General features: G+C 33.0%; 11 protein-coding genes and 2 pseudogenes across 25 annotated transcripts; 10 read left to right on the forward strand and 3 right to left on the reverse strand.

Moving 5' to 3' along the window:
* Positions 1–14678: 14678 nt before the first annotated feature.
* LOC114183245 (alcohol dehydrogenase-like 4) lies at positions 14679–21908 on the reverse strand. The gene is made up of 10 exons (XM_028070182.1): positions 21702–21908; positions 21456–21592; positions 21270–21319; positions 20675–21012; positions 16340–16422; positions 15934–16009; positions 15766–15827; positions 15573–15668; positions 15236–15397; positions 14679–14964 (listed from the first exon to the last, which is right to left on the reverse strand). The coding sequence occupies exons 1-10, from the start codon at positions 21787–21789 to the stop codon at positions 14854–14856; spliced, it is 1203 nt and encodes a 400-aa protein (XP_027925983.1). The 5' UTR covers positions 21790–21908; the 3' UTR covers positions 14679–14853.
* A 13260-nt stretch (positions 21909–35168) lies between these two features.
* LOC114183752 (protein root UVB sensitive 5) lies at positions 35169–41597 on the forward strand. Of its 4 annotated transcripts, none has more exons than XR_003604514.1 (15): positions 35169–35538; positions 35922–35981; positions 36342–36499; positions 36624–36724; positions 37120–37178; positions 37327–37373; positions 37454–37532; positions 37628–37700; positions 38471–38560; positions 39283–39342; positions 39434–39547; positions 39970–40030; positions 40115–40233; positions 40352–40449; positions 41065–41087. XR_003604514.1 is itself a non-coding variant. In XM_028070880.1 (15 exons), the coding sequence occupies exons 1-15, from the start codon at positions 35384–35386 to the stop codon at positions 41299–41301; spliced, it is 1506 nt and encodes a 501-aa protein (XP_027926681.1). In that variant the 5' UTR covers positions 35175–35383; the 3' UTR covers positions 41302–41597. The 4 variants fall into 4 exon arrangements, 2 of the variants coding, with proteins under 2 accessions (XP_027926682.1, XP_027926681.1); XR_003604515.1 differs by having other exon boundaries at positions 35170–35538; positions 40115–40284; positions 40357–40449; positions 41065–41111; XM_028070880.1 differs by having other exon boundaries at positions 35175–35538; positions 40357–40449; positions 41065–41597.
* Positions 41598–47705: 6108 nt separating this feature from the next.
* LOC114183829 (E3 ubiquitin-protein ligase AIRP2-like) lies at positions 47706–51275 on the forward strand. Of its 2 annotated transcripts, none has more exons than XM_028070983.1 (5): positions 47706–48278; positions 49411–49555; positions 49891–49957; positions 50094–50328; positions 50857–51275. In XM_028070983.1, the coding sequence occupies exons 1-5, from the start codon at positions 48157–48159 to the stop codon at positions 51035–51037; spliced, it is 750 nt and encodes a 249-aa protein (XP_027926784.1). In that variant the 5' UTR covers positions 47706–48156; the 3' UTR covers positions 51038–51275. The 2 variants fall into 2 exon arrangements, with proteins under 2 accessions (XP_027926784.1, XP_027926783.1); XM_028070982.1 differs by having other exon boundaries at positions 47717–48278; positions 50818–51252.
* A 1629-nt stretch (positions 51276–52904) lies between these two features.
* Positions 52905–55482, forward strand: LOC114184008 (mitochondrial inner membrane protease subunit 2). The gene is made up of 5 exons (XM_028071234.1): positions 52905–53047; positions 53658–53827; positions 53913–53985; positions 54377–54542; positions 55200–55482. Exons 2-5 carry the CDS (start codon positions 53674–53676, stop codon positions 55308–55310), a joined length of 504 nt encoding a protein of 167 aa, XP_027927035.1. The 5' UTR covers positions 52905–53047; positions 53658–53673; the 3' UTR covers positions 55311–55482.
* Positions 55483–56479: 997 nt separating this feature from the next.
* LOC114184840 lies at positions 56480–59703 on the forward strand (annotated as a pseudogene).
* A 5197-nt stretch (positions 59704–64900) lies between these two features.
* On the forward strand, positions 64901–71151 carry LOC114185932 (protein yippee-like). Of its 2 annotated transcripts, none has more exons than XM_028073900.1 (6): positions 64901–65046; positions 65303–65424; positions 66594–66637; positions 67501–67609; positions 67704–67759; positions 71000–71151. In XM_028073900.1, exons 2-6 carry the CDS (start codon positions 65329–65331, stop codon positions 71040–71042), a joined length of 348 nt encoding a protein of 115 aa, XP_027929701.1. In that variant the 5' UTR covers positions 64901–65046; positions 65303–65328; the 3' UTR covers positions 71043–71151. The 2 variants fall into 2 exon arrangements, with proteins under 2 accessions (XP_027929701.1, XP_027929700.1); XM_028073899.1 differs by lacking the exon at positions 71000–71151 and adding an exon at positions 67917–68185 and having other exon boundaries at positions 65009–65046.
* Positions 71152–76227: 5076 nt separating this feature from the next.
* Positions 76228–80072, forward strand: LOC114186054 (translation initiation factor IF-2-like). Of its 2 annotated transcripts, none has more exons than XM_028074054.1 (6): positions 76228–76517; positions 76699–76845; positions 76941–77052; positions 77894–78008; positions 78342–79292; positions 79552–80072. In XM_028074054.1, exons 2-6 carry the CDS (start codon positions 76719–76721, stop codon positions 79786–79788), a joined length of 1542 nt encoding a protein of 513 aa, XP_027929855.1. In that variant the 5' UTR covers positions 76228–76517; positions 76699–76718; the 3' UTR covers positions 79789–80072. The 2 variants fall into 2 exon arrangements, with proteins under 2 accessions (XP_027929855.1, XP_027929856.1); XM_028074055.1 differs by having other exon boundaries at positions 76708–76845.
* A 977-nt stretch (positions 80073–81049) lies between these two features.
* On the forward strand, positions 81050–85069 carry LOC114185699 (putative serine/threonine-protein kinase). 3 transcript variants are annotated; one of them, XM_028073574.1, is made up of 6 exons: positions 81050–81615; positions 82059–82162; positions 82245–82392; positions 82632–82869; positions 83167–83317; positions 84461–85069. In XM_028073574.1, the coding sequence occupies exons 1-6, from the start codon at positions 81540–81542 to the stop codon at positions 84818–84820; spliced, it is 1077 nt and encodes a 358-aa protein (XP_027929375.1). In that variant the 5' UTR covers positions 81050–81539; the 3' UTR covers positions 84821–85069. The 3 variants fall into 3 exon arrangements, with proteins under 3 accessions (XP_027929375.1, XP_027929374.1, XP_027929373.1); XM_028073573.1 differs by having other exon boundaries at positions 81054–81615; positions 82101–82162; positions 82245–82455; XM_028073572.1 differs by having other exon boundaries at positions 81057–81615; positions 82245–82455.
* A 7623-nt stretch (positions 85070–92692) lies between these two features.
* On the forward strand, positions 92693–99843 carry LOC114185041 (RNA polymerase II C-terminal domain phosphatase-like 2). Of its 4 annotated transcripts, XR_003604735.1 has the most exons (17): positions 92693–93222; positions 93315–93785; positions 94758–94968; positions 95218–95375; positions 95462–95532; positions 95612–95717; positions 95815–95895; positions 96077–96218; positions 96313–96689; positions 96790–96847; positions 97044–97174; positions 97251–97304; positions 97574–97670; positions 98273–98436; positions 98583–98678; positions 99066–99142; positions 99477–99843. XR_003604735.1 is itself a non-coding variant. In XM_028072531.1 (16 exons), exons 1-16 carry the CDS (start codon positions 92950–92952, stop codon positions 99514–99516), a joined length of 2511 nt encoding a protein of 836 aa, XP_027928332.1. In that variant the 5' UTR covers positions 92693–92949; the 3' UTR covers positions 99517–99843. The 4 variants fall into 4 exon arrangements, 2 of the variants coding, with proteins under 2 accessions (XP_027928332.1, XP_027928333.1); XR_003604736.1 differs by lacking the exons at positions 98583–98678; positions 99477–99843 and adding an exon at positions 97803–97860; XM_028072531.1 differs by lacking the exon at positions 98583–98678.
* A 7320-nt stretch (positions 99844–107163) lies between these two features.
* On the reverse strand, positions 107164–108732 carry LOC114184232 (ribonuclease E/G-like protein, chloroplastic). The gene is made up of 4 exons (XM_028071514.1): positions 108366–108732; positions 108047–108092; positions 107794–107957; positions 107164–107687 (listed from the first exon to the last, which is right to left on the reverse strand). Exons 1-4 carry the CDS (start codon positions 108552–108554, stop codon positions 107361–107363), a joined length of 726 nt encoding a protein of 241 aa, XP_027927315.1. The 5' UTR covers positions 108555–108732; the 3' UTR covers positions 107164–107360.
* A 403-nt stretch (positions 108733–109135) lies between these two features.
* On the reverse strand, positions 109136–112972 carry LOC114184249 (annotated as a pseudogene).
* Positions 112973–132302: 19330 nt separating this feature from the next.
* On the forward strand, positions 132303–134548 carry LOC114184006 (lactosylceramide 4-alpha-galactosyltransferase-like). The gene has a single exon (XM_028071232.1). The coding sequence runs from the start codon at positions 132454–132456 to the stop codon at positions 133747–133749; it is 1296 nt and encodes a 431-aa protein (XP_027927033.1). The 5' UTR covers positions 132303–132453; the 3' UTR covers positions 133750–134548.
* A 2512-nt stretch (positions 134549–137060) lies between these two features.
* Positions 137061–141688, forward strand: LOC114185019 (pentatricopeptide repeat-containing protein At4g28010-like). Of its 4 annotated transcripts, none has more exons than XR_003604732.1 (3): positions 137061–139960; positions 140036–140209; positions 140984–141688. XR_003604732.1 is itself a non-coding variant. In XM_028072499.1 (2 exons), exon 1 carries the CDS (start codon positions 137132–137134, stop codon positions 139292–139294), a length of 2163 nt encoding a protein of 720 aa, XP_027928300.1. In that variant the 5' UTR covers positions 137061–137131; the 3' UTR covers positions 139295–139330; positions 140984–141688. The 4 variants fall into 4 exon arrangements, 1 of the variants encoding a protein (XP_027928300.1); XR_003604733.1 differs by having other exon boundaries at positions 137061–139330; XR_003604731.1 differs by having other exon boundaries at positions 137061–140209.
* The last annotated feature ends 1009 nt before the right edge of the window (positions 141689–142697 follow it).

Here is a 142697-nt window from a genome sequence, read left to right on the forward strand (position 1 = left end):
AAACAAAAACACGACCCGCAAAATCGACATAAAATTCGACCACGTAAGATATGAACAACAATCACGACCCGTAAACTCGACCCGTAAACTGGACTAACTTAGTCGACTTGTAAAACACGATGCATAAACCCAATCCTTAAACTGGGCTCGAAACGTCAAAACGAAACTCAAACAGTAAACTAGAGTTATAAACATGACTAGTAACTCAACCCATAAATCTGACCCTTAAACTCGATCTAAAAACATAACCCGTACAATGAGCATGTAAAGTGTATCCCTAAACTCGGCCCAAAAAGTCGACCCGTAAACCTACTGTAAACACTTGATCACAAACTTTTCCCGCAAACTCATATCGTACAATTGACCCGTAAATTTGACCCGTAAATTTGACCATAAACTCCAACCGAAAACACGACCCGTAAGATCGACATAAAATTCGACCCCGTAAAATATGAGCCACAATCACGACCCGTAAACTTGATTAACTTATTCGACCCGTAAAACTCGATTAGTAAACCCGATGCGTAAACTCAGTTCAAAAATTCGAAACGAAACGCAACCTATAAACTAGACCCGTAAACAGGAACAATAAACTCGACCTGAAAAATAGATCCGTAAACTCGACCCGTAAACCTGGTCCGTCAATCTATCCAATAAAGTAGATCGTAAACTTGTCACGTAAACATGACCCGAACAATCGACCTGTAAATTCAACAGTAAATTCAAACAAAAAACACGACTCGTGAGATTAAGTTAAAAATTTGACCTTATATAATACGACCCTAATCATGACCCACAAACTCGATCTTTAAACTCGACCTGTAAACTAGATCTGTAAACTAGATCAATAAACTCGACCCATACACTTTATCTGTAAACTCAACCTGAAAACTCGACTCGTAAACTCGTTTTGTAAGCCTATCCCATAAACGCAACCCATAAACACAACACGTACAATCCACCCGTAAATCCGATAACACCACCCGTAAAATCCACATAAAAGTCGAACCGGTAAAATATGAGCCATAATCATGATCCCTAAAGTGTTCATGTAAACTTGACTAACCTATTGGACCTGTTTAACAGGATTCGTAAACGGGATTGGTAAACTCAACTCGAAAAGTGAAAACGAAACTCAACCAATAAACTAGACCCGTAAAGATGACTAGTAAACTCGTCCCATAAACCTGAACCGTAAACTCAGCCCGAGAATTCAACCCATAAAATCGTTCCATAAACCTATTCAATAAAGTCGATCGTAAAATTGTCCCGTAAACATGATCCCAAGAATCGACTGGTAAATTCCACCGAAAACTTGAACAGAAAACAAGACCCGTAAAATTGACATAAAATTTGAACATGTAACATATGAGCCACAACCACGACCTGTAAACTTGACCCGTAAACTAAACTAACTTAGGCCACCTGTAAAACATGATTCGTAAACTCAATCCATAAACTCGACTCGAAAATTCGAAACCAAGCTCAACCAGTAAACTAGAGCAATAAACAAAACCAATAACTCGGCCCAGAGACCTGACCCTTAAACTCGGCCCTCAAATTTGACCCGTAAACTAGACTAACTTAGTCGACCTGTAAAACACGATTCATAAACCCAATTTGTAAACTGGGCTCGAAAAGTCGAAACGAAACTCAAACAGTAAACAAGAGCTGTAAACACGACCAGTAACTCAACCTATAAACGTGACCCTTAAACTCGGCCCAAAAACTCTACCCGTAAACTTGACCCCTAAACTCGGCCCGAAAAGCCGACCCGTAAACTCGGCCTGTAAAGCTATCGAATAAACTCAATCGCAAACTTTTCCTGTAAACTCGTACCGTACAATTGATCATAAATTTGACCGTAAACTCAAACCGAAAACACGACCCATAAGATCGACATAAAATTCGACCCCGTAAAATATGAGTCACAATCACGACCCGTAAACTTTACTAACCTATTCGCCCATAAAAGACGGTTCGTAAACCCAATGCGTAAACTCGACTCGAAAATTTGAAACAAAACTCAACATATAAACTAGACCCGTAACTAGGAACAATAAACTCGACTTAACAACCTGACATGTAAACTTGACCCGTAAACCTGGTCCTTGAACCTATCCAATAAAGTAAATCGTAAATTTGTCTCGTAAACATGACCCCTACAATCAACCTGTCAAGTCATCCGTAAAGTCAAACAGAGAAGATGACTCGTAAAATTAAGTTAAAAATTTGACCTTGTATAATACGACCCTAATCATGATTTGTAAACTCAATCTTTAAACTCGACCTGTAAATTCGATCTGTAAACTCGACCAACAAATTTGACCTATAAAACATGACCCGTAATCTTGATTTGTAAACCCATCTCGTCAACTCGACTAGTAAACAAGATTCATAAACTAGACCAATAAACTCGACCCGTACACTTGATCTGTAAACTCAGCCTGAAAACTCGACTCGTAAACTCGTTCTGTAAACCTATACCATAAACTCGACCCATAACCACAACACGTAAGATCGAGCCATAAATTTGACCGTAAAATTGAACTGAAAATACCACCCCTAAAATCCACATAAAAGTTGAACTCGTAAAATATGAGCCATAATCATGACCCCTAAAGTGTTCATGCAAACTTGACTAAACTATGTTACCCGTTAAACACGATTCATAATCAAGATTGGTAAACATAGCACGAAAAGTCAAAATGAAACTCAACTAAACTAGACTCATAAAGATGACCAGTAAACTCGTCCCATAAACCTAAACTTTAAACTCAGCCCGAGAATTCAACCCATAAAATCGTTCCGTAAACCTATCCAATAAAGTCAATCGTAAAATTGTTCCGTAAACATTACCACAAAATACCCGTAAATTCGACCGTAAACTCGAACCGAAAATAAGACCCGAAAAATTGACATGAAATTCGAACATGTAACATATGAGCCGTAAAGATGACCTGTAAACTCGACCCGTAAACTGAACTAACTTAGGCCACCTGTCAACCACAATCCGTGAACCCAATCCATAAACTTGGCTCGAAAAGTCGAAACCAAACTCAACCAGTAAACTAGACTGTAAACAAAACTAACAACTTGCCCTACATACCTGACCCTTAAACTCCGGCCTAGAGACCTGACCCTTAAACTTGACCCCTAAACTCGGCCAAAAAAGTCGACCCGTAAACCTATCGAATACACTCGATCACAAACTCTTCCCGCAAACTCATATCGTACAATTGACCCGTAAATTTGACCGTAAACTCCAACCGAAAACACGACCCGTAAGATCGACATAAAATTCGATCCCGTAAAATATGAGCCACAATCACGACCCGTAAACTTGATTAACTTATTCTACCCGTAAAACTCGGTTTGTAAACCGATGCGTAAACTCGGTTCAAAAATTCGAAACGAAACGCAACCTATAAACTAGACCCGTAAACAGGAACAATAAACTCACCTGAAAAACAGATCCGTAAACTCGACCCGTAAACCTGGTCCGTCAATCTATCCAATAAAGTAGATCGTAAACTTGTCACGTAAACATGACCCGAACAATCGACCTGTAAATTCAACAGTAAATTCAAACAAAAAACACGACTCGTGAGATTAAGTTAAAAATTTGACCTTATATAATACGACCCTAATCATGACCCACAAACTCGATCTTTAAACTCGACCTGTAAACTAGATCTGTAAACTATATCAATAAACTCGACCCATACACTTTATCTGTAAACTCAACCTGAAAACTCGACTCGTAAACTCGTTTTGTAAGCCTATCCCATAAACGCAACCCATAAACACAACACGTACAATCCACCCGTAAATCCGATAACACCACCCGTAAAATCCACATAAAAGTCGAACCGGTAAAATATGAGCCATAATCATGATCCCTAAAGTGTTCATGTAAACTTGACTAACCTATTGGACCTGTTTAACAGGATTCATAAACGGGATTGGTAAACTCAACTCGAAAAGTGAAAACGAAACTCAACCAATAAACTAGACCCGTAAAGATGACTAGTAAACTCGTCCCATAAACCTGAACCGTAAACTCAGCCCGAGAATTCAACCCATAAAATCGTTCCATAAACCTATTCAATAAAGTCGATCGTAAAATTGTCCCGTAAACATGATCCCAAGAATCGACTGGTAAATTCCACCGAAAACTTGAACAGAAAACAAGACCCGTAAAATTGACATAAAATTTGAACATGTAACATATGAGCCACAACCACGACCTGTAAACTTGACCCGTAAACTAAACTAACTTAGGCCACCTGTAAAACATGATTCGTAAACTCAATCCATAAACTCGACTCGAAAATTCGAAACCAAGCTCAACCAGTAAACTAGAGCAATAAACAAAACCAATAACTCGGCCCAGAGACCTGACCCTTAAACTCGGCCCTCAAATTTGACCCGTAAACTAGACTAACTTAGTCGACCTGTAAAACACGATTCATAAACCCAATTTGTAAACTGGGCTCGAAAAGTCGAAACGAAACTCAAACAGTAAACAAGAGCTGTAAACACGACCAGTAACTCAACCTATAAACGTGACCCTTAAACTCGGCCCAAAAACTCTACCCGTAAACTTGACCCCTAAACTCGGCCCGAAAAGCCGACCCGTAAACTCGGCCTGTAAAGCTATCGAATAAACTCAATCGCAAACTTTTCCTGTAAACTCGTACCGTACAATTGATCATAAATTTGACCGTAAACTCAAACCGAAAACACGACCCGTAAGATCGACATAAAATTCGACCCCGTAAAATATGAGTCACAATCACGACCCGTAAACTTTACTAACCTATTCGCCCATAAAAGACGGTTCGTAAACCCAATGCGTAAACTCGACTCGAAAATTTGAAACAAAACTCAACATATAAACTAGACCCGTAACTAGGAACAATAAACTCGACTTAACAACCTGACATGTAAACTTGACCCGTAAACCTGGTCCTTGAACCTATCCAATAAAGTAAATCGTAAATTTGTCTCGTAAACATGACCCCTACAATCAACCTGTAAAGTCATCCGTAAAGTCAAACAGAGAAGATGACTCGTAAAATTAAGTTAAAAATTTGACCTTGTATAATACGACCCTAATCATGATTTGTAAACTCAATCTTTAAACTCGACCTGTAAACCTCGACCAACAAATTTGACCTATAAAACATGACCCGTAATCTTGATTTGTAAACCCATCTCGTCAACTCGACTAGTAAACAAGATTCGTAAACTAGACCAATAAACTCGACCCGTACACTTGATCTGTAAACTCAGCCTGAAAACTCGACTCGTAAACTCGTTCTGTAAACCTATACCATAAACTCGACCCATAACCACAACACGTAAGATCGAGCCATAAATTTGACCGTAAAATTGAACTGAAAATACCACCCCTAAAATCCACATAAAAGTTGAACTCGTAAAATATGAGCCATAATCATGACCCCTAAAGTGTTCATGCAAACTTGACTAAACTATGTTACCCGTTAAACACGATTCATAATCAAGATTGGTAAACATAGCACGAAAAGTCAAAATGAAACTCAACTAAACTAGACTCATAAAGATGACCAGTAAACTCGTCCCATAAACCTAAACTTTAAACTCAGCCCGAGAATTCAACCCATAAAATCGTTCCGTAAACCTATCCAATAAAGTCAATCGTAAAATTGTTCCGTAAACATTACCACAAAATACCCGTAAATTCGACCGTAAACTCGAACCGAAAATAAGACCCGAAAAATTGACATGAAATTCGAACATGTAACATATGAGCCGTAAAGATGACCTGTAAACTCGACCCGTAAACTGAACTAACTTAGGCCACCTGTCAACCACAATCCGTGAACCCAATCCATAAACTTGGCTCGAAAAGTCGAAACCAAACTCAACCAGTAAACTAGACTGTAAACAAAACTAACAACTTGCCCTACATACCTGACCCTTAAACTCCGGCCTAGAGACCTGACCCTTAAACTTGACCCCTAAACTCGGCCAAAAAAAGTCGACCCGTAAACCTATCGAATACACTCGATCACAAACTCTTCCCGCAAACTCATATCGTACAATTGACCCGTAAATTTGACCGTAAACTCCAACCGAAAACACGACCCGTAAGATCGACATAAAATTCGATCCCGTAAAATATGAGCCACAATCACGACCCGTAAACTTGATTAACTTATTCTACCCGTAAAACTCGGTTTGTAAACCCGATGCGTAAACTCGGTTCAAAAATTCGAAACGAAACGCAACCTATAAACTAGACCCGTAAACAGGAACAATAAACTCGACCTGAAAAACAGATCCGTAAACTCGACCCGTAAACCTGGTCCGTCAATCTATCCAATAAAGTAGATCGTAAACTTGTCACGTAAACATGACCCGAACAATCGACCTGTAAATTCAACGGTAAATTCAAACAAAAAACACGACTCGTGAGATTAAGTTAAAAATTTGACCTTATATAATACGACCCTAATCATGACCCACAAACTCGATCTTTAAACTCGACCTGTAAACTAGATCTGTAAACTATATCAATAAACTCGACCCATACACTTTATCTGTAAACTCAACCTGAAAACTCGACTCGTAAACTCGTTTTGTAAGCCTATCCCATAAACGCAACCCATAAACACAACACGTACAATCCACCCGTAAATCCGATAACACCACCCGTAAAATCCACATAAAAGTCGAACCGGTAAAATATGAGCCATAATCATGATCCCTAAAGTGTTCATGTAAACTTGACTAACCTATTGGACCTGTTTAACAGGATTCATAAACGGGATTGGTAAACTCAACTCGAAAAGTGAAAACGAAACTCAACCAATAAACTAGACCCGTAAAGATGACTAGTAAACTCGTCCCATAAACCTGAACCGTAAACTCAGCCCGAGAATTCAACCCATAAAATCGTTCCATAAACCTATTCAATAAAGTCGATCGTAAAATTGTCCCGTAAACATGATCCCAAGAATCGACTGGTAAATTCCACCGAAAACTTGAACAGAAAACAAGACCCGTAAAATTGACATAAAATTTGAACATGTAACATATGAGCCACAACCACGACCTGTAAACTTGACCCGTAAACTAAACTAACTTAGGCCACCTGTAAAACATGATTCGTAAACTCAATCCATAAACTCGACTCGAAAATTCGAAACCAAGCTCAACCAGTAAACTAGAGCAATAAACAAAACCAATAACTCGGCCCAGAGACCTGACCCTTAAACTCGGCCCTCAAATTTGACCCGTAAACTAGACTAACTTAGTCGACCTGTAAAACACGATTCATAAACCCAATTTGTAAACTGGGCTCGAAAAGTCGAAACGAAACTCAAACAGTAAACAAGAGCTGTAAACACGACCAGTAACTCAACCTATAAACGTGACCCTTAAACTCGGCCCAAAAACTCTACCCGTAAACTTGACCCCTAAACTCGGCCCGAAAAGCCGACCCGTAAACTCGGCCTGTAAAGCTATCGAATAAACTCAATCGCAAACTTTTCCTGTAAACTCGTACCGTACAATTGATCATAAATTTGACCGTAAACTCAAACCGAAAACACGACCCGTAAGATCGACATAAAATTCGACCCCGTAAAATATGAGTCACAATCACGACCCGTAAACTTTACTAACCTATTCGCCCATAAAAGACGGTTCGTAAACCCAATGCGTAAACTCGACTCGAAAATTTGAAACAAAACTCAACATATAAACTAGACCCGTAACTAGGAACAATAAACTCGACTTAACAACCTGACATGTAAACTTGACCCGTAAACCTGGTCCTTAAACCTATCCAATAAAGTAAATCGTAAATTTGTCTCGTAAACATGACCCCTACAATCAACCTGTAAAGTCATCCGTAAAGTCAAACAGAGAAGATGACTCGTAAAATTAAGTTAAAAATTTGACCTTGTATAATACGACCCTAATCATGATTTGTAAACTCAATCTTTAAACTCGACCTGTAAATTCGATCTGTAAACTCGACCAACAAATTTGACCTATAAAACATGACCCGTAATCTTGATTTGTAAACCCATCTCGTCAACTCGACTAGTAAACAAGATCCGTAAACTAGACCAATAAACTCGACCCGTACACTTGATCTGTAAACTCAGCCTTAAAACTCGACTCGTAAACTCGTTCTGTAAACCTATACCATAAACTCGACCCATAACCACAACACGTAAGATCGAGCCATAAATTTGACCGTAAAATTGAACTGAATATACCACCCCTAACATCCACATAAAAGTTGAACTCGTAAAATATGAGCCATAGTCATGACCCCTAAAGTGTTCATGCAAACTTGACTAAACTATTTTACCCGTTAAACACGATTCATAATCAAGATTGGTAAACATAGCACGAAAAGTCAAAATGAAACTCAACTAAACTAGACTCATAAAGATGACCAGTAAACTCGTCCCATAAACCTAAACTTTAAACTCAGCCCGAGAATTCAACCCATAAAATCGTTCCGTAAACCTATCCAATAAAGTCAATCGTAAAATTGTTCCGTAAACATTACCACAAAATACCCGTAAATTTGACCGTAAACTCGAACCGAAAATAAGACCCGAAAAATTGACATGAAATTCGAACATGTAACATATGAGCCGTAAAGATGACCTGTAAACTCGACCCGTAAACTGAACTAACTTAGGCCACCTGTCAACCACAATCCGTGAACCCAATCCATAAACTTGGCTCGAAAAGTCGAAACCAAACTCAACCAGTAAACTAGACTGTAAACAAAACTAACAACTTGCCCTACATACCTGACCCTTAAACTCCGGCCTAGAGACCTGACCCTTAAACTTGACCCCTAAACTTGGCCAAAAAAGTCGACCCGTAAACCTATCGAATACACTCGATCACAAACTTTTCCCGCAAACTCATATCGTACAATTGACCCGTAAATTTGACCGTAAACTCCAACCGAAAACACGACCCGTAAGATCGACATAAAATTCGATCCCGTAAAATATGAGCCACAATCACGACCCGTAAACTTGATTAACTTATTCGACCCGTAAAACTCGGTAGGTAAACCCGATGCGTAAACTCGGTTCAAAAATTCGAAACGAAACGCAACCTATAAACTAGACCCGTAAACAGGAACAATAAACTCGACCTGAAAAATAGATCCATAAACTCGACCCGTAAACCTGGTCCGTAAATCTATCCAATAAAGTAGATCGTAAACTTGTCACGTAAACATGACCCAAACAATCGACCTGTAAATTCAACGGTAAAGTCAAACAAAAAACACGACTCGTGAGATTAAGTTAAAAATTTGACCTTATATAATACGACCCTAATCATGACCCACAAACTCGATCTTTAAACTCGACCTGTAAACTAGATCTGTAAACTAGATCAATAAACTCGACCCATACACTCTATCTGTAAACTCAACCTGAAAACTCGACTCGTAAACTCGTTTTGTAAGCCTATCCCATAAACGCGACCCATAAACACAACACGTACAATCCACCCGTAAATCCGATAACACCACCCGTAAATTGTTAGGTGCTACCTACTAGTTCCTTGCTGTAGCTACTAGCTGCTAGCTGTTAGCTCTAGCTGCTAGCTACTAGCTACTAGCTGCTAGTTACTAGCATCTAGCTATTAGTTGCTAGCAACTAGTTATTAACTACTAGTTGTTAGTTGTTAGTTACTAGTTTCTACGTGCTAGTTACTAGTTGCTAGCTATTAACTTTTAGCTACTAGTTGTCAGCTACTAGTTGCTAGCTACTAGCTACCAATTCTAGCTACTAGCTACTATCTACTATTTGCTAGCTACTAGTTGCTAGCTATTAGCATCTAGCTTTAGCTACTACTACTAACTCTAGCTACTAGCTTCCAGTTGTTTGCTATTAGCATTTAGCTATACCTACTAGCCCCTAGCTACTAGCTACTAGGTTCTAGCTATTAGCTCTAACTACTAGGTCTAGCTAGTAGCAGCTAGTTACTAGTTGCTAGCAACTAGCTACTAATTGCAAGCAACTAGCAGCTAGCGCTAACTACTAGCTACTAGCTTCTAGCTCTAGTTACTAGTTAATACCTACTACTTACTACGTACTTGCTATTCGATACTAGCTACTAGCTATTAGCTTCTAGTTACTAGGTTCTAACTACTCGCTGCTAACTATGGGTTACTAGTTACTTGCTACTAGCTACAAGGTACTAGTTTTAGCTACTAGCTATTAGTTACTAGCTACTAACTGCTAGCTACTAGTTCCTAACTACTAGTTAATAACTCCTATCTACTAGCTACTAGGTCTAGCTACACGCTACTAGCTGCTAGCTGCTAGCTACTAGCTACTAGCTACTAGTTCCTAGCTACTAGCTACTAGTTCCTAGCTATTAGCTACTAGCTATAGCTGCTAGCTAGTAGCTACTAGTTGCTAGCTCTAGCTATTAACTACTAGCTACTATCTGCTAGCTATTAGTTGCAAGCTACTAGCTACTGGCTATTGGCTTCTACGTACTATCTACTTACTACTAGCTACTAGCTCTAGCTATTAGCTACTGGCTACTAGCTTCTACGTACTATCTACTTGCTGCTAGCTACTAGCTCTTGCTATTAGCTACAAGCAACTTGCTACTTGCTAGGTACTAGTTGCTAGCTACTAGTTCCTAGCTTTAGCTACTACCTACTAGCTCTGGCTACTAGTTACTTGCTAGTAGCTACTAGTTACTTGCTAGTAGCTATTAGCTACTAGTTGCTAGCTACTAGCTGCTAGTTTTATCTACTAACTACTAGTTACTAGCTGCTACCTCTAGCTGCTAGCTACTAGTTATTAACTACTAGGACCTAGTTACTAGCTTATAGCTACTTACTACTACCTCTAACTACTAGTAACTAGTTGCTACCTATTAGTTCCTAACTACTAGCTACTAGTTGCATCAACTACCTATTAGCTGTTAGCTACTAGCTACCAACTGCTAGCTTCTTTGCTAGCTACTAGCTTGACCTACTAGCTACTAGCTGCTAGCTACTAGTTGTTAGCTTTTAGCTACTACCTGCTAGCTACTAGCTACTAGCTACTTGCTACTAGCTACCTGCTACTTGTTACTAGCTACTAGTTCTAACTACTAGCTACTACCTACTGGCTACTAGGTTCTAGCTCTAGCTACAAGCTACTAGTTGTTAGGTACTAGTTATTAGCTACTAGTTACTAGTTACTTACTGTTAGTTCTAGCTACTAGTTGCTAGCTCTAGCTACTAGTTACTTGTTGGTAGCTCTAGCGGCTAGATATTAGCTATTAGCTACTAGCTACTAGATGCTAGCTACTAGCTAATAGCTATTATCTACTACTTATTAGTTACTAGCTACTTACTATTAGCTTTTAGCTACTACCTACTAGCTCTAGCTACTAGTTTCTAGCTAATAAACTATATCTAACTACTAGCTACTAGATTTAGCTACTAACTACTAGAATTAGCTACTAGCTCTAGCTTCTAGCTGCTAGCTACTAGTTTCTAGCTGCTAGCTACTAGTTTTTCGCTGCTAGCTACTAGTTTCTAGCTGCTAGCTGCTACATACTTGCTCTAACTAGTAGCTGCTAGCTACTAGTTTCTAGTTGCTAGCTACTAAGTACTAGCTGCTAGTTACTAGCTATTAGCTGCTAGCTACTAGCTACTAGCTGCTAGCTGCTAGGTACTAGCTACTAGTTGCTAGCTACTAGTTATTAGCTATAGTTACTAGCTGCTTTAAACTACCTACTAGCTACTAGCTATTAGTTGCAAACTACTTAATGTTAGCTCTAGCTACTAGCTACTAGTTACTAGTTACTAGTTACTAGTTACTAGCTACTAGCTACTAGCTGCTAGCAACCAGTTCCTACCTACTAGATTCTAGTTACAAGTTGATAACTGCTAGCTACAAGGTAGCTTTATTTACTAGCTCTATCTACAAGCTACTAGATGTTAACTACTAGTTAGTAGCTACTAAGCTCTACCTACTAGCTACTAGCTGCTAGCTACTAGTTGCTAGCTACTAGTTGCTAGCAACTACCTACAAGTTGTAACTACTAGCTACTAGTTACTAGTTCCTAGCTACTTGTTCCCAATTACTAGTTCTTAGCTACTAGTTCCTAGCTAATAGCTACTAGTTGCTAGATACTAGGTTCTTGCTACTAGTTGCTAGCTACTAGCTGCTTGCTACTATCTACTAACTGCTTGCTACTAGCTACTTGCTGCTAGCTACTTGCTGCTAGCTGCTAGCTACTGACTCTTCACTACTAGCTACTAGCTACTAGGTCTACCTACCTCTAGTACTTACTAACTACTAGTTACTAACTGCTAAGTATTAGCTAAGAGTTCTTAGCTACTAGCTTTAGAATCTAGCTACTAGCTTGTAGCAACTTGTTGTTACCTACTAGTTGCTAGCTACTAGCTACTAGCTGCTAGCTGCTACCTACTAGTTGCTAGATACTAACTGTTGGCTACTAGTAGCTAGCTACTAGCTGCTGGCTACTAGTTGCTGGCTACTAGCAGCTAGCTACTAGTTGCTGGCTACTAGCTGCTAGCTACTAGCTACAAGCTTTTAACTACTAGTTGCTAGCTACTAGATGCTAGCTCTAGCTACTTGCTACTAACCCTAGCTATTGGCTACTGGGTACTAGTTCCTAACTACTAGTTGCTAGTTATTAGGTGCTTGCTACTAGCTGCTAGCTTCTAACTTCTAACTAATAGCAACTATCTCTAGCTACTACCTACTAGCCATTAGTTACTAGCTATTAGTTGCTAGTTACTAGCTTTTAGCTCTAACTACTATATATTAGCTGCTAGCTACTAGATATTAGTTGTTAGCTATTAACTCTATCTACTAGCTAATAGATGCTAGCTACTAGTGGCTAGCTACTAGTTGGTAGCTACTAGCTCTAGCTACTGGTTGCTAGCTACTAGCTATTGGCTACTAGATACTAGTTACGAGTTATTGGCTACTAGCTCCAGAATCCAGCTACTAGCTAGTAGCTACTTGTTGCTAGCTCAGTTGTTAGTTATTAGCTACTAGTTCGTTGCTACTAGCTGTTAGATACTAGTTGCTAGCTATTAGATCATAGCTCCTAACTATTAGCTACTAGCTTTATTAGTTACTAGCTATTAGCTACCAGCTACCAGCTACTAGCACTAGCTACTAGCTACTAGCTACTAGCTACTAGCTACCAGCTACTAGCTACCAGCTACAAGCTACTACCTACTAACTACGAGCTACTAGCTACTAGCTACGAGCTATTACCTACTAACTACGAGCTACTAGCTACTATCAACTAGTTATATCCACTAGCTACTACCTACTAGCTAGTAGCTAGTAGATAGAGCTACTAGCTAGTACCTAGTAGATAAAGCTACTAGCTAGTACCTAGTAGCTCATAAGTGGAGTTATTAGCTCATAAGTGGAGCTATTAGCTACTAGCTTTAACTACTAGCTACTAGCTCTAGCTTCTCGCTACTAGTTCTAGCTTCTAGCTCAACTCTACCTACTAGCTAGTAGTTACTAACTACTAGCTACTATTTGTAGTTACTAACTATTAGGTACTGACTACTAGTTATTAGCTACTAGCCACTAGCTATATCTAGCTTCTAGCTCTAGCTACTAGTTATAGCTTCTAGCTACTAGCTACTAGCTACTAGCTTCTAGCTCAACTTTACCTATTAACTAGTAGTTACTAACTACTAAGTACTATTTGTAGTTACTAGCTATTAGGTATTGATTACTAGCTTCTAGCTACTAGCTCTAGCTACTAGTTGTAGCTACTAGGTAAAAACTACTAACTACTCGCTCTAGCTACTAGTTCTAGCTACTAGGTAAAAGCTCTAGCTATTATCTACTAGTTATAGCTACTAGCTCTACCTCTAGTTACTAGCTATTAGCTTTGTCTATTAGCTTTGTCTATTACCTTTATCTATTAGCTCTATATATTAGCTCTAACTTTAGCTACTAGCTACTAATTCTTAGTTACTAGTTCTAGCTACTAACTTTAACTTTAGCTAGTAACTTTAGCTCTAGCTAGAGTTACTAGCTCTAACTCTAGCTTTAGGTACTAACTACTAGTTCTAGTTACTAACTACTATCTACCAGCAACTAGATACTAGCTTTAACTTCTAGAAGTGATTAATTATTGTGATACATGTATAACATACAATGTTCCAAATTAGAAATTAAAAGATATTACTCATAATAAAATGTGGCAAATGCTTTTTTTTTTTTATTGTTATTCCTGTAGTTCTAATAGGAATTTCTTATGTCTACGGTGGAATCAAAATTTTATTCAATTCACATATCAATGTAATCAAAGAATATGAAGAGAAGTAAGTACGATAAATTGTAGTGAAATTTTGTTATGAGTATTAATATCATTTTCATTTATTAGTTATTTGTAACATGCACCGGTGTAATCAAGGATAAAAAGTTGATTAGCAGTACGGAACACGAGTTGGGATTTTTGGTTTGCTCTTTTAGGACGAGTCCATTTCGTCTCATTTTGTGACCCATTTTATGAGTGGATATGTGGTGGTTTCATATTTGGTCCTATCTTATTGTATTCTCCGAAGAAGTGTTTATTATGACAGCAAAGAAACAGAGAAAAAGTAGCAGTTTTGCACTCTTACCAAGTGATGGAAAGGAAACAAAAGCTGAGTACACTTACAATTATTCTCTTTTTTGTCTCTAATACATTGTTCAAAGGACCAAGACCTTACACATTCGACATTCGTAGTTGAATATACTCCTATTAAACAAATTCAAATACATCATAATTCTCACCGCCATTGCTAAAGGGCATCTTTGCTTAGAAATGCAGAAGACATCTCAGTGATTTCCCTGTGATCAAAAGATCAAAGGCTTTGTCTATCTCCTCAATGGGTAGCTCGTGAGTGATGAAATTATCCAACTTTACCACCTAAAATGATTACCCAATACCATAACAAACAAATATTAGTCCATGCATGATTTTATTAACTCTGAAACCATTTTCAATAATTTATTTTAAGACTAACTCAGTTTCACAGCTGGTTTAGAAGTTAAGATTTTAACTCATTTATATACTATAAACTTGTTTTATTTCGGTGTAATATAAGATCTCAACAAAGTTAATACTATTTGTTCATCCAAATTCAATGCATAATTTCATTGATTTGTAAAAGGAAATTGAAAGTAGTGATGATCCTTACTCCATTTCCACACTGTGTGGCAAAATGAGGCAACTGACTTTTCCCTTTGAAACCTCCAAATACCGATCCTACGATACTTCGGCCATTAAAGAGCTCCATCGGGTGGATAGGAAGCAAGTTTGGTGATGCATGAATTCCCAAGATCACAGTCAATCCCCAACCCTGTGGCACGAAATTTGGAACTGTAAGGTAATGGCTTTAAATAGTAAAATCTTGTGTAATGAATCTGAAATTGATCCATGCTTCCAAATAAAGGATAAGTTTATGAAAACCTATAACAATGATACTAGAACCATAAATAAATGTTTGAAAAAATAGCTTGAACATAGCCATATACCGCATGAGCAGCCAAAAATGCATCTCTTAGAACATTCCCGTTTCCAGTACATTCAAAACTGTAGTCTACACCTCCATCAGTCATTTTTCTTATTATCTGCAAAAAAAAAAAAAATAGTTACTGTTTCGTTGGAGAAAATGCATGAGTATCATAATTTACTTTTTGTGAGATGAGGATGAGAGAAAATGCCAACCTCGTATAATGGCTTCTCTTCATCCTTTGGGTTTATGAAATCAGTGACTCCCATCGCTTTGGCTTTGAGCACAAAGAAAATACAGTATATTATACAGAAAGGGGAAAACAGAGGAAGATTAACATTTCAAATAAAACTTTGAAAGGTCTTTTTGATGAAGTTAGATACCTTTGATGAATTTATCAGGGTTGATATCGACACCTATTATTCTGGAAGCACCTCTGGCTCGTGCCCCTTCTGCAACCTAGATTGAATCCAATTTAAAACCAACATCTTCCTTAGATTTTTTTTCTGTTTCATATATTACTACGGCTTAAACCTAATTAATCAGAAGAGAACAAAGATAACCTAAATTACAACATTACATGTTTTTTTTATGATTCTTACTACTTTAGCCATCACTTCTAATATAGGAGAAATAAATTTAGTGGTTCGATCGAAGATATCATATGTATGAAAAAAAGGAAGAAGAAAGTGAGTCTTATTCCAAGTTTAAGCAAATTATTAAAAGTAATTTCAGCTTTAAGCAAATTATAGTGAAAGCAAAGATGTTGGAAGAAGAAGAAAAACTTACTGCTAACCCAACAGCTCCAAGACCAAAAACAGCCACGGATGAACCAGAATGCACATTAGCAGTATTCCAAGCAGCTCCAACACCTACATTTTCATTCCATAATTAGTTAATAACAATAAAAACCCATTTTAAAGTTTTCTTTTATTGAGAGAACAGAAATAAGATAGACAAAAATGAAAATATTATACGGAAGACCATCATATAATATTATTCCTCTTTCATCGTACAACATGAATTCTTTACCAAGTGGTGCGGTAAAGGTGAATCTAGTTAAATTGGTTAAGGATGAATCTAGTTAAATTCAATTAAAAAGATTTTATCGAAAAGTGTGTTTTGTTGTGCTCAAAAATAACAATACAAGTTAGTGACAATTATTGTTCTAGAGAAGATATCAACGTGAAAGAAACTTGCATTAAAAGGAAAATAATTAGGATTTTAAGTATGAATTTGATTTCACATCAGAGAGAAGAAGATATCAATGTGAAAGAAACTTGCATTAAAAGGAAAATAATTAGAATTTTAAATATGAGTTTGATTTCACATTAGAGAAAGAGAAAAGATATCAATGCGAAAAAAATTTGCATTAAAAGGAAAATAATTAGGATTTTAAGTATGAGTTTGATTTCACATTAGAGAGAAAAAAAAATATCCCGAACAATATATAAAAAGGAAGACCCATACACTTATTTTAAAGTTTTTGATTAAAAGTAAAATCTTAACTTTCTTATACTAAATATCAAATCATATCTTTTATATATATATATATATATATATATATATATATATATAATATATATATATATATATATATATATATATATATATATATATATATATATATATATATATATATATATTAAATTTATTGATGTCAAATTTCCACAAGTAAGCAGAAGTTGATAGAAAATTCATATTTAGGTGGGTTGAAAAGATAAAAAATAACTATAGATTAAACTAAAATATAAGTTGTTTTTGAAAAAATTAATTTATAGATGATAATTTTTAAATTTGATAAATTAATTATCAAATATAAAATTACGTAAAAATATAATTACCCACTTTTATTATATATATATATATATATATATATATATATATATATATATATTATTAAAAAAGATATTATTATGTAAGTATAATTTTAGATTTTTTAAAAATAATTAGGTTCTTATTAAACATTTCATTATTTTTATTTATTTGAAATTATATATTTTTTATTTGAAAAATCCATTTTATTTAATGTAACTGATCTAATTAATAATTAAATTTATATTTGTTTTTAAGAAAAATATTTTTTGTTAATTTTCAATTTAAACTACTATTACATTAGTTTTTTTTTCAATTTTTATTAAAGATAGTTTTCTCATGACAGAGTATAATAAAATATTAATTACTCCAATTTTTAACGTTATATGTTTTTTTTTAATTTTAATTATATATAAAAATAAAAAAAACAATAAAATACCCAATAGAAGTAATGTGATGGTAAAATAAATATTTAATATCATTTTTAATCATAAATTTATATTAACTCAAATTAATGAATAAAAATAAGAATAATTAATTAATTAAAATATAAAAAATAGTACAAGTAAATTAATAAATTATATAAACTAATAAATAAATTAGTAAGCAACTTATTGATAATTAAAATTAATATTATTTGTTGTTGTGTTACTTTCTACTTATTTCAAACCATCAATTTAAGGATGAAAAAAATATTCATATTTGTGATATTCACGCTAAATGGGTATCCATGGATAGAGAGAGTAACAGATATACAAATATGAATTAGTAACATCATCTTACTTATTCTCTAATTTTCTTCAATAATTTATTTTTAATTTTTATAAATAAATATGTGTGTCTCCAACTAAACATTAAATGTTTTTCCACAATTCACACGTCACTTCTCCCAACCCGAGCCCACGCATTATGACATTAAAATCTACTCAGCTACCCATCAATGTGATTCCCAATGCTTCTATTCTCATTCTCATTACTCCAAATTTCTACGCCACTTTACATGTCAACCACACAAACTATCATTATCTCCCATGGAAATCACACTTTAATGTTCTTCTATCTTAATGATAGAAATAGACTCAATTCCTATAAGAATAAAACTGGTTAAAATGAAATAAAATCTTAAAATTTATTGTTCAAGTTAATATTCATCAAAATTGTAATTTTATTTAGAGTATTTTTTTTTTCTTTGGCCAGGTAGATTCTTTAAAAACTTATGAAAGGATATCTACATGCTATTTTAGGAGTGTCAATTACAAATTTGTTACATGTAAGTTTGATTCTGGTTAGAAATTCTATTTGTTGGAGCGTGAAACTAAGTCAGAGCATCATTTTATTTATGATTGTTTTATATAAGGATTAAAACATCTTTTTAAGTGTTTTCTTTAATTTTATTTTATTCTTTGTTGATAAAAAAAAAAAAAACTTCTTTTTGTCTTTGAACTTTTACATAAAGATTGTTTGCATTTCTATGTTCTTGGACGTGTCTCTTTGATTGGGAAAGATAAATCTTTCCTAATTTATGATCATAGTAGTATCTTTAGTTTGATTATCATTGTTTTCTATGGACAGATTTGAGTTTCCTGTGTGAATCAAACATTGTTGGGGTTTTGTTGGAGTAGATTGATTTCTAAGTGAGGGAAACTATCTTCGTTAAGTATTGTAATTAAGTTAGAATTTGATGTTTATATTCATGTAAGTATCATATTTACGTGCTGGAGCATGTGATTCACGAACTAGAGGAAGATATTCTTGAGAACAAATTTTTTTATTAGAATATTGTAAATATATTAGAAATCTTTTAAGTGCATAGATATTGAGTTTGGTTAAATTACCAAAATGACATGATTAATTTTAGAAATTATATATAAAAGTTGAAAGTGCCATAAGCACAAAAAAAACTCATTTTCTCAATGATTTGGCCTTTTGCCTCCTTTTTCCTGGGCAAGTTGGCAAAACAAGTATCCTTTTATAGATATTTGTACATATTTAGTGAGAAAATGACGTGTGGATGCCATGATTTCAGGAAAGAAAGTGAAAGAAAAGGTAAAGTCTGACATCATTTTTAAAGTTCACTATTTAAAAAATAAAATAAATTATATATAAAATGACATGAATATTCAAAAATAAAAATATGATTAAAGATAATTTATATAAATATATATATATATATATATATATATATATATATATATATATATATATATATATATTATTCGTATGTCTTTTAAGAGTTTTACCTTCGATCGGAAATTATATTTTTTGTTATTTAGGGTCAATTTTTTTTTTCTATTTTTCATCAACCAAGCAAACTTGAGCAAAACAATATTATTAACATTTTTTTAAGATAATATTTTTTAAGTACGAATTTATTATTGATTAAACTTTTAGGAATTACAATAAGTCTTTCTTTTGATTTTCTGAATTAAATAAATTTAACCAGTTGCAACAAAATATTGAAAAAGCACAAGGTCAGAAACACAACATGAAATGTAAGAATGAATAATGTTTTCATTTTATAAAATTTCAAAACCTTTTTAGTCAAACATTCCAAAATGAATGTTTACATTTTATAAAATTCGAAAACCTTTTTAGTCAAGTATTCCAAAATGAATATTTTCATCTTACAAAATTCCAAAACGTTTTTAGTCAAATACTACTCTTCAACTTGAATAAAGAAGAAAAGGAAAGAAAAGTCGTCAAGACCTGGTAAAAGTTTTTTTGCTGTGGAAAGTTATGATATATATTGGTCAAGTAATCATGTCGTAGATTATATATTATTTAGCAAAATTTTCAAACCATGTTTGTTTTTAATGTTATCCTAACCAAAACATTTTTAAAGGGAAAGATAATAATCATGTACAACTTTTAAATAGAGGAATATAGACCGCGACGAACACAAAAATAGTACTAAAATTGTTATCATAATGCATCATTCAACGAAGAAAATTGACAGGGCAGCGAGCACATGAAGTGAACAATCATAAACAAATTAAAAAAATAAAAAGAAAAACTCAAACAGCACGGAACGTGATGAAAATTGAAAAACGAAATCACAAATGTACAACCAAACAAACAAAACCTTATACGCAATGCTAGATGTCAGATTCATAATGTTTTTTTTACTTTTTTATATACTTATATTTCATAAATACTCTTTCAAAACTCCAAAAAATAAACATATATAGATAAATAAAATTAAAAACTAAGAAGAATGTAAGAAATAATATTAAAGAAAAGACGGAGATGAAAAAACAGTTATATGTGGTTAGTTAAAAGGTAAAAAGTATGTGGGTTTGTTTGACTAACCAGTGGAGACGCCACAGCTGAGCAAGGTGAGGTTTTTGGTGGTGAGAGTGTGATCGGAGTGACGGAACTTGACGACGCAGGCGGAATCCACCACCGTGTACTCGGAGAATGTGGAAGTGTTCAAGAAATGGAAGATGGGTTTTCCATCAACGGTCGAGAATCTGCTTCTGCCATCTCCTTCCATCACCTTCTTCATCGGGTTCACCCCATACCTCTCACACATGTTGCTCTTCTCACACTTGCAATAACAACACTCTCCACACTCACCATTGAATATTGGCACCACTGTGTCCCCTTCTTCCACCTCACTCACCCCTTCCCCCACACTCTCCACAATCCTACACAAATCCAATCAACATCTTCAATTTTCGATGCAAGTCTGTGTTTTCAATCAAAAATACATTATTTCATACACATAATTAAATTAAAAAAAAATCATTGATTAATCTCTCAACGGATGCGTGATGACCCAAAATTCTTTTAAATATTCAACAATTCATTATTTTGTCTGAAAAAGCATCTGGGTAGGACACATCAATGATCAACCAAAAATATAATTAAAAACAAAAAAAAAAAAAAGTTTGTCTTGTCTTACCCGGATGCTTCGTGGCCTAAGATACGAGGGTAAGCGCGCTGAGACTCGTTCTTTGGTAAATCACGACAACAACAGCAAAGAAAAGGCAAAGCAAAACAAAACAAAAAACATGAGACAAACAACTTATTTTATGGTTGTAATGAATCATAGGAAGAGAAATTAATGCATAGATTAAGCTGTTCTTACCTCGCCTCGCCATGCGCTGAGATCGGTGTGGCAAATGGAGGTGTAGAGGATTTTGACTCGAACCTCGAATTTCTGTGGAGGATGAACAAGAATTTCCTCCACCACGAAGGGTTCTCCGGGACCATAAGCCACCGCAGCTAGAAAATAAGAACACACCCATATGAATGAAAATTGAATATGACGATGAAAAATTAAGATGAATGAAGTGGTTAGTGTGAGATATATAGCATGTGGGTTGGTATAAACCTTTGCAAGTGATGATCTTTCCCTTGGTGTCCCTCGGTGGCTTTGAGTTCAACGAACCGTTCTCATTTGCCATTTCTGAATATGTCATGTTGCTCTCTGCAAATTTCTGTCTCTCTGGTGGTTTTGTGGAAGTGGGGAGAAAGAAGATGAAGCTAGAAAGAAAAATTATGAGTACGATGAAACGGTCCCTCTGGGAAAGACCATTTATGGGGATGTCTATCTTTTTTAAATAATTTACCGGTCTTTTTAAATTTATGCAAAATCAATTTCCAGCCTTGAATTTAAGTTTCATTTCATCCGGAATTTATTAATGGATCAGATATGTTTTTATTTTTTAAGTTTTAATGAATTTTAGAATTAGTTTTTTTTTTTTAAAATTTATATTAATTTAATTTTTAATTTTTATAATTGCATAAATTTAGTTTTTTTTATCAAATTTTGTTAAGTTTATTTGACATTTTAAACATATTTTATTATAATATTTGAGTTAACATTAAAGCGAAAATGTGTCAAACGAATTTAAATACTATTATGAAATGTACTTGAAAGTCATATAAACTTAACAAAATTTAGTTAACAGAACTAAATTTATACATTTTTAAAGATAAATGACTAAATTGATTAAAAATTTTAAAAAATAATTAATTCTAAATTTTACTAAATCTAAAGAGAGCTGAACATATCTAATTCTTTATTAATTGTGATTGATTTAAGCTTAACAATAATTATGGACAAAATATCTATACATTCATATGGTTGGAATTTATTATTGATCTAGACAAATTTACGTCAGATGAAAAAAAAAAGTAACAATAAGAGAAAATTACAGGGCGGAATGTTTCAGATTATGCATTCCTTTTTGTGACATTAAAAAAAAAACTAAAAAGATAAGTAATTATAAATGTTATTCATTTAAAAAAAAAAACACAACTTAATGTTAATTTAAATATTAAAATTTAACATTTTTATATTAATGATCTTTCCAAATTTGATGAGAAGTATATATAATTATTACAGTTTTATGTATATAGTTAGATATTAACTAAAGAAATTGAAATACTAAGTTATCATATATTTACACGTTGAAAATAGAAATGAAGATTTACCTATTTTCATATAAATTACATAATTTTATTTCTTTTAAATTTTTTTATTATTTTCCTATCTATTTACACTTTATGCATTTGTTTATTGTTTTTGAATAAACATTGAACATCGTTAAATGCTGCCAGAAAAGCAGGTATGTTGTTTTTATGTGGGTTCTGGACGTGAGTGGTTGTTAGGGTCGGTTTCATCGCTTCCAATGGGATCCGGTTTGTCTTTCTCTCATCGATTGACTTTTTAAATATTTATGACGAATTTCTAATAAAATATTTTAATATTAATGAAAAGGTTTAATTAATCGTAAGGTACCCAGATTAATACTATTGTGTCAAATCGGTACCCATTTTTAAAAAAGTGTCAATTGTATCCCAACTTTTGAAAATTGCTTTAATTAGGTCCCTTTCAGACAGAGTTGACTAACGCTGTTAGTCAACGTGTCACATGTCAATTTTTGATTTTTTTATTTTTATTTTTAATTTTTTAATTTTTTTTTAAAATTTTTTTTCAAATTTTTTTTTAAAAATTCTTTTAAAAAAAAATTAAAAATGCCACGTGTCGAGTCCCTGTGTGTGACACGTGGCATTGTTAGTGCCACGTGGCATTGTAATGCCACAGTGTCACTATTAGATGTCATTGTGTTGATTTCGATTTAGTCCCCACATATGTCTTTTTGTTTCAATTTAGTACCTAAGTATGTGTATCTGATTCAATTTTGTCCCAATTTTTTTTTTAATAGTTAAAATATTTTTGTAATCCATTTTTTATAAGATTAAAAATAATTAATTATAAATATTTTTACAAAATTAAGTACTAATATTTATAATGTTTCTCTCAATTTGACCAAATTTATTATTTGTATGAATGTTATACTATTTTTTTTTATTAAAAATGACTTAATAAAATGACTTTTACCACTAAATTTTAATATAAATATCAAATACTTAATTTTTTAAAAACTTTTATACTTAATTACTTTTAATTTTATTACAAAATATTTTAATTATTAAAAATTATTAGGTCAAAATTGAATAAAATACACATAAGTAGGTACTAAATTGAAACGAAAAAACATAAATGGGGACTAAATCGAAATCATTGGCATCTGATAGTGACACTGACACGTGGCATTACAATGCCACGTGGCACTGACAATGCCACGTGTCACACACAGGGACTTGACACGTGGCATATTTAATTTTTTTTTTTAAAAAATTTTAAAAAAAATTAAAAATTAAAAAAAAATTAAATTTTTTAAAAAAAAAATCAAAAAAACCACAGATTGACACGTGGCACATTGACTAACGGCGTTAGTCAATTCTATCTGAAAGGTACCTAATTGATGCAATTTTCAAAAGTTGGGATGCAATTGACACTTTTTTAAAACCGGATACCTATTTGACACACTAGCCCCAAACTGGGTACTATACGATTAATTAAACCTAATTAAAACATCACATTTAAGATGAAAATTAAACATGTCATAGATCTGTTATTCGCACACCCAATTTTAGTCTCACTTGTCTCATCTACATCTTTAATCAAATCAAACCTTTGGGCCATCTAAATAATAAAAAAAAAACAAATGTAATGATATAACATTTTAGATAATGAATAATACGAGCTCATAAAAACAAATAAGCACGGATAAAAACCAACTCTATCTATATTCTTCACTACAAACTAATAGTACAATTCATTTTTGTCATTGCATTTCCATACTTAAAATACCACCATATACAATTGGATACATAAGCAAACTCCAATAAAAACGTTGTATACAAATAACATGACAGAGAAGACTCAACGAAATAGCAGATGGAAAAAAATGATTTGGTGTGATTAGAGGAAAAAGGATAATTGAAATTTCAAAAAATAACTCAATATGTGAAAAAAAAAACTAAAATCATATAAAAAAAACATCCATACTGGAAAACCATAATTGTAAAACAATTATGAACATTTTGGGAAAAGAACTCACCTTATTTGAGTATGTCAACAAAACCTAAAAAACGAAATGAACCACAAAACGTCAATTAGTTATAGCCTACGAGCCTGACACTGGAGAAAGAGTACAAATGATACTATATGGACTTAACCAAGTTTCTCGGCAATAGTATCTTAAGTTCAATCTAGCATAATGTCCTTTGAATTTAAGGAAAAAAAATGTTGATCAGTGTATATACCTGAAGGTCGGTGCGAACAAATTTATATTTCTGATTTTGTATATTACTGATATCTTACTTGCGACTAATGATTATGGTCTATTAAGTGAAACTAAGAGTTTTCTCTTTAATAACTTTGAAATGAAAGTTATGGGAAGACATACTATGTAATATAAATAAAAATATTTTGTGACAGATCACAAGGATTGTTAGGTTTGTCTCAGAAATAATATATCAATAAGGAGAGATTCAAAATGGATAGATGTTCAACATTTTTCGTTCCAATACAGAAGGAGACAAGTTTAGTCTCGTGCAATGTCCAAAGAATGATTTGAAACGGAAACAAATGAAAGATATCCCTTATGCATCTATTATTGGGAGTTTGATGTGTGCTCAAACATGTACGAGGCCAGATATTAGCTTTGCAGTTGACATGCTTGGTAGATACCAGAGTAATCCAGGACTGGAGAATTGGAAAGCTGCAAAGAAAGTTTTAAGATACCTACAAGGAAAAAAGAATCACATGCTTGCTTATAAGAAATTTGATCACGTTGAGGTGATCAGTTATACAGATTCAGACTTTGTCAACTGCATGAATACAAGAAAATCTATATTTGGTTGTGTGTATCTTTTAGTTGGAGGAGCGATTTCATGGAAAAGTGTGAAACAGTTTGTCATTGTTGCATCCACCATGAAAGTTGAATTTATAGCATGCTTTGAGGCCACGATTCAGGCTAATTGGTTACGAAAATTTATTTCAAAACTTGAAGTAGCCGACAGTGTTGCCAAGTCGTTGAAATTTTATTGTGATAATTGTGCAGTTGTCTTCTTTTCTAAGAATGACGGGTATTCCAAAGGTACTAAGCATATGGAATTAAAATACTTTGTTATTAGAGAAGAAATTCATAAATGTAGAGTGTCAATAGAACATATTAGCACTTACCTTATGATGGTTGACCCCTTAACAAAAGGGTTATCTCCAAAATTGTTTGTTAGCTATGTAAAGAATATGAGCATTATGTCTACTATTGAATATTGAATGCTAATGTTATTAATTTTTATGTTATGCTCTAAGCTCTTTGATATATAAGTTTCTAAAATTTGTGTTTTATTCTTTATGTTTATGCTTGCAAATTATGATAAAGAAAACAAATTTTGTTATTGTTATTACTATTGAAATGATATTATGTTTTAATCCATTATGGACTTCTAATCCTAAAGTCGTATTAAGGAGAAAGAGATGATACAATAGTTCATGGAAGGAAACACGTCGACCAAATGATTTGCAACCACCATGACTCTTGTTACTTTTGTATCTTTGATTATGAATAATGATGAAACTAATTTATGTAAGGTCCTTTAATGCACATTATGTTTATATATGTATTAAATCGTAGAACCTTATGACATCATATGACTCGAGTGGGAGAATGTTAGAACTAATTGACAAATTAATTTCTTCTATGTGACTCATTTGAAATATTATGATTGGTCCATAAGTGATTTAATAAAATATAAGGATTTATTGATTATTATGAAAAATTATAATATAATAAAATAAAATTAAAATAAAATAAAGCTTAACCTAACTTGATGGACATTGGTTTATACAAGGGATTAGGATTCTGTCTCTCGCCATAATGTTCTTTCACAATAAGCCATCAGGAAAGAAAGTGTGAGAGAAGAAAGAAAAGCAAAAAGAGATAGATTAGGAAGAGGATGTTGAAGAACAGAGATTGAACCATGCATTCTCATTGGATCTCCCATGGATAAATGTTAGTATCCTATGATGACTTATATGTGTTAATGTGTGAGAATCATGAATCTTAAGATTCTAAAGTAGTTTTCTTGAATGAGTTATGATCATATGAAAAACTAAAAATTAATTTACATGATAAACTTGTGGTCTATCCTTGGGAAGAATGGAACCAACAACTGTATGAAGACAATGGTGCATTGTTCAATTCAAAGGGTCATATAAATATCCAAAAGATTCGTTCATGTAAAGATTTGACAGATCTATTTACAAAGTTTATACGAGATGAGAACTTTGGAGCAATTAGTTTACAAAATTGGATTTTGTTATCTCAATGATGTAAGTTTACTTGAAGAGGAGAAATAGAATATGTGATGAACAATATTGTATTAAACAATACAAAATCATGTATTCTTTTTCCTTCACTAGGTTTTATCCTAAATGGTTGTTCATAGTAAGATTTTGACGAGAGACATTCTCTTATTAATGAACACTCAATCAAGTGGGAATGTTATAAATTAATTATTGCCTATTGATTTGATATATTGATTAATTACTCTTTATGAAATTTAAATTTTTGTATTAAATTTTTGATTTACGGGTTACATCTTATATTTATAACTAGAACTTTTCTTATATGTAAAAAAACACACAAAAGATTTACTCTTTGTTATCTCTTCTTCTTTAACTTATTCTTACTATAACTATAGCTTAAATTTAGAACAGTTACAAATTATGTAACAAATAGTTAGATATTTTTAAATAAAATTCTTAGATTCTTGGAAAAACACTAATGAATTTAACTAATGATATTTTAATAGTCTATGTAAGGCCCATTTATTTCTGCCTAAATCCTTAAGGGCTACCCCAAAGTTGGTTGGGCCTAGGGCTGGCCCAAAAAGGGGGGGACCATACCCTAAGTCTGCCCTAGACTAATCTCTTCTCTCCATTCACAGAAATCGCAGTCGTCAAGCCCCTAACCTCTCCCCAGAAGCTTTGCTAGGGTTTACTCTATCCCAATCAAGCGAGTTTAGTTCATCTTCTTGATTCACGTAGGTACTCTGTGACTCATACGCCTTTTTCCCTTTCGTTGTTCATTTTTCCAGTTAGGGTTTCGTTGTAAGTTTATGTTAAGACTTATTCCGTGGTTCTGTTCCAGCTCGCCCATTCCTTCCTTGTACTGTTGCATCTCACTGTTCAAGTCGAACCCCTGTTCTAGCTAGTTCCAGGTAAGGGAAGCTAGATTTCACGTTTTTGATTCACTTTTAGTATGCGTTGTTTCTGTTTCGAGTCTCTGGTGCTAGTATGTTGTTTATGATGATGTGAAAATGTTTTGGGTGCTGTCATGAGTGAGTTCTTGATTGAATATGCATGGAACAGTGGTGGGAACTGATATATTCGCCTAGGCGAGCTCATCTCTCCAGGCGAGAATAGCGGGAACTCGCTCAGGTTTCTGCCCGAGCACTCGCCTAAGCGAGCGACTATATTTTTTGAGCGACAAACAGTCTCGCCTAGGCGAGACCGCCTCGCCTAAACGAGAAGTCGCGAAACCTTCCAGGGGCACTGTCGCAGTCTCGCCTAAGCGAGAGTCTGTAGCTTGAGCGAGACCTAGCTTGGATTTTGGCTGTGCTTCATTTTATGAATGTTGTCGGTTGTTGGATTGGCTGGATCATTGATTTATTGTATAAAGGGGGTGGATATGCATGTACTATGTATGTTATGGGTGGGAACTAATGATATGGTGATGAGCTTGGCATGGTATATATATGACTGGTGGTTGATCATGAATACTAAATGACATGTTAATGGTATGCATAGGAACTTCATGATTGGTTGGTTATGTATGAGTAAGGTTTGAGTAGGACGTAATCCCATGACCCTTGTAGTGGGGCTCATGGTGGTGTCTCATCATACGGACGTAATTTCATGGGCCCTTCTGGGGGAGTTCACGGTGGTGCCTCAGCGATAGGACATAATTCCATGAACCTCGAGGTGAGGGTTCACGGTGGTGCCTCGAGACCAAGACGTAATTCCACGAGGGTAACGTGGTGGTGCCTCAAGGCCAGGACGTAATTCCACGAAGGCCACGTGGTGGTGCCTCTTGTAAGGGTATAATTCCGCGAAGGCCTCGCGGTGACGCCTCACTGCTAGGACGTAATTCCACTGTCTCGTGGTGGTGCCTCATTGAGCGTATCCGGATAGTCAAGTTTTTGTGTCTTATATGGTTTGGTGCCTCATATGTGGATGTCTGCCATTTATGCCTGAATATGAAATTGTATGTGTCAACACCCAATTTCGTCCGGCTAAATAAATAATAGAATAAATAATAATAATTTGTTTTTTTCAGAAAAAGGTAAAAAAATAATAATAATAAATAAATAAATAAGTTTTCTCTTTGGTTTTTTTGCTTTGTCTAAATAATAATAATAAATAAATAAATAAATAAATAAAAAGAAAAAAAGCTTTGTTTTAATCTTGTATGTATTTTCTTTTGAGGCTTTTGTTTCTATTTTAGCCCAAAATACTCTATACACACACACACCGTTTTTCTTGCAACTAATGGTAGCCCAAAATTTAGTTTTCGCACCCCCATTCTATGCTTTGTCGTTTCTGCTCCAGATTAAGAAGTTAGTCTAATAATTAGAAACATAATATGCTCTAATATTTAGAATTATTTACTCTGATTTTGTGCTCTGATTTTTATGACATCTCCTTTTCCAGATGAGGAAAATATTAATATGTTTCTCAAGAATATCTTTTTTGTAACTATAATTAATCTGTCCTTATCACGTTTGATTTTGTGCTCTGATTTTATTACACCTTTTTTCCCATATAGAGAAAGTAGTAATATAATTCAAAACAAAATCTCTTTTACTAATTAAAATTAATTTTGTTGATCACGTTTGATTTTGTGCTCTGTTTTTTTATATGATTTGATTCCCATTTTGTAATAATTTTAAGACCAGTTCTTGCCTTTTAAAACTCATTGTAATTAAAGCAGACCTTTACAATGTTGTGTATATAAACCCATCAGAAGAAGAAGAAATTAACTTTTTCTCAAAAATTTCTAGAGCCCTCTTTCACTCTAAGCACACATTCTCTTTTAACCCTCGCACATAAAAAAAAAACCCACTCACCCTCAATCGCCACCCCCACGTGCTTCTTAGTGTTCTAACGCAGCTATTGTAAGTCTGATCTCCCATTCAGGTTCGCAAATTTTTTTTTATTATTTGTGTCATGCAGTATTTCTCGAGATGTTTTTTTATCTTGGTTGAACTTGATGTTTTCACTATTTCTTTTGATATAAAAAAAAAACTTTATTGTCATGCTTTTTGGGGTTCATTAGTATTATAATTAAGGTTTTGTTGATTGCTTTGGGTTGTGAACATTGTTGCGCGAGTAAGTGAGAGATATCATGTTTTGATGTTGTATGAATATGTTGTGCCATATTTTTTTCATGTTAAGGGTTGTATTTTTTTTCATATTAAGATAATATGTTTAATCCTAAAACGTTATTTCCTAATCTTTTATTCATTTTTTTTCCTAATGTTTTCATAAATTGTGAATATAAAATAGTCAAATTTTGTTGGGTATCAATGTCTTATTTTGAAAGTTTTTCTAAAGGAGGTAATAACAAATAAATAATTTAAATACCTTTTTAACTTTTAAAATGTATAAGTGCTCGTGTGACCGCTCGCGTCGACTTAGTACTTAATACCTTCGCTTTTCTATAAGATTACTAAAAAATACAAAATTTTCAAATATTAGAAAAGAGTGATATCAACATCTTCGAACAAATTATTTTCAAAAAGTCTTTTTCATAAAGAACGTGACCCTGATTCTCCATTATGAATGGAGATTCGTAGGAGCAAGGAGTAATCCTTGTCGGGCCCAAAAAATAAAAAAAAAATCTTTTTTTGTTTCCTTTGTTTTTCTTTGTCATCTTTATTTATTTACTTATTTATTATTGTTAATTTATTATTATTATTTTTTATTTTTTTTATTTTGTTTTATTTATTTATAACTTATTTATTTATTTATTTTAAAAAAAATAAGTATTTAAAGGAGACCACATCAATTTATATTTTAATTAAAGGTACCGTCTTAGGATGGACGTTGTAGGGTACTAACACCTTCCTTACGCGTAATTAACTCCCGTACCCCCAATATCTGTTTTCGTAGACCTTGTTCTTTTTTATGGTTTTTCATAGTTTCCTATAATAACTATGGTGGCGACTCCAAAACTCTTTTTTACAAAAATTTATTTTTTTGGTTCGTCATCCCGTCGCGATTTCGGTCGTGACAGATGACGACTCCACTGGCTTACCCTTTGCTTACCCTTTGCTTGTTTGTATGATTGTGTGTGGTTTCTTCCTTTGCGATGATCATCAACCTTGTTGATGTGAGCAGATGTGAGAACCTCTGGCAGTGGTAATAATAGAGATGTTGCGGTTTGATGATATCTTGGACGACTATCAGACTCATTATGGAGGGGCCTCAGCGTTTGGAGTTTAGTAGTAGTAGTAGTTTCACTCGCTCTTGGCGAGTTTTGTATCTCGTTTAGGCCTGTGGAGCCTCTTCCTTTTGTTATGGATACGTTGGGATACTGTGTATGTCATATTTCGTCTTTCCGCACTCTCTGGATATTTAATATATGTGGTGTTTATTTAAATTGATTTTATCTAATTAATTGGGACGTTACAGTCTTGATAACAATTAATTAGTTTGGGTAAAAGAATATCTGTATTTAATGAATGATAACCCTATTTAAATACATTAAATGATTATAAGAATATATGTATATTAAGGTTGAGAGGATGATATTTGTTCTTCTTTTTTCATTCTTTAATTCCTTTTTCTTTTATATAATTCCAGTTCCCAACTCCAAAGTGGAGAGCGTAAATGTGCAATTCATTCACACAAAAGTTATTAACCTCACGTTTGTTACGAAATTAAATTATTGCCCCACTAAACACGTCTATCACGAATTTGTGCGTTTAGGAACATAATTAGGAAATTAAAGTCTTGTTCAGTAAACACGTCTCTCACCAATTTGTGAGTTTAGAAACATAATTAGGAAATTAAAGTCTTGCTAAATACACGGTTTCTTTGACTCAAATTTCACAATTGTATGTAGCAAGTAATACTTATTCAAAAATATTCATATTTTTTAAAAAATTATCGATTAGAGTAATTTCAGCGTATAATTACACCATTTTAATAAGAATTAACGTACACCTATGATATTAAATTTTGTAATTCAAATAAAAGTCAAATATATAAACATATTTTAATACAATAAGTGTATTAATAAGTATGTGTATAAAATAATCGGTGTTAAAATCCAAAAATTTGAAATTGGCAGAAAATAAGAAAAAGAAAAGATGGAGCCTTAGATTAGTTTGGCTATTTGTTCTCGATATATCTAATTCGAGTTTATGACTCCGAAGAAATAAATAACTAATGAATATATTTCCCTTTTATATAATATATGTTTTTTATAAAATTTTATTTTCTTAATACACATAATATAATTGATAGATTGTAAATCCTTGTTTCAATTTTATATTTTAAAATTATAAAACTTTTTCCATGTCTTTTATTTGTAAAACGAAAAAAGTTATAAAGTTGACCAAAATGTTAGGTTTCTATACAGTGAGCAAATTAATTACAGGTTGGCTGCGGAACTGTAACTGATCTCGTCTGATTTCCAAAGCCTAACTTTACTGTGCTTATCTAAAATAAATCATACATTTGGAAAAGCTATTTAAAAAATTACTTTTAAATTTTTTGATTATGAAATATTGTATTATTAATAATTATGTTGATAAAATTAATAGTTAAGTAAAACTTAAGACATTTATATTTTAAAATTCGAGGAACTCTTAAATTATTAAATTGGGTTGTTGAAATTTGTCGTGAATCACATAAAGCGTTTATTTTAAAAATAATATATTTGTGTTTCGTATTAGTGACATTTAAGAGGCGGCGAAATTCTAAATAGGATTAAATTGTTTATATTTTTTAAAGCAATAAAATTAGTTTTAAATTTTTTAAAATATGTCATGTTTTCTTAATACATGATTTTATCACCTCCTAGATTAGTAAGAGCGACAAAATATCACGTAATCTGAAAATTTTAAGAATTACATCTGAGAAAAACTAGAAAAATTAAAATAATTTTTTTATTTAAAATACTCATTATTTCATTCATTCGGGACTATCCTAAATTCTTTGTAGATAAAGTTAGAAGTGCATAGAAAAAGAGAATGACTTATTCAATTTATCTCCCACCCATTTTCAGAATAGTATTTGTTATTTACTTAATGGTCTCTGTCCAAACTTGACTACTTTTATTTAAAAAAGTTTGACTTTTAAACTTGTCAATTGGATCTTGTTTCCTAAAAGTAAAGGCCACGTTTTGGGTCACAAATGACGTGACAGGTAATAATGAAGAGAAAGCTATGACTTATAACTTCCAACTCACATATCATTTATATTCACATTTGGTAGAAATTAATTAATATTAATGCTATAATTGCCATTTAGAAATTTGTTATACTTGAAGTGAACCTAAAGTTAAACATTTTACTGTTCGGATATTACATATAAGTAACTATATGCATTTGAAACATTTGTTTAATAGATTTCTAGAACCATCACATGACATGTCATATATATATATATATATATATATATATATATATATAATAGATTTCTAGAACCATCACATGACATGTCATATATATATATATATATATATATATATATAAGGGTTAAGTATGTTTTTAGTCCCTGAACTTTGGTCTAAAATTGGAATTCATCCCTCGTCGAAACTTTGATAAATTTTGGTCCTTAAACTTTAAAAATGAATGAATATAGTCCTTTTAACCCAATTTTGTTAACTTTTTTTAAGTTTTAAACGCATTTCTCAGTAAATATTGGAGTTATTTACACCTTTTGACACATTTTCAACTCAATATTTACTGAGAAATGCGTTCGAAACGTAAAAAAAAAGTTAACAAAATTGGGTTAAAAGGACTAATCCATTCATTTTTAAAGTTTAGGGACCAAAATTTATCAAAGTTTTGACCAGGGACGAATTTCAATTTTGAGTCAAAGTTCAGGGACTAAAAACATACTTAACCCTATATATAATATCTTACAGGATGTATTATGATGAAAAGTCAAATTGATTTGAGAGATGAAGAAAAGATTATAATGTTGTTTGGATTAATAGATTTGGGAAGATAAATAAATAGATTTAAGGGAAAAATTTGTAAAAGTTTATAAATGATAGGATGGATGTGATAATTAAAAAAATTGTATTAATAAATTTTAAAAAATATTAATTTTTTTGTATTAAAAATAAAATAAAAATAAATTAAATTTAGTTGAAATTAATTTTTAGTTAATAGAAAATATGAATTATTTTTTAAAATAAACATTTTATTATATGTAATTAATTTAAAATAATGTATAATTGGTTTAAAATAATTTCCTTTTAAATATTGAATTTAAAAAATTATTAATACCATTAATTAATTAATTTTGTCAGTATTACATTGATTAGTAATTTAAACAATAATATTATCGTAAACAACTCCAAGTTAGGGACCGCCTACATACTGCAACAAAAATAAAAAGACATAATTGATTCTCTACTTCAAAACTCTTTCAAAAGGCACAAATTCCCATATCCAACTAACTTTTGTCTCATTCTATCCTCATTAGATAGAATGAAATTCATTAAAAAGAAAGGGGTGTAGGGGTAACATTTTATTATAATTTTAGTGAAATGTAATTTTGGATTTATGAATTGTATAGGCGTGCAAAAAGAAAGAAATGTAGGCCTAGCCATTAGGCCGAAAATAAAATATGATGGTATCTATTAAGCCCAAGGGTCTTACTACTATACCCTAATATTTTCTTCATACACCCTATAACCCTATCTATGAAAACGGTCTAACTACCTTCATTAAAAATATTAGAAATCCTAATATTCCCTCATTCTTTCCCCCTACTAAAATTGAAAAATGTTACCATGGGGAATCTCTTTAGACTTGGTTTCTTTCAAATTTGTATTTTGCCTTCTGAATTATCTTTTAATTTTGTATTACAGATTATACAATATAAAATATATTTTACATTTTGAATTGTTTTTCAAATTTATATTATTGATTATATAATTCAAAATATAAATTTACATTATAAATTGTAAATAAATTTATATTATTAATTATATAATTTAAAAAATACAAATATTATGTAATTCGAAATATGTTAAATTAATATTTTCGAATTTCAGTGTAATCCGTACAATCCAAAATTATAACTAAAACATACACACAAATCTTACATATCCTTTTTTATTAGTTTTAACATGGGTTCAATTGGAATTTAAGAAAATATGGAGGGTAGTAAGAAAACATGGGTGTAGAAAGAAATTACCAAAGTCCAAAACTAAATTCGGCCATATCAGTTAGCTTGACTATTGGTTCGTTCTTGACTCGTGGCGCGTTCTTCTCTTCCAGTTTTGGAGATAGTGTTAATCATATTAGTTTCAGCCAGACACAGAAGAAGCAAGAACCAAACTCTTTGATATTTTTACTGTTTCACAATTAAAACATAGGAAGCTTCGAAGTTTTTCGTTTCTTGCAATGTCTCACACCTTGCAATTTTCATTCTCTTCAAGTGCATTCAATTCTTCAATGAAGGTGGAGAAGATGAAGATAAAGAGACTTAGAATTCGTTGCTTTCGTGTTCTATGCTCTTCTGAGCGCTCCAGTTTCGAAGATAATGCTGATAATGCGGGGTTTGATACTTCTTTCTTTGGAAGTTTTGTTTTGCTAAGAAAATGGTAGATTTTTGTGCGGACAATGTTGACTTTTTCTCTTTACCCAAAAATTATAGTAGTTTATGGAGGATGAGGGGACGTGGATAACTTATCTCTTATAGAGAGGAAAATGGAAGAATTACCTTTGGAAAAAAGAAATTTTGCAAGTTGATGAAATATTTTACAGTGACCAATTTCATTCAACAAAATTATGGATAAGTTATCCGTGTGTGACAGGAAAAAAGTGATTATGGAGAATTTTTTCCGGGTTAACTTGCTTAAACGAACCAAACTTTTGAATTGGGGTCTGTTTCACTATTACAACAAACTATTATAGTACTATTTTATTTTCTTTGTTTCAGAGGTCAGGTTTCATCTCGGGTGATCTTGGTGGAGAGATATAGCAATGGTACTGCGAAGAGGTTTTTGCTCAACTTTACCAAAATTTGGGTTCTGTTCTTCATTTTCTTTTTAAATTCTGTAAGTGTACATGCATGAAGGTTTCTGTTTTAGTAGAATACTACTAACATTCTGTAAGTGTACATTCATGAACGCTACTTCACATTGTACTTCGTAAGAAAACGTGAATGAAATACTAAAATCTGCATGCATCAAGTATGAACAAAATGGAAATAGTGGTCTGTGTTTGGTTGTTCCTGAGAATATTCTAGCAACCTCTTGTGCTGTTCACTTTTTCGCCCTTTCCTTAATTACATAAATTTTACTTTGGTTGTCTTCTACAAACAGGCTTCAACTATTACATCTCCTCCTCTTATAAGCAGATATGTATTAGGTGATGATTCGCAATTGCAAACTTTTCTTGTTGACGATGGAAGGTCTACTAGGCCAAACAGGTTTCAGGATTCCCATTCCTCTGATGAAAGACTATCGTGGCTTCCAGACACAATCAAAGATTTTATCCTACCAGCAGGCTTTCCAGGTGGTTAACCTTTAAACACTTTATGGGATGTTTCAGAGAGAACCTTCTGGAGTTTTAGCTTCAGTAATTATGCAAAGTTGGAGGCAAATAATTTGCTTACTTAACTTTGTCAGTCATGATGCAGGATCAGTTTCAGATGATTACTTGCATTACATGTTACTACAGTTCCCTACCAATGTGACTGGATGGATCTGTCACACCCTTGTAACTTCGAGTCTTCTAAAGGCATGCCAATCTTGCTCAAACTACTGATTTTTTTCTCAAAGATGTTGTAGTGCGTTTGGCATGCTTACTGTTGAAACTGATAATTAGTACACTGCACAAAGCCCTGTTGTGCATGTCAGGGAGGTTTAATCTCAAATAAAATCATTAGAGATGGTTTTGTCATGTACTTGCTACTTGAGTACATTCTCTAATAGTGATTAAAGTTTCCTGATATATGGTCGGAGGTTATGTCCTTTGAAATCTGTTAGTACTAACCGTCTGGATCTAACATTTTGCATTTGTATGTTCTCCATAACAATGTTTTCTTTTCCTTAAAATTACTTCTTTAGCACATAAATGCAAGGAATGATGACTGTGCTTTCTATCTGTCGTGTCAAATTTCTACTTAACTACAGGCTGTTGGTGTTGGCTCTTTCTCTGGAAGCACAGCGGCTGCTTCTGCTGCTGCCATCAGGTGACTCATAAATTTTAGAGCCTATGCTTTTGCATACAAATACAACATTTATATGCATATAGTAGTATCATAAATAATTTCATGCTGCCATTATTTGTCAATGTAATTTGTATGTTGTTAATTTTATGATCTTGCTCTATAACTTTAGATGGGTCTCAAAGGATGGCATTGGAGCCGTAGGACGCTTATTCATTGGTATGGCATTCACAAAGTAAGCTGAAAGAACCAGAAGATGTGGATTTTTACTTTTAGCTAAATGTTGCTCTTTTTGACAGGTGGGAGGTTTGGAAGTCTTTTTGATGATGACCCCAAGCAATGGAGAATGTACGCAGACTTCATTGGCAGTGCTGGAAGGTCTGTGTAGTATGCCTTGTTTTCCTATGCAAACATGAAAATAAATTCTGGCCCTAGAGAGAGAGAGAGTCTTACACTGCTGACATCTCATGCAGCATTTTTGATCTGACAACCCAACTATATCCTGGCTATTTCCTTCCTTTGGCATCTCTTGGAAATCTTACCAAGGTACTTTATTGTGCATCTTTACTCTATTAAAAGAACTACTATTATTAATTAATATTATAAAGATATGGAATTAAAAGGGAACAGCTAATGGATAATGATTAACTTTGGATCAATATCATTCAATGGCTATCCTTGTCCTGCTACTAACTTTTTTATTGTTCAAGGAGGAAAATAAATAAAAATATCATAGAATTCTATCCCCAAAAGGAGAAAAAAAGCAAAGAAGGTCAGAAAGACAGGGAATGAGGGTGAATAGAATAGAAAACAGACACAAGATACTCATCTCTTGTTTATTTGGCAGAATGGAATAGATATATTGATATCTGACGTGGTTGTGCATTTTCTAAGCATAGATAAATTATATTCAGCTATGCACAGAACGTATAACATTGGTTTTTACTTAGAGGGGTGGTTGGTTTCGTGCCATTTTTATCCTTCTTTACACTGAGAGTTTGACCTTTCCTTATACCCTTTTTTATCTTTCTCTTCACATTCTAAATGAATATTGGCTACCATTTTGTTCTTGCTCTTCTGTGCATCCTCCCAAACAAGTTCCTAGCAATAGAGTCAAAATGTTCACTTCCAAGCCCACCTTAAAAGAGGATTACCACTTCGAAAATAAGTAGTTATGACAAATTCTTTTTTTAACATAAAACCTGAAAATAGTGATTTAAAAGCAGTTGTAATTCCACAGTTAAATGTTTGCAGATGGATTGCTTAATATCCAATTTATATATGATAGTGTAATTTTCTGCGTGATATTCAAACAGGCTGTAGCAAGAGGACTAAAAGATCCCTCTTTTCGCGTGATTCAAAACCACTTTGCAATTTCAGGAAATGTAGGAGAAGTAGCAGCAAAGGTATACTCTCACATTTTAAACTTAGAATTGAAATCCGTAATTTCTGGTAATAGTATTTTATTGTGATTAAACATCTAGAAAGCCTCTAGGGTTTTATGAAAATTGCATTGGTATTTCTTATTCTCATGCATTCAAGTATTAATTTAAATGTTGATCTCTCCCTCCATGAATGTTTCTCATATGAAGAAAATTTCCTTATGGTGCTCCCTTTATTAAAGCAATGAGGGAGGCTGATTTTATTTCTTAATTTATATTCACCTTCTTCTTGTCTCAATCCAAAAACTGTAATGAGCCTCTTGGGTGGGGATTAATTCACCAAACTAATCAATCATATATAAGTGTTATTTGCCTCTGTTAAGGAAGTAAGCACTAAAAAGCAGTTATGGACGCAATGAGGCTGATATTATGCTACTAATAGCAAGATGCCTTAAGTAAGAAGTCTTAATATAACCTACCTAATCTTCATGACAAAAAGAAATCATTACTTATTTTATTTATTCTTAGTTACATATACCAGTTATGCCAAAGCTTTTAATATATTCTTAGACAAATCTTTGAGCCAGAAAGCCAAATCAAGATGATGGTTGGACCTAGAGTGGACTGGTCTATACAATGTTATTCACTACATAGTTTTGTGACTTGATTCACCAATTGTCAGTGTACGAAAGTCTGGAAAACGTAAAGGTTTTTCCTCACACAATTGTTTCCTCAAAATTTCTCAGGAAGAAGTTTGGGAAGTGGTTGCTCAACTGGTTGGCCTTGCTTTAGGCATTTTGATTCTGGTAAAATTCATACATTTTCTGGAGGGCTTTGATTCTTGGCACCATGACGCTGTTAGTTGACAGGTTCCATTATTTTATTTTATTTTTGTAGGATACACCTGGCCTTGTAAAATCATATGGTGTACTTTCGTTAACTTGGTTGAGTATGCGAGTTCTGCATCTTTGGCTACGCTATGAATCACTTTCAGTTCTTCAGTTTAACACAGTAAGAATGCACTGTATAATATAATATGGAATCTAATGCATATAAATCTCTATGCTGGTAGAAAGACCTTTCATATTGGACTTCCAATAAGATATTGATTTATAATATCACTAATGATAACCGTTCTGTTTCCCATTTTTCTTGCTTTGTGGCTTATTTATTTGCCAAAATCAAGAGGGAAACAATTATCGGAAAGATAATGAATGAATTTGGATTCTATGCTGCACAACAGAGATGCTATATTTTTTGTTTTTCTTTATCTCTAACATAGATAGGTACCAAATATTGTCCGTGTATGAGGTTCAAATACATAGGATCATAAGACTATCTTCTAGCTACATCCCTTCCGTTTCTCTAAACAATAAAGGAGAAAATCCACTTATATTTGTTTAGTTATTTATCTTTTGTGTACCTATTTGCAGATAAATCTAAAGCGTGCTCGCATACTGATAAAATCATACATGTTACATTCTACTGTTCCAGGTTACATTCAGACAAATTCAATGATATGCTGCATCAGTTATTTCTCTTCACGTATGTTCAAATTGCCAAATGGTTTTATTTCAGGATGCACAGATTGCAACAGAGAAGAGAATATATTAATTTGGCCACAGTTCATGAAGCCAAAAATAATTTTTGGCTTGCCATTGGAGAAAATGGACGGTGTGGAGAGATCTCACTTTATGGTATAAGACCTATTGCTGCTATTGTCACAATTTTATGAAGCAAACCAAGAGGTTCATAATTATTTTCTGTTTTGTTCAAATAAAGCGCTGTCAGAATCGTATAATTATGTTATAATAGAACAGGTGGAGGCACTTCTGAAGTTATATGCAAGTGAGAAATATATTCTCATGGTGAATCAGCAACCAGAAGATTTGAGGTTTTATGTTTCTTTCAAGGTATGCTTTAAATTCCCTTGTGAGAATTAACTGAAAAACAATCTTCATTCTACATAAATTTTATCATTATTATTATTCATGACATGACCATTCACCCAACAACTTAAGCCACTTGGGATATTTAGTGGTTTATAGTATTTATATACTCTTTTGACCAAATTCTTAGGAATTTGATCCTTGTCACCACCATTCATTAATAAAAAGTTGAATTTTTTGACAAGTGGTTCTGTTCATTGGTCCATACTTCTAGCCCATAAGGCCTATTATGTGAGGGGACGCGTATCTGCTGCATTGTCTTCGTTGCCTCAAGTTGATGCTTCTCCAAATTTCCAAAGAGTATAGAAATATCTAAAAAAGAATACTAGCTGCCACCTCAAGGACTAACTTGACAACATAATTGAGGTTGTAAAGTAGCAAGGAAAAAAGTATTAATGACATGAAGAAAAAGCATATAGAAGAAGCAACTTGAAGAATCAAACACAAAACAGTAATATGGGGAAATGCTGTTATGCGTCTTTGAGATGGGAATTTTAGAATTACTTATGGAATTTAGAAAAATCTATTTTTTTAGCTGGATATGTTTACTGTACCTTCTCATTGATAATGAAACTGCAGGTTGGAGCCACAAGTGTTTCAGTATTACGAAGTGTATGGCAGACTTTCTGGTTGAGTGAGAACTGGGATAGTGATGTTAATATTTGTGATCAAATAGCTAACAGCCTAATGGAATTGGAAGAAAGGTTTGAGGATTTCATTCAAAAGTTGAAAGATGCAGAATGGGACACTCAGCAATTAAATTTGAAGGTTCCAAAAAACCTCTTTATTGATGATGGTAATACCAATCCCCTCTAAATTCTAAATTGATGAAGCTGAGGATGTTCTATAATGCAAAATCATATGACCATCATGAGGTCCTTCTTTAGAGTGGAGGCATAAATGAAATTGTAGATTTTGTAAGCAGTTTTGCAAGCATTCAGATCAAGATAGTATATTCACACGCAGACATTCAACTAAGGTGGACACAGTATTTATGTTGGCCAATTGGCTTGTATTAACTCATTGAATACCAAATACCCTCTTTGATACTTCATAGGGAGGCTCCTGTTGTAAACCGTTTGTTCTCAATTTTGTTTAAAATATTTCTTGTATGCATTTTTTCTGGACAAAGCTCATTCATGACTGACTTCTGTGGATGTATCAGTTAGGTTAATCCTGCTATCTTTAGTCTAAAACAGTTCGTTAGTCTGTCTTCATAAAAAGTTCATTGATTCACCTTTTGAGGGAGATATTAATGCTGATTTAATCAAATTAATTGCCCTGCATAAAGATGATATGGAAAACGAGTGTATAGGGTGTTAAAGCCTAGCTTCATAGTTGACAACTTTTTTGGCTTGTGGTCATTCACTAGCAGTAGCATTAAAGAGAATTTGATATTATGTACTTTCTTTACTAATGTGGAAATATTCCTAAATAGCTTACTTAACTTCAATTCTTAGCTCTACCATCAAAATAGGATGACAAATGCTCCCATGCACTTCCAAAGCTGAATTCTGCAGTGCAATTTAAATCTTCAATAAGATGGTGTTCAATTTTGTATGCAATAAGTTACCTAGTCATCTAATGATAATATTTTAGCAACAATCCAAGCATTACCATTGTCTTTGTAGTAATTATTAAATGCACAAAATAGTTTTTCCATTTTAAAAACAATGCCAAAATTTTAACTACCTACATTATTGAACATTCAATTATCATCTTTTACTCTATGAAGTAAGCAGAAAAGCACGTATCTGTCTTAACAATAAAGCTAAAGCTTTTACCCCTTGAAATTTCACCTCCTACCCCATCAAACAATTTCCGAAAAGTAATTTCCAGAATGGTTTATTATGTTCCGGAAAATGAATTCCGGATGTGATAAAATAAGTGATAGGGTGTAGGAAAAAATTATAGGGCGCAAGAAGCATTACCACTACTAAAGGACAAGTGTGGCCTTGAACCGAAAATCTTTTGGAAAAAAAAATATATTTTGACAAAATTTTATTTAACAAATTTTGACAAATAATTATTTTTTAATAAAAAAATTATAAAACTTTATTATTTGTTTGTAAGTTTTATAAAAAAATTACTCTATTTAATAATTACGTTAATATTGTCAAACAAAATATTTGTAAAAAAAATCATTTTTCGTTTTGGAAATGGTAAACACTAAAATTGTGAAACTATAAAAAAGAACTAAACCAGAAAAGTGTGGAAGAGAAAAAAGTGAATTATGATGTTAGCACAAGTGCATATTAGGAGTAGGAAATATATTTTAGATATTATTACCCTCTTTGTTACTTTTTTTTGGGTGTAGGCAATTATACTTTTGGTATTTTTAACAAGTAACAATAAATATTATATTTATTAAAAGTATTTTTACTAGAATATACTTACTTTTTCCATAAATACATTATTCTTACATACTATAAAGATACACATTAATGTAATATATTTGTTGTAAATTAGAAAAAAAGTTTTCTGATAACACTAGTCGATTTAGATTAGTAAAAACTAAAATTGAAGTCACTTTAAAAGGGAGGAAATGTGTTGCTTTGATGACATATTTCACCTTTTAATTATCATTAATTTATAAATTTTACCATTTAAGTTTTCTAAGTATATTTTATCATCAAAGTTTTCAATTTTTACATATTTCACTTATTTGTTAAACCCTGATTGTGAGTAAAGAACCATAAAAGAAAAAGAATCAGAACATCATTATTTTATTATAATTTTTTGGATTAAATATGTTTTTCTCTTCAAGTTTAAGTAAAATTTAAAATTAGTCAATTTTTAAAAATTTTAACCAATTTAGTTATTCATCTTAAAAAATGCGTGAATTTAGTTTTTTTAACTAAATTTTGTTAAATTTATTTGACGTTTCAAGCGCATTTCATGACAATATTTGAATTGTTTACACCGTTTGACACATTTTCGCTGCAATGTTAACTCAAAAACTCAAATATTATAATAAAATGTATTTAAAATGTCAAATAAATTTAACAAAATTTGGTAAGAAGGACTAAATTTACATATTTATAAAGATAAAAGACTAAATTGGTATAAAATTTCGAAGATTGACTAATTTTAAAATTCACTTAGTCAAAGGATAAAAACATATTTAACTCTAATTGTTTAAAATGACATTGTTTGATGTTTCCACTTTTGATTTATTTATTAAAACTTTTTTCATTTCATCATCTTCTTAAAAATCAAATACAAACATAATTTGAATGATAAGATTTAAAAAAAATAGTTGTCTGGTAAAACAAATACTTAAGTTTATAATATTAAAACAATATTTGGTTGGACATGTAACACGTTTCAATGTCTAAGTAGTTTTCTTCATTTTTCAACGGTCTTTGTTGTTGCTGTTCCTCAGTTTTTAGTTGATTTTGCGATTTTCTTACTATGAAAAAATCTCTATTTAATTTTTTTATATTGTACTTTTGTATGTATTTAAAATACATTAATTTTAATATTTAAAAAAATTAAAATCAGTGTATTCTATAATAGCATCAAATAAGAGAATCTGGACTATAATAAGACATTGTTGATTTTCCTAAATTTTCAATCACAAAACGTGTATCATAATTTCCTTAATTTATAATAAAGACGAACTATATGCTCTTATTATTACATATTTTGAAACTATTTTGGTACATGTGTTACACTCACAAACATTCCTGTGTAACCTAAAAAACTGAACTTTGGATAGAGTTTGAATTCACGTTTGTCATGTATACACGTGTAAAAGAAACGTATATTTGTTAATATACAAGAAAAAATTGTTATGTCAATTTTTGTTTCCATCACACTGAGTTAGTATGTTCCAGGCTTGTAGCAGTTTAGTGCAAGCAACACATAACATAACTTCTGTTGCCACCTTTTTATATTATTCTTTGCTTTTCCCAATCTCTCATTAATGAGGGTGTTACCATGTCACCATCAACAAATCAAAATTGTTTAAAGGGTCATTTTCTTCATTTAATGATCACTTAACCATTTCAAACACAACTAGATTACAGTTGAATTTAAATTAAAACAAATAATTTTTTATTATTATTATTATTATTATTTAAAAATTGAGTGATATGTTTTAGGTTAAATATGTCTTTTTAAGTTTAGTGAAACTGAAATTAATTCATGTGAAAAATTTAATATATTTTGATTATTAGATTTTAAAAATAATGATATAATTATTTTTATTTTAATTATGATATAATATATTTTTTTATATGTCAGATGTATTTCATGTCAGTATATAATTGTTTATATCGTTTGACAATTTTACACTTAAATATAAGTTGAAAATCGTATTTGATGTAAAATTTTAATACAATTGAACTAAAAAGATTAAATTCATTTATTTTTAAAATTTGAGAACCAAAATATATCAAAGTTTCAAATATGAACGAATTTTAATTTCACGTCAAAATTCAAAAACAAAAAACATATTTAACTTTATAATTTTAATTTCTTATATTCTTTTTATTCAATTGGATTTCCTTATATTCTAAATAAAGTCAATTTGATCATTCCCTTAAATTAACTTTAACATTTTTAAAAAAAGTATTATGTTTCAAAATTTAAATCATCTTTTATCTTAATATCTCTCTTATTTAATAATAACATTTCTCAAATTTTGATAAATATCACCTTCTAAATGTCATTAACACTAATTTAATGAAAAAACTAAATTTACTTAAATTAACAAAACTCAATTAAATAAAATAATAAAATTCAAACTAAATCATATAGCTTAATATAAAAAACAAATTACTGATTAGTCCATCTTGAAAATGTTCTGTATCCAATAAACAATGATTTTAAAGATGCACGGTTCAAGAAACGTAGCTTCTTGAACAATTGGTTCATCACGTTACTTGCAAGTATGATCCAAAATTAATCTTTTCCTTTGGCAAGGAATCCATCAATCCAAAATCGTTGTGGACAAAACCAAAAGTTGCGTTAGGATTATATTCCGTCGTGGCGTGAAGATTAACTAACTAAACTTTATCCAACAAAAATTAATGAACAAAAGGTGTTGCATCCTTCGCAACTGCTGTCAATAATTTAATTACCAACAAATCATTCTCCGACACTCCAATCTCTTCCTTCGCTTTCGACGGCAAAGCAAATCCAACACAACAAATATGGATAACACCGTCGTTACAAACACTTTTTCTTAATACTCTTCTTCTACACATTTTTTTCAGCATTTGGTGAATTATATGTGGGGTCTGCTAAAGAGAGAATTATTGAGTTCAATTTACGAGATTAATATTATTTAATTCCCAAAATTTTAAGATAATAAATTTAAGAATATTTTATACGATGTTCAACTTTTTTATTTGTATTTAATGTGAAATTTCCACTCCCACTTATATTCTCAATAATTTATAAATTGTATGAAATCTTATTTCATAAATTTGTAAAGTTAAGTATAAATTTATTTACTTAGAATTCTTTTTATATTTTTAATTATGATAAATCTTATAATTAGGATATTTTTCATTTAAAAGATAACGAATTATATTTTACAAAATGATTTGGGTAGTAGATAAAACTATAGACTTAGTATTTCTCATTAAAGTAAAATGTAATGTCATTTAAATACGTGAATTTATATATAATTCAACTCTATAAAATTACTTAAGATGGATTTTTTTTATCTCAGATATATATTACCACTAATGTATTCTAGATATTACCACTAATGTATTCTACAAAACTGTGTTCACAAAAATAAATTTGACTATAAAAAGTTCATAATAATCTATAATTTTCAGTTAAACGTGTTCAATTTTGACTTTGAGAATGATGTAACTTAAGCAATTGTGAACATGAAATAAATCAAGGGTTAAATATGTTTTTGTCTCTCAATATTCGGTAAAAATTAGAATTTGTCTATCTTTAAAACTTTGATCCGGTTTAGTCCTCTAACTTTAGGAGTGTATGGATTTAGTTCTTTTCAACAAATTTTGTTAAGTTTATTTAATATTTTAAACGTATTTCATGATAATATTTGAGTTATTTACACAGTTTGACACATTTTTGCTTCAACATTAGTCAAGAAACTATCATGACATCTGTTTGAAACGTCAAATAAACTTAACAAAAGTTGGTTAAAATGACTAAATTTACGTAATTTTAAAATTGAGGGACCAAATTGAATCAAAATTTTGAAGAGGGACTAATTTCAATTTTTATTAAAAATGAAGAAATAAAAACATATTTAACCCATAAATAAATAAATAAAGAGGAAGCTTGGCTACATAGAAATTGCTTAATTTAGTGGATGAATTTTACTAGTACTTTGATTTCAAATGTTAATCTTTGGGAGCAAGGAAAATATTTCTTGTAACACTAATATGTCCTATCATTTCACTTCTACTATTACAAATATGTTAAAAGTACACGAAAGTAATTAAGAAAAATCTTGTTACGTAATAATTAACGACGACTATATTTAAATTTAATTTTTGTGTATTATCACTGTTAAAAAAATAGACTGACTTTGTCAACGGTAAAAAATAACCGTATTATTTGTTACTTTTATAGATAGTTATTACAAAATTTAATAAATTTATTATGTATAGCAGTTTGGGATAATATAATAATAGAAAAGATTGTATAGTAACTAAGAATGTATAAATTGCTTTTTTAAAATAAACTTTTTACTATTTTATAAAAGAAAAATATTTTAATTTGTCTTTATGGTGCCAAGACGATATGATTTTACAATAATATGATATGATTTCTTTGTATTGAAATTACGTTACTCTGCATTATTATTCTGTATTGAAGTCGTATTACGTTAGTATAACTTTAACTCGTATTTTTTTTTTAAAGTTACACCAGATTAATAATTTTAATATTAAATTACCCTAAATTGATTAAAAATCTATATTTTTTTTCAAGAAAAATAGAAAATAATACGTATACAAATAGTGTAGCAAGAGATAAAAAGAAAACTTTAATGAATAACAAAACAAACAACCATTATGCTAAGCACTTTGTTAATTGTCCCTAACTAACAACGATTTTGTTAATTATGGTAAATTATGATAGTTTATTGAAAGGAAAGAAACATATAAACTGTTATAAAAGGTCTGAAAATACATTAAATTGTTACAATAACTGTGAGTACCTACAAATTCTGTGAGTAGTATATTAAGAGATGGAGAAAATTTATTAAGCAAAGTGTCGGAATAATAATTCCATTCCAAGAGCTAAAAATCAAGAAAGAAATTCTCGTGGAAACGTTTATCACGGGAAACTAGCAGAATGAATCTTGCATGAATCTCACGAAGAAAAGAGAAAAAAGAAAAAAAAGGTATAAGTGTTGTTTGGGTAATATTTTAAACAAACTCACGATCATGACGAGATATACAGCTACTTATATGTATGTACAAATACAACACGAACGAGTTACGTGTTGCTCAAGCGAAAACCCAGCAAAATTTCCCAACACCCTTTTACCCTCTCTCTCCATCTCAAACTGCTGAAATTTATGATTAGTTTGGTACGAGGAACGGGTAAAACGGGGTATTTGTTGGGTTTCATAGAGTATTTCCAATAGAACTGTAGTGCTAGGAAGAAGGGTCACGGGATTTGTTTGTGGGTTTATCATGTTACTTGTTGTTTTCTTGTGAGAGTTCATGAATGGGGTTTGGTCTGAAAAGGAGGAAGAAGAGAGGAGAAGCAGAGGAAGAAGAAAGGATGCGCAAGTCTTTCAAGGATTCACTCAAAGCTCTTGAAGCTGATATCCAGTTCGCCAACACACTGTAAATTTCCTTTTTCCCTTTTCTCTTTTCAATCTAAAACCCCACAAGGTTTTTCTTTTCATTCAGTCATTTTGAATGCTACCCTTTTCCCAAATATCTTCCTTTTTTGGAGAAGATGCTATCTTTCTGGATTCCAAATTGTGGGTTCTGTTCTAGCTTATGATGGCTGCAATCATGTATGGGGTTTTCCTTTTCATTACAGTTTGGTTCTGTTCGTCCTTGCATCTTACAATGTCATGGTTTTGTTTTTCTCTTTTTGTAATAATTTCTTCCTATGCTTAAGCTGGTGTAAAAGACCAGTGAACTGTGTGTGCTCTTGAAGTGGAGAAGATAAAATAGGAAAGTAAGTTCAAGGAAAGGAGAAGAGGGTGTGTAATATAACCATTAAATATGGATTAAGAAAACAAAAACACAATTTTCTATTGAACTTTCTTTCAATAAAGTTTTCGTTTTGAAGGAGACTGAGCAATTCAATTCTTTTGGTGTTTTCCCATTGGGAGGCAAGGATGCCTCAGTTTGTGGCATTGTCACCTCCTTTTGTAAAGAGGATCCAATAAAGTTAATTAAAGTACACCCTTTTTCATTTTTTTTTTGGTAATGGTGGTGCTTCTTTACCAAGTTCAAATTCCCTGCAAATTTTTGACTTACTTTAGCAGACAAATTTTTCAATTTTTGAACAGTGCCGTTCAAAAGCATAGCAGATTACTGTGCTACAAGGCAATGAGACATGTTTGAATACTAACTTCCAATTTTTTGTGCATTTTAAAGCTGTAAGATGACTCACCCTTTTCAATTTTTTAATTTTAACATTATTGTAGTGTAGACTTCTTTTTGAACACATAAACTATATATAAGGTCAATTTACAATATATAAGCAAGTGTAAACCTCATTTTAACAAGTTGACTTTACAAGCTGATTTTGTAAGGTTGAAAAATGCTTAAAATTCATTTCTTAACAACTTCTATCATTAAAACAGCAAAATGAGATAAAGAAGCTTTTATGTACCCAGTTTAAATGATACATAGCTGCCCATTCTCTTCATTGTTTCATCCAATGTTAAATTTGTCTTGAAAAACGTTCATTATCTAAGCTTTTTAACTCATTCTTTGTGCTAAATATGGTCTTAATCAGAGCTTCTGAGTATCGAAGTGGAGGTGCCAGCTTCCAAATGAGATTGTCCTACAGCCCAGCTGCACAATTCTTCCTTTTCCTTGTTCAATGGACTGACTGTCACCTTGCTGGAGCCTTAGGACTGCTCAGAATTCTAATATACAAGGTCTTTTCCTGCTTTTTCCTTTAGCTTATTAGTATTGCCCTTTTCCTTTAAACATACCATTTTGAAGCATACTTTCCATACAAATATAATTTGTAAAATGTAGCCATAACCAATGTTACTATATTGTTCTCATGCTAGTGAATAATAAAGAAATTTTACATTATCATCCAATCATAAATCATGCTATAAGGTGAACTCGTTTACTTTCACAATGACTTCCTTAAAGTCATAGTAATATTGACTTCTGAATGCTTGATAATGTAGAAGTTTTTACACTGACAGAGCTTATTCATTAAACTCAAATTAAACTTTGATACATATTGGGTTCATCACAGGCTTATGAAGATGGAAAGACAACCATATCCATTTACGAAAGAAAAGCCAGTCTAAAGGAATTCTATGGTAAGTGAATAGCAATACTGGAATCATGCCATGTGTGCATTCATATGATAAGATTTGTTATCTTTACCTTAACTTTTCTGGAAAAGTGCTTCACAATCCAAATGTGATTACTTCTACACCCTGACTATAATAACAGGTGTGGTGTTTCCCTCTTTATTGCAACTTCACAGAGGAATCACTGATGTTGAAGACCGAAAACAAAAACATTTATGTGCTACTAAGTATAAGCTTAAAGATTTGACAAGCAAAGGAAAACTTTCTGAAGCTGACATCGAGAGAGAAGAAGAGTGTGGTATTTGCTTGGAGATGAATAGCATGGTTGTATTGCCCAACTGCTATCATTCAATGTGTATGGAATGCTACCAGGACTGGTAAGTGAATTGATACAACAATTTAGAGCAGAATAATTTTCATAATTAAGTTTGTGTTGTTTTGCATAGATTACACCTTCTCAGACATGTTGAACATGAATCTAATGTGAGACAAGGATTTCTGATAACCATCTTAAAAGTCATGGTCTCTTAGTGTTGGAAATCCAAGTGAGTCTAAGTCCTACACTGAGTAAAAATGAGGAAGTTAAGCATCATACAAGGATAAAGACCCATAAATTTATTACCGTAAGGTTTTGGTGACCGCTCAAATGAGTCCTATATTGAAAATGATTTGTAGTCAAATAATTGTTTCACCTCTCCAGAAACATTTTTACTTTAAGTAAAACAGAGATATGAGGTCACTACATTTTTCTTGTGTGAAATGTGCAAAATTTCTGCCAAAAGCCAAACTGTGTATTTATCATACCTGTTATTATTTGAGGGCATGCTTTTTTACTTCTAAGGATTCTTGTTTTTCTATTGGTTTAGGCATGAAAGATCTCAATCTTGTCCTTTTTGTCGAGACAGTCTCAAAAGAGTAAACCCTGATGATCTTTGGATCTACATTAGCAGCAATGAGATCAATGACTTGGCTTCAATCAACAAGGAGAATTTGAAAAGATTGGTCATGTACATAGAAAGTTTGCCTCTAATTGCCAGATCCTACATTCACCATCTCATATCATCACCGCTAGTGATTGCCAATTAGTAGAAAGCTCATTCAAGCCTATTAGTTTTTAATACTTATGATTCTCAGTTTGTGCAGGAATTTCTCCATTTGTAAATACTTGTTACCCTTGTGATCACAGTCCATATTATATACTCATTTCAATGGAATTAAGTTAAGGGTTCACCAGTACAAATATTCCACATGTCCATGACCATAACACTTATTTTGCTTTGCATTTTTGGTTTTGTTTTATGGATGGTGCTAGCAATATAAGTAATTAATTAAAGCAGAACTACATGCTCATTTTCTCTATGTAGGTATTGTTTAGACCTGTGATGCCTTTTTTGTTGTGGTGGATGAGACTATTCAGGTTGATCAATTTTATAAAGGTATCATTTTTATAGTTACACATTAAAAATGAAAATAAAAGAAGAAACGCCATTCTCGAAATATACTTATGAGATTTATTTGATCTCAGAAAAATTTAATGCTTTTTTAGTAATTACGAAATTATAACTTTATTTTTCATTTTGGATATTTTTTAAAGATTAGTACACAAATTTAGGAGTTTGGTAGCAAGTTTTATGTGAATTTCAAGTTTGGGAATGTTTCTTTCATAGGCTTGATTTATGTTTTAAAAAATAAGACTTTTTTTTTCCATTAATACTTTCTCATAGAATCATTCTTTTAGGAAAACAAAGTAGGAATTTGACTTTTACGATTTAAAAAGTGTCTCATCATAATTAAAATAATATATTAGTCCTCTAAAATGTGATAAATCATTAAAATTTATCACAAAAAATCTTCCGTTACTTTTAATTCTTGAAAATATTATATAATTTTTTTTAAAAATATTTATGGGAAAACAAGTATATTTTAATGGAATTCATGATTCTTTCAAAATATGTGATCTGTTCATATACTTTAATCCTCATTAATTTTTCAAAATTGTTATAACTTATATATGTAACTGTTCTTTAAGAAATATCCCTTTCATTGAATTTTAAGTATAATTGTTTTACTAGTATAATAGAATTGAGTTTGTAAAATAAATTAACAAAAGTAACAAACAAATATTCTAACAGAGAAATAAAAAACATAAAAGATCACTTAATTGAAATCCTATACTCGAACACTAAAAAATTTGGACTAATGAAGTCACTGAGATATCATATTAACATCCATAAATAAACAAAAATATTAAAAAAATATCAATTTAGTTATAATATATTTTAGGATTTTTATCGAAAACCATGCAAATTAAAAAAAAAATCGAGTGAAATTCTAGAAGTATTGGATATTTCGTAGCAATACATGTTATAAAAGAACTCACTTTGTTTATTTATTTAGATTCAGTATTTTAATACGAAATATAATTATAATTGTTAATTAAAATAAACATTAATACTGTGATTTTAATTTATAATTATACTATATTGTATTATTCTGTAAATAAATACATATTTTCTTTTTTTAAAATTGTTATTTTACGGTGTTTAGTTCTCATAAGGGCCCTTTTATTTATTTGTTTTAATAAAGTATTTTTGAGACCATACGAAGATGTAATTCATATTTTAGAGATTTTATATAAACGAGTTACCTTTCATTTATTTACGTTATTAAAATATATTTTATTTTAAAAATATATTATAAGAGACACAAAGTAAATTTTTTTTAAAATACAATGAAATAAAATATAATTTTCATAAGTAAAATTGAGACAAATCAACTTCTTGCTACTTTCCAAAAAAAATCATAAAACAAAAATATTATTTACACAAAATTAAAAAAAAAATCTTTTTACAAATTTTCAAAATTAATTTTTAGATGCTACATAAATGAACTATAATTAAGGAAATTAGTCACAATTTGGAATTGGGTATTGCAGCATGCGTGTAATGTATATTACCCACCTATAGGCCCAAACACTTCATTTCAACAAAAACCTTTAAATCTGAAGTCTCGTTCTCTCTGTTTAGCTCACAACACCATTTTCAGTTAATAAAACGAAGTTACCCTTACACCCATCGTTCCTCTCTTCGTTGCCTGGTAATTAAATCTCCCTCTTCTCTTTTAAGGGTACCCATATATTGATGTAAGATCTTTCAGCAATGTCACCGGATTTTTTTTTATGTGCTTTTGCACTTGTCCTTTTGTCTATGTGCTTGTAAGGTGTTTGATTAAATGCCTCAGTTACCGTTGTGTTTTCCGAAGTTTACAAGTGATAAATATTGCTACTTTCACTGGCTCTTCAAAGTGAACCTTGCAATTCGGCATTTTCAGAATGCCCAGTTGATGAACTTGTTCCATTTCTTCCAACCCTGTTGGGGGTCCCTATTGGATCACATTTCGCAGGGTTAACAATCATAGGAACCCGCTATATGCAGAAGCAAGGGAATGCGCACCTCTAAGCTTTAATGCTCTGGAAACTTGCCAATTTGATAGATTGGTTTGGCATTGAACATGTTGAAGATATCAATTCTTCTGAGTTTTATGTGCGAATTTTCTTGTTAATGTTTGTTTATTTATTTATTTTTTATATTTGAAACAGTACAATATTTTCTTGTAGTTTGTAATTTTGTAGTGTGTTTCACTTTCAATTGCTCTTTTATTGATGTGCTGTGGAAAACTGACTGCTGACTGTGGATTTTTGACATAGATGTGCACCTAAACACATGGGGTCAACCAGTTTTCTATGGAACTGTACTAAGAAGTTTGTCACAGCTGCTGTCATCACTGTGACTGTGACTGATCGTTTTGGGACAGTTGTTCCTGTTCGAGGTGGCTCTATGTCTCCCACATTAAATCCTAAATCGGGTTCTCTGATGGGTATTTTTCTTGCTGAAGGAGTTCATAAGAAAATATTACTTTTACAATTTCAGATTTTGTTGCTTGACCATTAATTACACTGCAGATGACTATGTTTTTGTTGAGAAATTTTGCCTTTTGAGGTACGGATTTTCAAATGGCGATGTGGTGGTCTTCCGGTACTGTTTTTTGTCCATCCTTTTCTAAGTATTGTATGCTTAAAATTATATGTGCATTTATATGCCGTATCTTCCTTTCTTTTATAAGATGTCTGGGAGATAATTTACCAAGTGACTTTAGAGTCTTGTGAATTATCATGTCTTTGGATTAATATTGCATCACAGTCGGAATTGTTGTCAGTTGTTGGTTTACTTTGTACCTGGCTTATTAATATTAATAGATTATTGTGATGTAACTTATATTCATTGGTTGGCTCTTGCTAAAAGTGATGCTAATTTTAAGATCTTGATCTATACTATTATGACAATTTATGTTTCATTAGAATCTATATTTGACACCTATTTGTTTTTTTTTTTCTAAGTTTTAATTGGCATTCTAAAACTTTTGTAGGTCCCCAACGAATCACAAGGAGACACACATAAAAAGAATAGCTGCATTACCTGGTGAATGGTATGGCACTAAACATAACAACGATGTGATTCAGATCCCGTTAGGACATTGTTGGGTTGAGGGAGACAACTCAGCCTCTAGCATTGATTCAAAGTCATTTGGACCGGTAAGTTGCTATTATCACTGAGTTTCTGGCATGATACTGTTATGATGTCCAAAATGAAGCAAGGAAAATAAGTCTCGTGTAAAGGGTCAATGCTTGAAATGAGAGAATACAAAATTGAGGAGGACTTCTGAATCGTACTTAGTTTAATATTGCATTGTGAGAAAAACCTTAAGATTTTTATTAACAGATGAGCAGAAGAAAGTACGGTTCATAATAATTACGGGGTAAAGCCTGACTAACTGGGCTTCTTTTGCTAGAAAAAGATGAAGATTTATTATGTATCAATTGCAATTGTGTTCACTTATTTTAAAGCATGGTAGAGCCGAGGAGTCTTTCTGATTAATTCAGGGTCATTAAATTAGATTAAATTACATTACATTGCTTAATGTTTTCAATAGTTTCACCATCAGATCAAGTTAATAGTTTACATTCCACTGTCTCAGCTTGCCTAGTAACTGTGTCTTTTGGTGCGCCTAGGCTTGACACTAAGCTAGTATATCGGTCAAATTACCAAACTCTTTGTAGTTAGGAAGTTATTATGTTTGCGTTGACAGAAAATATTTTCTAGTTGGCTGTTGTGGACTTTGTTTATCCTGTAACGTGGACTATGGTTAATGATTTTTCTTATAATTTTGGTGTGACCTGATGAATTTGCAGATTCCTTTGGCTCTAATTCGAGGAAGGGTTACCCATGTTGTGTGGCCTCCTCAAAGAATAGGAGGTGTCGAGAGTACTCCACCACAAAGATTATCTTCTGTAATAGAATAAGGCTATTTTCGTTTTTGTATATTTGGATCCCACCTCTATTGTTTAGTGCCTCAAATAATAGGTGTGAAAGAACTACTCAGAAGAATCTGACGTTCCCTTGGATGGGGGAAAACAGTTGTTATTTACTAAAGTGTTGTGATAACTAAAGAGAAAACGTGAATTGAAGAGGAAAGGATAAATCTTGTTATTTAAAATGAGCAGTAGCCGATGGCTTTTATAGCCTTTTATGCGTAATGAAGCAAAACAGAAAAACCACGTATCATGGCAAGTATACACGGAAAATAAAAACAATAAAAACCCTCAAGAATCGGGTTTATTAAGTATCATGGCAAGTATACACGGAATATAAAAACAATAAAAACTGACCCTCAAGAATCGGGTTTATTAAGAACGTAAATAACAAATAATAACTAATTGAATTAATTAATTTGTATGTATCTCATAAATTTATATATTTTAATCAAGTTTTACTAAAAGAATTGAATATTTAAAATATTTTTTACTTTTATCTAAGCATCCTATTATTTGATTTTTGTGGTCAACACCATTACTTATGAATTTTCATCCCTAACTCGATTTCTTTATTCATGGATCCACTTGTTCCATCCCCTTGGTGCACGTGTTCATTGATGAGTTAGAGAAAATAGAATAAAAATCATATTTTGACGTAAAATTCAAATAATAAAAAACTTACATTAAAAAAAAAAATTACATTGGTGAATTGAGATGTTCAAAGGGCAACGCTTTGATGAAGTCATAAAATGATCTTGCAAGAAGGGTAGAAAGTCTGAGTCAGCACTGCACTTTCTAATACAGATTCCACTTGCAATGCACACCACACACATTTTCTTTTATCTTCCACAAATATGGACGCTCTTCAACCAATCCTATCATAATTCTTCTACCATGTACACTGTTGGGGTGAAAGAAAGAGTGCATGATGTTTTACATATACCATCAAAGACTATAAACACGTATATAGTTGATTTATCTAATTTGACGTCATCTAAAATTGATTCATAGTTAATTTATTAAAAGGAATCAAACCAGACCCACTTTTCTCAATTAAGAGAAATTTAATGTTTATATTTTGAATACAAAAGCAACTAAACATAAAAGTAAACTATACCAAATGAATCAATTCAACGTAACTTCATTTGTCACTCAATCTAAAGAAAAACTAAAAAAGTAATAAAATTTACGAGCAACGTGGATTCTACCCATACCTCGTCGTGTTCAACCAAAATCCATAGTAAAAGATATCAAGCAGAGAGTCCAGTCCACATTGGTGAATAGAGATATGCAAAGGGCAACGTTCTGATGAAGGCATGGAATGAACTTGCAGGAAGGGGCACAAATTCTATCAGTCAGCACTGCACTTTCTAATACAGATTCTTCATGCAATGCACACCACACACATTTTCTTTATCTTTTGGAGAAACCGCGTCTTTGGACTTCCATTTTTTCACTGAAAAAGGTCGAGAAGAATTTTGAAAGGATATTTTCATTGGCCACTGTTATATATGCATTCCAACCAACAAATCTCATTGCCAATTTCATTCTTACAAATATATATATATAGTTGATGAGTTATCGGAGGCATTTGAATCTGAATCAATCAAGTATGGCCAACTGTGTTTGCAGTTTACTGCTTATGGCCTTCTATATGATGGCTGAGCTATCATCTGCGATTGATTCCATCAATCAGGAACGAGAGGCTTTGCTCCACAGTGGTTGGTGGAATGATTACCCAAATATCTCAGACCATTGTGATTGGGAGGGTATCAATTGCAATGAAGTTGGAAGTGTTACTGATATTGTGAGAGGTCCGTTGAGGATTCCTTCATCAAAAGGTTGGATTCATAAGTTGAACGTCACTGCCTTCCCCAATTTAGTGAAACTGGATCTATATGGAATGGGTCTCAGAGGAAGCATCCCCAAAGATATAGGCTCACTTACAAACCTTACCACTCTTGTCCTGGCCAACAATAGTCTCCAAGGTAAGTAATTGCAATTCTCTTCATATAAATTCTGTCAATGGAAGAATCTAATTATCTCTTTCTTGCTCTGATGATCCAATTGTAGGTTCAATACCAGCGCAACTTGGTAACTTGACACAGTTGGAGATGTTATCCCTTTCTGAGAATTCTTTATCAGGTTTAATTCCATCTACATTGGGTCAACTCATCAATTTGCAAATTCTCAATCTTGAATCAAACAAACTTCAAGGTAGGATTCCAACAGAAATGGGGAATTTGACAAAATTACAGACATTACATCTATCACGTAATTTATTCACAGGTTTAATTCCTTCTGCATTGGGTCAATTAGAGAACTTGATGGATTTCTTCTTTCAATCTAACCAAATTACTGGTCCTATACCTGTAGAATTTGGAAATTTAAAAAGTTTACAAACATTACATCTCTCAAATAATTCCCTCAACGGTTCGATCCCTCATACTTTAGGTCAATTGGAGAATTTGGTACATCTCTACCTTAATTATAATGAAATAGAAGGCCAAATACCAGAAGAATTAGGAAATTTGTCCAAATTAGAAATTTTGCAACTTTCTTATAATAGGATTTCAGGTTTATTACCTCCAAAACTTTTGCAGATGGACAAAGTGTTCTGTTTACATCTCTCGTCAAATCAGTTATACGGTTCAATACCATTAGAAACTATGAAATGTCCCCATACCGTTGATTTAAGCTACAACTTGCTCAATGGAAGTATAACCTCTCAAATTGGTTGTGTTAGTGACCTCAATCTTAGTCACAATTTCCTTGTTGGTGAGATTTCATCTCTTTTGAGAATGAGTTTTGTTCTTAGTCGATTGGATCTCAGCTATAATAATCTTTCGGGTAAAATACACAAGGAACTTGCTACTCTATCATACATAAACCTTTCATACAATTCCTTTGACTTCTCACAAGACCTTGACTCAAAATCAAACCTACCAGATTACTGTTTTTTTCAGGAAGACTCATTAATTGATGATAACGACATGCCCAATTTCACATACTGCCACTTGTTTAACCAGACAAATCCTCAAGATAGAAAAAGTAATCCCATGATCATGTTAATTGTTCTTCCTATCATTTTCTTCAATCTCTTAGTACTCCTTCCAACAATATATTGCTCAAGATGTATTCCTAAGAAAAAATGTGAAGGAATATCAACAAAGAACGGAGACTTGTTCTCTATATGGAACTATGATGGTAAAATTGCATTTGAGGATATCATTGAAGCAACCGAAGACTTTGACCTCAAGTATTGCATTGGAACAGGCGCATATGGTTGTGTTTATAGAGCACAACTACCCAACGGTAATATTGTTGCATTAAAAAAACTCCACCGTGTAGAATCTCAAAATCCATCATTTGACAAAAGTTTTCGTAATGAGGTGAAGATGTTAACAGAGATTCGTCATAAAAATATTGTAAAGCTTCATGGCTTTTGCCTCCACAATCGGTGCAAGTTTTTGGTGTATTCAATACATGGAAAGGGGTAGTTTATTTTATAATTTGAGTAATGAAGTGGAAGCTAAGGAGTTGAATTGGAGTAAAAGGGTAAATGTGATTAAAGGGATGGCAGAGGCATTATCCTACATGCATCATGATTGTAGCCCACCAATTGTTCATCGAGATATAACAAGTAGTAATGTTCTGTTAAACTCACAATTAGAGACTTATATCTCAGACTTTGGCACAGCTAGACTCCTTGATCCTGATTCTTCAAATCAAACCTTAGTAGTTGGCACCCGTGGCTACATTGCTCCAGGTGAATGATATTTTCTATTACAAAACCATAATATTTTTATCAATAATATATAGAATTGATGTAATAATTTATTTTTATAATTTGAGTTTACTTTCTTCTTTTTTTTTTCTAACAGAGCTTGCTTACACATTGAGCGTGACACAAAAGTGTGATGTTTATAGTTTTGGAGTGGTAACTTTGGAAACATTAATGGGAAAACATCCTGGAGAGCTAATATCCTCTTTGTCACATCCAAGAACTAAAAATATGTTGGTGAAAGATCTGTTGGATTCACGTCTTCCTCTCCCTCTCGAGAAAGAAGCTCAAGATATAAATCTTGTGATAACAATGGCATTATTATGTTTGTGCTCCAGACCAAACATGAGGCCATCAATGCAACAAGTGGCTGAAAAACTCTCAAGTTTCAAACTATCATTATCTTTATCTTTTCATGAAGTTTTGATCCATCAATTGATGAGTCAAGACATATGTCATCTTTCATTGAACTGTCAAGGATGAACTGTATTATGGCAAAGTTGAGAAATAACATTTTGCATAAGAACAGTCAAATTTCCTTGATCGAATAAAACAAATACATGTTATTGTTGTTTCTTTTCTAGTTACATTAATTACTTCACCATTTTGGTTTACCTTTATTTCTCTATATAACCCGACTTTTTTCATGATTTGGTGCGCAAATATCAATCTCCCCACGGATAAATCAATTGAATTGAAATTATTCACTATAAACTCAATGTGTACATATATTTTGATTAAAAATCGAAGTAGAGCAATTTATTATGAGAAAGATAATGATTTATTTTCCCATTTGTTTAATTAGTAAATTGAAAATAATACTTTTTTTTAAAATTGCTATTTATTAATTGATTAACATTAATTAATTTTCACAAGCATTCCACAATTTTTCATTGTTTTCCCTTTCGGTTAAATTTCTTTTTTGTCCCTTAACTTTCGGTAAAAATTGAAATTAGTCCATCTTTGAAACTTTAGACTAATTTAGTTCCAGATCTTTATAAATGTATGAATTTAGTTCTTTTAACCAAATTTTAAAAAGTTTATTTCACGTTTCTTAACTTACATTAAAGCGAAAATGTTTCAAACATCAAATGCTACTAAGAAACACGTTTCAAACATCAAATAAATTTAACAAAACTTGATTAAAATGACTAAATTCACACATTTCTAAAGTTGGGAGACTAAATTGAGTCAAACTTTCAAAAAATGACTAATTACAACTTTCACAGGACTACAAACATATTTAACATTTATATATATATATATATATATATATATATATATATATATATATATATATATATATATATATATATATATATATATATATATAATTTCACGCATCTAAAAGGGACTTTATAATTTTTTTAAAATTATTGTATAGCGTCGATTGAGCCCATGGTAAGCCCACACTACTTCTAACATCCCAATTTTTAGCAATTTTTTTAAAAAAAAAAAAACTACTAAAATTAAAATATTTTATTAGGAATATTTCTGAAAGTAGATAGTCCAATGTATATGGTAGATTAGTACAATCATATTAGATAGGATTACAATAATATCTCACACATAGTATCCTACTATAACCAAACTATACCTAACAGGATCCAATCTCGCTCAACTCCCCAAATTGATAGCGCCTCAACCACAAGAGGTACCACTATACCTGCATCTTCATCTGCTCACATAATAAGGTGGTCATTGCAAAAGAAAATAGACAACACAAAGGAAAGAACACAGAAGAAGGATAAGCTAACTTAATAAGAGAATACAAATGCATTATAAAATAGCCTATATGCATACAAAATTCCATATTGAACAAATATAACACAACCACGCAACATATCATATTATGAATCAAACTCTTATAGACTCAATATTATCCGGATAAGTGCTCTTGAGTCAGACTAGTGAAGTCATGCACCTATGGTGAAATAATGAAATAACTTGCTCTCCCTAAGCTACCACACACAGGGTTAATCCCTTTTACAGTCATAATAAAAATGGAACCACCCTTATGACAGGACCTCCTGGTTTTCTCACCACCTAACCATTTTTCTCTACGTGAGTATGAATAACTAGTAGAGTTTAGGATAACTGCACCAAAATGGAACAATACTAATTGTCAAGGCACACCTCAATGAAACACATCATCAATGGGATTTCCTCCCAAGGAAACACCTCACAAGAGTTCACGACATACCTTTGTTTCATAATATAAACCAATCATATAAATCTTTATCACATTTTTATATTCACATATCAACCAATTACAATCTAAAACATATACATACACAAAGTACATCAAAACGGCGAAAATTATTTCTCTAACCACAAACTTCAAAACAAATATCCCACCAGTCAAAATAAAGAATCGCATGTTTAGGATTAGCTATCAAAATTTCAACTTGATTTGACGGTTAACGAAGTTGGAAGCTTCATTTTACCAAGAAAACGCAGTGCTGAAAAATTGGGTAGCACCCAACGCTAGAAAGTGGCTTTCAACGCTAATCGATTTGTAAAAACGAGCGCTCAGCGCTGCCACATGAGGTTTAGAGTTGTATCAGATATCAACATCAATTTTGCACCTTTTGGCAATTTATAGGCTTATTTCATAGCTCAAATTGGCACTTCTCTTTTAGATGTTATTTTAAAATAGTCTTTAAACCATGGAGTTGATACCAATTTGATCAATGACTAAGATCCTAAAATTCCCAATTACTACTAATTCAAGCAACAATCATAGAAATCAAGAATCATACCTCAATGTAAAAATAACAACATTCAACCAAAATCATATCAATTCAGACCACCAACAATCCAAAGAGAATTTCACAAATAACAGATTACTCAGTTCAACACAAGCTTAAAGTTAACTTCCCTTACATGTTATCCAGCTTAAACCGCTCTAAAAACATCAAACACCACTAACTCCACAAGATGCTCTATCTACACATAGAAATATCATAAAAATGATCAGAACATACTGTTATGATCACTGATCAATAGAAACTCATACAGATGATGAAAAGAACGCATGCAAGTAGAAGATGACTCACATGCAACAGAAACAAAAAATAGACAAAAAAAGAGAGTTGAAACTCAACTTATGCAATCGAAGAAATTGATCACTCCAAATTGAAGAGTTCGCTACGAGGATCATTCCTACGGTCTCGATTCTTCAATCAGACGAACAGAGAGGAAGAACTCCTAAACAGAAGTCGGAGAACTCTAAAAAAGTAGTTTCTAGATAAATTGTGTGTTTTATAATAATAAAACTCGTTTAAACCATTCTATTTATACTAAAACATTTTAATATTAAAATAATCGAGTCTCACTATTTTTTGGTGCAATCCAATTGCAGGTTCATTACCACCGCAACTTGCTAACTTGACATAATTGAAGATGTTATCTCTCTATGATAATTCTCTAGTGGGTTCAAGCCCATCTGCATTGAATCGCTCTATCTTGATTAAAACAAACTTGAAGGTCAGAATTGGAAAATTTGACAAAATTAAACACATTATATCTCTCAAGTAATTTACTCACATGTTCAATTCCTCTTACTTTAAGTCATTTAGAGAACTTAACGTGTATCTTCCTTCAATATAACAAAATTATTGATCTTATAAGTAGAATTTGGAAATTTAAAAAGTTTACAAAGATTATATCTCAAATAATTCTCTTAACCATTCAATTCCTTCTCCTTTAAGTCATTTGTTACAATTTGGCACATCTCTACCTCGACTATAACCAAATACAAGGCCATATACTCGAAGAATTAGGGAATTTTTCCAAATTAAAATCTTTTCGACTTTCTCATAAGATTTCAGATTTAATACCTCCTAAACCCCAAACAAAATGTTCTTTTTGCAGCTCTCATCAAATCAGTTTTGTGATTCAATCCCCTTAGAAACTATGAAATGTTCCTATGTTGCAGAATTTGATTTAAGCAACAATTTATTCAATGAAAATATAACTTCACAAATTGGTTGTGTTAATGACCTTATCTCACTAACAATTTTCTTGTTAGTGAGATTCCATTTCTTTTGAAAATGAACTTTGTACTTCATCGTTTGGATCTTAGTCATAATAATCTCTAGTAGGGATGTCACAACTGAATTGAACTTAAAATTAGTTTAGACAAACTAGTTGGAAATTAAGTTGGTAATGGGCCTACAAGAAACCATTCTTTTATTTAATATCAAAAGTTTAACAATTTCTTCCTATACCTCCATACATTTAAACTCGCACTCCATAGAATTTTGAAATGACCCATTTACCATTATCTTCTTCCTCTTCCACCAACATATGCACATCCTTCTCTCCTTCTTCTTCCTCTATTGTCACTCTTTTATTCTTCCTTCACCTTTACCACATTTTTCTTCCTCCACCTTTACCGGCACCCCCACTCACCACCTTCTTCTTTCTTCACTGTCATCTTCCTCCACCCTTCACCTTCTTTCCAAAAAAGACATTTTAAATTGTGCGATGGAGAATGCATTTTTTGTTTTGAATTCTAGAGTACACAAAATTTATATTTTAAAATTGTAAATTTAAAATAATTACATTTAAATTAACGTTATCTAAAGGACAAAAATATAATATAATTATTTTAATTTAAAATAATGGTTACTTAAAAGGTAGAATTAAAAAGAAAATATGTATAAAAAAAAGAATCCTTATATGAAATGAGAATCAATCTTTTAATCTCTTATATGTTATAATATAGGATAATAATATTTTGATTCACTTTTTTTTACTCACTTTTAACTCACCACTCTAATTACCCTTCAATTATCTATTTTGATTTTTTTTTAGTAGTGTAGTGTGATGTGATGATATAAGGGTGATTGGTGTGGTAGTTAAAAGTGGGTTAAAATATCATTATCCTATAATATAAAAGAATTAATTCTTTTCTTGACTAATTTTTTTTTTCAAATTTCATTGTAATTTTTTCGAATTGATTATGTGCTTGTCATGTGAGAGGGGAATCGATTATGCTTCAATTATGATAAAGAAGAATGGATTATCATATTGTATTTTGGAATCATTAAGCGTGAGAGAATCAATTCTCTGTTCTCTAGAATAGATTATGAGCCTTCATGTTCATTCATCTTCTCAAGCCAAAAACAATCTCACTCCTCCATCACCTAGAGAGCCATATATTTCATTTGGGCTTAGGTGTCTTTTCTTCCTTATCTTCTCAATTTTGCTAGAGATATATGTTTAGGATTACCCGCAAGTGCGATTGGCATTTGCTCTTTCAGCCTTTGCAAATAAAAAATCAGTAAAAACAAATACACCTTAAACACACAAAAAAGAAATGATAAGATTAGTCTTCAAGTAATTGATTTTGATATGTTATTATTGTAAAATTATCTGCACTTTACTAATTAAAAATTAGTTTTCCATATTTAAAGCTATGTTTATAAAAGTTAATTATAATAACACTAAGTCATAATAAAAACATAATATATTTTAATTAAATTCAATATTGGTATTTTTGTAAGGAATGAAAAAGATGAATAATAACAAAATTGTTTTTTTTTATAATATTATATTTTTATAATAATAAAACAAGGACGTTGCTAAAGAAAGAAAAATAAGATAAAAGTAAAAACCATTTCTGTTAGTGACTAAAAATGCAACAATATATATTGCATAATATAGATATGAATATTTCTTCTTCTACTCTGTTAAACTGTTGAAGTACTTGTTATTCATTCAAAAATGAAAGTTTTGAAACATAAAATATTTAATTATTGAGGTGACATGCACACAAAGTTTGTAACTAGTGTCATCATTCTCAAGGCCTAAGCATAACCCTTTCATACCACATTGTAATCGACAACCTCCAGAATTAGTATATTCATTCATTGTATTGCAGTACCACTCTTCTACCCTTCACAATACCCCTTCTACTCTTTCTCTTTCTTGGTAACCTTCCCATCAAAACCCATCTTCTCACTCACAATCACGTTTTTCTTATTCTAACTTTTTAATGCTTTTTTGGCTTTTGGGGGTTACATTGCATTTAAATTTCGAATTTTTACTGATTTTCTGGCTTGGCTCTATCTGGGTTCTCTTTGTTTCTTATTTTTTGTTTTTGGGTTGGCCAGTTTTAATTTTATTTTTTTTTTGCTGGGTGGTTTTTTAAAGAGTGTTTGGGTTAACTGTTTTGTGGATGGTCCAGGTTGATAGATTGGTGTGAAGAGAGTCATGGGAAGACCATTCTTGATCAATCTGGAAGGAAACTTCTATAGCTGCAAACACTGTCAAACACATCTTGCTCTTGATGACGACATTATCTCCAAGGTTTTTAAATCTTTTCTCTCTATATTTCCTTCCCTTGATTTTCAATTTGATTTCTTGGTGTCTGAATGTACAATTTTTAAGTGACAATTGTGGGTTTTTACTTGATAACTAGTTGATATATATTTATATAAGGTTTTTGTAGTTTGTTCCATACTGGTTGATCGTAATGAGAGGAATGTAGTGATTCACCCGAGAGAGAGAATAACGATGGAAGAACATAGTGTGGTAAACTCAGGTGGGGGATAAAAAATACCAGATGAGATATCCACGCCAATTAATATATTTTATCTTGTTGGGTTTATAAAACAGTGGCATTTCAGAACAGTGTTTGTGTCAAACAATGCTAACACTTAGAATGGCGCTCCTAAACAACAGTCTATTGGGAATACACACACATCACAATTTAAGAATTTCCTTTCCAACGTTTTCAATTACTAAACATTTATATATGGTTCCAATTTCGAGATACTTGTTGATGTTCTACTTTTAACCATCTGCAGTACTAGTTCATTAGTGTTTCTTACAAATTTGAGGATGAAGTGTGTGAAAGACATCTTCAAATAGGATATGTATCTTTAAAGGCTTCTAAAATTGACCATTTGATGGAATTTCCTAATTTAACTCTGCATTTATATTTGAATGATCCTGCTGCTAGTGTCAGGGAACATGGTAAAATCTTTTTGTCATTTGACATCCCTATCTGAACTTGTTTAAACTGTGGATTTTGTATCTGTCTTTGTATTCAAATCTTATAAATCAATAATTTATTTGCCAACTATGTTTCGATTTGAATCTATTTAAGAATTGGTATGTGATACCTTCCCATGAAACTTCTAGATCATTAAGATTTTCTCTCCCTGATTCTGCTATACTTTTTGAAAAATCATTTTTATAAGTGAGCGAAGTATTGGGAACGATTAGAAGTATTTTATAACACTTTAGGTTTTGTTGATTTACTGCAAGATGATTTTGTTGAAAAAGATCAAAGTCATGATATGTTTTTCACTCGGGATTGGGTTTGTCTACCTGGTGTTCTGCTTGTTGTTTTGGGAGGTATTGCCAATATGTGTTTGAATTGAATCCTTGATTGTACAGTGCATTTTGCAGACTAAATGTATGATCAAAATTTGGAACTTGTATACATTCTAACGCCCCTTTTCTTCTCTTAGTCTTTCCATTGCAGGCATGGAAAAGCTTATCTTTTTGATAAAGTGTAAGTGTTATTTAACTTCATCGCTACCACATTAACATAGGCATTACTTGGTGTGGATGTAGAACCTTTATTCTTGTAGGATTGTTGTGAATTATGTATATAGCCAATATACTAATGCATGATGGCTCTGGTATCATACCCCTTCTTTTACTGATAATTTCTTTTTTTCTTATCAAAACTTTAAAGTTACTTTGGTGTGGAATTTGCAATATTTTTTATAAAAAAGTTTCTTTCCAAATCTTGAATGTAGCAGTTCTCCAATTGCACCAGATGAAAATTGAAAAATTAAGATAACTGTTAGAAGCTAGGAGGCTTGGACACGCCTCATAAACGGTGTGTCCCGTGTCCGATATGTAATGGACACCGAAACACGTCGTAAAATTCATGTATCGGTGAAGTATCTAATTTGAGAGATATTTTTTGTCTTTGACATGATTTTGACATGACTTCATAATGTTAGTAATTACAAATGCAATAATTTTCTAAAAAACACAAATTTGTAAATTTATTACATAAGTTTCCATTATGATTATAAAAATAAGGAACAAATCTTATATGATCACTACTTTTCACTTTTTGGACATTAGATAAATAGATTAGATTCATTTTTTGTTAGATGACAATGTGTTTTGTTTATTATATTTGACTAATCTAGTTTATAGATGATTATGAGTATGTAAATACATAATGATCTAATATATATATAGATCCATGTCCTCGTGTTCTACATTTTGGAGATTACACATGTTGATCTGTCCGTGTCGTGTCCAATATCTGTGTTAGTATTCGTGCTACATAGGTTATAAGTTATTTGTTGTATAGGAATGCTTCAAATAACATCTTGTTAATCTATGTTATGACAGTGTGAATGTGACAATTGGAGAGAAAGAAGAACGGATGATGATAACCGGATTGCACACTGTTGTTGACTTATTCTGTGTTGTATGTGGGTCCATTGTTGGATGGAAATATGTAAGAACTAGCCTCTAAAGCTCATGTTTTGCTATTTACCTTTTACTTATCAAAAACTTCTGTTCTCAATATGTTTTACTTTGTTTCATTCTAGGAAGCTGCTTACGAGAAGAGTCAGAAGTACAAAGAAGGAAAGTTCATCCTTGAAAGGTAACCAGTTAGTTAATCTATATTCAGGCACACTCTACATGTTATTGAAGAACAACATGAAAAACTCATAAGAAACTGCATTTAAAACTCTGTTTTTTGAAAAATGATACCTTCTTTTAGTTCACATTTTGATGGAAAGGGCTTTATTATTGAGTAGGTATAAGGTTTTGGGATCTGATGGAAGCATCTACATGGAAGCTCAAGAAGTTCATCATGCATCAAGTGATGCAGATGATATTTGAAAATTTGCTCATTCCATGTTTAAATTGTACATTCTTCCTCAGCTTAGAACCACTATATTTGCAATGCACATCTCAGTGCTTGTGAAAGTTGAGTTCTATTTGATAGTTAGGTTAACGAATCAATGGCTTCAAGCATATTTTTTCTTGGAGGACACGTTTCATAAAAGAGTAATTTGGTTTTTTTAGAAGTTTAAAGTTGGTAAAGTATGTTTTCTGTATCAGAAATCATGTTTTCTAGAGATGGCTTTTGACCAAGTTTCTCAAAAGAATATTTTCATGAAAAATGTAAGAATCTAGCTTTTTATACTTAATACATATTTTTCAAAAACCAGAACCCAAATACAAATGATGTCACGGAGATAAAATATTTGAATTTGTTAATAATTGAACTGCTAAAACTCTCTTTATACCATTTAGTTTATGTGTATTTGTCATCACAAAAAGAAAATTTGGTGAAACCACATACTTTGTGAGTTAGATATAGATTTTTTTAAAAAATATATTTATTTTTCTGACCCTTTCAAAAGATGGGTTTTTGTAGGTTAAACTTAAACCGGCTAAAAAGGTCTATATTCATCCTAATTTGAACTGAAACATTTATTTTTACTGTTTTGAAATATAAATGAAATTATTTTAAAATTAAAAGCAACGGTGGTGGTGGAAAAATATTGTGATGATTATTAAGTAATAATTGTTGTACCAATTGTTCGTAAGTTGAAACAAAAAGTTTATTGAAGTGATGGAGCTGAATATGCTGTCAGATTTTCAGAAATTGAGAGGGGTCAAAATTCTCATAACCTTTTCTCTTTCAAAATACAAAAGACAACACAGCATATAGCTAATTCTTACTTTTTTATTCCCTTATATAATTTATTACTATATTTCAAATACTAATTTGATTTAGTGATTTACTTCTCTAAAGTATATGGTTATGTAAATTAGTAGGTATGATTTTACTCTATGCGAAACAACACATTTTTTATTATTTTTTGTAAATTTTGAAATTATTGTTTTTATTATTATAAAATTTGGTTTTAATTACAGTAAATCCATTTGATTCACATATCTTTAAATTTAGAATGTAAGTTTGTACATTCAAATCAAATATTTCCATTCTTTTTCTTTGCATTTAACTGTTAGAATCGATTTATAAAAACTTGTAACGCCTATCATTTTTTTTTCACGAACATTTTTTTGTTATATTGTCTACTAACTTGGTATAATAATAGAATGAAAGGGATTTAAAAAAAAAAAAACCTACATGTACAAAACTTATACATCCAAAATTTAATTTGTGAAATGTTGAATTGAATCTGTTTTAAATTTCAGAAGTTTTGCTTTCATGAAATATTTCCCTAAGTAGGAGGTGGAAGTATGTAAGTGTCTTTGTGCCACTACTAAGCAAAAGAAAACAACAAACCCTTTTTCCTTCTATGTAAGCTACAAAGTAAAAGTTGTATCAATCTACAAATCTCAATCTTAATGAAATGTGTGTTATGTTTCTACTTATGCACTTTTTAATTTTGACATAGAGTTTTGTGAACACCCATGAGTTGGTGTTTTGGGAAATGAAATTCCCTTCTGCCCATACTTTTCTCATTACCCTTTGAGAAGTTTGAGCACCTTCACGCAACTTGTTAAGCACCGTCATATGTGAAAAATGAACTCACTACCGTTATCACTTCTTCACGAAAACCTCGTTAGAAGCTTGTGTAAGGAACCATTGAAAATGATTTGAAATGGCACTTGATCAAACACTAATCACAAAAGATGAACACATACTAATAGGTGATGCAATCCTAACAAAGGATTAGGATGAAAGGACACTTATAAAATCAACTAAAGTAAAAAGGTGCAAAGAGTAGTTAAATATTACATTCAACGGTGGTCATAAATTATATTTTGATACAATTTAAATTTAATAAAATATAGTATATCTATAATCTAAATTCATTTAAATTAGATTTAATTGTTTAATATAATTTAAATTGAATCCACTTTGTTAATTAGATATAATATTATTAGACCTATTAAACATAGATTAGACCGACTCAACACAATCTAGCGCCAAACCAACTTATGTCAACCTAGGTCTAGTTAGTTCGGCTTGACTTAAGTTTGGGTCATCGTACCTCAGCATTGGTCAAAGCTTACTTGAGTTCACCTGGACCAGGACTTACTAGGCTTTACTTGGGCCCAAATTGACTTAACTCAACTTGGGTCCTTATTGACTTTGATGACACTACTAGACCTTGGGCCTGGGATGACTCGACTAGACCTTGGGTCCGAGATGACTTGACCCCACCCATCACCCGAGTCGACTCACCTTAACATTTTGCTCAGATCGACTCATTTTGAACTTTGGCTTGGGTCGACTTGTCTCGACCTTCAACCTGGTTAACTCATCTCGACCTTTGACCACGACAACCTATCTCAACCTCTAACCGAGACTAACTCGTCTTAACCTCTAGCTCAGACCAACTTGGCTCAGCATTCGACACGAGTTTATAACGTCACCAATTTCACGTTGCATTTAAAAGAATTCAACGTTAAAAATGTGCGGTGGAATTTTTTGTAAATAATTTTTTCAGAATTGACGTCGTATGCCCTCATAACATACGTCAAATTCGAATTTGACGCCGGACATAGGTAGTCCAACCTCCTTTAATGTCTGTTGGCCCTAGGTCTAATGTCCTTTAATGTCTGCTTTGAGAAGGCCCGACATCAATTTGCCTTTTAAATTTCAGAAATTGGGTCAACGCCCTCACCTTTCTCTTTCTCATTTGTGGGAAACCTCCAAAGTGCAACGACAATGACAAACTTTAGAAGGAAGTTCTTCAACTCATATCACTTCATCTTATTGTGTAGTGCTCGTTTGGACTCGAACTTTCATTGTCCACGATTGCATTTCATATTAAGGTTGGTTTGTTCCTTCACATGTATTCTAAAGGTTGTGTTTTTGCATTTTGACTCTTTTTTTTTTTGTATTCAAATGTAGGGTATTCAGGTCTGAGATATTGTTCACAAATTCAGAGTTGTGAAGATTTAGGGATGAAAAACTTCAAATTGGTCACAAATTCTAAGGTATGTTTTTTGTTTTCGTAGTATTTTTCACCCATTTTCCATACTTTATAGCTTTATTTAAGATACTTGCAGTACTTAGAAAATTATGAAATTTCTTGTGGTGTATTCTTGAATATTATATTGATTTTCCATGGTTTCAGTGGAGAAAAATATTGACACAAAATTAAGAAAAAAAATCATTAAATTAACGTTTGTTATCCCTACAACAAATGTCAATTAACGTTTGTTACAAAATAACAGACATCAATTTAATGTCTTCCACTGTGATGTCGGACCTTCAGCAAACATCAAAAGCCTAAAATAACATATGTTAACAGTCTTTTTTGTGTTAGTGGTATTGTTCAAATTCGTTCTAATTTTTAGTTGAATTCCTACATTTACGGGATACAAGTATGAGAATGGATAGTAGTCGACATTTTAAATTGGATACAAGGATAAATATGTAAATATATGTCATGTCCCCACTTTGATATTTCTTTTCATCCTCGTAAACGTTCCCTTTTTAAATTATTAAAACATCTTTAATTTATCAGGTAATCTAACAAATTTGTGTTGACTTTTATTTGATACTTAGTTTCCTAAGTTATTTCTAATATACACATAATATATTTTTAATTATTTGATATTTATACAATTGTTATTTATGTTCTTATTTGATATTTATTTGATTATTATTTGATTTTTTATTTGATATTTATACAATTATGATTTTTTTATATTTAATATTTAACTTTAATAAAAAAATTATATTATACTAACATTAAATATTTGATAATATCGTAATTATTTTGTTATGATTTTTATTTGTTATCATAAAAATATACTGATTTCTCAAAATAAAGACGAAAATAAAATAAAATAAAAATTTCATACCTATTAATATTAAGAATAAATAGTATAAAGATGTGCATGAAATAAGCCTAACTAATTAATCATCCTATCCCACGCGATTGTCATCCCATTTTTATTGAAATTATTTATTGGTGTGGGTGGATGAATAAATTGATCGTGATATTAATCTTATATTGATAGTAAAAAAAAGTCATTTATAAACCGAAATTTTTTGCTCGTTTGGTAATTAAGAGTAATTTTTAGTAATGTAGCGAAAATTTTAATCAAAAAGAAGAAAAAGGAGTGTTTTTAAGTATTTTCATTCCACCTTTATCCATCACTTTCCTTTTATATTAAAACAAGAGCAACGTAAAAAGTTATGTGGAACTTTTATTTTAGCCAATGACTTGAAATATATTATTTTTGTTATTCTAATTTCTAAATTATTTTATGAACAAAATAGTCTCCAAAAATATTAATTTTTTAATTGTTTTACCATATGAAATGTTGTCAATTGAGTATAAAGATTTTTAAAAAAAAAATAAGAGTTTTTAAGGAGAGTAAATTACATTGGTTCTCTTTGGGAGATATTAGTATTATGATAACTTCTCTTATGTTAAAAACAAACAATTTATTTATCAATGTTAAAGTAGATCACATATTTTCTTTATTCTAAAACACTTGAGTGCTGTATTCTATTCACTTTTCCTGTTAAAATACGTAGTTTAGTGCAATTATCTCAGCATCAATAAGAATATTCTTCAAACTATTTTTAATTAAAATATAAACTTTAATATTTTTAACTTACCAAGTTATTCTTTAACCACTTTTCCTACATCTGTAGCTTTTCTTGGCGAGGAGTTCCGAGAAAGTAAATACTTTAAAAAGTCACAATACAACTAAATTTGTTGTTGTTAAATAAAGGCTTCAAAAATACATTCAATGGAGAAAGGATTGAAAATTTTTGTTTTAGCAAAGCTTTAACAAAAAGTTAAAAATGGATAAAGATTATACACTCAAATATGTAGAGAAAGAGGGTGCACAACTTTTAATATAAAAAAAAAAAGAACCACCTCATAATACTTATAGTTTTTTCTTTTTGTTAAAACGTAATTTACTCTGTTAAAAAACTACCTCATAAATAATACATTTTAAGAATCAAATTGTACATAACAAAAAATTTAAAAATGTAATTAAAATTACTTATATGGAACCAAATACAAATTAACGGCACTTCTAAAGAAATTGAAATTTACAAAAATGTTTTATAATAATAGAAATGAACTTTTTTTTATAATTTTATTTGAATTGAGAGTATATATAGAATGTGATTAATAAGTTAGTTTGATTAACACAAAAGTATTTAATAAGTTGTTCTAAAATAATCTATGTTGGATGTTTATCATTTATAAATTATAATCTATATTTTTATTATTTTTAACTTCTGTTACCTATCTTTAAACTTCACATAAACAAAAAAATTCAAAATTTAAAAAAAGTTGATTAATAGTCATTAAATTAATTAATTTAAACAAAATAACTTATCCAAAGAAAATAATATATATAATTTAAAAATGAAAACATTAAAAGATTCAATGAAAGTGTAATTATTTTTAAAATACAAATAATAATATATTTTTTAAAAACATTTGAAATGAAAAATAAAAATATTTATGAGGGGTGATGAAACCTGGCAGTGTGTGGGGGCATTGATTCAGTGATGATGGTTGAGCAGTTCAGAGCCAATCATAAATGTTTTTTGCAAACTCTTCTCAATGGGACCCTCACAATCACAGAGGAGCGTCTTCCCCTAATCCAAATTTTGAACCGCACGATTTACGAGGACCCATCTTCTCTCTCCCATCACCACCGTCCGATATTTCTTTTCTACATCTCGATGAATCCAACAGCCCACGTTTCATCTTTGACCCATCACCATTTTTTAAATGTGTCACTCCCATCTTACCTTCTTACCCCCCAACTTTGAATTTCCACTCAATTAACATATTTCAATTTTGAATCATTCTAGATGACAACAACATTAAACTATTGATATACACTTCATTTGAGTCATAACATTGATGCTACATGTGATGATGTGCATCGGAGAATGTCTTTGTCCATTTTTTATACACCACACACACATATACATATATATATATATATATGTAATACACAAAGTCTTTTTTTTTTTTGGTGGAGATAAAATTATTTTAGAGAATAGAAGTGAGAGTAAAATTCGTCTTATCGATCGGTTTAGTGAGTTTATTTAGATTTAAAATGTTTTATTATAATATTAAAATTATCAACAGTTTAATTTAATTATGATTTATTGAGTTATTTTATTGTCTATATTAAGATCACATTGTACTCGTCTGAGTCGGTTTTAACCATTGGTTTTGATACCATTTGTTAGGTTTATAGAGAGAGTTTCATTGGAGATAACAAACACTAATGAGACCTTAGTCGAATTACATAAGGCATTAACACCACTCTTAACTCAAAATCTTACGGCAATGAGTGTATGAGTCTTTATTCTTATATAATGTTCTACTTTCTCATTTCTAGTCAATGTAAACTTAGACTCACACTTAGATTCTTAACATGAAACCTCTCTCATTCATGTTTTTATTATTTGTAAGACAAAGGTAATAAATAAATAATTAATTAATTAATTAATGGATTCATCGAATTCATATGGTTTTTCATTTCAAAGGATAGATGGTATAAAAATGTGTTGTGCGCACTTAGCATATTTATAGGCAAATACCAACTAATTGTGTAATGCTTAGTGAAGAAATGGCAACAAGGACAAAAGTAATTGTAATTCACACTTTTTTATGCAATTACAAACAGGACAGAATTTATGTTTTTTGTTCTCTTCTTTTATTTTTTCACTTTTTAGTACATAGGTGCATGCATTTGTTCTTTCTGTGAACTCATTTTATTTTGGAATGATAATGCCCTACATGTTTCAAATTAAAAGAGTCATCGCTATTCAATAATAAAAATAAAAGACTCGCCTTTAATCAACGTAGTTTGGCACGTTATGCAAACCACTAAGAATAGGGTAAAAGATACCTAAACAAATGAATCTCACCCTACTTTTTGTTAACAAGTTTCGTACCTTAATTATACAAAAAATTACTAGATGTCAACTATTAATTAATAGTACATATACTTATTCATAATTATTTACTCAATTTTCACATGTTTTTTAGCCCATTTTTTGTGTTTTAGTTTTATAATTATACTCTTTTTGGGCATGTAGTTGTTATTTACAGGCTATTTACATGAGAATTATGTTGTTGTTGCATAAATGTTTACGATTTTTTTTAAATGTTTTTTTTTTTCTATTTTTTCATTACATCAACAGTTTAGTCGATTTTTTTCTCTTTTTATTTTCTTACCTTTTTTTACTATTTAATTAAATTATTTAAAAGCTTTTGTCGGTGTAAATTTTTATATATTATTGGAATAAATTTTTGAAAGTTCTAAGAAGATGTCCCGTCGTGTTTTTTGTATTTATTTCCCTTCGTACAGTTTAATCTAAGCCAACATTCATGTTATTCTTTATTATCTGTCTATTTTAATTTTTTTTTGGAAGAAAAATTGTTTTGTATTTTATAAGTTTATGATCCTTTTAATTATTATTATCCTTTTAATCATATTTTCCACACTTATTATTAATAAAATATTAATTATATTTTATCTTCTTAAACAAATAGATAAAAAGACAGATTTATTAAAAACGTGTATGAGATGTAAAGACCATTGATTTTGTTTGGTAACATTTCTTCCATTAAATAATAATAGTCTTTAGATTACATTTTCTTCTTTGAAATCACAGGTGCGTTTAAATTGCTTGTTGAATTTAATTTTCTACCAATTATAAATACATCAGGTCATCCCAACCCAATACAACTATCATAACTAATTTCATAAAAATAAATTTTGAATCTTATATAACATTTCATTTAAACATGTTCACATTATATTAATATTCTAAAATCTTAAATAAAATTTTGAATCATAAAAATTTAAAAAGAAAATATTTCTTTAACTTAAAAATTATTAAAATATAGATTTTATGGAACTTTAATATTAAAATAAAGTTATAAAGAAATCTTGTAAATAGTTTGTGTTTAATTTTCTACCATTTCAAATGGCAGCATCGTCATTAGTCTCAAAACCAGTGGACAAACTTTTCTAAGAAAGCAAAATAGAATCAAAGCAAAATATTTTAATAAAAGGCATTAATTGTGTCAGCGAAACAAAATAAATAAACCTTTCAGAAATTGAATTCAAATCTTTTGTTTTTATTATTACATGTCTTCCGTTTTCAAACATCTGAATGCCAACCAGACAAAGTTGCAAAGCAACTGCAACTGCAACGTCCAACCTTGTCAAGGCACTTCATCAATCACCAAATCGAACGTTTCGAATAAAAATAGGTTCTTCCTCTTCCAACGGAAACAGACACCACTCAATCCTCCTTCTCCACGTGACTCAACTCTTCCTCCAACACTAGCTGAGTTCTTAGCTTAAGCTTATTGCAGAAATTTTCTGTGCTGACCCATATTTTATTTCCTTGCATAACGGTAATTAATAGTTGTTGGTGCCTTTTTACCACACCCTTTTGGATCATCTTTCGTCATGTCAATTTTTAGGCTTTCAATCATTAAGTTTTGGCTGAAAGTATGAGGCTTTGGTGATTTCCACTTGGTTTTTGGCTTGAAGGGATAATCTAAGCGTGACTTTTTTTTTTTCCTTTGCATCTAGAGAGAACAGAAGCTGAGGTGATGGTGATGAAGGAGAGAGATGAGGAGCTCTCTTTGTTCCTCGAGATGAGGAGGAAAGAGAAAGAGAATGAGAAAAACAACCTTCTTCTCCTTGAAACCTCTGAAGAACTTGATTTGTCCAATCTGGGTATGTTTTTCTCGTATCATGTTTTTTGTGGCACTTGTTGTGTTCTATAATCCATTATTAACGATGCCTTTCTGTGTCATGTTATTTGACCACAGAATCCAATCATGGGGGCTCAATGAATTCTAAGATCGTGTCTTCGGTGCCACCGAGGAAGCATGGGGTTGAAGAGTTCTTGAATTCAGAGAATGACAAGTCTGACTATGATTGGTAATCTTCGACTTCAACTTTTGATTGCTGGTGGGGTGCGTGATTTGGACTTAGGAGTTTATAGATCTTGAATATTCTAATTAATTGAACCAAGGTTTTCTTGAGCATTTCGTTTTGTGTATAATCTGATGTAGAGAAATTCCTCGAGTCTAGATAGATGGAAGCTGTCATAATAGCAAAAGTGAAACTCCATGATTCGCGAATTTTTTAGGATGATTAAAGTGCATAGTTGAGTTTTTCAGCTGTCCCCATTCGAAGCTGAAAAGTCTTCTAATCCTCTTCAGTTTTTTCAATGACAAGTTTTGGTTGCACGTCTAACTCCAACTTCCACCTTTATGTTCCTGTTCTTATCAACCACCCGGGATAAATTAATTCATAATTATTTTGTTTCTTAAATATTTTATCTGTTAATCACACTCGGCTTGCAATCAATGGAGCTTTGTAATTTCCAATTTTAGTGCATGCTTGAATATGAGCTGAAAGTTTCTCCTAAGAAACAGATCACAATACTTTTCACGCGTCTTCTTCTGGCATTGATGCCAGTTCGCAGAAAAGAAAATCTATGACCACCTTAATCTTAATCTTTTATGATTTCAAATGCAAACCTTTAGAAGAGGAATCAGAAATGAAGTATATATCTTTTGCACAGTGCATTCATCCTTTCGTTTATTCGACTTTTCTGGTATGCTATTCTATAGCAATACTGAAAAGAACCAAGTTGCATAACACATATATTAGCACCTTTGTATTTTACCTCATTCGTAGTTTCTGCATCTGTATTACATTACCATTTTGGTCCATCATAATTACATTGTATTGACTAGAATTTTTCTGTTATCAGGCTTCTTGCGCCACCAGATTCACCTCTTTTTCCTACTTTAGAGAAAGAATCACAAATATCAGTGAAGAGTGAACATGAGACTCATAATGCTCGCCCAACAGCTTTGAAACCTAGGGTAAGCACCATTGTATATGACTTTTAGATGTTAGTTGGATGCACATACTCATAGCATAGACTATGTCTACACAATTCTGTCTGTTATTAGTTGAAATTTATTTGAAGTTACGAAATCATATGTAAAATTCATTAAATCAGAAGTGAGGCTCATCTTTTTTTGTTATTTCTTATAAACTTGAACTAATAATAAAGCATTTGGTCAAAATACTGTTTTAGAGACTATGTTGCTAGCATCTGGCTTTCATTTGCTAGTAATGTATTCTCCTTTTTTGGTAGGTTTAACTGATAAAATGCTTTCCACTTTCTTCTTATGTTGTATCCTGTATCTCAGGTCTCTAATATCCAAGTAGAACCTGCTTCAAGAAGCAATGTAGTTTCTAAGCATCATGCATCAGTGCCAGGAATAGGTTCTTTCACATCTGGTAGGAAACCTTCATCTGGAGCTCCAACCCCAGCCACTTCAAGATCTTCAACTCCCTCTGGAAGGCCAACATTACCTTCAACAGCCAAATCCTCTAGGCCCTCTACACCTACCTCCAGGGCTACCTTAACATCTGCAAAAGCATCAATTCCACCAGTGAGAGCTTCCACTCCTACAAGATCCACTTCCAGATCCTCAACACCTACTACTGCAAGGCCTTCCTTGGCACCCCCCAAGACATCTCAAAGATCAGCAACACCAACACTTAGATCATCAACTCCATCAAAGGCATTTGGAGTATCTGCTCCTCCTTCTAGGCCTTCATCAGCATCAAAGGCACGCCCTGGCCCTCCAGCTGCTAAGAATCCAGTGCCATCACGTGGAAGCTCTCCATCGGTCAGATCTAGACCCTGGGAACCCTCTCAAATGCCTGGTTTCTCTCTTGATGCTCCTCCAAATTTGAAGACATCATTGATAGATAGACCAGCTTCAGCCACAAGGACTAGGCCTGCAGCACCAAATTCTAGATCATCTTCTGTTGACACCAGTAGCAATGGAAAATCTAGAAGGCAGGCAAGTACCCCTACCAAAGGAAGAACTTCAACAGGGTTGGTCCACAATAATCACACCTCTATGCAAGTTTTGAGCAGAGCTCGTTTCACCGATGCTAATGATGAAAGCCCAGTTGTGATTGGGACAAAGATGGTTGAGAGAGTAGTGAACATGAGGAAGCTGGCTCCCCCAAAACATGATGACTATCATTCTTCTCGTGACAATGCCTACGGAAAATCATCTTCTGGTACCTCCGGATTCGGAACTACTCTTTCAAAGAAGTCCTTGGATATGGCTATGAGACACATGGTATGTCTTCCATTTATTCCATGTCTCATGTTTGATCTGAAATCAGTTAGATTATGAAGTTTTGATTGATGAACACAATAACATCACAAGAAAGATATTAATGCTTACAGATTCTTAATCTTTAGTGGAAGTATGTTACAACTTGTAATAAAATGTTGACAGGATCTGAATTAGATTACAGTTTTAAACAGCACTTAAAGTGATGATACACATTATGCAGCAATAAACTTGTAGTGTGTGCTTGGTTTTTGTTCCACAGGACATAAGGAGAAGCATCCAGGGCAATCTGAGGCCTCTTGTGACAAGCATTCCAGCATCCTCTATGTACAGTGTGAGATCAGGTAGTTCCTCAAAGAGCAGGACAGTGAGTGTTTCCGATTCTCCACTTGCCACAAGCAGCACTACCAGCTCTGAACCAAGTGTAAATAACAACTCCACATCCTATGATGGAAGTGAGATTGAAGAAAATGATTTTGGAAGTGATGGCTTGGCATGACCATTACTGTTCTAGCCACTTTATTTGTATGTGGTACAACAAAACAACACAGATATTCATGTGATACCATGTTTCCAAATAGATGTGCGAGTGAAAAAAGTTTGTAGTACAGTAGACTACTAGAGTTCTAAAACAATAGAAGTGTGCATCCAGAGATTTTATGAGTTTGTCGTAGGAAAATACTTGAGGATGTTCGTGTCCCGAGGATTGTTTGTACCGAACCTTGAACTACTGATTGACAATCTCGTTCAATTTTTACCCACCAAATCTACGACAGTTGCTTTGATTGGTTGAAGAAGAGAGGAAGTAGAAAACGAGATATGTTTTTAGATTAGTCGATAAAAGAGAAAAAAAAAATTTAATTCATTTTAGGTTTAAATATATTTTAAGTTCCTGTAATATAGTTTTACTTTTTATAGTCTTTTTTACTTTTATATTGTTTGGCATTTTTTAGAGGATTTTTATGTTCTTATTATTATTGGATTTTAGTCACTTGAATTAAACCGAGTTCTTGTTAAATTTTTATTTATTTTTAGTTCAACATGGTTGATAATGTTGAACTATTAAATTAATTTTATCGAGTTTGATCCATTTGACACTCAGGTTTTTCCAGTGATTTCACACTATTATTAAATTATTTCTATTGAAGATAATAAATAATCTAATGTCATACATGCCAAAATAAGCCGGACCATACCTTGTGAAAGCCCTTTGATTAACACTGGTGATGCTTCACTTAGCATAGTAATTAAGGAAAACTAGCAAGATAATTTGCATTAAGAAGAAGATAAGTTGGGCCAAGAGCGAATGGGCCAAGGTCAAAGCCTAAAAACTAGGAAAAGCCCATCACTAGTAGTATAAATAACAAGAAAATCCAGTTAGTTGATGATCTATAAACAACATTAACCCAAATACTTTTATAAATTGAAGTAAGGGAAAATTTGAACCCGAGTCATCTGTGCTTTCATGCAAAACGCACAGTATGGTGAATGTTAACCATATGGGTCCCACCAACTTTTTTTACATTTATAACAAATCACATAAGTCTTCAAACAACTCTCTCTCTCTCTGTATGAAAGAAAGTAAGAAACGGAGTCTTTATGTTTTCTCTCTGATTTTGTCTTTCTCTCATTTTCTTCTTTTCTCTGAATTCTGACTCAGTCATTTCTTGTCTTCGTAATCTTAGTCATTTTATAATCCATTATTGTTCATTATGTCAAGGAAATGTATAAATAGGAAAAAAAAACACAATAACAAAGCAAGAAATAAAAAATGGACAGTTACATGTCTCTTTCATAGTTTAACCCTTACTTCTTTAGATCTTTGTTGTCGCTCCTTGCCGTTGATAGCTTCCTTGACCCTTCATTCATTTTCTATTTCCTAAGCATTTATGGATTCACACGTTCCGTCCAACCCGGTGATACTACTACCTCTAATAATAAACTATAAACGCTTTACCTTTCTCTTTGTGAGACTAAAAACCTTAGCTTTTCAACCTTTTTAAGCTCCCATCAGTTGGAAAATTCAGAGTAGGGTTTTGGGTCTAACAGTGATTCAAATCATGCTGTGAAGTCTTTTACCCCTGCTTTGTATTCAAGTTTGCAACTTGTTTCAATGTTTTCCAAGGTAGTTTGGCTTGAGTGTTTTGTTTTCATCCTTGGTGGTGGTGGTCGGTGTGTGAGATAAATTTGAAGGAGAAATGTTGTTTGTAATTTAATGGGAGCCTAGGAGACTGGAACTGGGGCATAGCCATGTTTTGTAATTGTTTTGGTGCTTTGAATTGTTTTGGAAGGAGGGATGATCCAGCGGACCAGCCACATGAACAAGGTACTAAAAAGGAGTATAGCTTTGAATTGCGAATTGCAGCATGGGTCAACTGTTTGTGTCAAATTGAATAGGTTGTTGACTTTGTAATTGTCATGGTTCATCCTTCTCTCTCTTGCATCTTTCTATATATTTCCTGCTGAAAGGGCTACATATGTGTTCTTACGAAGGTTGCAATTGCCTATTTATTGGAAGGAATGAAGGGATGATTTCTTAATGCAGAAACTGCATTTTTGTGGAAAGAGTTTTCTTTTTTCTGTCTGTCAAATTCCACAATTGAGAACCTGGAGACAACATTATTAAAATTGTTGCAGGTCCTTGTGTGAACTGTGGCTAGTTGCTAATATTGAAATGGTCCCAAATTTACATTCTTGGTTTCTTTGTACTGTCTTTATGAAAAATTTGAATCCTGTGATTTATTTAAGTTTATGTTTTTGATCCAATAGTTGTTGCAACTAAAAAGTTTACCTATAACTCATTGAGATCAGCAACAAACGATTTTCACCCATCGAGCAAAATTGGTGGAGGAGGTTATGGAGTTGTCCACAAGGTGAGAGTCATGACTATCAATTTTTATTTTCCTTATGTTCTTGTTAAGAAGTAAACTTTAAGACTGTCATTGATATTTGCAGGGAGTTTTAAGGGATGGTACTCATGTTGCCATCAAGTCTCTTTCAGTTGAGTCTAAACAAGGGGCTCGTGAATTTATGACAGAAATTGATTTGATATCAAATATTCGACATCCAAATCTTGTGGAACTGATTGGCTGCTGCATTGAGGGTAGTAATCGAATACTGGTTTATGAGTTTATGGAGAACAATAGCCTTGCAAGCTCTTTGCTTGGTAAATACTAGTACAATTTAAATATATATTTGGATATGATTCTTACATAAGTTTGATTAGTTTGAAAGTTTTCAGTGACTTCCCTGTTTGGTTTGGTTATGATGCTGCTTAAATCAGCTAATCGAGGGGCTATTTACGAATTGGTTTGTGCTAATGCAAGGAGAACACTTTTACAGGTTCAAAGAGTAAATATGTTGCTCTGGATTGGCCAAAGAGGGCTGCTATTTGTCGTGGCACAGCTTCTGGTCTACTTTTTCTTCATGAAGAGGCTCAACCAAACATTGTTCACAGGGATATCAAGGCCAGTAACATATTGTTGGATGGGAATTTTAATCCGAAAATTGGGGATTTTGGTCTTGCAAAACTTTTTCCGGACAATGTCACCCATGTTAGTACTAGAGTTGCAGGAACTGTGTAAGCACAAATATATCTATTAATGTTTCCATTTATATAACTGGTGCCAGATTTTTTCTATTAGTAATTGCTTGTACGTAAGTTCAGCCTTTCTGTAGTCATTTGAACTCCAATATTAATCTCCAGACACAGATTCTTGAAGGAAAAAGTTATCAGTATTCTTAACTTCTATAGCTTCTTATGTAGACAATATGAACACTATTGTCTCACTCATTTTATCAGTTTGGTTACATTTTGATAATTCTTTATAAGAGACATGGCCATAATATTAAACCAAATTTACCTTTTCTGTTGCAGGGGATATCTTGCACCAGAATATGCACTTCTGGGACAACTTACAAAGAAGGCAGACATTTACAGTTTTGGGATTCTCATGCTTGAAATAATCAGTGGGAAAAGTAGTAGCATAGCAGCATTTGATGAGGACTATCTGGTTTTAGTGGAATGGGTATATTTTTTTTACTCTCGAGTATGATTAATATTGATTTGATACAATGCATGGTAGAATCTTCTCTTGGCTTATTTAATTTCAAGATATATAGGAGCACATAAAGATAAATAATAAAGTCATAAATACTAGTAGGATGCTTGAGAAGGGGGTTTAATCAAGCCCTTCAAAACGTTATCTTGTATAACAAACTTAGAACTGAAACTTGACAAAGAATTTAGTGCTGATAAAACTTTTAGCAGACAGGTAATTGATAAACCCAGAAAATCAGAGGCTTAGCAATATCAATTAAAATAAAGAAGATAGAAAGAGAAGGAGCTTGTGCAGCTGGTTTTATACTGGTTTGGCCAGGTTGGAACTTGCGTCCAGTCCCCAACAAGAGGTGAGATTCTCACTACTCACTACTCAGAAGCAAGTATTCTTTGAGTTTTGACCTCTTCAGCCTAATTAAAGTATACCAATTCACACACTAAGCACATTGGTTACTTACTAACCTACAATTCTAGAACACAAGATAGACATTTCAGCCTAACAGCATAGTTATCAATAGCAAAAGATAGCAATTTAGAAGAATTTAGATTCTCTACTGGATTTTTCTATATTATTTTTCTGTTGTGCTTTCAAATTACACTGATGGACACTGATTTTGATGTTTTAAAATATATTGAAAAGATTTTTAAAGTACCAACATCAGTGTACTTTTAATCTCCAATAGAGGACAACACCAAAAAATCAGTAGAAAATCTGAACTCAATTTAAAGCAGCCATGACATGCCACACAGTTTGTGAACTGTACCTAGAGAGAGGCTTTATGGAAAACCTAATTTTTCCCTTACAACAGCATTGTTTTGGGGGATTTTAAGGGACAAGGTTGAGATTTCCCTACCCATTAATTTGTAAAATTCTTAGTTGTATGTAGCTTTCCTCATTTCATATCCATACTGTTAGGTTGAAATGTTGTTGAGTTTTACGTCACCTCCAACTCAACTCAAAACTTCAAGACAAACATAACTCAACTCAAAACTTCAAGACAAACATAACTCGAAAAATAAAAATTGATGCATCCCTTTTAATTATTGTTGATCATAAGAAAAAGGAGCAGAAATATATTCATTTTTCCTGACTCATCATTCATGCATGCAGGCTTGGAAGCTGAAAGAAGAAAATAGGCTTCTAGACCTTGTTGATTCAGAATTAAGTGAGTATGATGAGAGTGAGGTGTATCGGTTCCTTGTGGTGGCTCTGTTTTGCACCCAATCAGCTTCTCAGCATAGACCAAGCATGAAACAAGTATTGGAAATGCTTTCCAGAGAAGTTCATCTTAACGAGAAGGCTTTGACTGAGCCTGGAATCTACAAATGGCAGAGCACTGGAAAAAGGGGTGGTTCTTTGAATGAGACATCATCTCAGGCAATCAAGCACAGAAAAACTGAAAATCCACATGAAGCAGCTTCAGCTCACTTCAGTGGTTCAGATATTGTGACAGAGATGCTTCCAAGATGATGATGGTGTTACGTACATAATAGTGGAATGTGATAATGTTTATCATTGTAGTTTTTAGGAATAAGATCAATGTGTTTCCAAAGGAAATATAAGATCATGGGAGAATTGGCCTTATTTCATCAGCATGTATATGTGTGTGTATGCTTTATACTTACTCTACTTAGCTATTTTTCTTTTCTTTCTGCTGTTAGCAGTGTGATAATAGTCTTGCTTCTTGTCAATCCTCAAAGATATAGGGTTTTTCATATAGTCTATGTTTGGATGGATTTCTTCTTACGAAATAAGAGGAAAAATATGAATTTGTTTCCTTAAGTTGAAATTTAATTGTAAAATTTAAAAGCAAAAAAATTAGAGAAATTAATTAAATGATAGAATTTTTATAAACTAATAATATACAAATTATTTTTTGTTTATAAGAACTTTATTTTATTTTATTTTTCTCATAAAAGTTCATAAAAAACTTCGTTCAAACGTCTTCTGAGTCACCTTTCTAAAAAAATGTGTGAATATGTTGTCTTCTTTGTCATATTTGAAAATTACCTTTTTGACAAAAAAATATTTTGGCAAACTTAACTAAAAATGGAATTAAAGTACATTAAAATTTGTATTAAACAAAGTTTCTAGAAAAATTTGTCAAAACTTTATTAAAAAAATTTTGTTAGTCCATAATAGCTCAATTTTTTATTCACTTTCAAGAAGATGCGTTTATTTTAGGCGAGGAGGAAATGGACGAGACGCGGAAAAGTGAGGAAAAGACAGTGGAAGTGTGCGTTTTGTTTTATGAAAGATGCAGAAAGTATATAAATAGTATAAATATCAAGAAAGAGAAAATGTTGATCCAAATAATGTAAAGATTGTATCAATATATTTATATATATAATAAGTTATACTGTAGATATTAATAAAATATTTATGTTGTTTATTTCACTAGTAATAATAAATAAATAAAATAATTACTAGTAATATAAATTTATCTCGCATTTCACTTCTTTTTTTTACTTAATTTCAGCAATTTCATTTTTTTTTACCATTTGGTAAGATATTCATTTATTTCCCAATTGGAAAAAAATTGTTTGTTGTATTTGGTAGATTGCAATGAGAAGTACACAACAAAAGTTTGTGTATAATCAATCAAATTTTGAATATCACTTGTGATACACGTTGATTTGTCTCATATTTGATGTGATATTGATGAAGTTGCATTTTATTTTTGTCCAAAGTTTTAGAAAGTATGAAAGCTAGTCTAGGAGGTTGGCCTAGGCTTTAAATGCAACAAACAACATGAGTAGAAGTGCCTAACACTGTACAAACAAAAGAAGTGTGTGGAGTTGAGATTATTAGTTTTTTAGGGTTTAACCATAGAAATTTTAGGTTAATATATCTTAATATAGTCTCAACATCTTGTAATTTTAATTTAATCATTATAGGTTAGTTTAAATATATGTATATATAAGGGACCAAATTAAAATTTTACAACATGTATTAAGATCAAACTAAAAATATTTTACATGAATAAGGATCAAAATAAGGATTTTATATATACAATGCCAAAATTAAAAATGAGTTATACCTAATGTTAGGTATATAAGTTGCGCCACCCATTTAAACATGTTTTTTAATAAATTGGTATTAAAAATAGTCCGTTTGAATACTCTGCGTTTCATATTTCATTTTTAATGGATCACACGAGATACTCATAAATGGAAAAAATGTTGTTTTCAATTAAAATATAATTATTAAATAAATAAGTATGCAAAAATTGTTTTTTCTTTCGGCATGCAAAAATTGTTTAAATCTAACTAACATTCTAATAGAAAAGTGTGAAGCAGATAAAAAGTGCATTCAGCGTTAATTTACATAGCAAATCAGAAAGTGACATTAATATTTTTAGTTAATAATTTTTTATTTTATTTTTATATAATTGATTTTTCAAGTTTTCACTTTCTTATTATTTGTAAAATTCATTTACATTGCACATAATAAAGAATAAATTACTAAAACAAATTTAATATACATTAAATGATTTAATTTAAATTAAAAGGATAATTTCTTTTTCACATATGTTAATCTTGACTAATAAAAAATAAATTTTTATGACAATTTATTATCACAATTATAATTCATCTCTCATAATAAGTGATGCAATGACAAAATTATAAATATGATAAGATTTTTCATGCAAATTATCTCTAGAACTAACATAAAAAGTTTGTGCAGTGACAATTTTGTAATAAAGTAGAAGACTTTTTATGTTGGTTATCATTAAAACTAGCATAGAAAGTTGGTGCGATGACATTTTGTAATAAAGTATAGGATTTTCTATACCGGTTATACCTAGAACTGACATAGAAAGTGAAACAGTGACAAACCTATAATAAAGTATAAGGTTATATCTGATGGTTCGTCACTATACGTGGCATAATATATTAAATCTTCTTGTTTCACTTTCCTCCATTTGCTCCTCCTCTGTACTTCTTCTCCCATTTTTGTTGCATTGTTGCTCCTTCTCCCTCTCCTCATTAAAGTATCCTCGCTGCATTGTTGAAGTCTATCTCACATTTGCTCTTCCTTCTCACTCGTGTTGCTCCTCTCCTCGCCATTCCTCTCATTGTGCAAGTTTCTCTCGTTTTTGCTCTAGTCAGCCTTGAACCCTAATCTATTATTTTGTGTATTGGGTTTTGTTTTGGTGTTTATTGTGTTTTTTATGACAATTCCAAAGTCTCATACCTTCTTAGCGAAGAAGTGTGGCGAGAGTGGTATTGAGGTGAAGAAAAGGTGTAGTGAAAAACATAGACCTTGCAAATGTGAACGAAGGGGCAGAGGAAGCAAAATAGGGAGTAAATGAGAGTGACACTTTCTATGTTGGTTGTAGCATTACCAACATATAAAGTGAACAAAATTTTATATCGTTTGTATTTATGTCAGTTCTAGAATCGATATCAAAAGCCTTTTTAACTGGCATAAAAAGTTTTTGTTGCACTAGTGAATAAATGTAAGAAAATATTGACATTGAAAGTATATATTAGATTAACAAAACAACATTAGATGTTGTAAAAGATTGAAAATGAGTTGACACAAATTGAATGTTACACAATGAAGTTTCTTGTCAAACAAGAATGGGAACATTTTTCATAGAAGAAGAAAGAAATATGCAACATAATTCATATAAATTGTAGAAATATAAAGAAAGTATTTTGAGTTTTAGAAAGTTAAACTTTGAAATTTCAAGGAAGCTTTTTTGTAACAAAAGTTAAAGGAAGAGTGATTGGAACAACTGACTCTAGAAATGAGAGATAGGGTTGAATGAAGTCCTTAAACTCTTATTAAGGAAGGCTATATAAGAATGTTTATCTAACAAATAACTCAATTTTTGTTGGTTCACCCAAATGCATGGATTATGTTCAACTCTCTATTAAGGAAATTGCTTAAGAAGTTTTACTAGTTAGATAAATGATTGCACGAGTACATGAATCACTATGGGTTATACAAGTACACAAATTACTCATGATTACATGAGTACATAAATCACTATTGGTTATATGAATACACAAATTACTCATGGTTACACGAGTACATAAATCACTAATGGTTATATGAGTACACAAATTACTCATGGTTACATTAATACATAATCATATATAGTTAGCACGTCTTAATATCTCTCCCAAAACTAAGACCTCACAAGCAACAAAAGAATAAATTCTTAAGGAGAGGACAACTTAAGCTCATAGGACAATTTCACAAAGTGAATACTTACATGAGTTTCACTAATCCACAAAGAACACATAAAATCCAAAGATCATTATAAGGTTGTATAACACTTTTATGTGTATTTTATTGTTATGTTATTCTTCTTTGTCTTGATGGATTCTTATAAGTTAAAAAAACGTTACTTCAACAAATATGTTAAAATATGATGTCATTGAAAAATTGTTAGTTATGTTGATATTACATTGCATCTCTTGGCTTTCGAGTAAAAATAGAGTTGTCAAAATAGGTTAGAACAAATAGGTCAACCAGGTCCACCACCAGTTTGGGTTGAAATTTTTTTACAAATTTTAGTATGAGTTAGTTTTTAACCCGACCCACCAACAATCCGGCTCACTCGAGTTGAACACGTGGTGAGGCAGGTTGGCTCACTTGGGTTGAACCCGTGGTGAGTCGAGTTAGCTCCCAACCTGTAGATAAATGGTTACACAAGTGTTTTTTATTATGTTGGGTTTTATATTTAGAGTCAGGTTAAGTTTTTTGTAATTTGTTATTATATAATAATTTTTATTTTTATGATTTTGGTTTGTATTTGAAGTTTAACATCATTTTGGATTGTATTTGGATTATATTGAAGTTTATTTATATTTTAATCAGAATTATAGTTTAGTTTCTTTATGATCGAAGAAAAAAATGTATTTTTTTAATTTAATGAGTCAATGGGTCAACCCATTTAACCCACCTACCCGTGGTGGATCGGGTCGGGTTCCATATTTTTTGGCTCGCTAATAGGTGAGTTGAGTTGGGTTAGCTCACTAAGTGACCAACCCGTGATGGGTCAGGTCGGACTAGATGACCCGTTTTGACAACTATAGGTAAAATCATACATGGAAGATTATATTCTTTCTATATAGAAACCTTTTTAGTTTATATATATATATATATATATATATATATATATATATATATATATATATATATATATATATAAGTGTTTATTATTTTCGGCAAAAGTTATCAATATTTTTAAAAATATTTGTTGTTACACTTTTTTATTATGTTCTTTGATATCGATACATGATTAAACATGAATAGAACTATTGTTAAACCATTTGACATTGTAAGTTTCCATTGGATAATGATTTAAAGTTAGAATGAAACACACATTAATAAAGGAGGATAATGATTTAAAGCTAGAACAAAAAACACATTAGTAGGGTCAATCAAAAATTGGAATTTAAGTAATCAAATTTGGTGCATTGAAACAACATATTTTTTATAATAATATCAGGTGAAAAATGAAAAAAACAACATAGTTAGTGGAATATATATATATATATATATATATATCAAAGAAAGTTGAGAGAAGTTTGGATAGAGTGTGTCGAAATGAAATGATGAGAGACATCTTTCTAGTTCTAAAACGAACTTCAAATCTACATTTTGGGGAAGTATCTAAACAAAAGCATGTGGAGTAAAAAGCAACAAAAAGTGATTTGAGAGGGCAATTAGTAGACAATTGGGGGATGAAGCAAATAAAATATTTTGGTTGGAAGCAAGGCTCAAGAAGATAAGCTAACACAAAAGTTTAACATGTATATGATTTCATTACAAATATAGAAGAAAATAAATTTACATTATATACTTTCCAATCAACTTTAGCATTCTACAACATAATGTAAACTTTGAAGTAGACCATATAAGAGTTTGTGTGAAGAGAAGGTCCTTTCAAGAGAGATTTAGAAACAAATTACCTATTAGAAATAATCTTGAAGAGGAAAATGTTGTTAATGGTGACAACTTAACACTTTCATCTATATGAAACACAAGTTCCAAGGCTTATGAATTTTGAGGGATAATACCTATGGATGAAGGTCAAGACAACCAAATAATGCAAATTTTCTTTGCAAAAAGATTCTCATACTCAGATCAAATTGAGTCTAGGGGGCTAGTATATCGTATGTTACCGAGTCACCTTGTTAGCATGGAGTGACATCATGTCGACAAGATATTTTGGCTATAACATCCCGATAACCCAAGATGAAGCCATATTAGTAGGGACATCTTGGTCATGACAATAGCATACCATAAACCCTATTTGAAGGCACACATGAGAAACAAACAAAATTAACAAAGAGATTAAGACATAAGATGAATTAATAAAATCCTAAACAACTTAAGAAAGGTAATTGCCTAGGAGACCTAGGTCCAACTAGGTAAAATCCCATGAAACCACTATAAATAGCATTGTTCACGAGGTAATTATTATGTATTCATTCTAACACTTATTATTGTCTTATGCACATATTGGACGCACGCAGGCACCACCTTCACTCGAACGTCAGAGATATATTTACTTGGTACATATTGTTTGTCTTGGTGCTTAGTAGAACACCTTGAATTAAAGAATGTTCGTTAGTGCTTTTTGAAAAACTTTTTCAAGGTACATCTCAACTTTTGTAAAAACAAAAGAGATTATACATAAATCAATGTAAAAAGAAGTTATTTTACAAGAGATAACAATGAATTTTTTTTTCATAATATATGAAGCTTTAATGTACATATGAGCGTAATGAAACTCGTTGTAATTAAATTGTGAAAAACATATAAATAAATAAAAAACATCAATAATAAACACTTTGTTGAAAATTAAAAATTAATGAATTATAGTTTTTATCATATTTGTGACAATAACTATTATTATTACATTAAAAATTTATTACACATAACGACTAAATTAATAATTTCTATCATATTTTTCTAACCTTCTATTCTACGGTGAAAACAATTGCGTGCGAAACATAGCCAAAAATACACTTAGACAATAGTGATTTTCAAGAATGTTACATTATAAAAGTAAAGAAGAAATAAAAAAACTTCAAACTTCTAACAATTTGACATTTTCCTTGCAGTAAATATACTTATTTTTATAGTAATTTTCTATTTAAGAAGTAAGAATTTACATACTTCTCTAAATTTAATTATAAGAGAAAAACTTGGAAAATATAATTAAAATTTAATTATTTTATCCCAATTAATGATACCATCCAAGCATACCGTTTACAAGATTCTATTTTCAATGAAAATTTCTTATACACGATAGCAACTTTCAATCTTGAGAATTTTTTTTTTTAAATATTATTAGTGAAAATAAATGATACTTACTTTGTCTCGATTTATAACACATTTCTAACTAATTCACCCACTTTAATAAAATTAGTTGAAAATAATAAATTAATAAATAACTTATATTATTATTCTAAAATTATCCTTGATTTTAATATCCTGAAGTACTAATATTCTCAAATAAGATTGAAGGAGAAAAACTTTATCCATTTATTTCAAATATTTATTATATTTTAGAAAAAAAATATGTAAAATAATTAAAGATACTTAAAAAAGAAATAATTGGTATACCATTCAAAACCATAAATTTTATAAGTTAAGACACATGAAATATTAACCAACTTTCTTAATTAAGACCAAAATGATTACTTTTTTGTATTTGAAATTTAGAGAAATAGTTACCAGCCCACCCATTTAAAATTGAACAAACAAAGTAATCAGAAAAATAAATTAGTACATAAAAATGTATTACTGTTCGGAAACAATAAAGTTAAAATCAGCGAAATTCGTTAATTTAATATATTAACTATATTTAAAGTGTTATTTGAGTGTTAATAATGAAATATATTTGACAATTAACATAAATAGTTAAATTTACGGATTTAAATTAAAAGAATTAGAAACTTAAATGAAACCATTCATAACATGACAATGTCATCAACTTTTATAAGCAAAGATGTCCTTTTACATTAAAATTTATGTTTTCAAGTAGCGTATGGAGTATACATTCATGGAGAAATAAAAATAAATAAAGTGATGCATTTAAAATTTCCTTTTGAAAGAGAAGATAATGTATAATGAGGTTATAAATAGTACGATACATGACCCACTTCATTGTGCGATCAACGGTGGATGGTAGTGCAACGTGTCCCAGAGGGCCTCATCATTTGTCCCCACCCGTGTAACCTTAACATCTCCCGGGAAGCGAATCGGGGCATATACGTAATCTCGCACAACATCCACGTTTCCTGTTCAACCGAACCCCTCTTTCGGGCCTATATATATGGAAGCGCTGTGATAGTTTGAAAACACAGGCTAGAGAGAGAAAGAAGAGAGAGAGTGTGAGAAAATGCTCCGAGTCTCAGAGACTGTAATAGAGAGAGAGAGGGAGTGTTTGTGACTCTGCAAGAGTATCTTCGATGATTGGAAGAACCAAACACCGAAAGAGGAAAACGGCATTCGCGAATCTGCGAGAAACTCTCATTTCCTGAGCATTCTTCTCTCCCTCTTGCGTTTTAGTCTCTACTGTCGTCGTTTCAGTTTCCGATACTCGGAAGCGTTTTTGCGCGCGAGTGATGAGTCGTTTAGGGTTCAAACATGAGGTCTACGATGGCGACAAGCACGTCGGCGAACTTGACGTTTTTCCGACGACACCGTTTCACAACTTCCGCTTCCCCAACAACGAGATTCGCATCCACCACTTCAGCGCCAAGAGCGAGCGCTGCCCTCCGCTGTCGATCCTTCAAACCATTGCCGCATTCAACGTCCGTTGCAAGCTCGATTCCTCAGTCGCCGCAGAGCAAAAGGAACTAATCTCCATCCACGCCAGTTGCTTCTACGAGATGAAGGTTAAAATCAATAAATTAAATGCGCGAAATGAGTAAATAAAGCTTTTATTTTCTGCAATTTTAGTGTTTCTGACAAAAACGGTGCGTTTTAGACGGCGGTAGTGGTGGTGAACGATGAGGAGATTCACCTCGTTTCGATGCCGAGCAAAAGGAAGAAGTTCCCCTGCTTCTGGTGCTTCGCGGTTCCTGTAGGACTCTACGACGCGTGTTTGGGGATGCTGAACCTGAGGTGTCTGGCGATTGTGTTCGATTTGGACGAGACTCTCATCGTTGCCAACACGATGAAGTCGTTTGAGGATAGAATTGAGGCCTTGAGGGGCTGGCTTTCGCGCGAGATCGACCCGTTGCGGGTGCAGGGGATGTCCGCGGAACTTAAGCGCTACCTGGAGGACCGGTTGCTGCTGAAGCAGTTTGCGGAGAGCGATTGTGTGGTGGATAACGGGAAGGTGTATAAGGTTCAGATGGAGGAGGTGTCGCCGCATTCCGGTAGCCACGAGAAACTGATTCGTCCGGTTGTTAGGCTGCAAGATAGGAATATTGTACTCACACGCATCAATCCTGAGGTTTGTGACTTTATGGTTATTAATTTGCTGCGACTTTTGTGACTATAGTTGCGCAGTGAGAACTTTGTCTGTGTTTGTATTTGGTTTTAGTTGCTGGCTAGTTTTCTGGTGTTTGGGCTTTGGGGTTATTTTTATGGAGAGTTGAGAGGTGGTTGGAGATTTCTCGATGGGGATTTTAGGGTTTAAGTTTGGTTTTTTTTTTTCGAATAGGTGAAGTTTAATGGGAGCATTGGTTTTCAACTGGTTTTCGTATTTATCTACTTTATTACTGCTTTACTCATGTAAATGAATGCTTTCAGAGATTTGGGTTAGAAGAGTAGAGTTTTGCTCGGTAGTTTTTGGCGGAATTAGGAATGTTTTATTAATTATAAGGGGGAGAGACAAAGAATAACAACATTTTGTGTTTTATTGATATGTGACATTCTGCTTTCTTTAATCTCGTATTTTGGATGATTGGCCATTTAAGAGTTATTATGGTTTAGTGTTTTGTGTTATTCCTTCTTATTTACAGTTTCAGCTTTTGCTTATTTGTTTGTTTGCCTGTGTAAATTGTAACTTCAAATTATCAGTTGAGTTACAAAAACAAGTTACGAGCTAAATAACATTGCTGAGTGGCAAATAACATTGCATTAAGTCTTAATTCTAGCTTTCTATTTCGATTAAATTGCTTGGTGGCTACTGATTCCTGCATATGCTTATCCTTGTTATGGATGTATATGGTATCAATGTACTGGGGCAGGCTTTTGGTTTGCTTAATGGATTGACTTTGTTTAATTTGTTGTAGTTAAGCATTCTAATTCATCTTCACCCCATCTCTCTCTTTAGAAAATAAATAAAATACAAACTTGATTTTTTTTTTTCATATGAATTTGTAAGCATGTGGTGTAGTTATTGATTACACTTAATTGGTGTATTTGTGTGTGGAAGCCTTTTGATATGTAGGGATTCTTAATGTGCTTGATTTTTTTACAGATTCGCGATACTAGTGTATTAGTGAGATTACGACCAGCATGGGAGGATTTAAGATGCTATTTAACTGCAAAAGGACGCAAGCGTTTTGAAGTATATGTTTGTACTATGGCTGAAAGGGATTATGCTTTGGAAATGTGGAGGCTTCTTGATCCTGAGGCTCATCTTATAGGTCCAAAGCAAATCCTTGAACGTGTCATTTGTGTCAAATCAGGTATGATTCATTTTTGTTCCTAATTATTTAAACTTTCTGTGAATAATCTTGCTTTAACAAGATACATTTTTCACAGAATTTTGAAATGAAAGAACCTCTTAAAATAAATTGTTCTATCTTGTATTTTTGGTTATTTAACCAATACAAATTGCACAACTTCGTTTTTGCTTTATGATGTCCTGTTGTGGGTTCTTATTGTGGCTAATTTCTTCTTGGCTGCAATTCATTTTCTTATTGTGCAATTTTCAGGCTCTCGGAAATCTCTGCCAAATGTTTTCCAAGATGGCATGTGCCATCCGAAAATGGCAATGGTGATTGATGACCGGTCAAAGGTTTGGGAAGACAAGGACCAGCCTAGGGTTCATGTTGTTCCTGCCTTTACTCCTTATTACGCTCCTCAAGCAGAGGTGCAATTTTATAATAATTATTGCAAAAAATATTTTCTTCTAAATGTCCATGGTAGAGACTTTAACTTTAGTATTTGTTTTATTAGACGGCCAATGCAGTCCCAGTCCTTTGTGTAGCGAGAAATGTTGCATGCAATGTCAGAGGTTGTTTCTTCAAGTAAGTTATATGATATTTAGTTTCATTAGCTCAAATAAACTTCCCACCATGAATAATAATTATTTTCCCATATTCTCAGAGAGTTTGATGAGAGTTTATTACAAAGAATTGCTGAAATCTTCTTTGAAGATGATATTGGATCTTTACCTCATCCTCCAGATGTGAGCAACTACTTGATGTCGGAGGTATTACACTTGAAGATATGTGTTTTCTAGTTTATATTGGTGTTGAAGAGGCTTATTTATTTGTTGCTCTAATATCACCATGTTCACTGGATGACAGGATGTGCCAAATGGTAATACTAATGCCCCACTCAGTGAAGGAATCAATGGTGCAGAAGTTGAACGGAGGTTAAGCCAACCAGTAAGTTTCCTTGGTTTTCAATGTATTATTTCTGATCTATGTTGTAGCAATGTTTTCTCAGACTTTCTAGTAAATCTTGGTAGGGATTTCTTTTCTGTGATGAATGTTGGTATTTACGTGCATGGAACATTTGTAGATACTACAATAACTGTCCCTTTATTTAATGTATTGTTCTTTTCAGGGTGATAAATTTCCTGTTGACTTAGTTGCCCAACCCATGGCCAACAGTGTTGAGTTCAGACATGAACCCTCTCAGCCAACTGCTGGTATTATTTCAGGTGTCACTGGCCCTGGATCTTCAAGAATGCTGATTCCGTCATTGAGTATGGAACATCACACGCTATTAGGATTTCTGCATTGTACATTCGAAAATGTATGCTTTCTTTTGATGTTTTATCTTTACCAACCTTGTTTCAGAACCTGGTTTGCTTGGACCTCCGGTCAAGCATGAAGGCAGCTCTGTTGATCGTGATTATGACATGCGAAAAGGTGTTCTAGGCATGAGACATGGTCCAGATATAAGAGGTCAAATTTCAGCTGAACCTCCTCTGATATCAAGGCCACCAAATCAAGCATCAGCATCTTCAATAACGCAGCCATTTGGAGGTGGGTTGGTAGAAGATGATATAACCAGCAGAACTCAGACAAATAATTGGTCTATAGCATCTGGTAAAGAATCTAATGTAGTAAAGTCCGAAAAGCATCAGGCTCAACTGAAACCATTTTCTCATAGTGTCGTAGGTTCACCTCCCAATGTCGTACATCAACAAGCACCGCAACTTAAGACTGAAGAGGTTTGTCAACAAACATTTGTTGCCTCCCACTTTTTACTATGTTTTAAGTGTTCTTGGATTGGAATACTGTTTCGTGATTTGAAATATTGCTTATATGCAGGCAACTTCTGTTTCTGATTTGCAGAGGCAGAATGCTCCATCTAAGTCTCTGCTATCTGGTAAAGTTTATTTTCATAATATATTCTGATTTTAGTCTTTTAAGTTGTATTTGATACTCTTATATGTATGATCAATAGTGTGTGAAAATTGACCAGATACTATGGACAAGCTAGTTTCTGGGCTTTTCATTTTCATTTTATTTGCCTATAATAATTGCTGTTTTCCATGTTTTGTTATCGACCCAACATTCTGCAGAGGATGGGATATCTCAGAATCATGCATCTTCTAATAGTAAAGATCTTCAAAATGAAGCTGGAAAATTGAACTTATTACCACCTCTATCCATTCAAGTGCTGCAGGAAATTGGGAGGCGATGTAACTCGAAGGTGCGTGGCTTCTTCTCCTAACTGATCAATTTTTTTCTTTCTTTCTTAATTGCATTTTGACGTTTTTCATTTATAGGTTGAATTTAAGTCCATTCTAAGCACCAGCAAAGACTTGCAGTTTTCCGTTGAGGTCAGTGAAATTTGCTTTCTAGTCTTTTTTTTTTTTTTTGCAATGCCTGTGTAAGCATGTCAGGTGAACAATTATTCTTAATTGCAGTACTCTTTACTTATGTAGTATGAGTTGTGTCATACTAATATACAGTAGTTGATCAGTGTTTTTAAACTAGAATTTGTTATATGGCTATTTGTTTGTTACCCATGGTCTGAAGTATTTATGGTCTTCTCTGTTTTAAGTGATTCATTGCCTGTGTTTTAAATTTGTCTTGTGACTGGGTTTAGGTACTATTTACCGGTGAGAAAATAGGTGTTGGCATGGGTAGGACGAGAAAGGATGCTCAACAACAAGCTGCTGAGAATGCCCTTCGAAGCTTAGCAGGTAAGTGTTCAAGTCAATTCCAAAAATGTATTCTGATTTTGTTGTTTCTTTTAGTTTATGTTTAAAATTTATTGGAATATAGTATATACAAATAATACAGGCTGATGGGTTAGTTATTGTTGCTGTATCCAGTGTGACATCATTGGTTGTCGTGTTTACGGGGATCTATGGAGATTTTCTTTGCTTTTTGGTTAGTGATAACATACTTGTTACTTGACAAGAAGTATTTGAATCTGCCCTTGCACTCCATCAACTATGCATGCCTGTAGAATAGTTTCGAGGTTCTTTATTTTTTATGGTTTGTGAAATTGCAAACATTGATTATTGAAGGAAATTTAACAATTGGGAATGAGTTCAAGAATATCTTGTAGTACCCGACGTTCAGTCTATGTTAACTGTTAGGGTAGAAAATATCAGCATACTTGGTCCAAGAGGTAAATATTTTTTTGTACTTTATTCTCTGGACTCAAGGAATTGCTTCTCTGCATGACACTGGTAGATGCATCATGCTAAGTCATTGTTACTAGTCTAACTAATTTTTTGCCCCTTTATTTGAACTATAGTAAGTTCTGAATTATTTTTTTGCTGTATGGAATTTACAGAGAAGTATGTGGCGCATGTGGAGCCTCAGTGCAGAGTCGTTGATAAAGAATTTGACAAGCTTTCTCTTGGACGTGACAATGGTTTCTTGTGGGATGTGGTTAATCCTGAATCCAATGAACTGCAAACAGAAGATGGAGGAGTGCCCAGAGAAAATGCTTCTGAGGTGGGTTTTCTTAATGTTTTTAGTAGTTGATTTGACTTGTTTATTTAAGGAAATAGGTGATGCTTGGATAAGGGGGGTATGTGGACTAGAAATTCCAGATGAAAGTGGTTGCTTAGAGAAATCACATCGTTTATGGAATTGTGTAGCATCAATGTGAAGGCTAAATCACTGAATGGGGAGTGAACTGGCTTCACGTCTGGTACTGCTGTCTTAGACAGGCTTCTTAAGTTTCGGCTTAAAAGGTAATGGCTTGGTGGTTAGTCCCTGGTATCTACCCATTATCCAAGTACACCCTTATCATTTCAACCGTATTGTTGCAATTGCTTGTCTCTCATTATTGTCTTCCAGTTCAGTTGGAAAACAAGAAGTCATCTATTACTTTTTCCATAAGTTTATGCTATTGGTTTAATTGTTTCAATAACAGTTGGTTAAGGGTTGACACATGGAATTTGTACAGACTCAATAATTGGTGCCATTGATAGTAATTGAACTTGGTTGTTTTCTGGGATCTTTATTGTGTGGTTTGCTGTATACCTTTAGGGGAAAAAGTTGATATACTAGGCCCTGTGTTATTTTTCTAACTTCTCACGTGGATTTAATTATCTGTATCAATTCACTATGGTTTTCAGGCTTGGGATGCTGAGACTAGATCAAGTACACCTAATGCCATTAATCAACAAATGGAAAAGCGTATGAGCTCCCCGAGGTAACATAAAATAAGATTTTATCTGAAAGTGTGAAAGCAAGAATTATTGGTTTTGAACTCTTGTATCTCATGTTTTCCCTCTCTATGTTTCTGTTTATTTTCTTCCTCCAGAATATATATATATATATATATATATATATATATATATATATATATATATATATATATATATATATATATATATATATATATAATGGTGTCTTTATGACTACCCGTCAAAGACTAGGATCTATATCTAAACTTAATGATTTTTTATTCCTGAAACTGGTTGTTAGGAGTGAGTATTTCATATCATAAGGGGTGTCCATGCTTAGTTTTCTTTATTTACTTTCAGAATGGCTCATTCAGTTTCCAATAAACGATTGAAGGAATGAAAATGTTGGGAAGATAAACAAGATTTACCGTCAGTGAAGCAACTAGAAATGGGCCTTTTGAATTCTCAGGACGGCACATTATCATTTTGTACGAGAAAAAGTTTTGATGTAATTTGCTCCTGTAATATCTATGGCGTAGCGGTTGTAGATATGCTAAGGTAAATTTTCCTTGGCTAAATTCTGTTATAGAGAAGGGCATTTTTTTTTGGTTTTGCCCTACTATTTTCCTCATTTACAGAATGTTTGTGTAGCCTCCTTTCCAATATTAGTTGGAATATTAATTACAAGAAAATCATTTCTCCTTTGTTACCAATCGGCTTTTCTTAAGCATTGGTGTCTTCTGATTTGACTGATTAATATTTTTTAGTAGTCACTTTAATTAGTATCCTGAGATATTTGTATGATCATTTGGTTTCATTAAGTGACTAGTAATCGGTTAAGAGTTTCAGTGTCTCTTTTTAAGGGGAGCTTTTGTCAGATTCAGACATTGGTCTTCTTTCACAAGTTCAACATATGTATTGCAAGGTGACCTACGGTGGGTCATTTGATTATTAAGATGACCAATTTAAAATTTCTCCTTGCCATTTTTTTTTCATTTAAAATATTCAAAATGTAATATTTCTCTGAATATTTGGGCGAGTTTATCGTGAATTTAGGATATAAAATATGTTTTTTAGTTTATAAGTAAAAAGAATGTGAAGTAATTAAATTTGAAGGATTTTTATCGGATGTGGTAAGAACTGGGATTCAAAGAGAAGCAATTTTAAAATTTCTGGAGTGAACTTTGATGTGTCGGTAGGTTGTGTATTATGTAAATAATAAAGTTACAAAAAAAAGAATATTGAATTTGAGTAATTTTAGGTAGAAGAGAGGGTAGAAAGTAATTATAATCGTGTGTGGAAGGGGAAACCTACTGGAGGTGGTGATCGAGTTTTTTTTTTTTTTCTTTCTTGGATATTAGTCAATAATAAAGTTAATGATGGGATATCTATCTAAAAAGATTGGTGATATTTAAAGAAAATTCAATAAGGTTTAAGTTATTAGTATGATGTAATAAAACAAACATCTGTTTTTCAGTCCATTTAAGTTTATTTCTAAAATAGATTAAAAATCCATCTTTCAGTTAATTCTTTGTTTTAAGTATTTTATTTCTCATTTCTTGATTAAACAATTCTGTATATATTTAAGATATAAAGTAATTTTAAAATTTTGGTTGCAGATATACTAAAATTGTGAATGAATTGGAGATATAAAGTAATTAAGAGGGAAATGAGTTTTGTGATATCCTATTTAATAAATAACACTAATAAATAAAATATCATATAATTATAATAATATAATTCTATTTAATAGAATAATTTTAATAAATAAAATATTACATAATTATAATAATATAGAGAAAAAGAGAGAAAGTATATTAGACTTTAATTATTACAATCATTCCAAAATATAACTAAAACAGAAGTCCATAAATATGTCTTACAACATAGAACAGATTGGTAAAAGGTTACTCAATAGATCAAAGAATTACAAAGAAAACAATCTTCAAAAAAGGTTTAACAATGAGCAAGATCTAACTTGCCTAATTAATCAGCAGCATCTTCATTATTATGTTGATCACTAGAGGTCTCTACATCTGCTCATACCGAATTGATGATAGTTGCAAAAAGGAAAACATTACCAAAAAAAAAACATAGCACAAACAGGAAAAAGGTATCATACCGAATTGATGATCGTTGCAAAAAGGAAAACATCACCAAAAAAAACATAGCACAAACAGGAAAAAGGTAAGATAGAGAAAAAATAATAAGCAAGCGAATTATTAAACATAAGCAACATGTAGCAAACCATGACAAACCCTATAACTCAATTATCCAGATACACGTAATAAAATCGGATTCACTGATTACTTGCTTCTACTACTCTGTAGAGCCATTGCCAATGGATTTCATCCTATCACACACAAGATTAATTCATGATTATCTAAGGTCATTATCCTGCCAAAAACTAAGACCTCCTGCTACTCTCACCACATGAACTAGTCTACTCTATATGAGTTTGACTGATTCATTACAATGTCAAGATGCAGCCTTACTTGAATTCTTAAGTCATTGCACACACTACTTTATCATCAAAAGAGATTTCTTCACGAAATTCCCACACCAAGTCCACATGTTATCTCATAATAATAATCATCTCATGTTAAACACATCAAATACTGTCTCAAAGCACCACAACATATATGCACAACATCATACCTTTAAGGAATAAAACAACCAATCATAGAAGAGAGCAAGTAATGAAGCATGTCCCTACACCAGTCTCACTCAAGCTAAAAGCCTTCGCTTAAGTGATAAAATTTCTCTTGCTTAAGCTAGGCATTTTCGCCTAGACGTGAGTTTGAACAGAGGCATTGTAAGGTTCTGCGAGTTCTTACTTAAGCGAGGCCTTCTCGCCTGAACGAGATTGCTCTTCTTTGCTCAAAGCTGAAGCCTCTCACCTGAGCGACAACTCGAGCAAAATCTTGGGTGAGTTTTCTGTTATTCTTGCTTAGGCGATGGTTGCTCGCTTGGGCGAGAAAACTCAGTTTCTCACCTGCTCACGCATGCAAATTCAAAAATCCATATCAAACCACAGGCAGTCCATTCTCATACAAGCACAAACATCAACCAAACATTTTAAACATGAATCAGAACCAAAAACATACAAAATGCTTCAAAAAATGTTAAAAATCCTAACTTCCATTACCTCGAGCTAAAAACGAACTTGCAGGAAGAGAGCTAACAGAGAAAGCACCACAACTCTAGAAACAAACTAAAGAGTTAAAAAACATGGGCACAAAGATAAAAATGGGGCTCTAAGGAAGAACCCAAGACATAACCAATGCAACCGAACAGGAAATAGGGAAAAAACGAATGTGTGGAGTTCAACTTACACAGAGGGATGAAATGTTTTGTTTGATCCTTGGAGAACTCCGCAACAATCTCAGGTTCAGACTCTGTTCGAAGGAGTGGAAGCAGTTGAGTTAGAGGAAAATAAAGAATAGAAGCTGTTACAATAGGAGAAAGTTGAGAAAAAAAAAATAAAGTGAAAACTGAAGGGATCTCTGAAAACAAACAAGTGGACTCCCTTTTTAATTAAACTGGATCCATACATGTGAATGAAAAAGTGACCCTTACAAGTTTTTCTTTACTATTTTCTTTTTCTAAATTTGGTTTTTTAATCTGTCTAAATTTAAATTTTTTTGTAATATTTTTAAATGTTATGATATTAGTCTATCTTGATATTTGTTAATTAACCCAATTCCAACATATCATCATGTATCAATTGAAAGAACCGACAAGATTAATCATCGTAATACTTACAAATATCTTCAATCGTTTGAATCATACATAAGGTTTCCGTTTTCATTACAAAATTTTAATTGAATCCTCAACTTCTAAACTATCTCAATTGGATTTTGTTTTTTGAAAATTTGTTTCAATTTGGTCTTTTCCGTTAGGGTATCATTGACAACGTTAACTATGTACCATGTGTCATCTTGTTGTTTTTTCTTATTTTTTTTATAATTTTTTTATAATTTTTTTATAATTTTATTTTTTTCTTTTTTTCTTGTAAAAACAGTTGACACGTGTCAAATTAGGATTTTGCCACATGTCAACTTGTGATTTTTTTTAATTTTTTAATTTTTAAAATTAAAAAAATTGTCACGTGTCAAAATATGGTTCTGTCACATGTCAATTATTTATGTAAAAAATCTCGATTTGGTCCCTGGAGTAATTTCATTCATTTCAAATTGAGACCAAGTTTATCTTTTATATTAATATTATAATTATATTTTTATTATAATAGATATTTTTAAATAAATCAAGTTTATTTAAATTTAAATTTTGCATTGAATTTTGTAACTTATATAAAAGTATTTTAAAATTTTACATTTGAATTTATAAAGTTGTTTAGAAATTATTAAAACAAATTTTTTAAATAAAGTTCAATGCAAAATTTAAATTTAAATAAAATTAATTTGGTTAAAAATATCTATTATAATAAAATTATCATTATAATATTGATATAAAAGTCAAATTTGGTCTCAATTCGGAAGGGATGAAATTACTTAAATTTACAAGGTTTGGACTAAATTGAGACAAAATGACAAATACAAGGACTAAATCGAGATTTTTCACATAAATAATTCACACGTGGCAAAACCATATTTTGACATGTGATAGTTTATTTTTAAATTAAAAAAATAAAAAAAATCACAAGCTGACACATGGTAAAATCCTAATTTGACATGTGTAAACTTTTTTTCAAGAAAAAAAATTATTGAAAAATATTAAAAAATATTAAAAAATTAAAAAATAAATCACGAGCCGACACGTGACACACAGTTAATATCGTCAGTGATGTCCTAATACAAAGATCAAATTGAAACAAATTTTCAAAAATTATGACCCAATTGAAAACTTAGAAATTGACCCAATTAAAATTTTGTAATTAAAACGAAAATTTCCGTGTGATTAAACTATTTTTTTTTCTAAATTTGGTTTTTTAATCCGTCTAAATTTCAATTTTTTTGTAATATTTTTCAATGTTAAGATATTAGTCTATCTTGATATTTGTTAATTAACCCAATTCCAACATATCATCATGTATCAATCGAAAGAAATGAAAAGATTAATCATCGTAACACTTACAAAACACTTACAAATATCTTCGATCGTTTTAATTTATACCGTTAAAATAAATATATTATTTTGAAACAGAGTCAAATCAATGAGAAAATTTTAATTTATTACGCAAATTAAATTAGAAAGTTGTTTTGTTGAGATTGGATAAGTGAATTATTATCTGGTGACCAAAATAATCCAATCCAAGTGCATCAAAATCTACTTGTGAGACAGTGTCTTAGAGTTAGAATATACAAATATGAAGGGAATGTTATAATCTGAATATTCTCTCAAAAACTATATTAAGAAAATGAAACTACGGCGAAATCACTACAAAAATTTTGCATATTTAGCTTACTGTAGCTTCTTAAGATATACATATATAAGTAAATATTTAAAAAAAAAAATTTTAGGATACAAAATTGTTTTGCTTATTTTAAAGAATATATATATATATATAATATTCATTTTATGTACACCTATTAAATATTTTTTTATCATATCATATTTTATAAATCTATAACTTTTATTCTTTCGTGTATATTAAATTTTGATGACTGTTTTACAAGTGTTGTAATAACTTGCTCGGTGGATTGTACTTTCACACGTTTTGACAGCACTTTAGATTTTTATTTCGTGTGACTGTACAAAAAAATATATCATTGAAGTTTTTAGGGTTTTTACTTCCTTATTCATCATTTGACAATGTTCCGAATCAAATGACGTCAGAATATTAAATGATATATTTGTTGCACAGAATATTAAATTATTGTCTTTATCTCTTAAGATCAAAATTTTATTGATCATCAGATTTGGAATATCTTATGACGTCTTTGTATACATAGACAAATAATTCGTTTATTCTAAAAAAGTATAGACTATTTTTATGATAATATAGACTATTTTCAAATGGGACATGGTTATTCTCAAGTGAGATTTGAAACTTAGTTTCATTACTTTTGACAATGGTGATCATATTAAACTTTTTTTAGTAAATTTTAGGTATAAATACAAATTTGTATCCTAATTTTTTCGGAAAGTTCAATTTGATACACGAATTTTAGGAATGTTTAATTTGATACCCAAACTTTTTAAACAAGTTTATTTTGGTACCTTCCGTTAAACACTATATAACACCGTTTGGCTTTTGTTGAGGTGGTACTGTGCAGGACATACGTGGCAGAAACAATGGTTGGGCACGTGATTTTTGTGGTAAAAAAAAATTCAAAGTAAAAAATTTGTGAAGTAAAAAATTTTAGAAAAGCGTTGTTGTCGATTTGGGGGAAAATAAGGGATGTGAAATCGAAAATTTTGCAGAACGCAAAACTAGGGCAGAAGCAAAATTTGGGAATTAGGGTTCAATGGTTGATTTGCGTTCAGTGATCGGAGAAGAAGGACGAAGATTTCCTTTCGTTCGTTGGAGAGGGCGAAGCTGGGAAGAAGAAGCTTCAGCGGTGGAAGATGGAGCTTTGGCAGTGGAAGATATAGCTTTGGCAGTGGAAGAAGAATATTTGGTTATATTTGAGTTGATGAATGCGTGCTGATTTTTTTGATTTTCTACAGCCACCACTATTACACGACAAGCTTTGATTTCGCATCAACCATGAATTGTGAGAGTAAGAGGAAGATGATTCAGCCCTTGACATTTCTTCAATGTCTAGAAAAATCAGAAGAAGAGAAAACCACCTATTAGGGCACTCTCCACGAGATAGGACACTTAAAGTTTACAAATAAAGGGGATTCCAACTCATTTTATCTGAACCATTGTTTTTGCCACGTATCCCCAGCACAGTGCCACCTCAACAGAAGCCAAACGGCGTTATGTAGTGTTTAACGGAAGGTACCAAAATAAACCCGTTTAAAAAGTTTGGGTACCAAATTGAACATTCCTAAAGTTTGGGTACCAAATTTAACTTTCCGAAAAAGTTAGGATACCAAATATGTATTTATACCTAAATTTTACATTTGAAATCAATGAATATGAATTGAATATGAGTTGATAATTTTGCTTTAAATAAAAATAAATAGGATGATTAATAATGAAACCTCACAGGTGCTTCATGAATCATGAGAGATATTTTCTTTAATACACTCCCTTTATCATGTCATGCTCCAATGATTACATCTTGTGTTGTGATTGAATTCTGAAATCGGTTGATTTAATTTCAGAATTTATAAGAACTATTTGTATTTCACATTTTTTTTATAATCAAGAGTACCGTAATGATGCTTAAATGTGTCATAATATTTTTTAATCATATTTTTCAATCATCAGTTTAGTCAACTGATCATTTTTGGTGGTCTTCTTTTTAATCAATTTTTTTAATTATACTAAAAGAATTATTCTAAATTTATTCAAGAAAAATTTCAAAGAAAAAGTTACGACACTCTTGATTTCTAAAAATTTAAAATAAGAAAAAGTAAAGGAGACAATACCATTCTCTACTTCCATGAAAAATAAAAATTAAAACAAGTGAAGTTATGAATTTCTGCAGTTTTTTATAAAAAAAAAAAACATATTTGACTAAATCGACTTAATCATCGTTGATTTTCTAAAACGATTTTGGCATCTTGTTCTCGGTAGAAAAACTTATAAAAAATGTAACCACTTATATTTTATTTCTGAAAAAATTAACTTGTATTCAATCACGTTTTTCTACGGTTTCATTCTTAACGGGAAGAGTGGAAAAATATGGATGAACGGAATTTGGATTTTCCGTTGAATTTTTGTGTATTATTCTTTAACTTTATTTTAAAATGTACTAAAATTGATTTTAATATACGTAATTTTAATATAAAAAATTATTACCGATTATACCTGTAACTTTCATTTTTTATTTATTTAAATTGTCTACGTTCTTTTAAAATAATCTATGAGAATATTATGGTCAATCTATGAGAATATTATGGTCAGATGTAATGTAGCACTCTTTAAATATAGTGAAGAATAAAATACGAGGCAAGATATAAGTGAAAATAAATAAATAAATAAATCTCATTGATGAAGATATGCGACAATAGAACAGAAAAGAAACACTTATTTTCTCTAACAAAAAAACAGAAATACTATGAGCAGAATGGAAATAAGTTGCTCAAAACTAACTTGGGGTTTCATTGTAGCAGTAAATCATAAAACTTTTGTTTGTGGAAGGAAACAAAATTCAGCTATTGGCTCTAAAGAGTGCTCTTCATCACCGTGGAAGCATTGGAATTTTGATTCTCTTCTGAACAATCAAGATTCTCAGCCAAATCAGCAACTTCTGACTCCATCGTGGAATCCTTATCTGTCTGACCAAGTTCAGCTTCCTCTGATGTGTTGGAAACTTCTTCATCATCATCTGTTACTGTCTGAAGTTTAGAATTTTCCCAATCCTCACAAACAGTGATTCTGTTCATTGCTTCCCATGTCTGAACAAGTCTGTCTGGCCCTGGCTGCCACATAATGTCACCATTTCTTCTTTTCAAGATGATTTTGTACTGGAATTTCCCAGCAGGTACAGCCTGATTGCATGAAATGTGTCAAGGAAATAATACTCATAATCACACAACACTTTCCATATTTTGAAAAGATTATAATTTATAACAATTGTAACAAAATAAGACTCACCATCTCTGCTGTCCAAACATGTCCTTCTGACCAGGCCATTGGTATGGCTTTTGCTGGGTTCCATGAGCCAAACATTGGATCACTACCAACTACTAGAAATTGCTCCCCAAATTTACAGTTGCGATGCATCTGAAATTTGACATTGATAATCTTTGCTTCTTCCTCTGCATCACACAAATTGACATTTTTTAGACAGCTACTTAGACAGAATATATATATTCACTAGAAAGTTTTGCTAAGACTTATAACGCACTTGGTTGTTCTTCTGGAGTTTGGAGCACCAAATTGTCCAAATCCACCTGCATCATGTCATGCAAACCAAGATTAAATTTCACACACCAAAACTCATGTCCTCTAGTTTCATTTAATGTCATTTAGAAATGAAATCAGTTTCTGTTCTTTTAATTCAGAAAGTTTGATTTCGCCACAATTTTGTCCGAATAAGAGAAAGGAGTTGTCAGTCTGATCCGATGGAGAATTTTTACAAACACATGCAAGGCGAAAACCAATATCCATCATCAAACAATTAAAACAAAGGAAAGAAAGCAAAAAGATATGAAAAAAGAAAGGACCATGGTTTTGGATGGCACTGCATGAGGTGGGAAAAGACCCTTGTTTTGAACAAGTCTTGGGAAGCCAAAGTTGAAGGCTTTTTTGTCATTGGTGGTGAAGAAAAAATTGGGTGTGTTGGAAGCATTAGGGACAGAGCTAGGAACATGGGTTCCTAGAATGGCCTTGGAGCAAGAGGTGTTGAGAGCCATCTCAGTTGAAGTAGTGGAGTGAAGTTTGGTCTGAGTCACAGGCAAAGAAACAATGTATATTCCTTTGTAGTGAAGAGGTTCTGTGGTGAGATTATGGTTGTGTTATTGAGAGTGAAAGTGGGGTTCATTTTATAATGGTGGAGTTAGAGTAGTTTGTGGCACTTGAAACTAACGATGTATGCTAAAAAAAAACACAGGTGTAAAAATTGACGTGTTCCTTTTGCTTTTTATTCGACGTGAGAATCTCAACCAACTCATGTTCGCTTGTCTATGCGAGTGGCCACACTCAACTCTCGGAGCTTTTGCCTTAGTAACTCTTTCTCACTTACAAATAATTACATTAAAGTAAGTAAGCCTATAACAATAAACACTGCCACTAATATCGAAATAATGACTATGATTAATGTTTTCAATTAATTTTTTATATTTTTCATCGATTTGTATAATTTTATTAAAATAATTAATATTGTAAAACTGAGAGAAAGTGCAATCAAGAGAAGAGATGCTTTTAAGAAGACATGATATATTCTCTATCTCAAAATATTATATTTGTATTATATTCTCCCAAGTGTGAAGCACTTTATAGGTAAGCACAATGTACAATTACTTACGATACTTTTTTTTTTAATCACCTTAATTATGTTTGCACCTAGACAAAAGAATGTAACCTCAGAGGTGTTCTGTCTCAACGTTCTCAAGTCCCACATTGCCCAAAACATAAATGAGTGAAGTCTTTATAAATGTTCTGACAAGGATGTCAGCTCGCCGAGTTGGGTAATGCCAGCTTGTGACTCAAGTGAGGGCATTATGATGGTGGGATATCGCTGTGGCTTATCTGGGTTGGGCCTTGATTGCAAAATGTTGGCCTGCCCGCTCCAAGTTGAGAGTTGACTCATGGGACCTGAGTGAAGACCTGGGTTTCTTGAGTCCTAAGGTGGAGGGCACCGCGTGAGGCTGGTTTCACAGAGCAGCGAAAACCTCCTTCTCCCGACAGTGGAGGGATAACAGGCTGCTGCAGTCAGTGTCCACTATAACCTAGTGAGTCTAGTAAACCACCATCTTTTACGCAATTTTAGATATCATTATCTTATATTTTTTCCCTTCTTCTAGATGCTGTTCATATGACACTATGCTTTATCTGTATAAATGTTCTTGACAGTATGTAGTTTGTTGATGACCACAGTGATGGGCATTCGTTCACCAGGTGCATTTGCAGAGCATGACATTCCAATTTGCATCAGAGACACAAAGCACTCCTCAATCAAACCTTTAGCCGTCCCTTCAATCTCATTCTTTCTTCTTATAGCTTTCTCTTCACACTCAGACTCTTCACTTTCCCCATCAAAGTCTTGTTCACAGACTAATGAAGGATCAACTATGTCCATGACATTGTTAGACAGAGCCATTGCTACAAACTGCTGAATTCCCGAGCCACCTTCAAATGCTTCATCTGTCGGTCTTTTTCCTGTAAAAATCTCCAGTAACAGTATCCCATAGCTGTATATATCTCCAACTGTGGAAGGCTTCCCACCCATACCATACTCTGCATTTCAATTATTAGTTGGTCATTTTTAATATATGTGATAAAATTACAGTTTAACACTTTGAATTTTGAATAACACACCTGGAGGGATGTAGCCAATAGAACCCCTTAGGTTAGCTGACATAACTGGTTGTGTGGATAGCTCTCTTGATTCTTCAAAAAGAAATGTAGCTAATCCAAAGTCACCAACATGCGCAACCATATCACTGTCAAGAAGCACATTGCTTGGCTTTATGTCACAATGAACAATTGGAGTTTCACAGAAGTGGTGGAGATATTCCAGTGCACAAGCCACATCAATAGCTATGTTCAGTCTTTGCATGAATGTCAATGCCTTTTTCTGAAATTGCAAATTTCTTATAGGATGCAACCAATCTTCTAGACTTCCATTTGGCATGTACTCAAACACTAGAGCTTTGAAATCATTGCCTTGATGATCAACTCCTGAGATGGCAGTTATGATCTTGAGAAGGTTGCGATGCCTTACACTTCTCAGAACTTGGCATTCATCAATGAAGCTCTTAGATGCTCCTCTCTGTTGAAGGTTCAATACTTTAACTGCAACACTTGACTCATCGCCTGAGAGAGTTCCTCTGTATACAGAACCAAAACTTCCCGAACCAATCAGGTTATCCTGGGAGAACCCACCAGTGCACTTATTAATTTCTGAGTAAGACATTTCCAATCCCAAACCCCTTTCAGTAGTTGATGTAGGAGTTTTCTTCTTTGATCTTTTGACTATGGAGAGCAATTTAAGAAAACATGACAGAATTAACAGTGATACAAGTGCACAAACTATAGGGATGACCACCTTAGGAGCAAGAAGTCTTCTTGCCAGAGAAGCTTTCTTGACAGTGCATGCAGGGAAATTTAGTTCTGGAACACCCCCACATAACTTGTTGTTGCCATACAATGAAAGTGATGTAGCATTTTTGAATATTCCGTTCTTCGGTATTTCACCTTCAAAATTATTGTATGAAAGATTTAAATGCTTGAGCTCAGTGAACTCCCCAAGAAACTCGGGAATCTTGCCAGACAAGTTATTTCGTGAAAGATCTATGTCAAGTAAACCTCTCAAATTCTTTAAAGTTTGAGGAATGTTTCCATCAAAAGAATTTCCCTCCAAATGCAGCTTCTCCAAGCTAATGCATCTTCCAAGAGAAGATGGAATGATTCCAGAAAAGTTGTTCTCAGACAGCACCAACTCTCCAAGGTTTTGTAGCTTACCCACTTCAGCTGGAAGAGTCCCTGACAAAGCATTATTGGATACATCCAAATAAATTGCTAGTGAAGAAAGGCCAATAACTTCAGGTGGTATGGTGCCACTGAGCTTGTTGCTATAAAGGCTGAGTACCAATAAGTTTTGGCAGTTTCCAAGACTAGAAGGTATGCTTCCCTCGAAGTTGTTCTCCTCCAGAAAAATCTTTATTAGTACAGACAAATTTCCCAAGGAGGATGGGATCCTACCTGAAAATTTGTTGACGTTCAGATACAATTCTCTCAGATTTTTCAGCCTACCCAATTCATCGGGAAGACTACCAGTTAGAAGGTTTCCTTCCAAACCGAAGAGGGCCAGGCTCGCAAGATACCAATTCCAACAGGTATGTTTCCATGTATTCCATTGGAATTAAGGGCAAATGTGTGCATTTGGCTTGAGAAATTAGCAATTGATTTAGGCAATACTCCACCAAAATTATTTACTCCTAGACGTAAAACTTCTAGTCCTGTGCAGTTGACCAAAGAATCAAGAAAGTTAAGATCATCTGTTTTCCCAGTTCCCAGTCTGTTGTGTTCAAAGCTTAGTCTAGTTAACCTGTTCAAGACCCCTAAGTTCTTCGGCAGTGTTCCAGTGAGACCATTCAAGGAGAAGTCTAGAATCTCTAGTTTTGATGCATTCAACAATGATGCAGGTACAGAACCTGTGAGATTGTTGACTGCACCAGCAAATACTTGAATGTTAGGAAGAGTAATTCCAACATCAGCTGGTAAGTTCCCATGAAGATGGTTTTGAGTAAAAGTGAAATAGTATAAGGAAGATTTGTTATAGATTGAAGAAGGAACTGAGCCAGACAAGTAATTCCCATATAGCACAAGATATGCCAGGCTTGATAAAAGACCTACCTCTTGTGGTATGCTTCCGATCAAGTTGTTTAATCCAAAGCTAATGCGAGACAAAGAAGAAAGGTTTCCAATCCAAGTTGGGATTACTCCTGTAAGATTATTTGCTCCTGCGGCTAGTACTTCTAGTTTTGTGCAGTGACTGAGATTACTTGGAATACTCCCACCAAAGTTATTATAGCTGAAGTTTAGATTTTGCAGATAGAGTAAACGACCCACCTCTTGAGGAAATTCACCATGGAAGCTATTGTTTAACAATTTGATTGTGTTGAGGAATGTGAGGTTTCCTATGAATGGTGTAAGAGTGCCTCCTAGTCTCAGTTGCTCAAGGCTAAGGTCCATTACCCTTCCATTGGAGAAGTTGCATGTGATTCCTATCCAATTGCAGTGATGGATGGAGTCATTCCAAGAACTCATAATGTTGAATGGATCTTCTACTATCCTACTTTTGAAGTGAATTAAAGCTTGCAAATCAGTTTCATTTCCTGCAGCAGTTGCAGCAATCGCTGATTCCTTGATTAAGATCATGCATACTAGAACATATCTATTCAGGATTTGTGACAACAGGCTTCTAGAGCTTGCACAAGGATGATTCATATTTTAGGTGCAAAATTTTGATGCTAACTCTGAAATGATACAGGTTATGTTTTAAGGTGATGTGATGCTATTGAAAATAGTAACTGAGATTACCAATTTGCATCAATAACAGGTAACAGGTGGTCCATTTCTATTTAAAGGAAAAGTATTCTTAGGCACTTTCACATTTATTTTCTGTTGAAAATAGTCTCCACACACTAATTTGTGATTCGAAGCTTTGTTAGGTAAGAAAACAACTTGTGTGATCATATTGTGGCAAAGACATATCTGATGTAAATATTATCATACTCAAATATATTAAATGAAATGTTTGCATAATATAGTATGAAAAATCCCACTAACAAATGAAAATCAAATTTCATCAAATTACGATCATGTAAGTGTTTGGAGTCTTTGAGAGGATCTTTATTCAATTTGTGAGACTATAATTTTATATACAGTTTATATCAGACATAACTGAATGGAAAGAGGTACCTACATGATTGTTTCTTACTTGGTATTACTAATCAAGATTGAAGACTACTGTATAACAGATTTAGTTTATTAATAATTTGACATAATGAAAAATCTTATTTAAGTGAGCATTTATGTCAAGTCTTCTGAGGTGTATCATCAGTTTCTGATGTGAAAGAGATTTTGGCACTACACCATTGGCCATTGGTGAGTATTTTCATGTTCTAATTATGTCAACCAGTTCAACAAACACCTAAAAAAAGTGACTATTTAAAAAAAATGAAACAATTACACAAATAGGCACAAAAATTGGAATCAATTTTTTAGGAAGTAATTTATTATAGATTAAAAATAAACAATTATGCGATTCAAGAACTTATTTTCAGAGTTTTATTAAGTGAATCTAACTTATTACTTAATTAATTTAAAACTTCATTTTGATTTATAAAAAATCACTGTAACATTGTTTGAGTTAATTGAAATAAATTAAAGATAACTAACGAAGTTATGTTGGGACCCAAAAGATCTGTATTTATTTGTCATATTAATGAGTGTTAGTAGGAAAAAGAAAAATTGTATTTATTTGTCATAATAATGAGTGTTAGCAGGAAAAAGAAAAATCCGATTCAATGACCACAAATTATTCTAAAACCGCTTCTATTCAAAACATCTATTTTATTCTAAAATTATTTATAGAAAAGTTAATCAAAGATGTTCAACAAAACAATTCAATCGTAGTGTCACATTTTATAAATAAAATATGCAAACATTGTAGAATTTTCTTTGATATTGGTGTGAATGGATTCGGTATTGCGTGTGTGAGACCCTAGAAAATGGTGTTTTAAAAGTGATAGTGGTTTAAAAATAGTGAGACTCGATTATTTTAATATTAAAAAGTTTTAGTATAAATAGAATTGTTATAAACGAGTTTCATTATTTTAAAACACACCATCTCTCTAGAAACCACTTTTCTAGAGTTCTCTGACTTCTCTCTAGAGGTTCTGTCAATCTGGTCGTCTGATTGAAGAACCGAGACCATAGGATTGATCCTCTCGGTGAGCTCTTCAAATTGGACCGATCAGTTTCTCCGTTCGCGTAAGTTGAGTTTCCGCTCTTTTTTAGTCTTTGTTTGTTTTCTGTTGCATGCAAGCCCTCTTCCTCTTGCATGCGACGTTTTAATCATCAGTATGAGTCTCTGCTGATCAGTGATCATAACGGTATGTCCTGATCGTTCTTGTGATGTTTCTATGTGTAGATAGAGCATCCTGTGGAGTTAGAGGTGTTGACGTTTTTAAGGCGTTGACGTTTGTAAAGCTGTCTAAACAGGATAACAGGTAAGGGAAGCTAACTGTTGTACTTGAATTTCGTATAGAAATCATTCTGATGACTTTGAATTGCATGATTGATTGTCGTGTGAGTGCTTAAACTGTGTAAATGAGTGTATGCTTGGATTGTGCTAGATTTCTTTACTGTTGTATGTGAGAACAGATTGGGAATCTGGTATTTTCGCCTAAGCGAGCAGCTCTCGCCTGAGCGAAAACACCAGAAACTCATCCCTTGTCTCTGCGCGAGATCTCGCCTAGGCGAGCCAATCTCGCTTGAGCGAGAGTCACTCTCGTCTAAGCGAGACAGCTTAGCCTGAGCGAGAATTCGCCCAGAGATTGGGTTGTTCTCTGTTTCAGGCCTCGCTCAGCCGAGAATGACTCGCCTAAGCGAGAGAGCCCTTTCGCCTGGGCGAGATATTCTAGCTTGGGCGAGAACCTCTGCAGTTGAGTGTTATTTCCCTTGTTTCTAATGGATGAAACTATGTTTAAATGTTAAAATGTGAACTTAGTTATGATATGCATGAATTGTTATGACTGGTAATACGTGCGGTGAAATTGCATGAAGTTGGAATATGAGAAGAAGTGGTTGAACTAGGATTTCAAGGGAAATTCTAAGAGGAATGTTTTAGTGTATGTAAGGACATAAGGACTCAGTTTTGGTTGGTATCCTGACGCTCCTAGTAACCATTAAGACTCATGTAGAGTATGATGGATTACGTCGGGGGGAGTAGAAGGAGGTCCTGGTCTATGGACCCGATCCGCCATAGAGGTGATGGGACTTACCCTGGGAGTGGTTGGGTGATAACCCCTTGTGTCCAAACTCTGTAGAGTTTGGGAACCATCGCAGGTGCAAGCCACCAAGAGATCCGATGTCGCTTACATAATCCGGATATCGAGTCTAGAGTAATATATCTGCATTGTGTTTGGGGTGGTTTATGTGATTCTGGTAAAAATGAGAAAGATTGCATGATTTCTGTTTATAATTGAACTGCATGATTCCTTAATCAGATTAGCTTACCCTTGCTTTTTGTGTTCCTGTCTTGTGTTGTATGTTTCCTTTTGCGATGATCACCTATTCGGTGGGAGCAGATGTGGTTGCAGTGTCAAAGGCACTTCTGGAGGATGAAGAGCCATCGTGTTAGTGGTGAAGAGGAGGTTTCCAGTGGGAGCTTTAGCAGTGGTCAGTAGTACAGAGTTTATTAGTTTAGTTTAAGTGTATGAGTGATATATTTTTATAGTCATACCTTTTGTAAGACTGTATTAATATATTGGGTACACTGGATTATCTGTTTTGGAGCTATGATGAAACTCCCTATTTTTATTAGTTTTAAACTGCTGAAATTGGGATGTTACATTTATGGTATCAGAGCAGTTCGTCCTTAGGATGACCTGAGGGTTGTGGGTTTGTCATGTCTTTTTTGTGTTGGAGTTCGAGTTTAGTAGAGTTTGTCTTTGAAATCGAAAGTATTAAGAATAGAAAACGTCTTGATAAAGTAATGAGGGTGCACACTCATGACTAGATCAAAGATTATTTTCCTTTCTTAATTTTACTGGTTTGAGAGAATAAGAGAGATAGAGAAAAGTTTTGGCTATCAATAGATGTTAGAGTTTTGCTTTCTATGTCCATGTTTGTTTTGTTGCACCTCTGTGGTTTGCGTTTAGTGTTTATAGTGATAGAGGAATGCAGATTCAACGTCAACTTGACCTGCTAACCTTTGTGAGGGTTGGATATAGCTTTTGAGATAACTTTTTGTCTCAAGGATATAGGTTTGTTGTATGAAGTAGATCGATGCGCGAGGAAAGTTAAGCTTTGGGTTAGTAGACTGGATAAAGAGGTTAAAATTTAGCGTCAATGTTTAGACTAAGGAAGCTTCAAGGGCAGGCTCACGAGATCAAATTTCACAAGTTTTCCAAAAGGAGTTGAGTTCAAAGGTTAGAAATATTGAAGATATCAGTGTATGCCAGCGCAACAATGTTTGGGAAAAATTAACTTGGTTCTACATCATGGCAATTCTGAGGTTCAGAGTTATCTAGATACATGCAATGTTAGGAGAAGTGTCATTAGATATCGTCGTAAGACCATATCTAGTGCTTTATTGGATTGGTGGAAGAGAAACAGTTGGTAGATCCTAGGTTACAGAAAATAATGAGATTGTTTGGCATCGAGCAAGCTAATAAAGATAAAGATCGTGAAGTGTAAAAAGACGAAAAATCCCTAGTGGGAGGTTAAGACATATCAGAGTTTGAGGATCAGTTAGGTAAGATGATGTTTCCTAAGTAGAAAGAGAAATAATATGTGGATGAGAATGAAGTGGCATAAAGGTTTCATATTAGGTTCAATAATCAGAAGGAGATGCTTGGATCTTTTTAGTAGACAGCGGGATGTTTCAAGGAAAAATAATTCATGAGTATAAGCATCGACATTGGGCTGAGGTAGAGAAATTCAAGTGTGGGAAGAAGAAGCGAACCGTTAATTTCGATCCTGTGGGAACGATAAAAGCTAGAGAAGGCAGAGTACCGTAAATAATGAAAAGAGAAGAAAAATCTCAAGTAGTTAAAATGGTGTCTACGGTAGTTGGTGTTGGAGTTGTTAATGCAAATTATCAAATTCAGAAGGTGGTGTTTGGGATATGAGTTTTGGTTTCGTTCGTGATCATAAAACCTTGGTGTCGTCAATATGGTAAATGAGTCATGGTTAACTGCAAGGAAGAGTTGGAGTTTGAGCTAGTAGTTTTTCTTCTATGGCGAACAAGTAAATGTTTCTTGGACGTGTGGTATGTTTCGAGGTGATCAAATGATTCAAATTCAAAGTTAATTTAAATTGTTTCCTTTACAAGGTTTGGGAGCATAAATCTCAAGGGTGACTTGGTTGTTTTCAAAGCTCATTCTGGTGGAATGTGGTATCATAGGAAGTAATGTTCCTTGTTTCAAGAAGGTGAGTAAATGGTTGTGCATCAATGTATGGAACAAGTTGGAAAGTGAAGACAGAGTGTTATCGGTATGAGTGTTTATCTAGTAAAGGCCGCGAAAAACATATGCAAGGGATCTTAGTGGTGAAGCAGTTTTAGTTATGTTATGAAGCAGATGTTAGAACAATCACTGACAAACGGTGGGATTCATTATGGCATTGATATATGAAACGTAACCAGTATCAATAGTTTTACATTGGATGGTTTTGCTAAAAGTGTGGAGTCAAGACAACAGGTGGATGAGTCCTTAGAAAAGCAATGGTTTAATCGCAGTGTATCATCGTTAGTAATCTAGTCTAACAAAGTTTGGAAAGAGAAGTAATTATATGTTAAGATCTACGACTGTAAGTGGTTAAGATGAGTGGAAAATGTGTTAAGGGAAAGGAAGTTCTAAGAGTGACTTTAAGTAAGGTTTTACAAGCAAGTTATTATCAAGGTTTTGCGACAAGTTTCTCAAGTGTGAAGAGAGTCGTCAAGACGTTGAAGAAAAACATGATCGACGCTTTAATGATTGATTATTCTTTGCGGTCTTTTGTGGCTAAACACATCAGAGGTGAAAAAATGGTTGTTGATCAGAGTGACACAGCGGAATAATGGTGGGATATACTTATCAATAGTGGGAAAACAGAAGGAGATGGGGTATCTTACTCTTAACTTGGTGGTTGATGTGGTAGTGAGTTCTCTAAAACAGCAGATGTGTCAGTGTTATGAAGATTTGTTAAAGATGTTTAGTGATCATCAACAGCTAGAAGTATGGAGTTGCATAGAGGAAAATGGATAGGAAACGAGAGAGCAAAATCAAGTTATGGTTTTGAGTTGTGCTATCATCGTAGAAGTGGAAAAGTGCTAGTATATGTTTTAAGCGGAAAGAGAATTGCAGTGGTTGGTTCGACAATGAAGAGTAAGAATTAGTGGAGAGATGGTTGAAGATTAAAGGGTTTAATAAAATGCTGAGAAAGTGTCAGAATTTGGGGTCGTTGTTGCCGCAAGTGAAGGGTCTACTCTGGAAGAGGGATAGCATTATTATGGACTTTGCTGCCCTGGTCAAAGTCAGTATGAGAAACATGATGTCATGAGGATGGTGGTGGATAGGGTGGTCAAGAATGTTATGAAGTTGTGTGTGACCAAGTCAGATGAGTGGTACCTCAAGGAAGAAACTGGATAATGAGAAGTGATAACAATCGCGTTCTAGGTTGAGATTAGTTGCAAATCTTTACATTTTGGTAAACACCTACTAGAAGTAGTGGAGAACATATGGAAGGTGGGTCAGCATATCAGACATAAGTGGGTTGGTTAGGTGTCAATGATCATTCAAGTTTTAAGGTGGAAGGTGGAAAGTTACTTTGAAAGTAGTGACTAATCCAATCTATACTGTTAAATATATATCGCTTAGCACAGAGGCAGAGTTTTCAGTCAGTTTAGCTGTTGCAATCGTTAAGTTAGTCATGTCTAGGTGGTTTTTGTAGAGGACATGAGGAGACCATGGTTTTCTTTCTATCTGACGAGGGAATTTTCGGGGACGAAAATTTTTCTTGTTGGGGAGAATGTGAGACCCTAGAAAATGGTGTTTTAAAAGTGATAGTGGTTTAAAAATAGTGAGACTCGATTATTTTAATATTAAAAGGTTTTAGTATAAATAGAATTGTTATAAACGAGTTTCATTATTTTAAAACACACCATCTCTCTAGAAACCACTTTTCTAGAGTTCTCTGACTTCTCTCTAGAGGTTCTGTCAATCTGGTCGTCTGATTGAAGAACCGAGACCATAGGATTGATCCTCTCGGTGAGCTCTTCAAATTGGACCGATCAGTTTCTCCGTTCGCGTAAGTTGAGTTTCCGTTCTTTTTTAGTCTTTGTTTGTTTTCTGTTGCATGCAAGCCCTCTTCCTCTTGCATGCGACGTTTTAATCATCAGTATGAGTCTCTGCTGATCAGTGATCATAACGGTATGTCCTGATCATTCTTGTGATGTTTCTATGTGTAGATAGAGCATCCTGTGGAGTTAGAGGTGTTGACGTTTTTAAGGCGTTGACGTTTGTAAAGCTGTCTAAACAGGATAACAGGTAAGGGAAGCTAACTGTTGTACTTGAATTTCGTATAGAAATCATTCTGATGACTTTGAATTGCATGATTGATTGTCGTGTGAGTGCTTAAACTGTGTAATTGAGTGTATGCTTGGATTGTGCTAGATTTCTTTACTGTTGTATGTGAGAACAGATTGGGAATCTGGTATTTTCGCCTAAGCGAGCAGCTCTCGCCTGAGCGAAAACACCAGAAACTCATCCCTTGTCTCTGCGCGAGATCTCGCCTAGGCGAGCCAATCTCGCTTGAGCGAGAGTCACTCTCGTCTAAGCGAGACAGCTTAGCCTGAGCGAGAATTCGCCCAGAGATTGGGTTGTTCTCTGTTTCAGGCCTCGCTCAGCCGAGAATGACTCGCCTAAGCGAGAGAGCCCTTTCGCCTGGGCGAGATATTCTAGCTTGGGCGAGAACCTCTGCAGTTGAGTGTTATTTCCCTTGTTTCTAATGGATGAAACTATGTTTAAATGTTAAAATGTGAACTTAGTTATGATATGCATGAATTGTTATGACTGGTAATACGTGCGGTGAAATTGCATGAAGTTGGAATATGAGAAGAAGTGGTTGAACTAGGATTTCAAGGGAAATTCTAAGAGGAATGTTTTAGTGTATGTAAGGACATAAGGACTCAGTTTTGGTTGGTATCCTGACGCTCCTAGTAACCATTAAGACTCATGTAGAGTATGATGGATTACGTCGGGGGGAGTAGAAGGAGGTCCTGGTCTATGGACCCGATCCGCCATAGAGGTGATGGGACTTACCCTGGGAGTGGTTGGGTGATAACCCCTTGTGTCCAAACTCTGCAGAGTTTGGGAACCATCGCAGGTGCAAGCCACCAAGAGATCCGATGTCGCTTACATAATCCGGATATCGAGTCTAGAGTAATATATCTGCATTGTGTTTGGGGTGGTTTATGTGATTCTGGTAAAAATGAGAAAGATTGCATGATTTCTGTTTATAATTGAACTGCATGATTCCTTAATCAGATTAGCTTACCCTTACTTTTTGTGTTCCTGTCTTGTGTTGTATGTTTCCTTTTGCGATGATCACCTATTCGGTGGGAGCAGATGTGGTTGCAGTGTCAAAGGCACTTCTGGAGGATGAAGAGCCATCGTGTTAGTGGTGAAGAGGAGGTTTCCAGTGGGAGCTTTAGCAGTGGTCAGTAGTACAGAGTTTATTAGTTTAGTTTAAGTGTATGAGTGATATATTTTTATAGTCATACCTTTTGTAAGACTGTATTAATATATTGGGTACACTGGATTATCTGTTTTGGAGCTATGATGAAACTCCCTATTTTTATTAGTTTTAAACTGCTGAAATTGGGATGTTACATTTATGGTATCAGAGCAGTTCGTCCTTAGGATGACCTGAGGGTTGTGGGTTTGTCATGTCTTTTTTGTGTTGGAGTTCGAGTTTAGTAGAGTTTGTCTTTGAAATCGAAAGTATTAAGAATAGAAAACGTCTTGATAAAGTAATGAGGGTGCACACTCATGACTAGATCAAAGATTATTTTCCTTTCTTAATTTTACTGGTTTGAGAGAATAAAAGAGATAGAGAAAAGTTTTGGCTATCAATAGATGTTAGAGTTTTGCTTTCTATGTCCATGTTTGTTTTGTTGCACCTCTGTGGTTTGCGTTTAGTGTTTATAGTGATAGAGGAATGCAGATTCAACGTCAACTTGACCTGCTAACCTTTGTGAGGGTTGGATATAGCTTTTGAGATAACTTTTTGTCTCAAGGATATAGGTTTGTTGTATGAAGTAGATCGATGCGCGAGGAAAGTTAAGCTTTGGGTTAGTAGACTGGATAAAGAGGTTAAAATTTAGCGTCAATGTTTAGACTAAGGAAGCTTCAAGGGCAGGCTCACGAGATCAAATTTCACAAGTTTTCCAAAAGGAGTTGAGTTCAAAGGTTAGAAATATTGAAGATATCAGTGTATGCCAGCGCAACAATGTTTGGGAAAAATTAACTTGGTTCTACATCATGGCAATTCTGAGGTTCAGAGTTATCTAGATACATGCAATGTTAGGAGAAGTGTCATTAGATATCGTCGTAAGACCATATCTAGTGCTTTATTGGATTGGTGGAAGAGAAACAGTTGGTAGATCCTAGGTTACAGAAAATAATGAGATTGTTTGGCATCGAGCAAGCTAATAAAGATAAAGATCGTGAAGTGTAAAAAGACGAAAAATCCCTAGTGGGAGGTTAAGACATATCAGAGTTTGAGGATCAGTTAGGTAAGATGATGTTTCCTAAGTAGAAAGAGAAATAATATGTGGATGAGAATGAAGTGGCATAAAGGTTTCATATTAGGTTCAATAATCAGAAGGAGATGCTTGGATCTTTTTAGTAGACAGCGGGATGTTTCAAGGAAAAATAATTCATGAGTATAAGCATCGACATTGGGCTGAGGTAGAGAAATTCAAGTGTGGGAAGAAGAAGCGAACCGTTAATTTCGATCCTGTGGGAACGATAAAAGCTAGAGAAGGCAGAGTACCGTAAATAATGAAAAGAGAAGAAAAATCTCAAGTAGTTAAAATGGTGTCTACGGTAGTTGGTGTTGGAGTTGTTAATGCAAATTATCAAATTTAGAAGGTGGTGTTTGGGATATGAGTTTTGGTTTCGTTCGTGATCATAAAACCTTGGTGTCGTCAATATGGTAAATGAGTCATGGTTAACTGCAAGGAAGAGTTGGAGTTTGAGCTAGTAGTTTTTCTTCTATGGCGAACAAGTAAATGTTTCTTGGACGTGTGGTATGTTTCGAGGTGATCAAATGATTCAAATTCAAAGTTAATTTAAATTGTTTCCTTTACAAGGTTTGGGAGCATAAATCTCAAGGGTGACTTGGTTGTTTTCAAAGCTCATTCTGGTGGAATGTGGTATCATAGGAAGTAATGTTCCTTGTTTCAAGAAGGTGAGTAAATGGTTGTGCATCAATGTATGGAACAAGTTGGAAAGTGAAGACAGAGTGTTATCGGTATGAGTGTTTATCTAGTAAAGGCCGCGAAAAACATATGCAAGGGATCTTAGTGGTGAAGCAGTTTTAGTTATGTTATGAAGCAGATGTTAGAACAATCACTGACAAACGGTGGGATTCATTATGGCATTGATATATGAAACGTAACCAGTATCAATAGTTTTACATTGGATGGTTTTGCTAAAAGTGTGGAGTCAAGACAACAGGTGGATGAGTCCTTAGAAAAGCAATGGTTTAATCGCAGTGTATCATCGTTAGTAATCTAGTCTAACAAAGTTTGGAAAGAGAAGTAATTATATGTTAAGATCTACGACTGTAAGTGGTTAAGATGAGTGGAAAATGTGTTAAGGGAAAGGAAGTTCTAAGAGTGACTTTAAGTAAGGTTTTACAAGCAAGTTATTATCAAGGTTTTGCGACAAGTTTCTCAAGTGTGAAGAGAGTCGTCAAGACGTTGAAGAAAAACATGATCGACGCTTTAATGATTGATTATTCTTTGCGGTCTTTTGTGGCTAAACACATCAGAGGTGAAAAAATGGTTGTTGATCAGAGTGACACAGCGGAATAATGGTGGGATATACTTATCAATAGTGGGAAAACAGAAGGAGATGGGGTATCTTACTCTTAACTTGGTGGTTGATGTGGTAGTGAGTTCTCTAAAACAGCAGATGTGTCAGTGTTATGAAGATTTGTTAAAGATGTTTAGTGATCATCAACAGCTAGAAGTATGGAGTTGCATAGAGGAAAATGGATAGGAAACGAGAGAGCAAAATCAAGTTATGGTTTTGAGTTGTGCTATCATCGTAGAAGTGGAAAAGTGCTAGTATATGTTTTAAGCGGAAAGAGAATTGCAGTGGTTGGTTCGACAATGAAGAGTAAGAATTAGTGGAGAGATGGTTGAAGATTAAAGGGTTTAATAAAATGCTGAGAAAGTGTCAGAATTTGGGGTCGTTGTTGCCGCAAGTGAAGGGTCTACTCTGGAAGAGGGATAGCATTATTATGGACTTTGCTGCCCTGGTCAAAGTCAGTATGAGAAACATGATGTCATGAGGATGGTGGTGGATAGGGTGGTCAAGAATGTTATGAAGTTGTGTGTGACCAAGTCAGATGAGTGGTACCTCAAGGAAGAAACTGGATAATGAGAAGTGATAACAATCGCGTTCTAGGTTGAGATTAGTTGCAAATCTTTACATTTTGGTAAACACCTACTAGAAGTAGTGGAGAACATATGGAAGGTGGGTCAGCATATCAGACATAAGTGGGTTGGTTAGGTGTCAATGATCATTCAAGTTTTAAGGTGGAAGGTGGAAAGTTACTTTGAAAGTAGTGACTAATCCAATCTATACTGTTAAATATATATCGCTTAGCACAGAGGCAGAGTTTTCAGTCAGTTTAGCTGTTGCAATCGTTAAGTTAGTCATGTCTAGGTGGTTTTTGTAGAGGACATGAGGAGACCATGGTTTTCTTTCTATCTGACGAGGGAATTTTCGGGGACGAAAATTTTTCTTGTTGGGGAGAATGTGAGACCCTAGAAAATGGTGTTTTAAAAGTGATAGTGGTTTAAAAATAGTGAGACTCGATTATTTTAATATTAAAAGGTTTTAGTATAAATAGAATTGTTATAAACGAGTTTCATTATTTTAAAACACACCATCTCTCTAGAAACCACTTTTCTAGAGTTCTCTGACTTCTCTCTAGAGGTTCTGTCAATCTGGTCGTCTGATTGAAGAACCGAGACCATAGGATTGATCCTCTCGGTGAGCTCTTCAAATTGGACCGATCAGTTTCTCCGTTCGCGTAAGTTGAGTTTCCGTTCTTTTTTAGTCTTTGTTTGTTTTCTGTTGCATGCAAGCCCTCTTCCTCTTGCATGCGACGTTTTAATCATCAGTATGAGTCTCTGCTGATCAGTGATCATAACGGTATGTCCTGATCATTCTTGTGATGTTTCTATGTGTAGATAGAGCATCCTGTGGAGTTAGAGGTGTTGACGTTTTTAAGGCGTTGACGTTTGTAAAGCTGTCTAAACAGGATAACAGGTAAGGGAAGCTAACTGTTGTACTTGAATTTCGTATAGAAATCATTCTGATGACTTTGAATTGCATGATTGATTGTCGTGTGAGTGCTTAAACTGTGTAATTGAGTGTATGCTTGGATTGTGCTAGATTTCTTTACTGTTGTATGTGAGAACAGATTGGGAATCTGGTATTTTCGCCTAAGCGAGCAGCTCTCGCCTGAGCGAAAACACCAGAAACTCATCCCTTGTCTCTGCGCGAGATCTCGCCTAGGCGAGCCAATCTCGCTTGAGCGAGAGTCACTCTCGTCTAAGCGAGACAGCTTAGCCTGAGCGAGAATTCGCCCAGAGATTGGGTTGTTCTCTGTTTCAGGCCTCGCTCAGCCGAGAATGACTCGCCTAAGCGAGAGAGCCCTTTCGCCTGGGCGAGATATTCTAGCTTGGGCGAGAACCTCTGCAGTTGAGTGTTATTTCCCTTGTTTCTAATGGATGAAACTATGTTTAAATGTTAAAATGTGAACTTAGTTATGATATGCATGAATTGTTATGACTGGTAATACGTGCGGTGAAATTGCATGAAGTTGGAATATGAGAAGAAGTGGTTGAACTAGGATTTCAAGGGAAATTCTAAGAGGAATGTTTTAGTGTATGTAAGGACATAAGGACTCAGTTTTGGTTGGTATCCTGACGCTCCTAGTAACCATTAAGACTCATGTAGAGTATGATGGATTACGTCGGGGGGAGTAGAAGGAGGTCCTGGTCTATGGACCCGATCCGCCATAGAGGTGATGGGACTTACCCTGGGAGTGGTTGGGTGATAACCCCTTGTGTCCAAACTCTGCAGAGTTTGGGAACCATCGCAGGTGCAAGCCACCAAGAGATCCGATGTCGCTTACATAATCCGGATATCGAGTCTAGAGTAATATATCTGCATTGTGTTTGGGGTGGTTTATGTGATTCTGGTAAAAATGAGAAAGATTGCATGATTTCTGTTTATAATTGAACTGCATGATTCCTTAATCAGATTAGCTTACCCTTGCTTTTTGTGTTCCTGTCTTGTGTTGTATGTTTCCTTTTGCGATGATCACCTATTCGGTGGGAGCAGATGTGGTTGCAGTGTCAAAGGCACTTCTGGAGGATGAAGAGCCATCGTGTTAGTGGTGAAGAGGAGGTTTCCAGTGGGAGCTTTAGCAGTGGTCAGTAGTACAGAGTTTATTAGTTTAGTTTAAGTGTATGAGTGATATATTTTTATAGTCATACCTTTTGTAAGACTGTATTAATATATTGGGTACACTGGATTATCTGTTTTGGAGCTATGATGAAACTCCCTATTTTTATTAGTTTTAAACTGCTGAAATTGGGATGTTACATTTATGGTATCAGAGCAGTTCGTCCTTAGGATGACCTGAGGGTTGTGGGTTTGTCATGTCTTTTTTGTGTTGGAGTTCGAGTTTAGTAGAGTTTGTCTTTGAAATCGAAAGTATTAAGAATAGAAAACGTCTTGATAAAGTAATGAGGGTGCACACTCATGACTAGATCAAAGATTATTTTCCTTTCTTAATTTTACTGGTTTGAGAGAATAAGAGAGATAGAGAAAAGTTTTGGCTATCAATAGATGTTAGAGTTTTGCTTTCTATGTCCATGTTTGTTTTGTTGCACCTCTGTGGTTTGCGTTTAGTGTTTATAGTGATAGAGGAATGCAGATTCAACGTCAACTTGACCTGCTAACCTTTGTGAGGGTTGGATATAGCTTTTGAGATAACTTTTTGTCTCAAGGATATAGGTTTGTTGTATGAAGTAGATCGATGCGCGAGGAAAGTTAAGCTTTGGGTTAGTAGACTGGATAAAGAGGTTAAAATTTAGCGTCAATGTTTAGACTAAGGAAGCTTCAAGGGCAGGCTCACGAGATCAAATTTCACAAGTTTTCCAAAAGGAGTTGAGTTCAAAGGTTAGAAATATTGAAGATATCAGTGTATGCCAGCGCAACAATGTTTGGGAAAAATTAACTTGGTTCTACATCATGGCAATTCTGAGGTTCAGAGTTATCTAGATACATGCAATGTTAGGAGAAGTGTCATTAGATATCGTCGTAAGACCATATCTAGTGCTTTATTGGATTGGTGGAAGAGAAACAGTTGGTAGATCCTAGGTTACAGAAAATAATGAGATTGTTTGGCATCGAGCAAGCTAATAAAGATAAAGATCGTGAAGTGTAAAAAGACGAAAAATCCCTAGTGGGAGGTTAAGACATATCAGAGTTTGAGGATCAGTTAGGTAAGATGATGTTTCCTAAGTAGAAAGAGAAATAATATGTGGATGAGAATGAAGTGGCATAAAGGTTTCATATTAGGTTCAATAATCAGAAGGAGATGCTTGGATCTTTTTAGTAGACAGCGGGATGTTTCAAGGAAAAATAATTCATGAGTATAAGCATCGACATTGGGCTGAGGTAGAGAAATTCAAGTGTGGGAAGAAGAAGCGAACCGTTAAATTCGATCCTGTGGGAACGATAAAAGCTAGAGAAGGCAGAGTACCGTAAATAATGAAAAGAGAAGAAAAATCTCAAGTAGTTAAAATGGTGTCTACGGTAGTTGGTGTTGGAGTTGTTAATGCAAATTATCAAATTTAGAAGGTGGTGTTTGGGATATGAGTTTTGGTTTCGTTCGTGATCATAAAACCTTGGTGTCGTCAATATGGTAAATGAGTCATGGTTAACTGCAAGGAAGAGTTGGAGTTTGAGCTAGTAGTTTTTCTTCTATGGCGAACAAGTAAATGTTTCTTGGACGTGTGGTATGTTTCGAGGTGATCAAATGATTCAAATTCAAAGTTAATTTAAATTGTTTCCTTTACAAGGTTTGGGAGCATAAATCTCAAGGGTGACTTGGTTGTTTTCAAAGCTCATTCTGGTGGAATGTGGTATCATAGGAAGTAATGTTCCTTGTTTCAAGAAGGTGAGTAAATGGTTGTGCATCAATGTATGGAACAAGTTGGAAAGTGAAGACAGAGTGTTATCGGTATGAGTGTTTATCTAGTAAAGGCCGCGAAAAACATATGCAAGGGATCTTAGTGGTGAAGCAGTTTTAGTTATGTTATGAAGCAGATGTTAGAACAATCACTGACAAACGGTGGGATTCATTATGGCATTGATATATGAAACGTAACCAGTATCAATAGTTTTACATTGGATGGTTTTGCTAAAAGTGTGGAGTCAAGACAACAGGTGGATGAGTCCTTAGAAAAGCAATGGTTTAATCGCAGTGTATCATCGTTAGTAATCTAGTCTAACAAAGTTTGGAAAGAGAAGTAATTATATGTTAAGATCTACGACTGTAAGTGGTTAAGATGAGTGGAAAATGTGTTAAGGGAAAGGAAGTTCTAAGAGTGACTTTAAGTAAGGTTTTACAAGCAAGTTATTATCAAGGTTTTGCGACAAGTTTCTCAAGTGTGAAGAGAGTCGTCAAGACGTTGAAGAAAAACATGATCGACGCTTTAATGATTGATTATTCTTTGCGGTCTTTTGTGGCTAAACACATCAGAGGTGAAAAAATGGTTGTTGATCAGAGTGACACAGCGGAATAATGGTGGGATATACTTATCAATAATAGGGACCAAGTATACATTTAAACATAATAATAATAATAATAATAATAATAATAATAATAATAATAATAATTTTTATTATCATAAAAAAAAGTGACCACACATGAACGTTACTAATTTCACTAGTTTTAAATAATTACACTTTGATTATGAAGTTATTTGTTACAATTTTTTTACAACATGATATTTTGATTTGAAATATAATAAATACAAACCAATAGTTAGTTATTGCACTGTAGGGGTCTATTCCCCCGCAAAGAGTCGATCGACACTAAAAAAAAAACTTGCACAACACTGATCAGCGCTAAGGCCACGTCGATCAACGCTAAGGTCGCATCATACGTCCAACATTGTTGATTGTCTTGCAATCGAACATGTGGGTTTGAAGTCGTGGCTAGTTGATGCAACAATCACTCCGGAATGAAGTTATGTGACAACATGTCATGTCCGGTGTTGATCAATTCCACATTAAATAAAGTTTGGAGTTGACAACCGAAGGGTTCCTCCGTTCATACTACTTCAACTCTGTTGATCATATCATTCATGCGTCAACACGAAGTCGTCCGATAACTCTCGTCGAACGGTCATAACAAATATCAAGTACAAGTTTTTGTAATTAAGATAAACAAGTTAGTAATCAAGTTTAAAACCTCAATTAGGCCAACCTTAATCAAAAGTTCATGTAAAAAACTATAAATATGACTCAAAGGTAGGTTGGTAAGGACTTTTTACCTTGGATTTATTATCGCATTACTTGCTTAAACCGAACGAATACCTACTTACTTAAGCATCACAACCTAATTGACAGATACTTCTATCGCGTGAACCACCGAACGAGAGAGAGGAGACCGAACAAAGTCTTTACATAAAGATTAGAAGGATAGAGAAATGTTTAAGTATACACTCAATCCCTACATACGAAACAACTATATTATTGTAAATATTATTTTCAAATGTTACTATCAAGAATTTTTAACAATGGTTAAAATTACTTTTAACGATAATCGATACTAATGACTAATAAGTTGATACTAATAGTTAATAGTTAATAAGTTTGTTGTGTAAGTCCTAATAAATTAAAGATGAATGAATCACTTTGGGGGTCCTTATTTGAAATATGGATAATGATATTTTGGCAAATAAAATTTTAACAAAGTTTGACAAACTACTTTTGTAGGTAAAAAAGTATTATTTTATTACTTCATTTTTATTAAAAAATAAAAAATTAATCTACTTAATTCTATTTATAGAAACTTTATCAAATTTGTCAAAAACAAAAAGTTTGCAAACAAATAATTTTTCTTGAAATAGATATAACTAATGTTCAATTTAAAATTGTAATTATAATTAGGAAAAATAACGATGAATGAGTACATAATTGTCATGTAATTGAAAAAATCTTAAGGAAGTTAATGAAAAAAATTCTTTAATTATATGTTTTAACCAGCTTCTTCCTAAGATTATTTAAAAAATGTAAAGGTTTTTAAATTTAGTTTATGTACAAATTAAAAATAGTTATATATATATATATATATATATATATATATATATATATATATATATATATATATATATATATATATATATTTCTTACAACTAACTTATCGATAAATTAATTTTAATTTAATAAAAATGCATTAGCAGCTCCTTTTGACAGATAGGAGCAAAAGTGGTAGCAATTAGGGGGAGAGGATGATGAGAGTTGTAGAAATGAGAGTCGCAGAAGATTTTGCAAAGAGGTTAGGGAAAAGGTTAAAGAAGCAAAAGCAATTTTATGGTTACCATGCTCAACAAATTCTGAAGATAACAAGACTTCAGAAAAAAAAAAAGTGTTATGAATGGGAGATTCTTATGCTATAGTAACTAACACAAGGGACACCGACTCTCTCCAACGTGTGACTAACCACTATGTAGATAAGCAAAATGTACAAATTACTTACGGTCCTTTTTTTTTTACTCACTTCAATTACATCTTTGGGGGATAAAAGAATGTAAACTCAGAAGGTGTTCTGTCTCCATATTCTCAAGTCCCACATTGGGCAAAAACCACAGCAACCAACTCTTTATAAATGTTCTGACATGATGTCAGCTCGCCGAGTTGGGTAGTGCCAGCTTGTGACTCGAGCGAGGGCATTATGGTGGTGGGATGATACTGTGGCTTCTCTGGGTTGGGCTCTGATAGTAGTTAAATAAAATTATATTACAAATATGAATAATATAAAAATCATTAAATAATTTTATGATGTAATTAAAAATAAAATAAAAAGTTAAACTGAGGATGAATAAAAAGGTTAATTATAGAATTTCACTTTACAGTATTAATGAGAGAGTAAGATTATATTTGATAACATTAAATTTTATTATTTAATTACTTTAACGTACGCTAAAATTATTTATTATTTTTTCTTTCCATATAAAAAAACTTATAATGATAATTTTATAATATTTATGGACATTTTTAAATAAAATAAAATAAATTTAATGTCAAAATTAATTATGAATTTTTGTAAGATTTAATATTTATTAATTATTATTAATCAGAGAAGACCCTATTTCAAATAAAATAAGGCTTAAATATATATTTGGTCCTTATTGTTGTTGATTTTATTCAATTTGGTCCCTATTTTCGTTTTATGTTCAATTAGGTCCTCATTTTTGTTAAATTGTGGTCAATTTGGTCCTTTTCACTAACGGTGTTTAAATAGTTAACGTTTTTGAATAGTACATGCCACGTGTCAGCTCCTGGTTTTTTTGATTTTTTTTAACTTTTTTAAAATTTTTAATTTTTTTTTTTAAATTTTTTTAATTTCAAAAAAAGTGTCCACGTGTCAAGTCACAATTGTGTCACGTGTCAATGCTAGTGCCACGTGTCAATTTCTAATAGTATTATTTTTTTTGTTCAATTTAGTCTCTATATTCATTATTTTTGTTCAATTCAGTCCTTATATTCGTTATTTTTGTTTAATTTAGTCCCAAATTTTGTGAAAATAGAACCATTTAATTTTTAAAATTGACATTATTATTACTTATTTTTTAAATTTAATTATAAATTATAATATTTAATTATTAATTGAATATAATTCTTAGATTCAATTGTTAAATAGAATATAATTATTTAAATATTATTAAAATATAATTATTTAAATATTATTACAATATAATTATTAAAATTTTAAAAATATATATTAACATTTGTAAAATTTACATTTAAATTTAAAATATTTAATATTTTTATTGCATTTTAGATATTAAAATCTAAAATATTTTATATGTAAATGTTAATTTTACAAATATTAGTTTATTTTTCTAAAATATTTTTATATATCAATTTTAAAAATATTTTAGAATATAAATATTAGAAAAAAAATTAATAATTATATTTTCATAATATTTTAAATAATTATATTCTATTTAGAAATTAAATATAAGAATTTATTCAATTTATAATTAAATTTAATAATTTATAATTGAATTTAAAAAATAATAAATTTAAAGATCAATTTTAGAAAAGATATTAATATAATTTGTATAAAAGATATTAAATTTAGTGTCAGACTAAATTGAACAAAAATAACGAATATAGGGACTAAATTGAACAAAAAAATAATATTACCAAAAACTGACACGTGGCACAATTGTGACTTGACACGTGGACCATTTTTTTGAAATTAAAAAAAATTAAAAAAAATTAAAAAAACCAGGAGCTGACACGTGGCATGTACTGTTCAAAAACGTTAACTATTTAAATACCGTTAGTGAAAAGGACCAAATTGACCATAATTTGACGAAAATGAGGATCTAATTGAACATAAAACGAAAATAAGGACCAAATTGAATAAAATCAACAAAAATAGGGACCAAATGTATATTTAAGCCATAAAATAAAAAGTCATCTATAGAATGACCTAACTATCCTTCGGCCACATCCATATAAGCCCACGTTGCATTAGAAAAACTAATAAAACGTTGGTGTCAAATGGGCATTTTATTTAGAAGTGGTGTCAACGTAACGGAAATGAAAATAGTATGAATTTATGAAGAATTTTCTTTGTAATGACAGAGTCTTAGTGGTGGAAATTTGACTTAAACACTTTGAATGCTTCAAACCATGACCAAATAGAGAGGATCACAAAACTTCATCAAACAATACTCATATTTGATCTTCATTTTCAACATTCTACTTCCCTCCCGTGTTAAAGTCAAGTCTTAATCTTCAATGTCCACCATGAGAGGCTATGTTTCTTTTGCATGAGTTCTTTCCAGTTGCAATTCTCATCGCAGAAAGAGTTCCAACTTCTAACAAAATGTTTGATGACCGACTTCTCAAACGTTCTAAGATAGCTATCTTCTGTCTAATAATTTTCTCAGCAATAATTTTTATTATCCTTTGTGATGATCTTATTTACCAGGATTCTCTACACTTACAAGTGTTGCAAGCTCGACCTCACAGAAATGGAGAGGGTATAAGGTCAACTCGTGTTCTCACACACACCCCTTTACGTTCCTTGCAACAGAACGAAGGAGTCAGAAAAGAAAATCCTGGAGCATTAGTTGCTCCATTTAATTCAACCGAAGAAGAAAGAATTGGTTGGTTTAAAGGGAAGCTTCACGAGTTCAAGATTCTCCAGTCGGATGAATTGAGTAGGAAATTCCATGCTCGGATTGTGAGGTTTTTCAGCCATGAATGCGAGTCTAAATTTTTCATGACTTGGGAGTACCCTGCAGGCTCATTTGCAGAAAGAGAGTTGTTGTCGATAAAGAGTATTTTCAAGGTGCATCCCAAGGCTTGTTTGGTGATTCTATCGAGGACTTTGGACTCCATTCTTGGTTGTAGGATCCTGAAGCCACTTCTTGATGGGAGGTTCAGAGTTCAGGCAATGGCCCCAGACCTGCCATTTCTCTTCAAGGGGACTTCAGCTGAAGCATGGTTGAATGAGTTGGTGAAAGGGAAGAAGGACCCTGGTGAGATTTCTCTGTTTCAGAACCCATCTAACTTGATGAGACTTGCAGTTCTGTACAAATATGGTGGTGTGTACCTAGACATGGATTTTATAGTCTTGAAACCTTTAACTGTGTTGAGGAATTGTATTGGAGCACAAAGCATGGACTCTGGGAATAAGAACTGGACTAGACTTAACAACGCAGTCCTGATATTTGACACCAATCATCCACTTCTTCTCAGATTCATTAACGAATTTGTGTTAACTTTTAATGGGAACAAATGGGGGCATAATGGTCCCTACCTGGTTTCCAGAGTGGTTGAGAGACTGGGGGAAAGGCCAGGCTTCAACTTCACAATCTTGCCTCCTCTGGCCTTTTATCCAGCTGATTGGAAAAAGATTGGTGGTCTCTTCAGGGAGCCCAAAACTAGAGGTGAATCAAAATGGGTTCAAGCCAAACTGCTTCAGCTTAGTAGTGAGAGTTATGGGGTTCATTTATGGAACAAAGAAAGTAGGAATTTGAAGATTGAAGATGGAAGTGTCGTGGCTAGACTCATATCTGATCGGTGTAACATTTGCAAGTATCTCTAGTCATGGATAAAACTGTTTGGAGTTAACTGAGTCCCTAGGCATGAATTATTAGGTAATTAATTTTGTTTATTAATTGGGTAATGCGATTATCTGTGCTCTGTACCAAAATAATGTCAATGTTTTACCATAACCTAAAGGGCATTGACGAAAAAGAATTCTTTAATTATACGGCTTTAATTAGCTTCTTTCCAAGAATATTTTACAATTGTGTGCTTACATGCTCAACTAATTGTGAAGATCGAACAAGATTTCAGAAAAAGAAAAAGGTGTTCTCAATGGAACAGGTTCTTGTGCCATTGTAAGACAAGGGACTCCCACTTTCTCCAACAAATTACTTACAATCCTTTTCTTTTAATCACTTCAATTACCACCTACCTTGCGAGATGAAAGGATGTGATCTCAGGAAGTGTTCTGTCTCTATGTTTACAAGTCCCACATTGCCCAAAACACAAATCTACCAAGTCTTTATAAATGTTCTGACAAGGATGTCAGCTCGCCGAGTTGGGTAGCGCCAGCTTGTGATTCAAGCGAGGGCATAATGGTGGTGGGATGATACTGTGGCTTCTCTGGGTTGGGCTCTGACAGCAATATGCTGGCCTGCCCGCTCCAAGTTGAGAGCTGATCCATGGTACCTGAGCGAAAGCCTGGGTTTCTTGGGTCCTAAAGTGGAGGGCACTGCGTGAGGCTGGTTTCACAGAGCAGCGAAAACCTCCCTCTCTCGACAGTGGAGGGATCACAGGCTGCTGCAGTCCCTGCCCTGTATGTCCAGTTAGCCTAGTTTCTCAGACCACCACCGTTTTTTATTTACTTCCGGGAAGTAGCAGTTTTAATATTCCGTTCGAAGTATTTCACATTCAAAATTATTGTATAAAAGAGCATTTCACTTTGTTGCTTCCTTTGGCCTTTAGGAAGCCGAAAACTAAAGGGAATCAAAATGGATTGAAGCCAAAGTGAGAATTTGAAAGTTGAAGAAGGAAATGTCATAGCTAGACTGATATCTGATGGTTGTATCATTTGCAAGTGTCTGTAGTTTAGTAGGCTACAACTGCTTAGTGTTAACTGTGGATTTCACCCACCAAGTTTTGAGTTTCTATGGATAGATTCTCAAGTTTCGAAGGATCAATATTTCAAGACAATAGTTAACCCACTTCATCATTCCAAATTTTCAACTTTGATAAAACTCTATCTGGATAGTCTACCCCAAATTCTAATTTTAAGCCGTCTAAATCTCAAAGGGAATCTAAATCTTCCACATCTCCACAAACCAAATCTCGGCAACCTCCTAAAAGACTTTTTCCTACTCAATTTTCTGTTCCCACTGTCGAGATTTCTATTGTGGAAGCCAAGATCTCCATCCACATTACTACCCTTTGAGGCTAACTCACTTTCTCTATCAGTTCCAACAAAACGAGTGGATCCAACCTCCTTGATCAAAGCCCAAGGATCTTGGAAATCACGCTCAGAATCACTATCCCACAAAGATATTGGCTTGGTTATTGGTGACCCTGTGTAGAACTCAAAATGGTTTGCCAAACTTGTGTGCTCCATGTCAAACAATCTCCTCATGGACGTGCTTCCCCCTTTCATCAACCCCAACAAACTGCGTGATTTATGGGGTGAAGAGAAAGATGATGTGGATGCAGCTGAAGATGACAGAGAAGATGATGCTGATGACCTATACAGAGATTTTTGGTACTGTATAATATTCCTGATCTTTTCCTTCTGTTCTTCTGTGTTGATAAACCAGTGTGTATCTTCATCTATCTCCTCTGTAATTTCACAGAACATGTTGTCTACAAGAATACCAGTAGTATATTTCCAAGACACAGTTCTTTTGATTTTATACAATGGACAAATCATTTAAGATTAATTATGAAGCCGGCTAAACTCAACATTTTCTGCACAAAAAAGACAACTCATACAACAAAACAAAATTGAACATAAACTTTGATTGGACACGAATGAGTTACATGATGTATGCTTGAAGGGAGGGAGAGCAAATCCTTCCAAATGCTAACAAACGTTATGTAGGATAATTTAGATTCACTCATAACCATAATTAGGTTTATTTCATGAGGACAAATGACATAAAAAAAATAGCTAGTTGCTACCTATGTGCCAAACATGTACATGCTGCATAATCTTCCAAAAACTTAAAAATACAGAAAATATACGAGGATGAGGTTAATCGGTTTTCCAATTTAACGATGACTTCTGCTCTAGCAGAGATTCATATTAGCTCACAAGATAACCTCCAACTTCTAGAGATTTGTATATCAATTCCCAAATACTATTATGATTGCATCATCTGCAGCAACATTAACTACATGGATAACTTTTTCCGTAAATACCTCCAATGCAGCATTAAATAATTATTTTTACAAATTAAAATGAACTTGGACAGAAGTTAAAGAATAATAATTAGAAAAACCAATATTATACAAAAACTAAACAGATAATAAGTATATTAGGTTTTCATCCTAGCACGACCTAATACACTTAATGCCTAAGTGGACACTTAAATCCCTTAAATTATAAATTAATTAAATCTCTTTCCACCTGCTGACAAAAAGCACTTTAACTTATACTTGTTTTTATAATTTATATCATACTCTAATTTCATCGTTCATTTACTAAAAGGTTCGAAATTCTGTTTCATTAAATAATCTCAACTTAAAATACTTCAACTTTCAATAACAAAAAAGCATATACTAATAAATATATATTTTTTTAAACTTCTTACCTCTTAAACCAGTGAGAACACATGCATTAATTAAAAATAATAAAATTATTATTATTGTTATTATAATAAAATTGAGAATAAATAATTTTTATAATGCTATTTTAAGTAACTTTTATTTATTTTGTAGATAATTTTAATTAGAAAAATAATTAAGTTTACACCAAATAAAAAAATTGTTAAATTTAAATAAATAATTACCAAAAAAGTAATAGTGATAAAATAATTATATTAGTTTTAAAATATATTTAAAAAATAAAATTAAAAAATAAATATAGATACGACAAATCTTCTTTATACACAGCTATAAATATATGTGTATATATGGTTTTTGTTACCCTAATTTATAAGATTAACTAAACTAAATAATATATATTAATAAATATAAATCTTATATAATATGCAATTATAAATGAATGTATATAATAAAAGTATTATTTTTTAAAAATAATTATCTTTGGAATCATTGTAGTAAAAAAATTTATTCTGTTTCCATCATAATTTTATTCAGTTAATCAACCGTGTTATATTAAAAACAATTGAAATAAAATCATAAACAAGGTCCCCTAAGTTCTTCAGGTTCAAATCCTTTATACCACTTTCCAAAAACCAGAACAAATTACAACTCCGTTAAACTTAACAATGATCCCCAAACTGTTCCTTAACCCTCGTCTTCTCCCAACTTCATCTTCCACCACCGTTTATGGTTTACACAAATCAGCTTCTGCTTCTGCTTCAACCTCCCACACTCCTCACTCTCTATCCGATGCCGTTTCCCTCTTTCACCGCACCATCAACGGCCCCAATTCGCCACCCTCCGAACCAGCATGCAACTCTCTCATCGACAACCTATGCAAGGCACGACAACACGATGTCGTCGTGTCGGTTTACCGCAAGATGGCTTTCGCACGCATTTCGCCCTCCTTCATTTCTCTCGCCGCGTTATCCGAAAGTTTCGTCAACACCCGTCACCCAAATTTCGCCGTTGGAGTCCTTGGCCTCATGATAAAACACGGTTTTTGGGTTGGCGTCTATAACATTAACCTCGTGTTGAAGGGTTTTTCCCAGAGTGGTCAATGCGACAAGGCAATGGATTTTTTTTCTCAAATGAAGAAAAATAGTGATCACGTGGCTCCTAATATTGTTACTTACAATACCCTGATAACTGGATTGTGTAAAGCTAAAAGATTGGTGGAAGCTAGGGCTTTGTTTGAGGAAATGAAGGTTGGGGAGAACAAACCCGATTCGGTGACATATAATGTTTTGATTGATTATTTTTGTAAGAATGGTGAAGCTTGTGAGGGGTTGATTTTGTTGGAGGAGATGGAGAGGGAGGGTTTGAAAGCTGATGCTTTTCTGTATAGTTCCCTAATCAGTTACTTTTGTGGCCAGGGTGATGTTGAGAGGGCGAGGGAACTGTTTGATGATATGTTGAGGAATAGGGTTAGTCCCTGTGTGGTTACATATAGTTCTTTGATGCATGGTCTTAGCAAGATTGGTCGGTGGCGAGAGGCGTCTGACATGTTGAAGGACATGACAGCACGAGGACTTCGGCCGGATGTTGTTACTTACTCGGTTTTGGTTGATGGGCTTTGCAAAAATGGGAGGTCGGAGGATGCAATTAAGGTGTTGGATATGATGGAGCAGAGGGGGGAGGAGCCAAATACTTTGACATACAATGCTGTTGTGAATGGACTTTGTAAGGAGCGTAGGGTGGAGGATGCATTTAGGATTGTGGAAATGATGGCGAAGAAGGGGAAGAAGCCTGATGTGGTAACTTATAATACGTTGATGAAAGGGTTGTGTGGAGCTGGGAAAGTTGATGAGGCGATGGATCTTTTGAAGGTGTTGATGAGCGACAAGTTCCATATGAAGCCGAATGTCCGCACTTTTAATTATTTAATTCAGGGACTTTGCAATAAAGGACGTCTTCCTGATGCTGTGAGGGTCCATTCTACTATGGTTGAAATGGGGTTCCTAGGTAACATAGTAACTTATACTATTCTGATTGAGGGTTATCTAAGTGTCCGCAAACTCATTAAGGCGTTGGAACTCTGGAAATGTGCAGTAGACTCTGGATTTTCTCCCAATGCAATAACTTACAAAGTTTTGATTATTGGTCTGTGCAAAATGCAGATGCTGAGTATTGCAAAAGGACTTTTTATTAAAATGAAAGATTATGGGATTAAACCTACAGTAGTTTATTACAATGCACTAATGGCTTCTTTGTGCAGGGAAGATAGTCTAGAGCAGGCTAGGAGTTTATTTCAAGAAATGAGAAATTTGAATCATGATGTTGATGTTGTCTCCTTTAATATAATAATTAATGGAGCCCTCAGAGCAGGAGATACTAAACATGCCAAGGAACTGCTATCGGAGATGCTTAACATGGATTTGATCCCTAATGTTGTAACCTTTTCTATATTAATAAATAGTTTCTCTAAACTTGGGCTGTTGGATGAAGCCATGTCCCTCTACGAGAAAATGGTCTCGTCTGGTCTTGTACCGGATGTTTGTGTATTCGTTACTTTGCTAAAGGGCTGTGGTTCAAAGGGAGATACAAAAAAATTCATTTCCTTGCTTCATCAAATGGCTGATAAGAATGTTGTTCTGAACTCAACACTAACATCTACCATCTTAGAGTGTCTTTGTCTCATGCCAAGTGATCTTGATGTAGAGAAGATTCTTCCAAAATTTTCACAGCATAGTGAACTTACATCAAAAGGAACAACGAATAAATGCGACGAGTTCTTGATGAAGCTGAATGATGTTCATCCAGAACTAAAGTTATTTGTTGCACAATAATGTGTGTTTTCAAGTGCATGATACCATGGTACTCTAGTAAGTTCTTTACATGTCTTTCATTAAATCAGTTACGTTGCATCTTTTATCTACTTTTATATCTCAGGTTAAATTGTAAAACTATAAAGATCAGTTGGTTTCATTTTAGAGTATGTGTGCGTATGCTGGGAGGGTCAGGGATCACTGTTAAATCGAATGAGCCCATCCCTTTGGCCTATCATTTATTTATGATGGGTTGATCTGGCTCCTGCATCTCCATGGGGCCCTATCATACAAGTTCCTTGGAGTCCCTTAAGTTGAACCAATAGAAGTCGCCATAGAACTAAACAGGATCATCAATTGATGATCTATTGTTCCCTCTTAGTTGTAGATGCCCATGTTTTGAATAGCCCAATGATGAATCCCCAATAAGATCGGAGTCTTCCATTCCTCCTTCCTTTAGTTTAGTTTGAACCTGTCCCAACAATGAAGACATTTCTTTTGCAAGGTGAGGTCTTCCATTCCTCCTTCCTTTAATTTAGTTTGAACCTGTCCCAGCAATGAAGACATTTCTTTTGCAAGGTGAGGCTTCGTCCTTCCCCTAGAATTCACTCCAGGCTTTGAGGATTAGGAGCTGCTAGTCCAACATTTGAGCAAGCTACTTTACCTCACCGTGAGATGAGAGGGAAGGTCGATTTGGTGACTTACATCATTGTATTTACCAAATGATGACAAATAAATGATTTAAATATTTTGATTGGACAGAGGGATTGGTAACCTGACAGTTATGGAGTTTTGAGGTCATGCGCATTTCAACCAGTTGCCATTTTATGGTAAAGATATGCAACTGTGAAGTTCTGCATCATGGTATACGATGCCGCATTTGATACTGATGCATAACCAGTCCATGAATGAGATTTGTAAAATGTCTTCTTACAGGTTTACTTCTATGACAGCTATTGTACTTGGTTTCAAACTTTCAATATCATCACTTTGTTATTGTTTTAGGATAAAATGTCAGCTTTTGAAGCAATCACAAATGTCAGAATGGGTACCCTTATGGCTATTTTTCTGCCATACAAGGATAGATACTATATTGTGTTAATTTGTTAGAAGTTTAGTCCTCACCCAAAAAATTAAAATAGCTCACTCTGCCCACCTAAGGCAGCACTAAACCCATTTTAAACAGCAAACTGGGAAAAAAAAACCTTAGTAGTTAAACCCATATTAAACCAACTAATCACTGGCAGTACTTCTATTGTCCACAATTTGGTTTCTCCATGGAATTTACTGGCATTTGTCCATCGGTTCATCTAGCTTAAGGCTAGTTTTCTGAGATGTTTTCATGGGAGATGAATCAACTTGTGCCAGAACGTTCATTAAGATTTGTTGATTTAGAACTAACTAATTGTCTTAGTTAGCTTGTCTTTCGGTTGTGTTAGCACTCCAATTTTGCTTGTTTTTCCTTTCTAAAAGTTTAGTTTTAGTTTAAATAAATATGTTTGTGTCATTAATTAATTAGTTTTTGTTGATTGTTAAAAAATAGTTTTTATTAAAATGTGCTAAAAAGGTATAGTTTAGTAGTCTTTTATTGTATTTAGTTTTGTTTCTTTAGAAGTTCCCTTTTTATAATGAATTTTGTTTTGTCAGGAAACTCTTTTTCTTTGCTGAATTGTAATTGAACCAATAACTCCAATTTTTCCTTATTTGCAGAGGGCCCTGGTCAACTCATTTGTTAGTGGCCAAAACGCACCTTTTGTTAAAAAAAAGGAGCTGCCCATTCTGATGCAGAACCACGAGAATCACAAAGAGGAGCACTCCTTTCGAGAGAAAATCTGATGCACGAACCCTTGATGCACCAGAAAAATCCTGATTCGAAGGAGACACACGCTGATTCGTGATCAAGGAAAGCAATTTATAGGCTGATGCGTGATGAGATCATGGTAGATTCAAAATGGACGGACTAGAAAAGATCAAGGCTGATCAAGGGTGCCATGAATTGGGTGCAAGGACTGTAATTTTGGTTCTAGAGCAAGAGAAATCGGGTTAGGTTTTTTCGTGTAGTTTTCTGAGATTCCTTTGGGGATTTTTAAGGGAGGAATTTAGGTTTTTCGGGAAGAGCCCTGGTTTGCGTGAGAAGAGAGAAATGTTAGGACGCTAGGATTTGACAGTTTGCTGAGGGATAGAGAATCATTTTGTAAGGGGGATTCCACTTCTCCAACGAGTACAAAGCAGCTGGCAGGAATTGGGTTTCCTCTAGTTTGTTAGGCAACTCCTTAGTTCATCCACGAGCACAAAGTGGGCGGAGCTGTGCTGAGTGGGATCCCTACACCATTTTAATTGGTAGACTTCTCTGTATCTCATGTATTCTGTTTCTGATTCACATATGAAATACAATGTTTCCATTTCAATCTGATTTACAGCTTTCAAGTGTTTGGTCATTTAAGTTTTGATTGCATTTCAATCCTTGCTTGCATTTGCTGTCAGTTTCAGTCTTTAAATTCAGTCCTTTAATATTTTTTACTGTTTTCAAGTTTAATGTTCAGTTTGTGTTGCTGAGTTAGTGATTGAACATGGGTGAAATTTGCATAGTTTAATGTTTCCTTTTGGGAATCAAGTGACCCCAAAGTGGGCACATAGTTACAAAATGTCATCTCGAGGGCAAAAGAATCCCAGTTTGATCATTGAATCAGTTTGCAGATTTATGTTTATTCAGCTTTGTGAATTTCTGTTTAGGCACGTTTTCAATTGATCATTTTACTTTGTTGTTTTGTGATTCTGTTTTCAGTTTGAGTTTTTCATGCTAGTTTAAGTTCCTGCAATAGTTAGTTGTTTAACTCAGATTTTATTAGTAGTTTTCCTTAGGCATTTATTTATATTCCAGCAGTTAGCATTGCATTCATCATGTTAGAAATAGGTTGCATTAGTGTATGCTGAAATAGATTCTGCACATGCATATAGTAGCTCTCATCTAGGATTCATGCATTCTTCATAAATCCTGCATTACATCCCCGTGATATGAATCTGCACGAGTAATTTTCTGCTTTCCATTGTCATGTACTGACCAAGCTGTCATAGATCAGATTTCCATTGCCATTTGGTTTCATGTGTACTTAAATCTGCATTGCACGCATTGCTGAGATTCTCTGCCACATATCAGATTCATTTTAATTAGTATTCTGCAGTACCAAATTGTGCACTAACTTCTGTCACAAATTGGTTTAATGGGGCAATCTGATTTCATGCATGGTTGTAGTTATTCCATCTGCATTTCTGGGCCTGTTCAGTCATCATCATGTTAGTTCATGAAATAGCATCCATGCATCCACATTGCATTGCTATATCTAAATTCAATTTGATGTAAATCTAGTTCATAGCTCTTTTGCTGTATGTGCTGGTTTATTGCTGCCACATAGTGTCTGGGTCT

Source organism: Vigna unguiculata, chromosome 5 (genome assembly GCF_004118075.2).
Source record: "Vigna unguiculata cultivar IT97K-499-35 chromosome 5, ASM411807v1, whole genome shotgun sequence".
Lineage (NCBI taxonomy): Eukaryota > Viridiplantae > Streptophyta > Magnoliopsida > Fabales > Fabaceae > Vigna > Vigna unguiculata.

What these genes read in the sequence shown, in the direction of transcription:
- LOC114183245 (XM_028070182.1), bottom strand. Translation starts at nt 21,789, where the DNA reads ATGACATATTCAGAAATGGCAAATGAGAACGGTTCGTTGAACTCAAAG. An exon ending in CAGCTGTGGCGTCTCCACTG is followed by an intron (nt 16,423 to 20,674) that starts GTTAGTCAAACA and finishes ATGAAAATGTAG; the next exon opens with GTGTTGGAGCTGCTTGGAAT. An exon ending in AAGAGAAGCCATTATACGAG is followed by an intron (nt 15,669 to 15,765) that starts GTTGGCATTTTC and finishes TTTTTTTTGCAG; the next exon opens with ATAATAAGAAAAATGACTGA.
- LOC114183752 (XM_028070880.1), top strand. Translation starts at nt 35,384, where the DNA reads ATGTCTCACACCTTGCAATTTTCATTCTCTTCAAGTGCATTCAATTCT. An exon ending in AGCAATGGTACTGCGAAGAG is followed by an intron (nt 35,982 to 36,341) that starts GTTTTTGCTCAA and finishes TCTTATAAGCAG; the next exon opens with ATATGTATTAGGTGATGATT. An exon ending in CAGTTCTTCAGTTTAACACA is followed by an intron (nt 39,548 to 39,969) that starts GTAAGAATGCAC and finishes ACCTATTTGCAG; the next exon opens with ATAAATCTAAAGCGTGCTCG.
- LOC114183829 (XM_028070982.1), top strand. Translation starts at nt 48,157, where the DNA reads ATGGGGTTTGGTCTGAAAAGGAGGAAGAAGAGAGGAGAAGCAGAGGAA. An exon ending in ATCCAGTTCGCCAACACACT is followed by an intron (nt 48,279 to 49,410) that starts GTAAATTTCCTT and finishes GGTCTTAATCAG; the next exon opens with AGCTTCTGAGTATCGAAGTG. An exon ending in CAGTCTAAAGGAATTCTATG is followed by an intron (nt 49,958 to 50,093) that starts GTAAGTGAATAG and finishes CTATAATAACAG; the next exon opens with GTGTGGTGTTTCCCTCTTTA.
- LOC114184008 (XM_028071234.1), top strand. Translation starts at nt 53,674, where the DNA reads ATGGGGTCAACCAGTTTTCTATGGAACTGTACTAAGAAGTTTGTCACA. An exon ending in GGCGATGTGGTGGTCTTCCG is followed by an intron (nt 53,986 to 54,376) that starts GTACTGTTTTTT and finishes AAACTTTTGTAG; the next exon opens with GTCCCCAACGAATCACAAGG. An exon ending in ATTCAAAGTCATTTGGACCG is followed by an intron (nt 54,543 to 55,199) that starts GTAAGTTGCTAT and finishes ATGAATTTGCAG; the next exon opens with ATTCCTTTGGCTCTAATTCG.
- LOC114185932 (XM_028073899.1), top strand. Translation starts at nt 65,329, where the DNA reads ATGGGAAGACCATTCTTGATCAATCTGGAAGGAAACTTCTATAGCTGC. An exon ending in GCTTATCTTTTTGATAAAGT is followed by an intron (nt 66,638 to 67,500) that starts GTAAGTGTTATT and finishes ATGTTATGACAG; the next exon opens with TGTGAATGTGACAATTGGAG. An exon ending in GGAAAGTTCATCCTTGAAAG is followed by an intron (nt 67,760 to 67,916) that starts GTAACCAGTTAG and finishes ATTATTGAGTAG; the next exon opens with GTATAAGGTTTTGGGATCTG.
- LOC114186054 (XM_028074054.1), top strand. Translation starts at nt 76,719, where the DNA reads ATGGTGATGAAGGAGAGAGATGAGGAGCTCTCTTTGTTCCTCGAGATG. An exon ending in ACTTGATTTGTCCAATCTGG is followed by an intron (nt 76,846 to 76,940) that starts GTATGTTTTTCT and finishes ATTTGACCACAG; the next exon opens with AATCCAATCATGGGGGCTCA. An exon ending in ATATGGCTATGAGACACATG is followed by an intron (nt 79,293 to 79,551) that starts GTATGTCTTCCA and finishes TTTGTTCCACAG; the next exon opens with GACATAAGGAGAAGCATCCA.
- LOC114185699 (XM_028073572.1), top strand. Translation starts at nt 81,540, where the DNA reads ATGTTTTGTAATTGTTTTGGTGCTTTGAATTGTTTTGGAAGGAGGGAT. An exon ending in GGACCAGCCACATGAACAAG is followed by an intron (nt 81,616 to 82,058) that starts GTACTAAAAAGG and finishes TTGATCCAATAG; the next exon opens with TTGTTGCAACTAAAAAGTTT. An exon ending in GTTATGGAGTTGTCCACAAG is followed by an intron (nt 82,163 to 82,244) that starts GTGAGAGTCATG and finishes TGATATTTGCAG; the next exon opens with GGAGTTTTAAGGGATGGTAC.
- LOC114185041 (XM_028072531.1), top strand. Translation starts at nt 92,950, where the DNA reads ATGAGTCGTTTAGGGTTCAAACATGAGGTCTACGATGGCGACAAGCAC. An exon ending in ATTACGCTCCTCAAGCAGAG is followed by an intron (nt 95,376 to 95,461) that starts GTGCAATTTTAT and finishes TTGTTTTATTAG; the next exon opens with ACGGCCAATGCAGTCCCAGT. An exon ending in ATCTAAGTCTCTGCTATCTG is followed by an intron (nt 96,848 to 97,043) that starts GTAAAGTTTATT and finishes AACATTCTGCAG; the next exon opens with AGGATGGGATATCTCAGAAT.
- LOC114184232 (XM_028071514.1), bottom strand. Translation starts at nt 108,554, where the DNA reads ATGGCTCTCAACACCTCTTGCTCCAAGGCCATTCTAGGAACCCATGTT. An exon ending in CAGTGCCATCCAAAACCATG is followed by an intron (nt 108,093 to 108,365) that starts GTCCTTTCTTTT and finishes GACATGATGCAG; the next exon opens with GTGGATTTGGACAATTTGGT. An exon ending in AACTCCAGAAGAACAACCAA is followed by an intron (nt 107,958 to 108,046) that starts GTGCGTTATAAG and finishes TGTGTGATGCAG; the next exon opens with AGGAAGAAGCAAAGATTATC.
- LOC114184006 (XM_028071232.1), top strand. Translation starts at nt 132,454, where the DNA reads ATGTTTCTTTTGCATGAGTTCTTTCCAGTTGCAATTCTCATCGCAGAA.
- LOC114185019 (XM_028072499.1), top strand. Translation starts at nt 137,132, where the DNA reads ATGATCCCCAAACTGTTCCTTAACCCTCGTCTTCTCCCAACTTCATCT.